At 40.4% G+C, this 144,179-nt stretch overlaps 2 protein-coding genes, 1 non-coding gene and 1 pseudogene across 5 annotated transcripts; 1 reads left to right on the forward strand and 3 right to left on the reverse strand.

Moving 5' to 3' along the window:
* Positions 1–2,426: 2,426 nt before the first annotated feature.
* LOC145536211 (melanoma-associated antigen B18-like) lies at positions 2,427–66,449 on the forward strand. Of its 3 annotated transcripts, none has more exons than XM_081565065.1 (3): positions 2,427–2,536; positions 64,650–65,753; positions 65,879–66,449. In XM_081565065.1, exon 2 carries the CDS (start codon positions 64,711–64,713, stop codon positions 65,740–65,742), a length of 1,032 nt encoding a protein of 343 aa, XP_081421191.1. In that variant the 5' UTR covers positions 2,427–2,536; positions 64,650–64,710; the 3' UTR covers positions 65,743–65,753; positions 65,879–66,449. The 3 variants fall into 3 exon arrangements, with proteins under 3 accessions (XP_081421191.1, XP_081421192.1, XP_081421190.1); XM_081565066.1 differs by lacking the exon at positions 2,427–2,536 and adding an exon at positions 64,111–64,208; XM_081565064.1 differs by lacking the exon at positions 2,427–2,536 and adding an exon at positions 64,111–64,200.
* A 5,618-nt stretch (positions 66,450–72,067) lies between these two features.
* LOC145537280 (U8 small nucleolar RNA) lies at positions 72,068–72,201 on the reverse strand. The gene has a single exon (XR_014076304.1). It is a non-coding gene; the product is annotated as a U8 small nucleolar RNA (small nucleolar RNA).
* Positions 72,202–102,368: 30,167 nt separating this feature from the next.
* Positions 102,369–122,618, reverse strand: LOC145536212 (uncharacterized). Its single transcript, XM_081565067.1, has 4 exons — positions 122,275–122,618; positions 121,720–122,110; positions 106,221–106,266; positions 102,369–103,000 (listed from the first exon to the last, which is right to left on the reverse strand). Exons 1-4 carry the CDS (start codon positions 122,378–122,380, stop codon positions 102,671–102,673), a joined length of 873 nt encoding a protein of 290 aa, XP_081421193.1. The 5' UTR covers positions 122,381–122,618; the 3' UTR covers positions 102,369–102,670.
* Positions 122,619–132,139: 9,521 nt separating this feature from the next.
* LOC145535334 (guanine nucleotide-binding protein G(I)/G(S)/G(O) subunit gamma-5 pseudogene) lies at positions 132,140–132,553 on the reverse strand (annotated as a pseudogene).
* Positions 132,554–144,179: the final 11,626 nt, after the last annotated feature.

Raw genomic sequence — 144,179 nt, forward strand, 5'->3', positions numbered from 1 at the left:
TATTTAAAAGCAGAGACATTACTTTGCCAACAAAAGTCTGTCTAGTCAAGGCTATGGTTTTTCCAGTGGTCATGTATGGATGTGAGAGTTGGACGGTGAAGAAAGCTGAGCACCACAGAATTGATGCTTTTGAACTGTGGTGTTGGAGAAGACTCTTGAGAGTCCCTTGGACTGCAAGGAGATCCAATCAGTCCATCCTAAAGGAGATCAGTCCTGGGTGTTCACTGGAAGGAATGATGTTGAAGCTGAAACTCCAATACTTTGGCCACCTCATGTGAAGAGTTGACTCATTGGAAAAGACCCTAATGCTGGGTAGGATTGGGAGCAGGAGGAGAAGGGGACGACAGAGGGTGAGATGGTTGGAAGGCATCACTGACTCAATGGACATGGGTTTGGGTAAACTCCGGGAGTTGGTGATGGACAGGGAGGCCTGGCGTGCTGCGATTCATGGGGTTGCAAAGAGTCGGACACGACTGAGTGACTGAACTGAACTGAAGCAAAGAGTAAAAATGTATGATCTAGCCATTTTTATATCTGATTGTATTGTGATATTGGGAATGAAGCTTTGAAATATGAATATTAACTAATGAGACTAAGGGATAATGATTCTTGCAAGAGAGAAATGCTGCAAAGAAAAGACTAATCCTAGTTCAGTACTTTTGATACATAACTATCTCATTAAAACCTTGGAGTAAGTGGAACAAGAAAGGAGTGAAGTAAAGACATTCTGAGCCAGTTGTGGGAACATGCAGCAGTAAGAAAGTACAAATACTCAAAATATTTCATCTTACTGGAGGAGGAGGTAAAGTCAAGAAGCATGGTCAGCATTTTCTTTTGGTTAGAGATAGACAAGTATTTGACTCAGTGCAAGAGGCAGGAAAATAATACTAGTAGAATGATAAGAGCCAATGTAACATAAAATTACCAAAGGAAAGGAACAGAATTAATGATAATGCAGCAAATCCAGCACAAGTTAGGAAAAGAATACAGAAATGAAATTATTTGTAAACATAAAGTGAGATGAAAGGAACAAATCTAAGAACATGAATTGTTAAAATACAAGTACATAGGGTAAATTTCCCTATTTAAAGGGAAACTTGAAGGCTGGAGAGAAAAGGTCCTAGGTATATGATTTCCTAAAGGAAATCAACCTTGCATATTTACCGGAAGGACTGACGCTGAAGCTCCAATACTTTGGCCACCTGATGCTGAGAGTCGACTCATTGGAAAAGACCCTAATGCTAGGGAAGATTGAGGGCAGGAGAAGGAGGAGACAGAGGATGAGGTGGTTGAGTGGCATCACCCACTCATTTGACATGAGTTTGAGCAAGCTCCGGGAGATAGTGAAGGACAGGGGAGCCTGGCGTGTCTGCAGTCCATGGGGTTGTAAACAGTTGGACACGATTGAGTGACCGAACAACAATATATGTTATGCTGGACTTAATTTCCTGTTTCACTGCTCTGCCTCTAAACATAAAATCATTTTTTGCCTTATTAATCTTATTCTTCACATTTCTGTAGCATGTTCTTGAATAACACCTTTTCCAGAAAAACTTTATATTATTTGAAGTTAAAATAATAAATCATATGGTTTTATTAATTTCAATATTAATTTTGATATATTTATATCTTAAGTAAGAAGAATGCACATATTTGCTACATGGAGACTCACATACAGGAACTTAGTATTTTTTTTCAGTTTACCTCAATTTTTTTTTAATCTTTCAGTAGAATTTTAGGTTTTAATATAGATCTTGTACTTTTCTTGGCAAATTTATTTCTTGATATATGATGCTATAGTTCACTATGTTTTAAATTTTTTATTGTGTTAAAGTACATTAGAAATAAAACTTACTATCTTATCCATTTTTCAAGTGTACAGTTCAACAGTATTAAGTACACTGAGCCATTACCACCAATGGATTGTAAACATAACAAACGATGGATTCCTACTGAAAATTAAACTTTACAGTGGTATTTTCGAAATGATCTTTTTGTTATGGATCAAAGTTAATGATTTTATATCAATTTAATAACCAGCAGCCATGTTTAATTTTCTAATTTTTCAAGCATTCTACATTTGTTTCTCATAAATGTTCTAAGTACATAATGAAGACATATGACGTCTCTTGTCTTCTCTTCTCCAGACTATTGGGAAAGGCAGTCTCCTGCATGCAGTCTTTCTACCTCCACTCAGCCACATGGGGATGGGCCTTGGGCCTGGAACACTTCCTTACCAAGAGATAAACTGGGCACAGGCTGCGTGAACCGTATCACCGTGTGTGGGAATATCTTTCCTTGTTTCAGATTTAACGAGCACTCTTTTGTTTCTACTGAAAGTGTGTGCGTCACCGGGCACCCGACCAAGCCCACTGTTACCTCTGTCCTCTGAAGAGAGTAGAGAAGGTTCCTTCCGCTGGAGCACCAGAGAGGTGCACACAAGTGAAGTGTCCTGTATCTGGTCACCGGGAGGAACTCACTGGCCGTGGAGGACTGACGCTCACCACTGAAGTTTATTTTGCTATCACTTCTCTAAGTAAGTGAAATTGTCATTCCATCCAGTGCTTGACTGTGCTGTTTCTCTTGGCAACTCTGATACCGATATGCAATGGGCAGAAGTGTTTAGAGATTTCCCCTAAAATTGCTAACTGATACATGATGGTCTACACCTTTGGGATTGATAACTAGTGCATGGTTCTCTGTCCAACGTAGATTTCTCTTGCTTTTCTTTTTTTCCAACTGGCTGCATTTGCAGTGGTGATGACAGTAAGCATTGTCCCTTTGATCTGAGAACAATGGAAAAAATCTAGGATTTCAAACAAGGTTATTGCCTTTGTTCCTTCTCTCTGCATTTCTTCTTTAGATATTCCAATTATTTATAGATTAGTGCTTTATACTCCAATTTTCACATCAATCCTTTTTTTTCCCATCTTTCATTTTTCTGACCTCTTTTCAGGAGAACATTTATATACATTATTCTCTACATCAATTTTGTGTATTGCCAATCCTAATTTGTACCTTGTATTGTGAGTTTTAATTTTACACTTTCCTTTGTAGTTTCCTCACCGACACTGAATACGTTTATTATTTCAGTTTCTCAGAGTATTATTTTAATGTACTATCTTTTCATCTTAGTCCATTCTTAATACTCTGGATTCCCTTTCGATGGAGAGTAATGCCAGGTGGTATAACTTGGGATTTCTTAAAAATGCACAATCTGTGGCCACCACATAGAACTACTAAAATTAGGATCTATTCTTAAAAGATCTCCAGCTCATTAATATGTAACTTTCAAGTTTAAGAAGTATCACCCTCCTATTTTATCCATTTGTTGTTTAGTCACTAAGTCATGTCCAATTCTTTGTGACCACATGGACTCTCCACCAGCCCACCAGGCTCCTCTGTCCATGGGATTTCCTAGGCAAGAATACTGGAGTGGGTTGCCATTTCCTTCTCCAGGGGATGATCCCAGGCCAGGGATCAAACCCACGTCTCCGGAATCTCCTGCATTGGCAGGAGGGTTCTTTACTGCTGAGCCACCTGGGATACCTATTTTATCCATAGCACATATCATTTTCAGATATATTTGTGTTTATGTTTATTTTAATTGAAGTACAGTTGATTTACAATATCTTTGTTTTAGGTATACAACAGAGTGATTCAATATTTTTGTGGATTATTTTCCATTTAAGGTTATTATAAAATATTGGTTATATTCCTCGTGCTGTACGATATACACTTATAGCTTATTTACTTCACACATAGCAGTTTGTACCTCTTAATTCCCTAACCCTATCTTGTCCCCACCTTACCTCTCCACACTGGTAACCATTAATTTATTCTCTATATCTGTAAGTCTGTTGGGTTTTTTTTTTTTTTAGCTATATTCACACATTTTTAAAATTCCACATAAAAAATACAGTATTTTTCTTTCTGACTTATTTGATTAAGCATAATATCCTCCAGGTTCATCAGTGTTGTTGCAAATGGCAAAATTTCATTCTTACGGCTGAGTAATATCTCACTGTATGTGTACATACCACATCTTCTTTAACCATTCATTTGATAAAGGGAATTTAGGTAGCTTCCCTGTCTTGGCTGTCATAAATAATGCTGCTATAAATGGTGGGGTGTATGTATCTTTTAAAATTAGTGTACAGTGACCATTTAACAATTTTAAAAATTAAAGAAAGGTCATCATTACTGATATCATGATGATTAAAAGAATAATAAAGAATACTACAAACAACTCTATGCCTACAAATTTGATTAAATAGCTAAAATGGACCAATAGCTTGAAAGACACAAACTAACAAATCTTACACAAGGAAAATTATCTGAGAAGGCCTATATCTATTAAAACTAAATCAATAGTTAATAACCTTCTAAAATAGAAAACACCAGACCCAGATGATTTTACTGATGAATTCTACCAAACTTCTAAGAAATTATATCAATTTCCCACAATCTTTTCCATGAAACAGAAGCAGCAGGAATGTTTCCTAACTCATTCCATGAGGCCCACATTATCCCTTACCACAACTAGATAAAGATGTTTTAAAAATAAACGATAGACCAACATTTCTCATGAATATAGATGCAATATCTTCCACAAAATAGTAGAAAATCTAACCCAAAAATGTACAGAAAGAGTTATAAACCACAAGCAAGTGGAATTTATTCCAGTTATGCAATGCTTGCTGCCATAGGAATCCAGAACTGACAAACAATCTAACTGTATTACAAATGTATGAAAAAAGTACAATGAAGAGAATAAGGCAAAAGGTGGTGATGTAAGTACCTCTGGAAATAGGCCTAATACGTAAGACTGAGGCAAAAGAAACTGTACATAAGTGTAGTACTCTAGTTGATAACAATGTTTCCCATGGGGGTTAAAGTTGACCATCCTGATACAGCTATACACATATACTGGAACTGAACAACTAAGTAAATGAATCGTAGATAGTGAGAGCCAGATTTTAATAATTGATAGATCAATCAGAGTGCAATGGGAAATTACAGAGAGGAAAGAGAAAAGCTAGTATGGTTCATGTAGTAATGAGAGTTGGAGACATCAATGTGAGCTCATGGTAAGTTTAGATATGTGTGTATATATGGGTTAATATATTAAAACACATGTATATTCCCTTGCTTTGTCAGCTGAGAGGCCTAAACAATGACACTCCAGGAGCAATAAGTTTTCCCAGTGTTGGGATCCTGGTTTCTAAACCTTTTCTTCCAAGAAAAGGAACTGGGGCTCCTTGGGGAAATGGCTAGTTCCAGGACTGTGGCAGGGAATATGCAAGATGAGCCTGGAACATTTTGCAATGCTAGAATCTATGAGGGTATGTCAAAGGGATACAGGATCCAACTGAGAGACCTCCCAATGGACAAAAATGGAAAAATTTGAGTAACAAAATAAAGAGGTGTCACATCATAACGCCAAATAGAAAAGAAACACTCATGAGCTCACACATTTATAAATAAATGATTAATAATTAAATGGGGGAAGTAGATAAATTGCCCAAGAAGAATTTCAAATAACTTATGTAGATATTTTTCCCCCAAGGAGATAGAACTTAACTACCCACCCCTTAGGTGTGGGATGGGCATAATGGGTTGTTTCCAAAAATTTAGTGCATTTCATGGAAAGAGGAGGAAAAGAGTAATTACCCAGTGCAGAAAACATAACAAACACTAACTAGTGCAATCAAGGTTAACATCAACAGTGATAAGGCATGATGATACAAAGAAAATGGCATCTTTATGGACTTCCTCCTCCAAACACATTACTCAAGTCTAATTGTGAGAAATGCATCACACAAATCCTGATCGAGTGAAATGCTACAAAATATCTGACCAGTAATCTTCCAACTGTTGAGGTGATTAAAACATTAGGACTGTCTGATCAACTATCACAGCCAAGGAGAGCCTAAAAAGACATGATGACGAAATGTAACATGGTACCCTACAACAAGAGCAACAAAAAAATCCAAACAGACCAAAAAACAGTATTGTGTGAAAATCTGAAAGATTATGGACTTTAGTTAATAATAATGTATCAACACTGGTTAATTAGTTGTAACAAATACACAATACTAATGTCACCTAAGATATAATGTAATAGGAGAGACTAGATGTACGGTATACGGGAAATCTGCAATTTTTATTAAATCTAAAACTGTTATAAAACAAAAAGTTTATTTTTAAAAAGCAGTGGGGAGCTGTTTCCATGTGCAGGTAAACCCTGACTTGATCCTTTCAGGATCATGAAGTTGTGTAGTCCCCGCTTCCACATAAACTCTCTGCTCATTTTGAGTTTAATAAGAAATTGAAGAGGTGAAGGCCTGTTCTAGGAGGCTCAGTGAGTAAACAGGATTATAAGGATCTCCTTTAGGGACCTGAAGTGTGCTCTGCTTTTAACCCAGGCCTGCTCAGCCAAGCCTTCCCTCTGGACTCTCCATCTCACCTCAGTCTTCCTCTTCAAGAACAACTCAAATGTAAATGCAATTATTAGCTTGGTATTTTACTTGCATACAACCAGGAATAATGCACACATTCATTTCATCTATGAAAGGCAGAAACAGGATTTAAACACTAAAAAGAGGAAAGAAGAGTAAACTACCAGCTTTTGAAATAGCAAATTCTGTTTTCTTATTCTTGAGCCATTTGCTGGTTTCCTGGCAGCCACCACTAGTTGGGGTATCCTGCCCTTGGGCAACTAGGTGGGTTATCAAAGGAAGCAGTTAGGTTGTTTGTTGCTCTGGAAAACCTTTGGAGTTTAACTATGTGGTACACGTGACAGGCTGCTTCTGCACTATGTCTTTCAGTGTCCTTTTTAGCATTTCCATCTTAGTGATTCCAAACCTTCATCTTTTCCCTCACAAAAGTTCTCTCCCTTCCCTGCCTCAGTACAACTTTATGTATCCTCTCTCTCAAACACGAAACCCCACTTCCTTCTTAAGATGCTGTAATCATCTTACGCTTTTGCTGACATCCTGAAGTATTTCTGTATGCTTCCTTTACGTCCTCTCAAACTTTTGGTAAAAAGGTTTCCCTCTTATTGAAATGCACGCTATTGTTTACTATCTGTGTTACTAAAAACCTAACCTGTAAGTCTAGAATTAGCTCTGCCCACATCCCCTTCATTATCATGGGAGTCCCCTCTACTTAGTTTCAATATCAATTCTGTGTGTGAAAACACTAGCGTTGCTGTACGGCACGGGGAGCTCAGCTTGGTGCTCCGTGTTGACCAAGCGGGGTGGGGTGGGGAGTAAGGATGAGAGGGAGACTCAGGAGGGAGGGGACGAAAAGTGGAAAGTGTTAAGTCATTCAGTTGTGTCTTACTCTTTGTGATCCCATGGACCAGGCTCCTCTGTGTGAGGGATTCTCCAGGCAAGAATACTGGAGTGGGTTGCCATTTCCTTCTCTGGGGGATCTTTCCAACCCAGAGATCAAACCCAGGCCTCCTGCATTGCAGGTGGATTCTTCACCATCGGGGCCACCAGGGAAACCCAGGGAAAGGATATATGTATACTTATAGCTGATTCACATTGAATGGCAGAAACCAACACAACATTGTAAAGCAATTATCTTCCAATTAAAAAAAAATACTAGCACTGTATCACGTTTACAGTCTGGGAGCATAATTTCAGGAGTCAGCATTTATTCTTTTATACCTTGAGATCCTGGTTTCACTTAATTAATTACAGGTAGATTTTTCTATCTTTTCAGAGCAAGCTGAACTAATGATTTCTCTTTGCAATATAATTTACAGTTGTTTGTATGCTTTCTAATGATCCTCTGCCCTCTTCTCCAAGGAGGGAGGGAAAGCTGTGTGTGTGACTGTGTGTGCACACACTTGTGGGAGTTTATTCTTGTTTTTTAATTTACAATGACTGCTTCCAGTCAGGGCTTTTGATTCTTACTGGAGTCTTCATTTCTCATTTCTGTTTTGAATTTTTCAAAAGTGCTTTTCTACTCTTAAATGTTATACTTCTGACTTTCTAGATATCTTTTTTTTTTTTTGCTAAAGTAAGAAGGGGAACACATGTAAACCCATGGCTGATTCTTGTCAATGTATGGCAAAAACTATTACAATATTGTAAAGTAATTAGCCCCCAAGTAAAATAAATAAATTTATAAAAAAAAAAAAAATAAAAAATAAAAAAATAAAAAAAAAAAAAAAAAAAAAAAAAAAAAATAAAGTAAAAAGTCACTACAATTTATACTCTGATTTTTTTAGGCTTTTCCAAATTTCACAAAATGAAATAAGCAGTGTAAATGTGTTGTCATTTTCAAAAATTTAGTATCAATTCTGCAAGAGGGAACTTGTTAGAAATTTTAAGTCCCAAGTTTAACAAAGTTCAAAAGCAACACAAGGATGGAAATAGTCTGTAGTATGTGCTTTCCAATATGGTATCCACTGTCCACACATAGCTATCGAGCCCGTGAAATGTAGCTAGTGCAACTGGGAAGTTGGAGTTTTAATTTTATTTAGTTTTAATTAATTTAAATATGAGTGGCTACCATTGTAGCTCTAAGGCCGGCAGATGCTCTTTTGTACCTTCACTGGGTGCTTTATTACATTTTATTACAGCATGACTTAGTTCCTTCATCCAAAAAATAAATTGAAAACATTAAAAAAAAACAACTATGTGGATTAAAGTTTGTTGATATTATATGGTTGATTGCCTCCCAAAGACAGGATGCATCAATGCAGACAGAATGACTTTTCTTCCAAAATAACTGAACTACACTGATGTCTGTCATAAAAGATAACACAGTTTACTACTTGTATTAGTTTACTATTGTTTCTGGAACAAACACCAAAAATTTAGTGGGATGAAACAACACAGATTTACTTTCTACAGTTTTGAAAGTCAGAAGTCTGAAATGAGTTTTCCTGCATTAAAATCAAAGTGTCAGTGGGCCTGCACACCTTCTAGAAACTCTAGGGGAAAACTTTCTTGACTTGTGGCCCCTTCCTCCATCTTCAAAACCAGCAGTATATTTCTGACTACACTGTCTGACTCTGTTTCACCTGTTTCATCTGCAGTGTAGTTTTGACTAAACTGTCTGACTCTGTTTCACCTGCCTCCCTTTGTAAAGACATACAGATGGCTAACAAACACATGAAAAGATGCTCAACATCACTCATTATGAGAGACATGCAAATCAAAACCACAATGAGGTACCATTTCACGCCCGTCAGAATGGCTGCTATCCAAAAGTCTACAAGCAATAAATGCTGGAGAGGGTGTGGAGAAAAAGGAACCCTCTTACACTGTTGGTGGGAATGCAAACTAGTACAGCCACTATGGAGAACAATGAGGAGATTCCTCAAAAAACTGGAAATAGAACTGCCATATGACCCAGCAATCCCACTGCTGGGCATACACACTGAGGAAACCAGACTTGAAAGAGCTACGTGTACCCCAATGTTCATCACAGCACTGTTTATAATAGCCAGGACAGGGAAGCAGCCTAGATGCCCATCAGCAGACGAATGGATGAGGAAGCTGTGGTACATATACATAATGGAATATTACTCAGCCATTAAAAAAATACATTAGAATCAGTTCTAATGAGGTGGATGAAACTGAAGCCTATTATACAGAGTGAAGTAAGCCAGAAAGAAAAACACCAATACAGTATACTAACACATATATATGGAATTTAGTAAATCGGTAAAGATAACTCTGTATGGGAGACAGCAAAAGAGACACAGATATATAGAACAGTATTATGGACTCTATGGGAGAGGGTGAGGGCGGGATGATATGGGAGAATGCCACTGAAGCATGTAAATTATCATATGTGAAACGAATCGCCAGTCCAGGTTCGATGCATGATACAGAGTGCTCGGGGCTGGTGCACTGGGATGACCCAGAGGGATGGGATGGGGAGGGAAGTGGGAGGGGGGTTCTGGAAGGGGAACACATGTACCCCCATGGTGGATTCATGTCAATGTATGGCAAAACAAATACAATATTGTAAAGTTAAAAAATAGATAAATAAACCAATTAAAAAAAAAGAATACTTTTGGTGAGATTGAGCCACATGATAACCTCAAGATTCTTAATCCCATTTTCAAAGTCTTTTGTTTTTTTTTTTGCCATTTAAGGTACCAGATTCACAGGCACCAGGTATTAAGGTATCTTTGGGGGACCACTATTCTGTCGGTCACACGAGTATAATAAACATATTGCCTAAGAATTGAATGATAATGACTTCTGAGGTGTGAATTTTGAAAAGTGGTTCTTTCTAGGGTTGTCCATGACTGAAATTTATCCTGTGGTGGGCATGACCCAGTTACCCTGGTCTATCATCTTAACAACCACATCCAGGTATGGTCACTAGGTATCTGCAGGGACATTCAAAGACTTCCCTCATAGCAGGAAAACCCAGGTCCTGAGAATAGTAAATGTAGTTTAGATATACGTACGCTATGGATGGATGTAGATAGCATCTCCTCATTATTCATTTCTGAGCTTAGGTATCTCTTCCTTCCATGATCTTCCTGATCATGGCCCAGGATTGAGTTAGATGCCAAATGTATCTGCAGCACCCCTGCATTTACCCTACTTTAATGCATTTTATTCCATATCGTAACTGATCATTTACCTGAACTTTGTAAGAAAACCTATATCCTCTCCTAAAGTAGTTTTTCCCCCCTGTTCTCTATATATCAGTAAATGTAACTTTTAGTGCCTGGTCACTTCAAGTCAGAGGCCTGAAAGGTTCTGAGGCCTCTCTCTGCTCACCACTACTTGTCATACATCATTAGGTACAACCAATACTATCTTCTCTATGTCTCTGAAACTCATCTACTTCTTTCCAATGCCATTTCTGTATAAAGTTAACAATTCTGATAATTATTCCAACAGCCTCTAACTAGTCTCCTCTTGCCTCCCTCATGTGATCTTCCAACAGAAGAAATAGGATCCTAATCTCAGCCCCATCACGGCCCCTACCTTCCCCAAATTCAATTGTTCCCCTTTCCTTTTATGGCAAAAAAAAAAAAATCATTAAAAGGTTTATAAGGCCTTGTTTTGCTAAGCCCTCCATCCTAGACTCCTGATTTGTTTTCACTATGACAGTTGAAAATATAACGTAATGACTGCAGAGTGCAAGGCTCTAGAATTAGAATTCTGGTTCATCTTAGTGCAAGTCTGGTGATTTGACAAGTTCCTTCCTTCTGTGATTCACTTATACCATGTGTTACATTAGGATAATAATAGACTCTACTTAGTTGGCTCATGAGAACACATAAAAAGGCCTCACTATACATTCTCATGTACTTTTAAATGCTCAATTAATTACGTTGTAATTATTAGTACTATTATTCTTAGTTACAGGTGTCTCAGTTTGCATTCCTCCAAAATTTGAGCTTCAAATAAGGGTTCCAGTGTAAATAGTTTATTTGGGATGTGATCCCACCCAATAACCACCTGGAGAGCAGAGAAGTCAAATAGGGAAGGACACCACTAAAAAATGATGTTAACAAGCAGGTCATCATTATAGGGAAGTAAACTTCACCTCACTGTGAACATGCCTTATGGGCACTTTACCCAAGGAATAGGAAGCCAGGTCTTAACCTCCAACTTGCATTTCCTCTTTTTTCAGGTCTGTTTCCAAGAACATCAACAACCAAACACTTCTGGCCCGTTTCACTCACAGATCAAACATGCTCTGCTAGTCCAACAAAGCCTTCAGGCCAGAGTTCTAGACACTTGAAACAGGCAAGACATGCACATGATCTGGCAGTCAGGGCATATGTAGCAGATAGCATCTGCTCAAACAGGTCAGAGAACTGAGGCTCAATGAGGCAAATGACTTATCCAAGATCATTACTACAAAGTATTTGAGTCAGGATTTGAAGCCATGGACATTTAACTCCAGAATACTTGAAGTTTTCACTAAATGATGGTAGTTATCAGGTTAGCGGTAGAGACTAGAGAGAAGTAAGGCTAAATATGAGGCAATCAGTCAAAGAAGCTGGGGAGAAATGAAGACAGCGAGCCAGGCTGGTCATTATAGTTCAATAATCGGCCACTGTCGGGAGCAGATATTCAAGAAATATCCTTATCTACCAGCTTCCCATTTGGTACGTGTTTGCCAGGGGGAGCATTACATTAGAGTATATTTTGGTATGAATTACATCATGCATCATAAAATACATATTATATTAAGATTACGATTTGATTATGACAGTATGATTTTGGAATCTACTTTCTTACACTTAACTGCTTTTCATATTCTAACTATTTAAGATGTTAGATTAATGCTCAGACTTGATTCTGAATCTTGTGTATCTAATCAAATACATATCCTTTGGAAAAATCATTTGATCTACTAATTCCTTAATTTAATTTTCCATAAATGGTTCTCATATAAATATGTACCTTATATAGAAGACGTAATAACTAATATGAGGATTCATTGAAAGTGACTAGTATATGGCAGAAAGCAACACAATATTGTAAAGTAATTATTCTTCAATTAAAAATAAATGAATTAAAAAAATCGAAACAAAAAAGTGATTAGTATAAGGAATTTGAAAAACAGACTTAATAAACATCAAAAACGTAAAGAGCAGATCTAAAGTGAGAAAACATGGCAAACATGAACAACAGGACAATGCAGAGCAAACATGCAACATTCCCAATAGCGAAGAAAAGACCATAAATAAATTCTAATAGAGTAGAGGATATATATGCCGAAATAAAGGGAGACTTAAGTCTGTATTTTAAAACAATCAGCATGTTTTCGTGTTCCAGGAATAATTAACAGAGCTCAAAATAAAACTATACTCTGTAAAAATGTTCACAACTGACGGATAAGGGACAAATTCTGAGAGCATACTTTCAGAAAAGCAATGGGAAATGTCAGGCTCACCCTTGAATTATGTCTATTTCATCAAAGACAAGAAAGACTGTAGATGAGAAATCCACAGGATTCAGACGGGGCTCCTGGATAAAAAGAGAATCCCTTCCATTCCCCAGGGCTGGAGCTCATCTTGCCCTGTCTCCTTACTTTGCGGGTGAGCCACCACCTGGGCCTGACCTGAGAATTCTGAAAAGCAGAGAATATTTAACAAGACGAAAGAGCTGGAGGGCTTTCCTGGTGGCTCAGACAGTAAAGAATCCACCTGCAATATGGGAGACCTGGGTTTGATCCTTGGAAGATCCCCTGGAGGAGGGCATGGCAACCCACTCCAGTATTCTTGCCTGGAGAATCCCCATGGCCAGAGGAGCCTGGCGGGCTAGATAGAGTCCATGGGGTTGCAAAGAGTCAGACATGACTGAGCGACTAAGTTCAGCACAAAGAGCTGGAGAGGAAAGAGCCTCGTGGGACACCCCAGTCAGTTGGGCATGTGACAGGCCTGTTTCTAGGACTGTGGGAAGAGAGCAGCCATCAAGCACATCTGGCCCCTGGAAATGACCTGGAAAAGGAGGGAACAACAGAAGGCCTTGGGAGGCATGGGGCCAACAAGCCTGGGTTGGGACCATTGAGGGTCCCACTTGCCAATGACCACTGAGTGGCCTCAGGCAGCCGTTGTACCTCCCTGGGCCATGGTTTCGTCTTCCCAATATTCCCACTGCTTCCACAGTATAATGTTTCCAAATTCCTGACCAATATCATAGAATTAGGAAATAGAGGCAAGATGTATGCCATTGCTCAAGGTTATGGCTAAGAAGTAAAGTGCCTGGCTGCAAACCCAGGCTCTGCTCCCCACCTGTCATCCTCCTACCCAGGCTAAAAGGCCCAGCTCCTGCCCTGACTCAGCCCCTCAGGACAGAGGACAGATTTACTCTCAGGTGGTTTCCCTAAATTAATCCTTAACACAACACCTTCTCCCTACTCCTCCCAATCACCTCGAGAGCTCCCTGAGGGCAGAACAATGTACTGTTTCCTCACTCAACCCACCACTGAGCCCTCAGTGGAATGGCTCTGTATTGATTAGCTCAGTTCAGTTCAGTCGCTCAGTCGTGTCCGACTCTTTGCGACCCCATGAACCGCAGCACGCCAGGCCTCCCTCTCAATCACCAACTCCCGGAGTCCACCCAAACCCATGTCCATCGAGTCGGTGATACCATCCAACCATCTCATCCTCTGTCGTCCCCTTCTCCTCCTGCCCTCAATCTTTCCCAGCATCAGGGTCTTTTCCAATGAGTCAGCTCTTCGCATCAGGTGGCCAAAGTATTGGAGTTTCAGCTTCAACATCAGTCCTTCCAATGAACACCCAGGACTGATGCAACTATTTCCTTGAAAAATAATTAAAACCAAGTGGGCAATGGTAGCCTCAACTGTTAGGTTGGCAAGTGATGCCTTGGTTATTTCTGGAATAATTAATGACTGTGCTTGTCTAATCTTACTAGAGGTGTTAGGAGCAGGAAAAGGTGGGAAGTTACTGTATCTGTCCCATGAGGGACGTGGAGGGTTATTTTTATAAATTGGGCCTCAGAATCCCAGAGCGTTTGCTGAGACACCCCCTTCTTCCCTGCTGGGCAGCTTCAAGATGGCAGACAGTTCTGGTTAACCTCCCCCTGAGGAGACAACTCTGAACACATTTTCCTCATACTCAGGCCCACACATCTCCACATACAAGCACTTTTGACTGTCCTTGACAGCCAAACCCATGGGGTAAAAAAGACAAGAAAGATTGTATTATAGGACTTCCCAGGTGGCTCAGTGGTAAAGAATCTGCCTGCCAGTGCAGGAGTCACAGGAGATACCAGTTCCATTCCTGGGTCAGGACAATCCCCTGGAGAAGGAAACGGAAACCCACTCCAGTATTCTTGCCTGGAGAATCTCATGGACAGAGGAGCCTGGCAGGCTACAGTCCATGGGGTCACACAGAGTTGGACACGACTTAGCAACTGAGCATAGCACAAGGCTGTATTAGTTTCGATAATTTTCCCTGCAAATTACAGGAGTCATGACTTAACAAGTTATAAACAATAAATAATATATATAAAATGATAGAAAGTCCATAGATAAGTTAGCTCATTCATTAATTCACTCATCTCATCGAAGACCCACATAATTTCAAATCTTCTTTGCTATTGTCAATGTTGGCTTGATTATTGGTTTACATGCAAAATGGCTGGCTGTCAGTGGATATACAGACAAGATGATATTCAGAAGAATAAAATGCTCTTATTGGCATTCTATCTTAGGAGGAAAAATATCTTCCCCAGGAGTCTCCAGTAAATTCCATTTATGAATTTTTAGAATTGATTCCCATGCTGAGTTCTGAACCAATCCCCAGTAATAGCAGTACGATCATTATAGATGAATATGGAGCTCAGGATAGGCTCAACATCCCCTCAGCCATTTGGCTAGGAGGAAAGAGAAAGGAAGGATGAGATAAATGATCAGTATCAGGGTCAGAGAAGAGATAGCAATGGATACTAGGAAGGCAACTCACAGTGTGCACTGCAAAGGCAATGCAGTAAAAAAGGAGCAGATTCTAAGTAAATTCGAAGGGAAAATGCTGTGACCCAGAAACTCGATACTTAGGCAACTTTCCATTCATATGTAATATTTTCTAAAGTTTTCAAGTAGGCAAGGACTCAGAAGATCCAACAACAAAGACAATCCTTAGAAACTTGGTGAATTCAAAAGTCAGCCCAACTGAATTACTGAAATACATAAGTACTGATGATGAGTCCTGAATTCAGTTAAAAATAATGAAATTCAAATTACTATTTTACTTATTGTAAAATCATATTCCATATTAAAACTCCTAAAGAGAAGTTACAAAATTGAACTAAAATAAACTGAAAAATTCCAGAATGTACTATAGTTGACAAGAGAAAATGAAGTATAAGAATACCAGGAGGCGGGGCTAAGATGGCGGAGGAATAGGACGGGGAGACCACTCTCTCGTCCACAAATTTATCGAAAGAACATCCGAACGCTGACCAAACTTCACAAAACTACTTCTGAAGGCTGGCTGAGGACGTCATGCTTCCACAAAAACAGCGCATTATCTTCAAAAGAGGTAGGAGAAATTATAAAAGATAAAAAGAGAGACAAAAGAGTTAGGGACGGAGACCCGTCCCGGGGAGGGAGTCGTAAAAGAGGAGGAATTTCCAAGCACCAGGAAACCCTCTCACCGGCGGGTGTGGGGGAGGATTTCTTATCTCGGAGGGCAACGTAACTGGGAGGAAAAAATAAATAAAATCCACAGATTACGGTGCCTAAAGCAACTCCCAGCAAAGAACCCCAGACGCTCGCATCATCCGCCACCAGCAAGTGGGGGCTGAACGGAGAGGAGCCGGCTGCACTGCCTAGGGTAAGGACCGGGCCCGAGTGCCCCGAGGGCAATCTGAGGGAGCTAACGTGAGATAGTAACCTAAACTGTGGGACAGCCAGAGAGAGAGAACTATCCCGCAAAAAGCCGAACTCTAAGGCACTGCCGGCCCGCTCACAGAACAAAGGACTGAGCGATACCAGAGGAGAGCTAGCCGGCTGCGGACCGCCCCATCCCCCACCGGACACAGCGGGCAGGCGGGGCCCGCCAGAGCCGGAAAGGGGCAAACTCGGCTCCAGAGAGGGCACCCCCTACCAAACTGCAAACAGGCTCCCAGTTTCTAAGCAAAGACTGCCTGAGATCCCGGAGGGTCGACAGCCGCCGGGAGGGTCGCAGCCAGAGACCAGCTCCCCAGAACCGACACAAAGCACACCGGAGCCGGGCACGCCCGTAAACCGAGGCGGGGACCAGGGAGGTGATAAGCCGCACCGCCCCAACAGGGGAGAGCGCGCTCGCCAAACTCCTGGCCGCCTGAGCAGCTCCGACCGGGAACGGCACAAGCCGCGGGCGAAACCGAGTCTGCGCCTTTGTGGAGTAACCGGGAGCCTGAACCTGAGCGGCTTAGACCTGGGAAGTGCACGCAGCTCAGGGCCCGCTCCCCGGCCGAGTAACCTGAAGCCTGAGCAGGGTAGACGGGGAAAGCACACACGCCGTGAGCGGGGGCGAACCCAGTGCGGCCGAGACACTGCGAGCTTACCACACACACGCCAGATTTGCAGTGTTCCTTCCTCCCCACAGCACGATTGAACAAGCGAACCTAAAGAGATCACCTCCACCGCTTTGTTGCAGGGCGGAAATTAGATACTGAAGAGATCTCCAAACAGAAGCCAAATAAACAGAGGGAAGCGCTTTGGAAGGGACAGGCCAACAGATTAAAATCCCTGTAGTTAATACCGTCTGCATTGAAAAGGACCTATAGATCTTGAAAAGTATAAGCAGGAATAAGGATCTATCGGAAACTGAGCAGATCCCACACTGCTCACAACAGCTCCAGAGAAAGTCCGAGATATATATATTTTTTACTATTATTATTATTTTTTTTTTTTTTTAATTAAAAAAAATTTTTTTTCTCTTCTTTCCTTTTTCTTCAAGTCCTCTATTACACCTTTAACTTTCATTTTCATAACCCACTATTAACTTGCAAAAAAAAAAAACCCTATTTTTGAAGCAAACTACATACATATATCTTATACCTTTTGTGTTTTCTTTTTTTAATGTTTTTTTTCCTGTTTTACTTTTTTTTTACTGTTTCTTTTTTTACTGTTTTACTGTTTTTTTTTCTTTTTACACTGTTTCCTTTTTTCTTTTTTTTTATATTGTAAGTTTTATAAGAGTCTAACCTCTACTCTAGATTTTTAATCTTTGTTTTACATATTTGATATCAATTTTGTACATTTAAGAACCCAATCTTTAGGACCCATTTTTACTCAGGAGTGTGATCACTGGCCTGATCACTCTCTCCTCCTATTGATGCTCTTTCTTCTCCCCCAGGGAACCTCTATCTCCCACCCTCCTCCTTCTCTTCTCAACCCAATTCTGTGAATCTCTGAGGGTGTTCTGGGTACCGGAGAACACTTCAGGAACAGGATACTGCCCAGATCTCTCTCTCCCCTCTTGATTCCTCCCTTTCTACTCATGCTCACCTCTATTACCTTCCTCCCCCTTCTCTATGTATCTCTGTGAACCACTCTGAGGGTTCCAAACTGTGGAAAGCACAGAGGGAAGTGCTTACTGGCTAGATTGCTCTCTCCACATTTGAATTCCCCTCTTCCCCTCCTGGTCACCTCAACCCCCCCCCCCACCTCATCTCTCCATGTAACTCAGTGAACCTTTCTGGGTATCCCTCACTGTGGAGAATCTTTTCACCATTAACCTAAAAGTTTTATTATTGAGGCTGTATGGAAGGAGAAGTCTTGAGGCTACTGCAAGAATAAGACTGAAAGCCAGGGGAAACATTAATTAATAAGAGACTATCCAATAGCCTCCATAAATACACTGAAACCAAGCTCCACCCAAGAGCCAATAAGTTCCAGAGCAAGACATACCACGCAAATTCTCCAGCAACGCAGGAACATAGACCTGAGCATCAATATACAGGCTGCCCAGAGGCACACCAAATCCATAGACATCTCAAAAATTAATACTGGTCACTCCATTGCACTCTAGAGAGCAGAAATCCAGCTCCACCCACCAGAACACCGACACAAGCTCCCCCAACCAGGAAGCCTTGACAAGCCACCTGTCCAACCCCAACCGCAGTGAGGAACCTCCACAATAAAGAGGAACTTCATACTACCAGAATACAGAAGGGCCACGCCTAACACAGCAATCTAAACAAGATGAAAAGGCAGAGAAATACTCAGCAAGTAAAGGAAAATGAGAAATGCCCACAAAGCCAAACAAAAGAGGAGGAGATAGGGAATCTATCTGAAAAAGAATTTAGAATAATGATAATAAAAATGATCCAAAATCTTGAAAGCAAAATGGAGTTACAGATAAATAGCCTGGAGACAAAGATTGAGAAGATGCAAGAAATGTTTATCAAGGACTTAGAAGAAATAAAAAGGAGTCAATATAGAATGAATAATGAAATAAAGGAGATAAAAGACACTCTGGAGGGAACCAACAGTAGAATAACGGAGGCAGAAGATAGGATAAGTGAGGTAGAAGATAGAATGATGGAAATAAACGAAGCAGAGAGGAAAAAAGAAAAAAGAATCAAAAGAAATGAGGAAAACCTCCGGGACCTCTGGGACAATATGAAACGCCCCAACATTCGAATCATAGGAGTCCCAGAAGAAGAAGATAAAAGGAAAGGCCATGAAAAAATACTCGAGGAGATAATAGTTGAAAATTTCCCTAAAATGAGGAAAGAAATAGTCACAGAAGTCCAAGAAACCCAGAGAGTTCCAAACAGGATAAACCCAAGGCGAAACACCCCAAGACACATATTAATCAAATTAACAAAGATCAAACACAAAGAACAAATATTAAAAGCAGCAAGGGAAAAACAACAAATAACACACAAGGGGATCCCCATAAGGATAACAGCTGATCTCTCAATAGAAACCCTTCAGGCTAGAAGGGAATGGCAGGACATACTTAAAGTAATGAAAGAGAATAATCTACAACCCAGATTACTGTACCCAGCAAGGATCTCATTCAGATATGAAGGAGAATTCAAAAGCTTTACAGACAAGCAAGAGCTGAGGGAATTCAGCACCACCAAACCAGCTCTCCAGCAAATGCTAAAGGATCTTCTCTAAACAGGAAACACAGAAAGGATGTTTCAACACAAACTCAAAACAACAAAGTAAATGGCAACGGGATCATACTTATCAATAATTACCTTAAATGTAAATGGGTTGAATGCCCCAACCAAAAGACAAAGGCTTGCTGAATGGATACAAAAACAAGACCCCTATATATGCTGTCTACAAGAGACCCACCTCAAAACTAGGGACACACACAGGCTGAAAGTGAAGGGATGGAAAAACATATTTCATGCAAACGGAGACCAAAAGAAAGCAGGAGTCGCAATACTCATTTCAGATAAAATAGACTTTAAAATAAAGGATGTGAAAAGGGACAAAGAAGGACACTACATAAAGATCAAAGGATCAATCCAAGAAGAAGACGTAACAATCATAAATATATATGCACCCAACATAGGAGCACCACAATATATAAGGCAAATACTAACAAGTATGAAAGGGGAAATTAACAATAACAAAATAATAGTGGGAGACTTTAATACTCCACTCACGCATATGGATAGATCAACTAAACAGAAAATTAACAAGGAAACACAAACTTTAAATGATACAATAGACAAATTAGATTTAATTGATATTTACAGGACTTTCCACCCCAAAACAATCAATTTTACCTTTTTCTCAAGTGCACATGGAACTTTCTCCAGGATAGATCACATCCTGGGCCATAAATCTAGCCTTGGTAAATTCAAAAAAATTGAAATCATCCCAGCCATCTTCTCTGACCACAATGCAGTAAGATTAGACCTCAATTACAGGAAAAAAACTATTAAAAATTCCAACATATGGAGGCTAAACAACACGCTTCTGAATAACCAACAAATCACAGAAGAAATCAAAAAAGAAATAAAATTATGCATAGAAACGAATGAAAATGAAAACACAACAACCAAAAACCTATGGGACACTGTAAAAGCAATACTAAGGGGAAGGTTCATAGCAATACAGGCGTACCTCAAGAAACAAGAAAAAAAATCAAATAAATCAACTAACTTTACACCTAAAGCAACTAGAGAAGGAAGAAATGAAAAACCCCAGGGTCAGTAGAAGGAAAGAAATCTTAAAAATTAGGGCAGAAATAAATGCAAAAGAAACAAAAGAGACCATAGCAAAAATCAACAAAACTAAAAGCTGGTTTTTCGAGAAGATAAACAAAATTGACAAGCCATTAGCCAGACTCATCAAGAAACAAAGGGAGAAGAATCAGATCAACAAAATTAGAAATGAAAATGGAGAGATCACAACAGACTCCACAGAAATACAAAGGATCATAAGAGACTACTACCAACAGCTATATGCCAATAAAATGGACAACTTGGAAGAAATGGACAAATTCTTAGAAAAGTATAACTTTCCAAAACTGAACCAGGAAGAAATAGAAGATCTTAACAGACCCATCACAAGCACGGAAATCGAAACTGTAATCAGAAATCTTCCAGCAAACAAAAGCCCAGGACCAGACGGCTTCACAGCGGAATTCTACCAAAAATTTAGAGAAGAGCTAACACCTATCCTACTCAAACTCTTCCAGAAAATTGCAGAAGATGGTAAACTTCCAAACTCATTCTATGAGGCCACCATCACCCTAATTCCAAAACCAGACAAAGATGTCACAAAAAAGGAAAACTACAGGCCAATATCACTGATGAACATAGATGCAAAAATCCTTAATAAAATTCTAGCAAACAGAATCCAACATCATATTAAAAAGATCATACATCATGACCAAGTGGGCTTTATCCCAGGAATGCAAGGTTTTTTTAACATCCGCAAATCAATCAATGTAATACACCACATTAACAAATTGAAAGAAAAAAACCATATGGTTATCTCAATAGATGCAGAAAAAGCCTTTGACAAAATTCAGCATCCATTTATGATAAAAACCCTCCAGAAAGCAGGAATAGAAGGAACATATCTCAACATAATAAAAGCTATATATGACAAACCCACAGCAAACATTATCCTCAATGGTGAAAAATTGAAAGCATTTCCCCTAAAGTCAGGAACAAGGCAAGGATGCCCACTTTCACCACTACTATTCAACATAGTTTTGGAAGTTTTGGCCACAGCAATCAGAGAAGAAAAAGAAATAACAGGAATCCAGATTGCAAAAGAAGAAGTAAAACTCTCACTGTTTGCAGATGACATGATCCTCTACATAGAAAACCCTAAAGACTCTACTAGAAAATTACTAGAGTTGATCAATGAATATAGTAAAGTTGCAGGAAATAAAATTAACACACAGAAATCCCTTGCATTCCTATACTCCAATAATGAGAAAACAGAAAGAGAAATTAAGGAAACAATACCATTCACCATTGCAACAAAAAGAATAAAATACTTAGGAATATATCTACCTAAAGAAACAAAAGACTTATATATAGAAAACTATAAAACACTGATGAAAGAAATCAAAGAGGACACAAACAGATGGAGAAATAGACCGTGTTCATGGATTGGAAGAATTAATATAGTGAAAATGAGTATACTACCCAAAGCAATCTATAGATTCAATGCAATCCCCATCAAGCTACCAATGGTATTTTTCACAGAACTAGAACAAATCATCTCACAATTTGTATGGAAATATAAGAAACCTCGAATAGCCAAAGCAATCTTGAGGAAGAAGAATGGAACTGGAGGAATCAACCTGCCTGACTTCAGGCTCTACTACAAAGCCACAGTCATCAAGACAGTATGGTACTGGCACAAAGACAGAAATATAGATCAATGGAACAAAATAGAAAGCCCAGAGATAAACCCACGCACATATGGACACCTTATCTTCGACAAAGGAGGCAAGAATATACAATGGAGAAAAGACAATCTCTTTAACAAGTGGTGCTGGGAAAACTGGTCAACCACTTGTAAAAGAATGAAACTAGAACACTTCCTAACACCGTACACAAAAATAAACTCAAAATGGATTAAAGATCTAAACGTAAGACCAGAAACTATCAAACTCCTAGAGGAAAACATAGGCAAAACACTCTCCGACATAAATCACAGCAGGATCCTCCATGTCCCACCTCCCAGAATATTGGAAATAAAAGCAAAAATAAACAAATGGGACCTAATTAAAATTAAAAGCTTTTGCACAACAAAGGAAACTATAAGCAAGGTGAAAAGACAGCCTTCAGAATGGGAGAAAATAATAGCAAATGAAGCAACAGACAAACAATTAATCTCAAAAATATACAAGCAACTTCTGCAGCTGAATTCCAGAAAAATAAACGACCCAATCAAAAAATGGCCAAAGAACTAAACAGACATTTCTCCAAAGAAGACATACAGATGGCTAACAAACACATGAAAAGATGCTCAACATCACTCATTATTAGAGAAATGCAAATCAAAACCACAATGAGGTATCATTTCACACCAGTCAGAATGGCTGCTATCCAAAAGTCTACAAGCAATAAATGCTGGAGAGGGTGTGGAGAAAAGGGAACCCTCTTACACTGTTGGTGGGAATGCAAACTAGTACAGCCACTATGGAGAAGAGTGTGGAGATTCCTTAAAAAACTGGGAATAGAACTGCCATATGACCCAGCAATCCCACTGCTGGGCATATACACCGAGGAAACCAGAATTGAAAGAGACGCGTGTACCCCAGTGTTCATCGCAGCACTGTTTACAATAGCCAGGACATGGAAGCAACCTAGATGTCCATCAGCAGACGAATGGATAAGGAAGCTGTGGTACATATACACAATGGAATATTACTCAGCCATTAAAATAAATACATTTGAATCGGTTCTACTGAGATGGATGAAACTGGAGCCCATTATACAGAGTGAAGTAAGCCAGAAAGACAAACAACAATACAGTATACTAATGCATATATATGGAATTTGAAAGATGGTAACGATAACCCTATATGTGAGACAGAATAAGAGACACAGATGCATAGAACAATTTTATGGACTCTGAGGGAGAAGGTGAGGGTGGGACGTTCTGGGAGAATAGCATTGAAACATGTATATTATCATATGTGAAACAGAACACCATTCCATGTTCGATGCATGAGACAAGGGCTCAGGGCCGGGGCAATGGGATGACCCAGAGGGATGGGATGGGGAGGGAGGTGGGTGGGGGGTCCAGGAAGGGGAACACATGTAAACCCATGGCTGATTCATGTCAATGTATGGCAAAAACTATTACAATATTGTAAAGTAATTAGCCCCCAACTAAAATAAATAAATTTATAAAAAAAAAAAGAAAAAAAAAGAATACCAATTATATTTACTAACATCTCAAAGGAAAATAAAATATTTTCTGAAATTAATAGTATAATATAAACAAAAACAAGTAACATAACTTACAAATTATTTGAGGATAAAAATAAAGCAAAATAGACCATTAAGCTAAAAAAGAAAGTAAACATATAAAGGGGGAAAAAAAACCCAGAAAAACACAGAAATAGGAGCACATAAAAGAATTCAGCTTGATATTTTTTCACAAGAAAAATAACAAAGTTTATTATATTTTCTCCTCTGTAAAAGAATAGGCTTGGATAAGGCTTGTAAGCACTTAATCCAAAACCCTTAGGGCCTGATGTGGTGTGGAATTATTTCTGGAATTTAGAAGACAGTGTAAGGCTTATACTCTTCACGGCACTGTTCCCAATCACTTCCCTAAATAATGCTAATTAGCTTATATAGGAAACCTTTGCATTCTGCTCTAGGCAAAATATGGGGCTTCCCTCTTGGCTCAGTGGTAAAGAATCCTCCTGCCAATGCAGGAGAGGTGGGTTCGATCCCTGGGTCAGAAAGAGCCCGTGGAGAAGGGCATGGCAGCCCTGGCAACCCACTCTAGTATTCTTGCCCGGAGAATTCCATGGACAGAGGAGCTTGGCAGGCTACAATCCATGGGGCTGCAAAGACTTGGACAGGATTTAGAGACAGAGCACACACACTATGTAAAATGTATTTCAAAGTTTCAGAGTCATCTCAATATTATATTAGCAGAACACATCAAGCTGGCATTTCAGGAGTGTACGTATTCTGTTAATATAATCAACTGCCTAAGTAGTTTAAAGCAAGTAATAAAAAGAATCATGAAGAAATTAAAAATCTCATCATGGCTCTTAAGATAAAAAAAGGAAAGAAAGGAAGGTTCTTGATAATCTCATCACTGAAGAAAGAAACCAATCGTGACAGAGTATTTTCTTCAAACTAATAATTAAAAATCAAACAAGTGACAAAACAAGAAAAATTTCCATTCAAATCAGTTCCTCCAATAAAAGAATGCTCAATTCTACTGTTATTTAATATTGTTAAGGATTTGAGCCAGCGACTTCCCTGGTGGTCCAGTGACTAAGACTCTGTGCTCCTAACGAAGGGAGCCTGGGTACCATCCCTGGTCAGGGAACTAGATCCCACATTCTGCAACTCAGAACTGGAGCAGCCAATAAGTAAATAAAAATTTTTAAAAGAGAATGTGAGCCATTTTAATAATGTAAACTCAAAAAATAAGATAACGTGATCAAAGAACACAAGATAATTTAATGAAAAACAATTTCTAGAGAATTTGGTAAAACAGCATACTAAAATATAATGAGATATAAAAAAGATATAAAAAATGGCATAATATATATAAATAGATAAATCTAAGTAAGTTGTAAATAAATTAGACAAACTGTATTTAAAAAACTATTTAAGGCCAGCACTATCCTGATTTCAAAGTCAGATAAACATACTACAGGAAAACAAAACTATGGATCAATATCACTTATGAATATTGATGCAAAAATCATCCACAGGAAACTAGCAAGCCAAAGCTAAGAGCACATTAAAAGAGTTATACACTATGGCCAAGTGGAATTCATTCGTATAATTGCAAGAAGGTTTCAACATATGAAAAGCAACCAACATAATCCATCAGATACACAGAATTAAGGAAAATCACATGATCATCTCCATTGATGCAAAAAGAGATTTGACAAAATATAATATCCTTTCACAATAAAAACAACTAGGGATAAATAATATCTACTTGAAAAAAATAAAGGGTGCACATATGATAAACCCACAACTTTTCCTCTAAGATCAGGAACTGGACAAGGATGCCTCCTCTTACCAACTATATCCAACAACAACATGTTCACAGTTATAGCTGGAGTAATTAGGCAAGGAAAAGAATAAAAGTCACTGAAATAGGGAAGGAAGATGTAAAATTCTGTTTGCAGACAATATCTTATATGTAGAAAACCCTAAAGATTACACACACACATAAAACAGATAACTTATAAGAACCTACTGTGTAGCACGGGGAACTCCACTCAATATTCTGTGATGACCTGTACAGCAGAAATTAACACAACACTGTAAATCAACTATACTCCAATAAAACTTTTTTAAAAAAGATTACACACACATCCTTGTTAGAATAACAAATTTGGCCATGTTGCTGGATAAAAAGTCAACATACAAAATTCCTGTTTTTTGCATTTCTATGCATGCTGTACGTGCTAAGTTGCTTCAGTCATGTCTGACTCTTTGCAATACTACAGACTGTAGTCTGCCAGGCTCCTCTGTCCATGGGGTTTCCCAGGCAAGAATCCTGGAGTGGGTTGCCATGCCATTTCCTCCTCCAGGGGATCTTCCTGATTCAGGGATTGAACCTGTGTCTCTTATGTCTCCTGCATGGGAGGCAGGTTCTTTACCACTAGCACCACCTGGCAAGCCTTTCTATACACTAACAATAAAAAATTCAAGACTGGAATTAAGAAAATAACTATTTTTAATTGCACCAAGAAATAAAAAGTATTCAAGAATAAACTTAAAGAAAAGGTGAAGGACTTGTATACTGAAAACTGTAAAACACTGCTGAAAGAGAGTAAAGACACAAAAATAGATGTGAACCCATCTTGTGTTCATGGAATGGAAGACTTAGTAACATTAAGATGTCAAATTACTCAAAGTGATTACTCAGAGTAATCACAGATTTAATGCAATCTTTATCAGTTATCTCAATGACATTTTTTCCTGTGAAAATAGGAAGATCCACCCTAAAATTCATATCTGGGGAAGGGAATGGCAACCCACTCCAGTATTCTTGCCTGGAGAATTCCATGGACAGAGGAGCCTTGCAGGCTACAGTCTATGGGGTCGCAAAGAGTCGGACACGACTGAGTGACAAACACACAAAATTCATATGGCATCTCAAGGGACCACAAATAACCAAAACAATCTTGAAAAAGAAGAACAAAGTTGGTAGTTTCACACTTTCTGATTTCAAAACTTACCACAAAGCTACAGTTATCATTATGGACTCATGGAGTGGTTAAAAAACAAAACAAAACTGCAAATCATGAATCTCCTAAAGGACTAATACCTAGGATATTTAAAGAACTCTTTATAAGTCAACAAAAATCCAACAACCCGATTGAAAAATGAAAAAAGGACCTGAATAGACATTTTTCATCAAAATGCATACAGACACTAATAGACACTTGAAAAGACGCTCAGCATCAGTAATTATTAGGAAAATGCAAATCAACACCACAGTGCGATACCACTTTCCATACATTAGGACGGTTATTACCAAAAGCAGAAAATAAACATTGAGGATGACGTAGAGAAAATGCAACCTCTATGCATTGCTGTTGGGAATATTTTGTCGCTGGTATGGAAAACAGTATGGTGATCCCTCAAAAAGTTAAATATAGAATTACCATATGATTCAGAAATTCTGTTACCAAACAGGTTCGTTCTCCCCTTCCACTTGAAAGTGAAAGTGAAGTCGCTCAGTCGTGTCTGACTCTTTGCGACCCCATGGACTGTAGCCTATGGGATTTTCCAGGCAAGAGTACTGGAACGGGTTGCCATTTGCTTCTCCAGGGGATCTTCCCGACCCAGGGATCGAATCCTGGTCTTCCGCATTACACGTAGATGCTTTACCATCCGAGCCATGAGGGAAGCAAGTACACAGGCCATCTCAATCTTCCAGTTTATTTTTGTATCTCCATTGTGTGAATTGCCTGCCTGGAAAGTTTACTTGTTGACTTAGTTTTAGTATTTTCTACATAGAAAATTTACTCTGATCAGGGCATCATCATTTAATAATATTATTTAAAAATGTAGCCATGACTTTCATTGTCAATCTTCTACATTTCTACTCAGTAATCCCACTGGAAGTGCCAATGGTCCAAGGTCTGATTATGGGAAGTTGTTCTTGGCTGGGCAAGAGGGGTTCTGGGGGGCATATAGGATGCTGGCTATGACCCTGGCAGGTGGTTTGCGGTAGGGATGAGAATACGTGGGAGTGTTTGGCACTGCAGCATAGGGGGACATCTTTGCGCCCCTGCAGAGACAGCAGGAGTCAGGAAGCATAATCATGCTAATGAGCAGAAGGTTGATACCACTGCTGTCAGCATGTAACAAGGGAAGAATGGGTTAGGTCTAGACCAGCGCTTTTCCAACAACTTATCAATCCAGAAACATTAGGCGGCAACAAAAGCAGACTTGGAAGTCTTCCTCATTCTGGAGAGGTTTAACCTTATTTCATTCCTTTTAGAAAAGTTCGGTGTTTAATCATTCTAAGTTAGGGAAGTCTTGCTCTTAAACTTGAAAAAAAAAAAAAAACTTGAATAAAAATCCTTTAGCAACTGCTGAAAAAAAAAAAAAAAACCTACAGAGAAAATAAGATCTCCACAGAAGGAAATCAACCCTGAATATTCATTGGAAGGACTGATGCTGAAGCTGAAGCTCCAGTACTTTGGTGACCTGATGCGAAGAGCTGACTCACTGGAAAACACCATGATGCTAGGAAAGACTGAAGGCAGGAGGAGAAGGGGATGACAGAGGACAAGATGGTTGGATGGCATCACTGACTCAATGGACATGAATTTGAGCAAGCTCTGGGAGATACTGAAGGATAGGGAAGCCATAGGGTCGCAGAGTCAAACACGACTTAGTGACTAAAGAACACAGAAGTACGAGTTTGAAAACACAAAAGTTCTAAACGAAAGGGGAATATCTTTGATGATAAACAACTGTTTACTTACTGTATCAGGTGGCCTCACTGATTTTGCTTGTAAATGTGTCATATCTAGGGTAACTTGAATATGTGTTTATTTTTTCCTATTTGTGGAAGCTATCTCTATATACATGATTTCAGGTAATAACAGAATTGAATTTTGTCTGGGCTGCATATCTTTGCAATTTTTTATTCAATATGTTTCATTTTCAAGTCAAGTCATGAAATGTGGAGGTACCTGGTAGTCCATTCCTGTTAATAAGTCTGGGGTGAAAGCTCTGTCCAAAGCCTAAAACAAGCTGGTCAGCACATGAGCTTTTGTTTTCCACTGTAAGAGGCTGAGGTATTGGATCTGTTCTCCAGTGTTTGTGTTCCTATGTGTATGTAAATATTACATATTTTCCATGATATCAAATATGTATTCCTGTGGTTAGTGTGGACCAGAGGATTAAAACCACAAATAGTTGTGATCTTTGAAATGGCAAATTGTTTTAAAATGAGGAAGGTTAATTAAAACTTATGGAGGGCTGGTAAATTAGAAAGTCATTTTGTACACTTCTGTCCATTGAATACATACTGAATGAGTGTCTAAAAGGAGGTCAGCTACTTTTCTTTGTTGCCATTCTCAGTCTTCATTTATTCCCTCAAAAATGGAGACTAAGAGGACAATTAGATTTGCACAAGAACATGACAGGCAGGAAAATGAGGATCAGGGTTGTGGGGAAAAGCAGACAGACAGACAAAGCACTGTACTCTGTAAGAAGAAGAGCAGAGAGCTACCACTTCCAGTTACCCACTGGCTTCCTAAGTGTTCACTTTCTCAGAGACCTTACATGGGAGTTACACTTTGGAAGGAAGGAGGAGATGATGGGACGTTACATTAATAGTTGGCTCTTCCATATGTTACCATGTGAGACTCTATTTTCACAGGCCCCCAAATGATCTCCTATCTCCTATGACACATGTACCCTAAACTGTTAACTTGACAGACTAAGCAAACTGATCGAAATTCTACCAAAATCCTTTCCCTGGTTACAAAATTTAATCGAAGTGGGAGTTTAGTTGGTGGGGGGAGGTGTTTCTTTCAAGAAAATCTGGGTTTACTGCTTAAGAGCTTCCCATATAAGGTGAATCTTCATTTCTAAGGATGAAATTCTAGTGAAATAAAAGGAGTGCACATTACTGACGGTTTCACACAGAGGTCAGTATTGGTCACTGTCCACAGTTTTATTTACAAATGCAAGATTTCCCACAAAAATTCTCTGGATCATCGTAGTCTACTGTTGGTATTTACTTTCTGGGCTTATTATTTGGGGAGGTCGATAAATGATTAACTGCAGCTTATTTTGTTTTAGCCAGAGCGTTAGCTAGACTGCATTTCTCACTTTGTCCTCTCAGCAGTTGTGTGGATTATGGAGATGAGCTGTGGCTCTAGTGGAAAATGCATCATTTATATATGTCAGTTGGACGGCATCACGTGCCTGCTCTGGACTTTTTCTCAGAGGCTGGGAGATTTATGACCGTCATAAAGCCTTTTTTTTCCCTCCGTAGATCATGCTAGTAGAATACTCATACCTTTTCTGGACTTTACCCTTTCAGAGACCAGCCAGGCTCAGAAAGAACAAGATGGCGTTTTGGTAGTTTTTACCAAAGTGAGAAAATGACTCCATTCTCCCCAAACTTCCCTCTCTTGGCTAACATACTAATTACTGAACATACATAGAGAGATCTAGCAGATTATTTTTCCTTTCCAACACTTCTTGTTTGGAAAAAAAGCATATATTTATTTTTACAAAAATCTTTTTAGAGCAAAAGGTATAAATTACTTAACTTGGCAGAGGAAAACTCCATGGATTTAGTGTAAAAATGCACATAACACAGGGCTGTTTCCACTAACGCTTCCCCAATTCTCAGAAATACATACGTGTTTTCATTTGTTCCATCCAATGATTGTTTACCATTGGTATCATCTAACCAGAAAATAATTTTCATAATCAGAGACCACTTCTGAAGCAGTTGTATATGTAGTTGAAAGCAAAGCAGACCACAGTCAAAGCTCCAGTTCATGAAGTAGCTGCTTAGAAAAGGGAGGTCCACGCTTGATCTCCCCTCTCAGCTTAGCCTGCCTCAGTCCCTCCTCAGTCCCTCTTCAGCAATGCAGTGGGGAATGGAACCTTCTTCCTACTTTGAAAAATAGCACCAATTAGCAAAAAGAAAAGCACCGACAACAATGATACAAAACATACCTAATAGAAGACAAAGTGTGGTGATAGCAGGATGATGAGACTATCTAAGAAAATGGACATAGGCTTCAAAGAGCTAGGGTTTTGAGAAATATATTTCCCTTCTGGCTGAGACCTCTCCTATCAGTAAGAAAAGAGAAAACCAGCAAATTCAAAGTATTAAAAACACAGGTAATGAAAATTATGTTATATATCAAGTTTTCTCAAAAAAATAAACAAATAAAAGACCAAAATAAAGGTAGTGGAGCATATAGAATCAGAAAACAGTAATACAGGACTTCCTTGGTGGTCCAGTGGTTGAGAATCTGCCTGCCAATGCAGAGGACATGGGTTCAATCCCTGGTCCAGAAAGATTCCACATGCGATGAGGCAACTAAGCCCATGCTGCAACTACTGAAGCCTGTGCACCCTAGAGCCCATGCTCCATAACAAGAGAAGCCACTGCAATGAGAAGCCCACCCACCACAACTGAAGAGCAGCCCCGGCTTCCCAGAGCCTTTGTGAAGCGATGAAGACCCAGCACAGCCAAAAAATTTAATAAATAAAAATTTAAAAAACAACATAGTTTTAGATGGTAATATATGTAAACACACTGAGTCACTGTTGTATTAACAGAGGCACTTATTATATCTATGAAAGTGAAAGTGAAAGTTGCTCAGTCGTGTCCAACTCTTTGCCACCCCATGGACTATACAATCCATGGAATTCTCCAGGCCAGAATACTGGAGTGGGTAGCCTTTCCCTTCTCCAGGGGATCTTCCCAACCCAGGGATCGAACCCAGGTCTCCCGCATTGCGGGTGGATTCTTTACCAGCCGAGCCACAAGGGAAGCCCAAGAACACTGGAGTGGGTAGCCTTTCCCTTCTCCAGGGGATCTTCCCAACCCAGGAATCAAACCGGGGTCTCCTGCATTGCAGGTGGATTCTTTACCAACTGAGCTATGAGGGAAGTCCTCTATTATATCTATACATTTACACAATCTTTATCTAGATCTAGATATACACAAATACATACACAGCATATACAAGAGCAAAGACAAACGTCAGAAGGCAAAACTTGTTTTTGAATGAATGAATCATCCTTGAGCAACTACTCCTGTATCTTTCATTTTCATTTGTCCTCTCTTGCAGCATCATCCTAGATTAAAAAGGGAATCTCTTTCTCTACCAATTTTCCTCTTTTTTAAATATTTTCTTCATTTATTTTCCCCTTTTTGGCATCAAATCTTGAAATTTGTAAAAATGGGGTTTCTTTACATTTCCACAGTCACTTCCGGAGAAGGCAATGGCAGCCCACTCCAGTACTCTTGCCTGGACAATCCCACGGACGGAGGAGCCTGGTGGGCTGCAGTCCATGGGGTCGCGAAGAGTCAGACACGACTGAGCGACTTCACTTCCACTTTTGACTTCCACGCATTGGAGAAGGAAATGGCAACCCACTCCAGTGTTCTTGCCTGGAGAATCCCAGGGACGGCGGAGCCTGGTGGGCTGCCGTCTATGGGGTCGCACCGAGTCAGACACGACTGAAGCGACTTAGCAGCAGCAGCAGCAGCACAGTCACTTCATAAGCACGCATTAAAGGCTTACTGTGTGACATGGAAATATGACTATAAAAGGTTTAGATTGAATATGTTGTGACTCCAGGAAAAGGAAAAGCAAATAAAAACAAAGAAAAAGTCTTGGCATGACTTCTTTCTTGGTGACTTTTTATTTATTAATGTCTGAGCATTTAATTCATCAAAGATTTATGATACTGAGTCTTGTTCTCCCTTGGGAGGACCAAAGTTTATTTGGGTGTCACTGAATTATATTCAATAAAAGGTTATGTGATTATCTAAGTTATGTAATAGAGAGACCACTTATTACCCTGACAGCATGTGAAAAAGAACCTAAATTCATAGATTTAGGGAGTATTCAAGATAGAAAGATCATAGAAATGTTTGAACTCCTCAGTCATACAGATGGAGAAGTTGAAATACAGAGAAAAATGTAGCCAGGATCCTACCCTAGGTGTTACTGATTATACTGGTTTAGTAATATGGATCTAGGTATTTTTAAATGAGTTGTTTTCTTTTTTAGCAAATTAAGCAGCTTACATTGAATGTCTACAGGCTCAGACGATAAAGAACCTGCCTACAATGTAGGAGACCCGGGTTCGATCCCTGGGTTGGGAGGATCTCCTGCAGGAGGGAAACCCACTCCAGTAGTCTTGCCTCGAGAATCCCAATGGACAGAGGAGCCTGGCAGGCTACAGCCCATGGGGTCACAGAGTCGGACATGACTGAGCCACTAACACTTTCACATGCAATAAAACTAACAGTCGATCTTTATTAAACATTTATATATTTTTGGTGCTGCTAATCCTTTAGCTATTTCAGAAGTTCTTTATATATACAGCTAAGAGAATTTTTCAAATATCTTATTTTGAATTAATTTTTTAATAATATTTTTATAAGGAACTTGAGAAGCCTTCTGCACATCCTTGTGTGCCCTAACTGAAACAAGAAGGCCCCAATTTGAGTTTTTCACTTTATACCATAATGCAACTGATCTATCCTCAGGAAAATTAGTCTTCCACTTAAATATCTATCTTTGACAGGAAAGGAAGCTTAGAGATGTGTGAAAATATATATATATACTTTTACAACTGTAACAATCTCCCATCAGAAAGTGCCAAAATACCTGCAAAGAAAACTCTTGTCAAAATCAATTTTATATGAAGGTTGATTTAATGAGTAGTTTTTATGGGGCGCAGAAATCTCTGGCATCTTCTCTCTTTGTTGCCAACCAGTTTCATTAATCATGAAGCAGCTAGATTTCACGACCAACGACTTGTCCTTTAGGACTGATTTCCAGGACTTCAGCAGACCTTACCTCCAAAAATTCTTTCAGCAACACAGAATCACTTTCTGTAAGAATATAGGGTCTCGAACTTAAAATCCTGTAGGTTGAAACAGGCATTCTAATTAATAGGAGTTGGGGATGGGATACATTTTGTATTATCTAATATTAACTAGAACAAAATGTCACCTTCCTATCATTCTAGCACAAAGTTCACACTAAATCCTTATTACCTGCTCAGGAGTAGAAGGGGATTAGCAATGAGGTGACCTTAATCACAAAAGACTGGGCAGATCTACAAAAGCCTCCTAAATTCAGAACAAGTGGCAGTCCAAAATACATTATTATAATCTCCTCAGGCCACATGGTTGATTTTCAATTTTGTCAAGGAACGCTATCTTGTGGTAATTCCAGTAGTTCCTGTGGTGCTGTTACTTCTTAGATCGTCAACGTTTACTTTCTGAATTCTAACTTTCACAAAATTCTTTCATTTTTCTGACTCTCTCTGGAATCAGAAAGGGCATTCATAGTCAAAGAAGAATTGAATGGGAGATTCTGTTTTCTTAAGGATTCAGAAATATATCATCTTGCTCAGTCCTGGGCCAGCTTAAAGCAAATATTTTATAATAGATCTTTTTAGAAATTTTAATTGGTGAATGCTAACATTTCAAAGTTGATATAAAATAGAGCTGTAGATCCACTGAAGAGACTATGTTTGAAATTTTAAACATATCTGTCCCCATTCTCACAAACACAAAGATTTAAAGGCAGGATGATATGGCAGAATGGCAATGAAGCATGTAAATTATCATATGTGAAACGAATCACCTGTCCAGGTTCGATGCATGATACAGGGCGCTCGGGGCTGGTGCACCGGGATGACCCGGAGGGATGGGATGGGGAGGGAGGTGGGAGGGGGGTTCTGGAAGGGGAGCGCATGTACACCCATGGTGGATTCATGTCGATGTATGGCAAAACAAATACAATATTGTATACCATAGTGTTGGCCACATGGTGCATCCACAAAATATTAATTGGTAACTTATATTGAACACATATCACAGTGTCCAGCTAGACTTAAATGTCTGTTTTTCAATCCAACCACAAATGTTCAATGATTACTGCTATAGATTGAATGTCTGTGTGCCCCCCAAAATTGTATATTCAAAACCTAACCCTCAATAAACAAAGTTATAAAAAAAATCTTCTGAGGGATTTCAGTTCCTGGTGCTATGATGGGTTAGATACCCTAAACAACTCTTGAAAGCAAAAAAAAAAACAAAAAACACAAAACTGAATGAAATACACGAACGTAATTAAATGTATACCCAAGTTGGCAAGAAAAAAACATTTCAACTTCAAAACAAAGTGGAAGACCAGTGTTGACATAAGTTTTTGAGGTAAGGGTAACTGCAAAAGCAAAGTGAATCTGAGCTTTTTTTTTCTGTTACCTGATCAGGATTATAAGACAGGAGGAAAAGCTGTGGTCTGCCTTTGCCAGAGAGTCTGAAAAGAGGGCTACCTCCTCCTTGTGACGTTAATTGAGAAATAAGCCTGTCACACAGAAGAGGATGGCAACACAGCAGCAAGGAAATTACCTATCCTGACATGAGTGCTGAAAGTATCTATGGTAGGGACTTCCCTGGCAATCCAGTGGCTAAGACTCCACACTCCCATTGCAGGGGGCCCAGGTTTGATCCCTAGTCAGGGAACTAGATCCCACATGCTGAACTAAGAATCCCATGCCACAACTGAGAGTTTCCAAGTTGTAACTAAAAGATCCCACGTGCCACAACTAAGAGCTGGAGCAGCCAAATAAATACAGATATCTTTTAAATCTATGGTAAACACTAAAGGATTATATATAATAATTTATAGTCAAAACAAATTAAATTGAGCAAATAATCATAATACATAAATATGGACAAATGTATTCAATTTTTAAAAGGGCTTCCCAGGTGGCGCTAGTGGTAAAGAACCCTCCTGCCAATGCAGGAGACTTAAGAGATGTTGGTTCGATCCCTGGGTTGGGAAGATCCCTTGGAGGATGGCATGGCAACTCACTCCAGTATTCTTGCCTGGAGAATCCCATGGACAGAGAAGCCTGGTGGGCTGCAGTCCATAGTGTTGCAAAGAGTCAGACATGACTGAAGCAACCTAGCATGCACGCATGCATGCACTCATTCAATTAAAAGTAAAAGAAATTCAGTCCTGAGTTCACTATATCTAGCAATATGTTTTTATAAAAGGGACCCTCAAAACATCAGGACACATAATTCTGTAACTATACATGGTGATGGATGTTAACTAGACTTACTGTGGTGATCATTTTCTAGTATATACAAATATCAAGTCATTAAGTTGTACGCTTGAAACTAATGTAACGCTGTATGCCAAGTATATTTCAATTTAAGACAAACCAAAAAAACCCTAAAACATTAAGATATAGAAGTTTGAAAATCAAAGAGTGGAATCATATATTCCAGGCAAATGCTAACAACAACAAAAAAAAGTTGGTATAGATAAACTAATAACAAACAAAATAGACTTGACAACACACAATAAAGTATGTATTACTTGAAATAAAGAGGATCTGGTCATATGATAAAAATTTCAATTCACCAGAAGACATGCAAACTTTAGATTTGTGTGTATAATACGCACAAGTATTAAAACAACTACACCAAAAAATTACAGAAATAAAAGGAGAAATACACATATACATTGACATAGTGGAAGATTTTAAAACACTCCTCTCAATAATATATAGATCAAGGGTATCAAGATCAATCAGTAAAAATAAAAGAGACGAACAAGCTTTATCTGTGATACATGGGATACTAAACCAAAAATTTTATTCTCATTTCTCTTCAAGAACACATGAAATACTTAGGGAAACTGATCATGTATTACGTTATAAAGCAAGTCTCACCAAAGTTCAAGGAAATGCTATAACACAGATAATATTCTTTGACTATAATGCACTTACATTTTGAATTAATAAAAATAATGTTAAATATCCATATCCCTGGAGATTCAAAAAACAAACTTTCAAATAACCTATGGATAAAAAGAAAATAATGAATATTAAAAAATACTCAACACACGTGTGAATGTTATACCTCAAGAAAGCTGTTCAATATAGTTAAGATCTAAATACATACTTAAATTATCTTTAGATCTCAATCCTTTTAATCAGAATCCTAATAGTGATTCTCATGGTAATGTACAAACTGATTCTACCATGCTTATGTAAAAGCAAAGGACAATAGTCTGAAGAAGAACAGAACCGAGATTTGGCCCAACTGGATAGCAGGACATTAAAAGCAGTGTTAATTAAGGCATATAGATTTGGTACTGTGATATATATGCTTCCCTGGTGGCTCAGAGGGTAAACCGTCTGCCTGCAATATCTGCCTGCAATACGAGAGACCCAGGTTTGATCCCTGGCTCTGTGATATACAACCTGATTCAAAGACTGGAAAATGCAGAAATTGGGCAACAGTGGATCATTCAACAAGGCACTGAGACAACTTGTAATCTACAAGGAAAAGCAAGTTAGATCCCTACCCTTATATACTATAAACGTTGAGTTGGATTAAATCATTATAAACATCAAAAATTAAAACTTTTAGAGGACAGTATAGATTATGAACCCTGGGTAGAGAAGAATTTCTTAAACAGGACTAAAAATGTATAGCCGTAAGAAAAAACATTGTAATCTGAAAATTAAGAACATTTGATCAACAAGAGACACTGGAGGAGAAATGAAAATTCAGGCTACATACTTGGAGAAGTCATTTCCAATTTGTATAACTGATAAACGAATAGCTATCTACTTAACTATCACTATCAAAAGACAGATAAACAATAAGAAAAAACAAAATAGACCCTCCAAAGCCTCACGAACAATAGTTCTCAGAAGAAGGAAATCTCACAGAGATCAAGAAAATCAAATAAAAGCTGCTCAGACTTTTTAAGAATAAAGAAAAGTCTGAGAAATTAAGTGACATTAAGAATGGATGACAATAGGAATTATACACTGCTGATCGGATGGCACAATCATACAAACATTTTGAAAAATGACATGGCATTATCAAGCAATTGTGACAGTGCAGATAATGATGACACAACTGACCAACTCCTACGTATATACTCTATAAATTCTTACCTTTCTGCTCCAGGGGACAAACACAAGAAAGTCCACAGCCCAGTAGCCACATTTACTCTGGGAGTTGGATGGGATCAGTTTGGACATCATCACTTGGCCCCCTTGCCTTCCAGCCAAGGGGAGGCTCTAGCAGACTCTGAGAGGTTTGTAGGAGGGTGAGGTCTGTGCATTTGTTCCAGAATCACCTCCCTGCGAGGTCATCCTCGCATCCATACTTTCTCTGTGTCTATTGTACCTTCTCCAGGTTTCTGTAACTGCTTTCTCTCCCTTCAGATCTCCAGGGTTGGGAGGAGCTATCCACTACTGCACTATCCATTGTTGGTTTGCTGAAACCCTATCACACTTTTGAAAAATAGCCCCTTAATTAAACTCTATCAATGTGCTAAGTTTGAGTTAGCCATCTGATTCCTGTGTGGATTGTTACTAATACAAACTCAATGAAACACTGTTAATAAAATGAAAATATAATTTGCATTACATTTATATAATTGCATTTATATAATTACATTTGTATAATTTAGATTGTTTAAGTATAATCGAGTAATAAAATGTATGAATTATAGGTGTATGAATTAATATGGTTAGATCTCCATAACTTTACTGAGCTAATAAAAAAGACAGAAAGGGCCTAAGTATAATTTCATTTATGAAAAGGTATAAAAACAGAACTAAACATATATATTTACAAATACATTCACATATCATAAACCTATACATTTAGGCAAAGAAATAAATTGTGTTCTTATCTGGAGGACAACTACAGGAATAGGAGAAGAAAAGTGGGCATCTAACGTTTTGCTCTAGACTTTTGCTATCTACAGTGCCAATGTAGACATTCCATTATAGAACTGTTGTTGCTGTTATCAGCATTTAGAAGGACATATTACATGGTTTAAAATGGTGATCCTTAGATCTCCAGTTTCCCTTATTATCTGTACCCTGCAATTGGGCTTCACTATGCATAACTTCCTACTGTGAGCTCAAGTTTAATAGGTATAGGGCATCTGCATTTCGAAGAAGAAGGGTTATAAGTCCTCAGGCCAAGAGGAATATTTGAGTTCCCCCAACAAAATGAAAAACTGTGAGAGACTAGAAGGAAATGAGTCCCACAAGAGATGGAAATAGAATTCTGTTACACATGCTATTGTTTCCTCTTACGGCCTTCCCACTCATTAAAATTGCAGCTGATGATAGTTTTTTATTTAATTGAAGCGACAGGAAAGTAGAACTATTCCAAGCCAATAAAATAGTCTTTGATCTGGGTGAACATCTAAATAGTAAAATGGAATGACAATTTTGAAGCATGGGTTCAAAATCTGCCTACTCGAGGCATCAGCCTACTCATTTTCTCTCTACTTCCTCTTGAGTAGAGTCTTTCAGGGATTTAAATAGATGTGGGGGGAAAAAAAGCTAATGAACAACATTTCAAATCCTTTTCAAATTGGTCTGAGAATTTGAACCATGAGGTTCAGATGAAAGGAGTCCTTGTTAGAGGAGGGAGATTGGGTATAGGAGGACAAAACAGTCCTAGAAAGGAAAATGCATTCTTACCACTAAGGGATCTCCTGTGTTTCTCTTATACTTTGTAGGGGAGGAGAAATAATTTTCCTTCTTCTAGGTTCTTGGCTGAGACCCCATGTAATAAAAAGACAGACTAACAGGAGAAAAGCAAACAGAAGTTTAATAACATGTATGCCTCCTATATGGGTTTCCCTGGTGGCTCGGTGGTCAAGAATCTGCTTGCCAATGCAGGAGACATGGGTTCTATCCCTGGGTCAGGAAGATCCCCTGGAGAAGGAAATGGCAACCCACCCCAGTAATCTTGCCTGGGAAATCCCATGGACAGAGGAGCCTGGCGGGCTACAGCCCATGGGGTCACAAAGGAGTCAGACACGACTTAGCAATTAAACAACAACAGTATCTCCTATATACACAGGAGAGACCCAAGAAAACTGAGTAACTGCAGGAAACCATCCAAGCTTCCACATTAAGTACCATCTCCAGCTAAAAACAAAAGATGTTGGGAGCAGGGAGCTAGTTATGAGAGGTTTCCCAGAAAAACACAGTAAACAAGAGTAAGCTTGCTTTGCATATCTAAATTGTTGTCTTCTCTACTGCTATATATAAAATAGACAAGGACCTATTGCATAGCACGGGGAACTATTCTCCATACTTTGTAATAACCTATAAGGGAAAATATCTGAAAAGAAATATATATATATATATATATATATACACACACGTGTGTGTGTACACACACACACAACCGAATCACTGTATTGTACACCTAAAATTAAATCAACTATACTTCAACAAAAATAAATTACAAAAATAAATAAATAAATTAGTGCCTTCTCCATTGATAAGAGTTTCTAGAGATTTCATCATCCCTTCTTCTTGGTACAGAGAGGGAGATACCTTACAGATGAGGTTTTAAATGTTTAAACATAAATGTTTTTTTAACAAAAGGCTAACTTTTACTGGGTTGTCAGAGTTTCTCTGGTGTCTGCAGATTCTTAAAAATAATCAGCCTAAAATAATCCTTATGCCAAAGAGGCATATTTTGGTGTGGCAAATTTCACTCCCCTTCAGTGTCTCATTAAGTCAATTCTCAAAGAGCGGGGAGTTCATTCTTTCATGACTGCTCCCATCAAGTTCTTTTAGTAAAGAATATTTGTTGGTTGATGACATGATAAACTCAAATGGCAATTTCTGTTGACACTAGGATAGTTACATAACAGATTTACTGAGAGGTTATTTGGGGACGACTCATACATTTTATTATTAACTTAAACCAAAAGGTAGTCAATGGAATTCCAATATAGTATTGCTGGGGAAAAAAACACAAAACACCTGTAAAGGATTTTCACACGATTGAACCATTCACTCATTCATTAAATCCATTTTGAGTGACAAACACTATTTTAAATATTGGAGGTACAAATACGAATAAGACACAATTTATTCATGTTGCTTGGGAAAATCATCTGAGAAAAACATTCAGACTCCAACAAGTTGCAAAATTACACCAGTTATTCAAGTAGTTAGCACATACAAGGGCTTATATAGTCTGAACGAAATAACTGATTATTTTCTACACATCTCATATGCTAAACAGAGTGTGAATCACTGTCATACTGCTACAAAAATATGTCAAGGTCAGTGTCTTCATATTAGAAGTTATTTGCATTTTGTGACACTAGAGCTTGTTCTCATGAAACATATTAAGAAACAAAATCAACAGATGCCATGAAAATCTCTCAACTCCGCCACCCTCCTCACTTACCATCCCGAACCCACGCAACTGAGTAATTCTTTTCTCATCCACTTGCATTCAGTATTCCAAACCTAGAAAAGCCCCAGAAGTGATCCTCTGACTTTGGATGAGAAACACAGGCGTTTCCTAAACACTTTGCCCTCTGTTCCTAGTATCTTCCCTCTCTTTTACCAGTTTCTAATTAAGTATGCAGTGTTGCAGACCCCCCAGTGAGCTGATCCATTAAAAGACATTGTGTTGTTAAATATTTCATTGTTATGAGCTCACACTTAAATCTAAAGAGCAATCTGTGAGAGAAGGAAGTATTCAAAGATTTTATAGCCCATAAAACAACAAGGAAATAACTTTTAAAGGGAACTACCACATCAAGGAGGCACTGCCTTTTCGCATTTCTCTCTTTCCTACTGATTCCCCCCTCTTCCCTGTTTTTCTTTACAAAACCACAATACATCAGATCTGAACTACAGAAAAGTATACCCTCTGAGCCACAAGTCAACCAAGGGCATAGGATGGTTAAAGACCCAGGATCTTCCTGCCCACTTTGGTAACTCCTCCTTTGTGCTGTGCTTAGTCGCTCAGTCATGTCCAACTCTTTGCAACCCCATGGTCTGTAGCCCACCAGGTTCCTCTGTCCAAGGGGATTCTCCAGACGAGAATACTGGAGTGGGTTGCCATGCCCTCCTCCAAGGGTTCTTCCCAACCCAGAGATTGAACCCAGGTCTCCTGCATTGCAGGTGGATTCTTTACTGTCTGAGCCACCAGGGAAGCCCAAGGATACTGGAGTGGGTAGCCTATCCTTTCTCCAGGGGATCTTCCCGACCCAGGAATCGAACCGGGGTCTCCTGCATTGCAGGCAGGTTCTTTACCAGCTGAGCTACCAGGGAAGCCCAACTCCTCCTTTAAGAAGGCTCATTTCCACATCCGTGATCAGCACTGTACCACCACCACTAAGAGGACTTCCTTCCGTTCTGCTTCCACTCACAGCAATTAGCAAGTAATCTCACTGGCATTACAAAATGATTTTCTCACACAATGTAGGGGCACTGGAAAACTAAAGGAAGCAAGAGGAACGCACCAGCAGAAAGCCAGGAACAAAGGAAAACCACTTTGAAATACCAGGAGAGCCAGGACTCCTGGACTTGTATGAAAATGGTGCTGGGAGGGTGAGAGATGTCAATTTTGCCATCTTTACTTCTGGCTCTGCTGCTTGCCCTAAAGCATCTTTTCTCCCCTACTGAGTTTCACTGACAACAACACCCTTCCCTCGGGGTCCTAAAGATGTTTGTTGCAGCTGTGCTGGCAACGAAATGATTTCCTGTCATATCACTTCCAGGGTGAATGTACTAAGTTGAATCTTTGTCTCTTTCGACACAAATAGTTGAGCTCCGTGTGTACCGAGAGAATAGGCATTAAGGAAATGGAATCAGTTGAGCTACCACTAATTTAACACTGAACAATGACATAAATAAATAAATAAACCTTACTGCCGGAAAGGACAAAAAGAATCTCTTGTTAATTCTGTACCTCTTTTATTTTAAACTGTCATTTGAGAGATGAAAGTTTTAATTTCTGATAATAATGTGACTGACTGATTAGCGAAATCAAGTCACCAAGGCAGAATGATATACTATTCATACAAGAATAAATTTCTTACTCTAACCACATAGCTAAATTCTTAAAGCTTCTCCATAATATTGGTTTCATAATAGGCATATTAACCTACGCTTAAATACACCCAAAGGGAGAACACTCGTTTCTTGGGCAACCAAAGCATTTTGGAAGTTTTAAGAATTAGAAAATTTTTTTTACTGTTCACCTGAAAGTTATGTCTCTATATGTTCCATTTCTTCATTCCCTTTGACCCTTTGGAGCCAAAGAGAACAAGCCTTATTTTGCTTCCACATGACTCACATATTTTAACCATGCTTTCAACAACTTTACTTAGCCCCTGCCCCACCCCTCAGGCAGTTTTTCTCGCTAGAGGTATTATGTTTTTTTTCATCTCCTTTTCTCTCTGCAAAGAGCTACATATTCTCCAACCGAGGCTTCCCAGCTACCGAATATTAATCCATTAGTACAGGTGTCTACCATACCTCAACTGTTGGCTGGTTTCCTTCATTTATTTTCATAATGATGATGATTTTGTCAGACAATTTTGACCACATGGTTCCACTGGCCACTTGTGCAAATACATCTATAAGATAAAAATGTTGGCCACTGAATTGCCGGATCAAAGCATTTGTGTACTATTCAGGGAAAACTTCTGTATTCTTTTGCCAGTCTCTTATCTACCAGTTCTATCTGTCCAATTTTGCTTCCACAAGACAATTTGTAAGCTCTTTGAAAACGGAGTATGTGTGCCTGCATGCTAAGTCGCTTCTGTTGTGTCTGATTCTTTGCGACACTATGGACTGTAGCCCATAAGGCTCCTCTGTCCATGGGATTCTCCAGGCAATAATACTGGAGTAGGTTGCCACGCCCTCCTTCAGGGGATCTTCCTGACCCAGGGATAGAATCCACACCTCTTATGTCTCCTGCATTGGCAGGTCACCTGGGAAGCCCAGAAACAGAGCATGCCGTAGAGGAAATCAGTGCTCAGAATGTCATGAACTGTGCATGAAACGGGCTTCTTGTGATTTTGACAAGGTATCTAAGGCAACGTGTATTAATTTATAAAAAGGAGGGTCATTCCCTAAATGGGAAAGAAATGCAAACAAGAGGGGATATATGTAAACGTATAGCCATTTCACTTTGCTGTACAGCAGAAATTAACACAACATTGTAAATCAACTATACTGCAATAAAATTTTTTTTTAAAAAAGAGTCATTCTATCACTGGCATTCTTTCTGCCCTCCCTTCATGGCACTTCCATAACTTGTACTTATGTTCATTACATATTCATTATCTTGAAGTTTATAAATGATCTTCACATATATTTTCAAGGTTTTATGCTGTCTCTTTTCTATCAATATGGCTTTTCAAAAACCCTTTTAAAATGTACAACTAATGTAGAACCAAAGAACTAGTGAAAAGAAGGGAAGCAAAAAGCAAAGGAGAAAAGGAAAGATATACCCATTTGAATGCCGAGTTCCAAAGAATAGCAAGGAGAGATAAAAAAGCCTTCCTCAGCGATCAGTGCAAAGAAATAGAGGAAAACAATAGAATGGGAAAGACTAGAGATCTCTTCAAGAAAATTAGAGATACCAAGGGAACATTTCATGCAAAGATGGGCTCGATAAAGGACAGAAATGGTATGGACCTAACAGAAGCAGAAGATATTAAGAAGAGGTGGCAAGAATACACAGAAGAACGGTACAGAAAAGACCTTCATGACCCAGATGATCACGATGGTGTGATCACTCACCTAGAGCCAGACATCCTGGAATGTGAAGTCAAGCGGGCCTTAGGAAGCATCACTACCAACAAAGCTAGTGGAGGTGATGGAATTTCAGTTGAGCTATTTCAAATCCTGAAAGATGATGCCGTGAAAGTGCTGCACTCAATATGCCGGCAAATTTGGGAAACTCAGCAACGGCCACAGGACTGGAAAAGGTCAGTTTTCATTCCAATCCCAAAGAAAGGCAATGCCAAAGAATGCTCAAACTACCACACAATTGTACTCACCTCACGCGCTAGTAAAGTAATGCTTAAAATTCTGCAAGACAGGCTTCAGCAATACGTGAACCGTGAACTTCCAGATGTTCAAGCTGCGTTTAGAAAAAGCAGAGGAACCAGAGATCAAATCGCCGACATCCACTGGATCATCGAAAAAGCTAGAGGGTTCCAGAAAAACATCTATTTCTGCTTTATTGACTATGCCAAAGCCTTTGACTGTGTGGATCACAATAAACTGTGGAAAATTCTTAAAGAGATGGGAACACCAGACCACCTGACCTGCCTCTTAAGAAAGCTGTATGCAGGTCAGGAAGCAACAGGTAGAACTGGACATGGAACAACAGGCTGGTTCCAAATAGGAAAAGGAGTACGTCAAGGCTGTATATTGTCACCCTGCTTCTTTAACTTATATGCAGAGTACATCATGACAAACACTGGGCAGGAAGAAGCACAAGCTGGAATCAAGATTGCCGGGAGAAATATCAGTAACCTCAGATATGCAGATGACACCACCCTTATGGCAGAAAGTGAAGAGGAACTAAAAAGCCTCTTGATGAAAGTGAAAGAAGAGAGTGAAAAAGTTGGCTTAAAGCTCAGCATTCAGAAACTAAGATCATGGCATCTGGTCCCATCACTTCATGGGAAGTAGATGGGGAAACAGTGGAAACAGTGTCAGACTTTATTTTGGGGGGCTCCAAAATCACTGCAGATGGTGATTGTAGCCAGGAAATTAAAAGATGCTTACTCCTTGGAAGGAAAGTTATGACCAACCTAGACAGCATACTAAAAAGCAGAGACATTGCTTTGCCAACAAAGGTCCGTCTAGTCAAGGCTATGGTTTTTCCAGTGGTCATGTACGGATGTGAGAGTTGGACGGTGAAGAAAGCTGAGCGCCGAAGAATTGATGCTTTGGAACTGTGGTGTTGGAGAATACTCTTGAGAGTCCCTTGGACTGCAGGGAGATCCAACCAGTCCATCCTAAAGGAGATCAGTCCTGGGTGTTCATTGGAAGGGCTGATGTTGAAGCTGAAACTCCAATACTTTGGCCACCTGATGCGAAGAGCTGACTCATTGGAAAAGACCCTGATGCTGGGAAGGATTGGGAGCAGGAGGAGAAGGGGACGACAGAGGATGAGATGGATGGATGGCATCACCGACTCGATGGACATGGGTTTGGGTAACCTCCGGGGGTTGGTGATGGACAGGGAGGCCTGGTGTGCTGCGATTCACGGGGTCGTAAAGAGTCGGACACGACTGAGCGACTGAACTGAACTGAACTGAAACAGGTATTGATATTGATATTTTGTTGATTGATGTTGTTTAGTCAATAAGTGGTGTCTAACTCTTTTGCGACTCCATGGACTACAGCCCGCCAGGCTCCTCTGTCCGTGGGATTTCCCAAGCAAGAATACTGGACCGGGTTGCCATTTCCTTCTCCAGAGGATCTTCTCCACCCAGGGATTGAACCCGTGTCTCCTGCATTGGCAGATGGGTTCTTCACCACTGCCTCAACAGAGAAGCCCATTGTTATTTTACAGATGATAAAATCAAGATTCTTACTCTGTGAATGTGATTGGCTTGACTAACATACTATTGCTGAGTCTCCCAGCCTGAACTTAAATCCAAGTTTCCTGGTTAAAAAGACCATGCTCTCCCCATTAACATCTTGCCACCTCAAGGGTCCTGCAAATACTTTCTGGCTCTGAAATGCTAAAACTTAGATTCCCTGTAAGAGGAGTGCCTCAAATTATGCAGTCGGTTGCCTTCTCAGAGTGAGGAGTCAAGCAAGATAAAGTAATTAATCAACCAGAGTGTGAACGCTAAGAATTCAATAGATCTCAAATAGTTGTGGGATCCAGACCAGTGCTATTGCATCATGGGAGCTATGTGTTCACCACGGTATCTGCCTTAGCAATCCTGTAAGTAAGAAATGTAACCTCCAGCCCATTAAAACATTGCTAGTGAAGAAGAAATTCATAGGGCCTGGACTCCATCTTAGGCCTGTTCGTGCTGATCATGTTCGGCTACCTCTCTAATGGACTCTGAACTCTGTGCTCAGTGCCTGTGGAAACGACAATAGAAGGATAAGAACCCCTCCAGACAGGGGAACCTTAAAGATTGTATCCAGGTTACTCACCGCCTAAGAGAAAACATACACTAATCACCCCTGTCTCTGGACAGGCCGTAAATTTTTCTGTACCTATCGGAGTGTAACCTCAGGCTTATTGATTATTGGCCAATTGTTTAACTGTTTGAACACATAACACCTAAATGATGAGATTATTGTGATTATATTTACCCTTCCTTTGTTTATGTAAGTCTCAAAAAATTTGGGGTGGTGAGTTCGGACACGTACACATGGGGTATAAAAGATTTTCACAAATGCTGGTCGGGGTCCTTGGCTAAAAAGAGACTCTGCCTTGGGCCCGCCGGTGTAATAAACTGCACTCCATTACCTGCGTTGTCCTTCCGAGTGAGTTTGTTTCCCAAAATGCGTGGCTATAACACTAGCATGGCCATATACATTCGAATGCGTTCCAATAAATATCTGGTGTTTTTTCACTTTTGCCAAGTCCCATGGTGTCCCACCAAGAGAAACTGACACAGAACATAAACTGAGATTTGGCAAAAAGCATAACAGATAACCATTCAATGGCAAAGTTCTTTTTCCATGGCAAATTTTCTGAGTCATCCAAGAACTGGAACTCCTGGAAATTCCTTTTCAGTAGGACACCAAAGCAATTCTCTTGCCTCCAAGCTCTTGATAACTTAATGCAGTATAGAGTTTTTTGGAGGAAAAGCTTGGTTTCTAAATTCTCACTTATCCTGTGTTTTCTGCTGTGAAGCTCTGAGTGGATATATAACACTTTACTGGGGCTACAGTGCTCTTCTGAGGAGCCAGAGACCTTCAGAAACTCCCAGGTTTCACCATAAAGAGGATTACAATAGATTTATTGTACACAGGAACTGAGTTATGAAGTGTTTTCTGTTAGGCATCGTTTTAACAGAGAATCTTTCTTGAAAATTTGGTGTTGGCAGAAAAGAACACTCTTGCCTGAATGAACAAATTATTCTTTTGAGCAGAGATTTTCCCATAAACTCAGTCTTCCTTGAAGAGTTATCGATTTACTTCTTGGCTTATGAATCACTAGTAAGACTAAAAGAATCAAAAAGGAAATTAAAAATATACTTCAAAGTGAGCAAAGAGCTGAATCTTTATATTTTTTATCCTCTTTGACATGACTGTGGTTAGAGAAAGCCCAGGGGTAGCTATGTAGCCATTATTTGAATAATACAGTTCTTGATGTAATCAGACTCCACTCAAAAAATAACCATTATTAATTAAAAGGTTAAATGTGGGTGAAATCTTGTAGGCATTGGTGCCCATTATATTTCTGGGATCTTATTATATTAAGTTTTATTCATCATCAAATCAGGAAATAGATGTGTTCACTAGAATGGCCATGCTTGCGTGCAGCCCAGAACAGTTTTCACAAACCTCAAATAATGAAGAAAAAGACAAGTTCTCATACCACCTATCTAGAAAGCTTCAAGAACTGATTTTCTTTCTTTTTAAACACAATGGAAAACACACACTGGTTATTCTGTTTCTTGAATACTGCATGCCCCTTCCAGATTCAGAAGTTTTACATAGGCTTTTTCCTGTGCCTGGAAGGTTTTGGTTTTTTTTTTTTAACTTTTTATTTTGTATTGGAGTACAGCCCATTAACAAACAATGTTGTGACAGTTTCAGCAGACAATGAAAGGATTCAGCCATTGATACACATCATATTCATTCTCCCCCAAACTCCCCTCCCATGCAGGCTGCCACAAAACATTGAGCAGAGTTCCCCGTGCTGTACAGTAGGTCCTTGTTGATTATCCATTTTAAATTCAGCAGTGTGTACATGCCCTTCCCAAACACCCTAACTATTCCTTCCCACCCCATCCTTCCTGCCCACCCTCCTGTCCCCCTTCCTGTGCCTAGAAGGTTTCTGCCCAACTCTTTCTTGTCCTCGGGTCTTAACTTAAATGGCAAATATTTAGAGAGAGTCTTTCTCTGACTCAGTGAGTGTTGTCCTACACATGCACCCCATTATTCTTTTTTCCCCTATATTACTTACAATTTTTCAATATATTCTATTTGTTTACTTGTTTAACTTGTGTGGCTCTCTTTGGAATATAAGATCGATAAAGCTACTGTATCTCAAGTGTAGTTTGAATGACCAGGACACCAGTGAAGTGTAAGCTTCAGAAGTACTTGCTTGAGCTATATTCATAAATGTATCCTATTTTTATTTTCTTCAAGAGGGTTCCCAAACATAAGCATTAGGCCCCACAAATCTGGATTTGCTTTGCCCACTGTAGCAGACACACTCTAAGGTTATCCTCAGTGGGTCATGCCCTTGTATAATGCCTTCCTCTGAAGTGTGAGTAGAACTTATGACTTGAACTAGCCACTAGTATATGGCAAAGGTGAAGGAACAGGCACTCTTGTGATGGAGCTCCATGGTACAAGACTCTGTCTTTACACTGGAATGGCGGATTCTCCTGTTGGCCTTGAAGAAGTAAGTTTCCATATTTTGAGAGGGCCTATGAAGGCAGCCTTCTAGGAGATAACTACAGGCCTCAGTTAACAGCCATCCAGAAAATGGTGTCCTCAGCCCCACAACCACTATAAACTGAATTCTACCCACAACCACAAGGGCAGAGAAGAGGATGCTAGGTTTCAGAAGGGAAGACAGCTTTGACTTTAGCTTTGTGAAACCCTGAGCAGAGGATCCAGCTAATCTGTGCCCAAACTCCTGATCCATGGAAACTGTGAGATTAAAAATTAGAGGCTGTTTTAAGCTGCTAACTATGTGGTCATTTGTTATACAGTAATAATAACTAATACAATCACCAGTGTCTGGTGTAGTGCCTACCACACGCTAAGAACTCAAACATATTTAATGAGACATGGATTATATTCAGGCTTCAGAGCTTATCTAAAGAAGGGATCAACTGAATTGGAACACTCTAACTTAAAACATTTCCTTAATTATAGTATCTTGTTTCAGTTTGTCTCATTAAACTAAAAATATTCTTAGTTTTGCTTTTTATCCATCTAGAAGACTTAAGTCCAGTTACATTTATCATAGTACTGTAGTTTAATGTCCATAATTCTATTTTGTGGGTTTTCTTTTTTCGTTTTCTGTTACCTGGTTATCCCTTATTTATTTTCACTTTCAATTACTGAACTACATCCTACTTATGTTTAACCCTTATATGGTTTGCAAGATAAAATAGTAGATTCAAATAATAAGGTAAAAAGACTAGGAAAGGAAAGTTATTTGTACCCGGTCAATGGAAAAATATTCAATCTCTGAATTAAAATACAGCCAGATACAGGCACACAGGAAATACCATTCTTGCTCAAGTTGTTCCCTATTCCCAAAATGACCTCACCTACCCTCTCCGCTTGGCTTATTTTTCAATTCTCACAATAACAGTCTCCCTAAAGTTACACCTACCCCTCTTCTCATCTCGTGAGTTAGGTATTTCTAAAATGTACTGCTTTACTTCTCTGTAAACATCTCCATCAAGTCACTCTCCCCAGGCATTCTTCTTTCTGTTTACCTGCCTACCCTCACAGAGAGACTATGAGCAACCTGAGAAGCAGGAGGGAAGAGTATATTCCATTTCTATACCTTAAGCACTGAGCAGAATGCCTGGCAGCTTGGAGGGCTCACTATGTATTTGATGACTGGAGAGAGAAGTAAATGAACTAGAACTAGACTTCAGTAAAAAGTACAAAGGGCAGAAAAGGCTATAAGGAATGTAAGGTTTGATCTGAAACCAACAAATAAACTGACCTGACTTAGTGGAGAGGAAGCAGTCTGAGACAGGCACAGGCAGGGATGAGGAAGGAAAAAATGGGTGGAGCTGTGAGATTATGCTGGCCAGAGGGAGATTTCACAGGAATGGGGATACTTAAGGCCTTAAATAGCAAATAGAGCAGTTGGTTTTTGATGCACTAGGCAAAAAGGGGTGCTAGTGCTATTATACTCCGGAGGCCAAGGGAGGTTGTAAAGTTTTCACTGAAGTTGCTGAGTCCTGATGTTCCTGTGGATTTTTCCTGTGAGCGTCATGCTGTGATTTCTTTCTGGTCTCGTTCTGTGTGACATAATTAATATGGCTCCTTTGGACACAACTGTTAGGGACATTAAATAAAATTATTATGATCCTACTGACTGTGTGACTGTTGTGCAAGCATTTAAAGCCAGAGAAAAACTTTGGTAATTGAAAAATCTTATAAGACATAAGTTTGAAACCACTCTTTATGCAATGCATAAAGATGCAGTCAGCCCTCTGTGTTCTGCAGGTTCTGCATCCATGGATTCAACCAACCCCAGATCAAAATAATTTTTTTTTTTTTTTTTAGATTTCAGAAAGTTTCAAAGAGCAAAACGCAAATTTGTGGCACACTAGCAACTATTTACATAACATTTACATTGTATTAGACATTGTAAGTAGTCTAGAGATGAGTTAGAGTTTACAGCAGGATACAGAACCGACTCATTGGAAAAGACCCTGATGCTGGGAAAAACTGAAGGCGGGAGGAGAAGGGGATGAAGAGGATGAGATGGTTGGATGGCGTTACTGACTCAATGGACATGAGTTTGAGTAGGCTCCGGGAGTTGGTGATGGACAGGGAGGCCTGGCGTGCTGCAGTCCATGGGGTCGCAAAGAGTTGGACATGACTGAGCGACCTGAACTGAACTGAACTGACACATAGGTTATATGCAAGCACTACACCATTTTACATCAGGAACTTAAGTATCTGAGAATTTCAGTATCCACCTGGGTCCTGGAACTAATCCCTCATGGATATCAAGGGTCGGCTGTGCTAAGTGAGAAAATCAAGGTACTGTTGTTATTAATGTCAAATAGTACCTATTTAAGTGGAGAGGCAACTATTTTTGGATAACAAAATATGATGCACTGCAGAAAAAATACTCTCACTTTCAAAGAAGTTTTTTTTTCTTATAAGATACTAGTGAAAACTTAAGTTATCAAATCAAATATATAAGAGAAAAGGCTCTTTAAAACTCCTGTTATACACTTTCCATGTAGGCAGCAACCTTGTACTTAGCTGTTAGTTTCCTTATAATCATGACTTAGATAAGTGAGGCTTCTAATCATATCTTCTGAATGAGGTTCTCATCTTTACGCAACAGATAAAGTTGATTACATTCTACTGAAAATGGTTAAATTTTGATCAAATATGCCTGCCTTCATCACTTAATTCCCTACCAAATGAAATCAATATTGAAAAGTTTTTCAACATGCTTTTTCTTGTGCCTTTTATGTCAAAGTTTGAGGCCATATTAAAGTTATCAAGTACTTATCCCCAAGTGCTCTATTGTAGACGCAAAATATGATCAAAGAGGACTCACAACCAGGTATGCTTAGAATCTGAAAAACATCACGAGTAGGGTTGAATTTCAGAAGTATGCTCCACAGAAAGTTCATTTTTTAATATAAATTACCTTAAATCCTTTTTTTTTTTTTTTTCTTACGAGAGCAGAAACTATGGCAAAGAGAACAGAATACAGAGATGTAATGACTTTGACATCTTGGAAAGGAAACGGCATTGATGAATTTAACCCTAAGGCAAGCAGGGTATCCTTCCTTATGTATTTCATTCCTCCAACAATTAAAGCTATTCATGGGCTACTCTGATGCAAGATTAAAGTGACATCAAAACTTCTGCAGATAGACTTTCACCCAAAGGAGACCTAAGCAATACCAGTGCAATTCCCATGGAGTCTTAGAACACATCTTTGCCCAAGCACACCTCTATTCAAGACAGTCAGCCAGGGCTTTGTAGCTGTAGAAATTGCAAGCCAGGCTAAAACATGATAGTCCCCAAGTTTCCCGGTGTTTCAGTATCTATTGCTATGAAACAAATCAATCAGTTGCTTAAAAAAACAGCAATGAATCATTTCTTACAGTTTTCTAGGCGAGGAATTCCGGCAGGGCTTGGCTGCAGTCACTTTCTCAGCTCCATTTGACGGGTGGTTGAGCTAGTCTGGGAGATACAGAAAGGCTTCATTCACAGGGCTGGTTCTCTCTATCTTCATATGCTGTCTCATATTTCGGTTTTCTGGTCTAAGCTTCTTTACATCATGTAGTCTAGCTCCTTGTAAAGAGAAAACAGTAGATGCCTCGTCAAAGTTAGGCCTGGAACTTACCCGGTGTCACACCTGCCAAATCCTATTGGTCAGAGTATCACAAAGCCAGCTCAGATTCAGGAGGAGAGGACCCCAGCTCTTGATGGTATGCATACAAGAAAGAAGTGATCGTGGTCAACTTTGAAAACAAATTGAACACTGCATCTCTACGTCGGTTACTCAGAGTCCCAGACTGGCCTTCCTCCTGTTCCCAGAGGAGCTCGCTGACTTTTGCACGTCTTCCGGCAATGTGGTATAAACAAGTAGAGAGCAATGTGCAACAGATCTAGAGTTTCATTGTGGTTCCATCTCTTCTGAGTTAAGTAGCAGCATAATAAACGCCCATCTGAACATTGTTTTCAAAATCTATGAAATTGGGATAATGCTATTACCTTGGATAGTTATAAGAATTAGAGACAAATATAAAGAGACTGGCATATATCAGGTGCTTATAAATGTTTGTTGTTGTTGTTGTTGTTGTTAGATGATTGATGGGCTATGAATAGCTCTCTAGCATACTTCTACCTAGAATCCTTATTCTTAAGAAGGGGAACCGAAAGACAATTGTGAAGCTCTTCTGAGACATGTCAAATCATGGAAACACTCTGGCCTTCAAATATCAGAAGCCTCTTAAATGGGAGGAAATCTGAAAGAATTAAGGATAAGCCACACACTCAGAATTTTAGTTCAACCCTGAAAGTTGTGGGGAATGCTGATCTTCACCCCTCTTCAACAAAGGAATCAGATAAGATCCTGAAAGATGTATTCAGGATACTACACACCTTCTATCAATGCTTTGACTACATAGCTTGAATAAATAATAGTAAGTTCATAAAGTAGGCTCTCCATGTTGAAATTATATGGCATAATGTACAATAAATATACATGTTTATTCATATCTATTACATATATATGCAAATATGTATACCTATGCTAAAAGAGATGCACTCTGCTAAGCTTCCCAAAGACAATGATTTATTATTTTTGTTATATGAAAGAAAGGGCATTCTATACATAGCACATACTCAATGAGAACCAGCTTCATGGACATGCTACTTCTGCAGTTGAAAGGGGGACCATGCTTAGAAATCCCCATGCTTACTTAAATGCTCTGCTGTCACCATCTTGAAATCCTTAGTAATTTCTGAACAAGGGGCCCTTCATTTTCATTTTTCCCTGGGCCTGGAAAATTACTTAGCTGATCCTCACTTCAATATACTGTTAACTATGAATTCATATAATCCTGATGAGAAATTTTTAATAGATTTATTTATATACACTTATGAGTAAACCGATACATGCATAAAGTATTCAATAGACACAATGTATTTTGCATCCTATAGACAAAATGTCATTCAGCCATTCAACAAATAACTACTGAGGGCAGATTTATACCTATATTAAGGATATATTACTTCATTTTTTATTACTATATCATTTTACATATTTTTTTCTCAGGAAGAGAGAACGATCAAGAAGTTGGGTGATTCCTGAGACAAATGTTCCAACAGATGTTACTTGAAAGCTCCTCATTAACTATTCGGTAGAGGACCAGTGACGTGTAGATGCTTTTTCCCTAAGTATCAACCCAGAGGTATCGCTCATGGCCCGTTCAGTTCTCCATGTACTCAGTCAAGAGTAGTACCTTTACCGCCAGAAAAACAATTTTCATTATGTAGAATATAGTGATCCAACTGCCAAAGGCAATCTTCATGACAAAATATTATTTATTTTACAAATAAAATTAAGTATAATATTAATAACAGTATGATAAACTTTAGGAATGATGAAATTCTCTTATTGTTTCTGTACGTGGTTTCAGAATTCCTTTGGTTAATGAACAAGAGTAATTCCTTTCTGTAGAAACATTTTGATATAAAATATCGGGTGGTTTTCAGAAATTTTCATATTTTGAAACTTAAAACTTAAAAAGATAAAATATAAGTTGTCAAGTTAAGCAACCTAATAAAGGCCATGATAGTGAGGGAGGCCTCATAGTTTCCAGTGGCTTTCAAAATCAAACTAGTAAATCAAATTTCATTGTGTCCTCATAGAAATATCATGATAACTCAGTCTCCATCATAGAAATGGGATTGGCAAGCGTTTGGTTCTAACTAGTGATAGCCCTTGTAAGAAAATTGCCAATCTTTAGCATATTCAAAAGTCCCAAGACTTTATTAAGCCCAATCAACAAATCTGCAGTTTGAATTCTATTTTTGCACCTCCCTGACAAAGCTCTAATTAAAAATACAATAATTTTTACTGTCTCACTGAGGCAGTGGATTACATTTTACACCTTCTTGTTTCTAAATATTAATATGGTAGTCCAATCATCTAGAGAGTCCTCTCCACCTTTTACAAATGTTGACAAAGAATTTCAGAAAAACTAAGAATAAGCAAAATATCTGTATATATGTGAGAGAGCTTTGATTACATAGGCCTGTGGTGCAATATGCCCTCAAGTTTTTGCATTGTCTTAAAGATTTGCTGACCTTAAAACACTTTTAGCTACTATGCTATTTTCTTTGTGAAACAAGAGGAAAATAGTCTGTGTTCTGGGGATCCATAATAAAAACTCGATGGCAGATTCCATTCTGATTAAGGTATGGATGATAGATTAGGCTATTGTTAAAGTAGTCACTCCCCACCTTCTCCGCACTGACCTGGATGAGAAAAGTATGTATCTATGATCCACTGATGCTGGGGTTGGCCATGACTTGATTTTGCCAACAGGATGTTAGTGGACATGACAAACTGAGACTGGAAATGCGCTTATATGATTGTGGCCTACAACTTGTTCTCATACATACATATTGTATCACTGCCATGAGAAGAGGCTACAAAGTAGCCCCTGGAGCAAAGACAGTGAGAGACACATGTAGCCGACTTGGATCCTAGCTTCAGTTTGGATCCAAGCCCAAACAAACTCAGCCAAATTCACAAAATTTCAGCCAACTTGCATAAGCATGAGGGAGAAATAAACACTTGCTGCATGCATTGAATTTGGGCTTTTTAAAAATACAACACAATTGTGACAACAGCCAACTGATTCAACAAACCATTCAAAGAAGTAAACAAGTGTAGCTCTTCCAGGGCAAAATCTGGTTCCGTATCGACTCAGGCAAGGTACATTAGATTCATTGCTAGAATTGTTAAACTGAGACTTTAAACAACATGCAATTACTTGAAATGACATTCCCTGCAAAAATTATTTATGCAAAATGACTAAGCATTCTTTTTAAGATACATATAAATTTCAATTTTCTTGTACCATCAACAATATGTTCATCCTAACATTCAACAAATATGTTAAAATGTCTATTACAAGTTATCAAAGCATCATTTAGACCCCTAACCAGGTATGCACAAGGACTGGTCAACAGTCAATAAACACAGGAAAGAAGATCCATCTAGGAACTTTCTGACACATTCTCCTCATCACCTTTATCTCATGGTGTCTTGAGTTGGTTACTATAGTCTTTACCACTGACTTGGCTAATTCTAGCAGTTTTACTACTATTACTGTTCACTACATTTCTCTACCTCTTTTTTTACTACTTTCTTTTTCTTTCCTTTCTTTTTTTCACACCATTTTAAACAAAGTGTCACCAAGAAGAAAATTCTCCCAGAACAGCTATCTTTCTAATTTAGAGCAATTGGTTCCTGGGAATAGAAGGAAAGAGTGGTAAAATATTCAAATATTGAAGTATTGAGTGGTAAAATATTCAAATACCGAAGGGCTTCCCTGGTGGCTCAGATGGTAAAGAATCCACCTGCAATACGGGAGACCTGGGTTCGAGTCCTGGGTTGGGACGATCCCCTGGAGAAGGGAAAGGCCTGGAGAATTCCATGGAGAGAGGAGTCTAGCAGGCTACAGCCCATGGGGTCACGAACAGTCAGACACAACTGAGCGACTTTCACTTTCATGCTCTGTGAAGTGTATTTTTTTTTATACAATTCAAACAAATCACTTAGCTTAACCGTGCCTCAGTTTCCTTTCTCATCCATGCTCTGGGAAAAAGAACCATATATAACCACACTTTTTAGCATTGAAATGAGCAAATGTTGTGTCTGAAAACACTGAAGTAATATGTCATTTTTTTCTTTATTTAAAAGCAGCTTTCAGCCATATAAATTCTCTTCTTACAAAAAACCTGCCGTTCACTACTTCAATAATATATCTCTTTAAAGAGTCTTCTGCTAAGTATTTCCTCTTTACAAAACCCAAATAAAAATTTTACATGGAAGAACTTTTTTTTCTAAATTTCTGTTGTAACACGGCTATTATGCATTGGAGAAGGAAATGGCAACCCACTCCGGTGTTCTTGCCTGGAGAATCCCAGGGACGGCGGAGCCTGGTGGGCTGCTGTCTATGGGGTCGCACAGAGTCGGACACGACTGACGCGACTCAGCAGCATTATGTATATACTTGATCATGCGTTTATTGCTACACAGTGGTGCAAATGGTTCGGAATACACTGTGTCAAAGAACAGATTGCTATTGTGATTGACATGTCTACACCGGGGTTATAAGTGTTTCGTAAAATATGTATGTTGTTTTGCTTTATTTGGTTTTGTTCTGTTTTATTTCTTCATAGTGTTTTTGTTTGATGTTGATGTGTCTAGTTCAGCTATGGCTCGGTCATTGCTACATGACTTCTAATTGGCACGGAAGTATAAAAGGGAAGAGTTGGTTAAAACCATTGTTGAGATTTTCACATGTTATCTCTGTATTAATATACTTCTCTTTATGTATTTTATTATCTATATATCCTACACTTCACTGCCATGAATATCTCAGAGACTTCTTATTGTTTAGTGAATCCTCCACACCTTTAAAAGTGTCAAATCATAGAAACTGAGTTAAAAAAAAAACTATCCAGTCACTAAGATAAAACCCATATTTAAAGACCTAGATTAAAACTAAAGTTTAATAGGGATTACTTATTTTTTACTTAAAAGCCCAGTGTCCTCTACACATAACTTCCTTAAAAGGACAATAAATGTACATATGTCTCAATAACCATCACAATATTAAATGTAGATGCAATGGAACATGAAGTTTAATAATTCTGGAGAGTTTCTTAAGTTTTGAAAAAACATGACTCTAAGCCATGAAGAAGTTAATTCCTTCAAAGCTTATTGATTCATTCTGAAAAAATAAATTTTTAAATATCTTAGTCATCCTAAGGCTCAGCTGGTGTCTTAGATTATACATAATACAACCGCAACAGACCCATCAACTATGTATCACTGAAAATAGAACACAATTGTAATGTAAATATCAAATATCACACATTAATCACAATATGCTTTGCCATCAGTTTCACATTTATATATAAGTACAATGCACATAATCATTTTCTTTTAAATAAATTTTAGGTGCATTAAAAATGTATTATGCTTGCAGATATTGGCATTTTTAAAAGCTGTTCAAACTGAAATCAAATTAGAAAAAAAAGTTAACATTCATTTTAATAGGAACACAGATGACCCAGTCTAGGAAAAGCCAATAATGAGTTGCTCTATTTTATACATTTAATGTAAATCTAATGTGTTGTCCTTCACATAGCAACATGATGCCATCATCAATAGAACATGTGCTTTATGCTATTTTTCAAATGGTGATAATGAGTTTTTTCCGAAGCAAATACAGTACTGAATTTCATCAAATTCTATAGATGCCATAACTAGAGTAATTGAGTGTATATTAATAGATTTAACTCTTTATGTTGTTGCTGTTGTTCAGTCATTAAGTCGTGTCAGACTCTTTGCGACCCCATGGACTGGAGCCAGCCCAGGCTTTTCTATCCATGGGATTTCCCAGACAAGAATATTGGAGTGGGTTGCCATTTCCTTCTGCAGGTGATCTTCCTGACCCAGGGATCGGACTCACGTCTTCCATATCTTCTGCATTACCAGGTGGATTCTTTACCACTGAGCCACCAGGGAAGCCCTTAACTCTTTATAGGACATATTTATTTCTTTATTCATTACTTTCATATGCTTGTAGCTTAACAAGATTTTGGGTGGATTAATTTGTTCATCAACATTGAATAAGAAATGACTATCTCTGCTGATTAAAAGTAAAAATGTTTATTGGATATTCATAGGAATTGCAAGCTGTGGCACCAAATTATTGTTTATAATATATATATATATATATATATATATATATATATATATACACACACACACACATATATATATGCATGCAACAGAATTATGGGTGATTAAATAGCTTTCTATATGTTCTAAGTGTTCTACAAAGAGTATGCTTCTCTATCCATTTTTAAAATGTTGATACTTTTTATTTCACTCTGTACTCTCTTCCTTGTCAATTCCATTCATGTTCAATGCTTCCATTTTCAAATGCCTCCTCATGACTTCAGATATACATCTCAAGCCCAGATCTCTTCTCTAGTATTCAGCTTCATATATATTTCTGCTTATCTGACATCTTCACTTGAATATTTACCAAAAGTGCTTCAAACACAACCCTCTTTAAATTGAACACACAAGCAAAACTCCAAATTACACCCATTCTTATGACTCCCACTCGTGGTAAATTGTACACTCACAGAATTCCCAATCTCAGTAGACACTGCAGTCATGAATGCAGTTGCCCAGGCCCTGGATGTAAGCGGGTATTTTTGACACCATGTTCTCCTACACCAGCCATGTGCCAACAAGCACATGAGTCCTGCAAATTGTACCTACACACAGCTTTCTAATCTATCCAAATGTCTCCATCTCTGATGTCACAACCCTGGAATACTGTTCAAGTATCTGGAATTCTTTTTCCTATGTGGTTTTTGTTCGTTTGTCTTGCTTTGCTTCCCCTTTTTTTTTTAAATATACTGCAGCCACAGTGATCATTACAAAATGCATATCTGGGCAGGTCATTTGCCTGCTTTAAAACTTTTAGTGGTTCTATTTTGCATCTAAGAAGAAACCCCGAACTCTTTCACTACACTCTCCCCATTGACTTTCACACTCAAGCTAATGTGCTCTTCCTTCCAGTCCACCAACTTTATTTTTTAATCAGACATTTGTATAGTTCCCTTAAGGAACAGTCTTCAAACCTCACCTTATGCTTGTCAATCTAACTCACATCCATCCTTTTTCCTACGTTAAGATACTAATTCTTCAGGACAGCCTTCGCAAACTTACTGAATCAGAGAGTATCACACTATTTTATCTATCTGTCCTTTCCACGCATAATGTTTAATAGTTAGTAATAAATGTATATACGTGTCTGTCTCTCCTACCAGATGGTAAGTTCTATGAAGGTAGGGTCTGCCCACATTTTGCTCATCATTTTATCCTCAGCTCCCAGCACACTGCATGGTTGAATTCCTTATCAATAAATTACTGTTGGATTAAGGATTATAATGTCTTGCATTCAGAAAAACATTAAAGTGGGAACAAAATACATGAAGTCAAGTTGGTATTCAAAGTGCATAGAATAAGAACATGTTCACTTGCTCTAAGAATACATAAATCTGACCTTGAGACTCTACTTTTGACGTGAGTAAAAAAGACATCTAATTGTCCACCAGATTAAAAATAACACGGTTTCTCTTAAAAAGAGCTAAATTAAGAGCATATTTCCTAAAGGTCTTCAACTGAATGTTTAAGATAATTTTATCATGAATAATGTCCTCTCGTTAAGTGTTCCTATAATAAATATCATGTTAATTTTTTCTTTATAATGACTTTAATACTAATTTATAGTTGAGACCAATGTTTAACTATTATTTTGCTTATCAAAATTATAAGTGATAGTATAGACAAAAAAAAAAAAAAGAAAAGGTTAAAACAGAAAGTAATGAACAGGGTTGAATGCAATAATAAAACTGTATAAAGTTGTTTATCTACTGTCAAGGAAACTTTGCCACTTCTGACCAGGAAAAAAAAAACAAAAACCTCCTCTGACACCTTTCTTCTCTATCTCTTTTTCAGTCTAAGCCTTTGGTATCTTCATGACTTTGGTCAAGTTCCTGGTTTAGTAAATAAAAACTAATGGATGAAAGAAAGCTTCTTACAATATTGTAAAGTAATTAGCCCCCAACTAAAATAAATAAATTTATAAAAAAAAAAAAAAAAGAAAGCTTCTTAATCTTATGAGCCTCACTTTCTTTGCCGGTACGATCCAATAAGTATGATCCAATAAGTGAAACCCATGCCACAGGTGAAGTAAGATAATAGACACAGCACACTTCCTTGAATATAATAGGTCCTCAACAAATACATAGTTATTACTATTTTTACTTTAAAATATTTGTCCTCCCTCCTTACTCTTTCTCTTCATATCTCTGTGACTCAATAACAAACAGATATTTTAGAGAATGGGGTGGGGAAACCTGTGTGTCCCATTCCATCATTCAGCCATACTTTAGATTGAAAACAGTCTAGGACACTAGGATAATAAAATTTTCCCAGTCACAATTGCTTCTTTCTTGGAGCACTTCTCACTATTTTATAGTAGTTGATAACTTGTCTTCCCATGATTTCTTATCTGCCCCATGAGTGCACATACATATACTGAGAGAGTTTGTGCTAACATTCCACTAAGAGTGAAAATAATAAGAAAACAAATGAGCAACAAACCAAAACCTCCCAACTGATCAGATTTTAAAAGCATCAAATACTCCAGTATTTGATACTTGCTAGCAGTCATCAGGCACAATTGTTTCCAAAAAAAAGTAAAAAGCAAAAACAGGACCCGTAGCATTAGAGACTTTAAAACCTTTCATTCTAAATTTCGTATAGTATATGCAACTTGGGTTGGAGAAGGAAATGGCAACCCACTCCAGTGTTCTTGCCTGGAGAATCCCAGGGATGGTGGAGCCTGGTGGGCTGCCGTCTATGGGGTCGCACAGAGTCAGACACGACTGAAGCGACAGCAGCAGCAGCAGCAGCGTTACCTTAGAAACAACCAAAAATGTCACCTACTCAAGAAGTAGATATTCATTAAAAATCTAAATATTTAAATTACTAACAAGTGAATTGAGAAGTTGGAAAAATTATTTTTAATAAATTGAGAGCATATTAGCATATCTATTCAAAAAATCAGATAAGTTTGCATTGACCACATTAATGGAGTTCTAATATGAAGTTCATTAGGACAGCCCTATATTGAATAAATTGTGAACCCAGAGGAAAGAGTGCCACAATTTGTTTTTATGTCTACATGTGTATAAACTAAAGTAGTAATAACACTTAAACTACTTGCCATAATCCATGTTAGAATTTATAAAGAAAACAATAAAACTCAATTAGCATAATGATTGGATAGCTATATAGAAAGAATACAGAAACTATACCCCTTCAAGTAATGCTGACTTTGAATAAATCATAGGAATATTTTCTATGTCTTCCAAAATCATAACTATCTGTAAGCACAAATACTATATCATGTGACAAACTCTAGGGCCTGAACACTGATTACCCCCATGCTGCTTGGTAATAGTTATCAATAGCAGATGAATTATTCAACCAGTTGTTAACTGGTTTAGTTCTCAAGCAAGATTTTTTTGCTATTTAAAATTACAAAAAACATAAAACAATTTTAGGCTAAAAAGTGTTCTGATATTGATTAGACAAAGAGAGATTTAGCTTTCTTTATCTATCAGTCTATCTATCTAGGCAGTAAAATAGGGCCATTGAAGGCTCAAATCAAAAAAAAAAAAAAAGAAAAGAGAGGATAACAGAAGGTTCTACCTATACATATATTTCAGGTAATAGTCTTGAGAAAGAATGGTAGAATTAGAGAATTACAACTCAGCAGCTTCTAGTGGATTAATGGATGACAGTGATGATCCTCAATGATTGACAACATCACCACAATGGAAACTACAGATGGTATGGATCTCCAAACAGAATTTCAGTGTCACCTCTGGAATGGCTTTGCCAACAAAGAGTATCGGAATTCACTATATTATCAGACAGAGAAGAGAAAGCATTTGATCAAGTGTAGGAGTAAAAAAAAATCTTTGATAAAAGTTCAACACCAGTTCATGGTAATAACTTTTAGAAAACTTACATTAGAATGGAATTTCCATATTGTTAAATCAACAGCAAGCATATATAAGTGTGAAACTTTAGAAACATTTCCAATAAAGTCCAGAAGAGGGCATGGAGGTATGGTACCAACTCTACTGTTCAAACCTGGACTGGACTGCATAGCCAGTATACAGCCATACACAGCAATACCAAAACAAAATTATGAATAATGAAAAAAGGTAATATGATTCTCTAATTAAAAACTCCAAGGAAATTGGCTGCCAAATATTCAAATTTATAAGAAACTTCAAAAGCTGGTGCAGAAGATCACTATACCAAAAGGAAGATTTTTTTTTTTAAAGGCTGTACCTCGTAGCATGTGGATCTTAGATCCCCTACAGGGACTGAATCCATGCCCCTGCATTAGGAGCTCGGAGTCTTATCCACTGGACCCCCAGGGAAGTCCCAAAAGGAGGACTTTTATCACAAAATAAGTAACTAGGATATATAATGGTAAATACATCATTCAAAACAGCAGTGCTATTCAAAAGATACCTCAAAAGAAAACTAACAACAATGCACACGATGTTTATGGAAGTAAATGTAAAAAAAAACTACTGATAGACTTAGCTAAAAGAAGTCTCAAATAGAGCAATATATATTATGTTTACTCGTGGTGAGTAGAATATTGTACAGTAGTCAATTCTCCTTAAATTATTTACAGACTTATGCCTTACCTGATTGGTCTGGCACCCTATCAGATTAGTAGCTCACTTACAAAGCATCAAGGTAAGAAACCGAGTGAGGACTGAAGGGAGAGCCCACTCCAAAGTAAGAGTCCACAAAGAGTACCCCCCCCCACTACACTATCAGTCTTGGGAGGCCCTAGGCATGGTTGCTAGGCTCCGGCTACCCCTTACTTCCTACTGGGGGTTCCGAGGGAAATGAGAACCCTGATCTGTGGCCAGCTGACTTAGCTCAGCAGAGAAAGAAGTCCCAGGCCCTGTCAGGAGTCAGGTAAGACTCCCCCATGTGAGTTTTGCACGATTTCTCCACCTGCCAGAACAGATAGGGAGGCCCTTCCAGAACCGGTCCCTCCCACCCCACCCCCAAGGCTAGCAAGCCCAGTTGGGCGTTACCGGAAGTGCTCTCCCTGCCTTCCGCGCGGCAGCTCCGGAGCTTGAGGCTTCTGTTGGAGAGGTGTGGCCTCGCATCTACCCAAGGAGAAGTTCCGGGATTGGACAGGTATCCAGGTGAACAGTCTTTGTTAGAAGTGAAGGGACACACTCCTGCCAGAACTGAGGTGGTCCCGTAGAGCCCCTCCCTATCCTAACTTGCGCCATCCCGACCCTCAACCCCCGAGCGGCTCAGAAGTGACTGTTAGGCCCAACACCCCGCCACGTCAGCCAGGAGAATTTGTGGGATGGGAAGCCTTGGTCTGAAGGGGCAGCCTCAAGTCAGCAGAGGGAGTCGTAAAAGGACTGGTCAGGAGTCAAGTTTAGTATTCTGCGTTAGAATTAAGGTGACAAGCCCCTGATGAACAGAGGAGGCCCACAGAGTTCCGTCGGCCTCTGTCTTGTGGGTTCCTAAAACGGTACCCTTAAGGGGATCAACAAAGGCAGTTTTTCTTGGCGCCAAGATAGAAGAATCTCCCTACGGAGGCTATACACGCCTTCTTTTCCTCTGTCTTCTAGGGTGAGCTCTTCATCAACCTCGGCAGCTTGAGCAGCTGCCTGCGTTCTCTGACCAGTCATCATGCCTCGGGGCCAAAAGAGTAAGCTCCGTGCCCGTGAGAAACGCCACCAGGCCCGTGCTGAGACTGAGGGCCTAGGGGTTGCTCAGGCCACTGGGGCAGCAGCAGCAGCAGCAGCAGGAAAGCCCCCTTCCTCTGTCTTTGGGGACAGACCTGAGAATCTGCCTGCTCCTGGGACACCCAGCACTCCTGAGGCACCTGAGGGAGCCACCGGTGCTACTGCAGCTGGTTCAGGCACCAACTCAGCTGAAAACATCAATAGCCCAAAGGTGGAAAGCGCAAGCTCCCCCAAGGGCACTAAGAGCTCACTCAGTGAGATTTTAAATAAGAAAGTGGTTTTGTTGGTGCACTTCCTGCTGCAGAAGTATCAAAAGAAAGAGCCAATTAGAAAGGCAGACATGCTGAAGTTTGTTATCAAACAGTACAAGAATCATTTCAATGAGATCCTCAGGAGAGCTTCTGATCACATGGAGCTGGCTTTTGGTGTTGATTTGAAGGAAGTGGATCCTACCAGGCACTGCTACACCCTTGTCAACAAACTAGACCTCTCCTATGATTCACCTCTGAATGAAGATGAGCACATGCTAAAGACCGGCATCCTGATGATTGTGCTTGGTGTGATCTTCATGAGAGGCAGCTGCGCTCCTGAAGAGGCGATCTGGGAAATGCTGAATCTGATGGGTGTATATGCTGAAAGGAAGCACTTCCTCTATGGGGATCCCAAGAAGGTCCTCACAGAAGATATGGTGCAGCTCAAGTACCTGGAGTACCGCCAGGTGGCCAACAGTGAGCCTCCACGCTATGAGTTCCTGTGGGGCCCTAGAGCCTATGCTGAAACCAGCAAAATGAAAGTCCTGGAGTTTTTAGCCAAGGCTCACGATACCGTCCCAACTGCCTTCCCATCCTCGTATGAAGAGGCTTTGAGAGATGAGGAAGAGAGAGCCCAAGCCAGAGCTGCAGCCAGGGCTCGTACTGCTGCCCTGGCCAGTGCCCGCTCCAGAGCCATAGCCAGCAGCTCCTCCCAGGCTAAGTGAAATTTGAAAAGGTGCGTCAGCGTTCTAACAGTGGAGGGCCAGGGTGGGACTGGAGAAGTGTATACCATCCTGGAGTTCCTGTTATATATTGCTAACTTGAAATTTTACCTTTCTCTCTCTTTTTTTTCTTTTTTAGGTTGCAAAAGAGCAGTAACATTCTAAGCTGTGGATGACCAGGGTGGGTCCACAGGGAAAACTATAATATCATCTTTGTGTTTCTGTTCTATATGGTAAACTTAGAGTTTAATCTTTTCTCTTTTCTTTTTCTTTCCATTTTTTCCTCCCTCTTTCTCTCCCTTCTTTTCTTTCTTTCCTGTTGTTATATTTCAAATGTTTTCTTTTAAAGAAGATATACATTTCAGAATCTAAACTTATTAGTAATTTTGGTTATGTATTAGATTTAATTTAATAGATTTAAGATAAGAGTTTTATTATTTTGCAACATAAAGCGGGAAACCTTTAGTATATATTGAACTAGAACAGTACAACATGACCTGGTAATAGGCACTTCTTTGGAAATGTGAAAAAATTCAACAGTAAAGTTACTGGGATGAAAACATACAGGGAGGAAAAAGCTTAAAAAATGTGCAGTTCTTGGTTTCCCTTATTCATTTTGATCTGTTAGTCTATAAAAATAAAAGATACAGACCTGGCTTTGCTTAGCTTATTAACGAACATAAGAGAAATAAAATGTTTATAAACTGGAACTCATGCTGTCTGGCTCATTCATTCCCCAAATATTAATTGAGCATCTGCTCTTTGAAAACTGCTGTGTTAGAAATGGTGAAACTAGGATACCAAACACCCCTGCCTTTAGAATTTTACAGTTAAGGAGCAGTAATTATGTACAGAACATGGTGAAATACTCTTTAAGACTTAAAGGAGTAAGGAGGTAAGGGGACAAATATGGGGTTGGGAGAAGTGGGAGGGGGAGGGTGTTTGGCTGAAAACAATAGAGTGCAAGTTCCCTGGGGAATAGTAGTTTGGGGTTTGGGGAAAATACAAGTCTCAGTGGGCTATCCTGTTCATTTCAGCTGGGTGGTAGGCTAGATGAGGCTGTGGGACTGATGAACATAAGCCAGGTATACAAAGGGCGTTTTCTCAGCGCTGGAGGACAAAACCCTGGAATGCAAACCTGCTTGTAAGAGTTACTTTAGTATCAATATACCAGAGGAAAAGCTGCTCCTCGGGCAGAAATGGAAGGTGTCTGGTGCTCTTGTTCAGGTACAGCTGAACACAGAGCACAACCTAGCTGTTTTATGCACAGCATCTCCAAGGAATTTCTGAGAAATAAAGGGGATACCCCCTTGAGGTGGAATGCTGAGAACAGCTCCTAAGGCATTAGAAAGGGATTTTAATTAGGTTATCTTGGGTGTAATTTTGCAAACTCTAAGGGAGGGCTCCATGTCTGGTGGTGAAGAAATGAATGAAAATACAGGCAATTTGGATGGAAAGGCACCCAGGGGGAAGTTGTTGGTCCTTGACACAACTTCTAGGACCTTGGAGATGCATCCAACTGGGATAGACAACCACACACACAAATTAAGTAATCCTCAAATGGGGGAATTTATTTTGCTTTTCTTGCTAAGCAGAACTGTGGGATCATTAAGTGGAAAGCTGCATATTTGGTGATACCATCCAAATTAATATAACAAAAATCTTTGCAGAGGGGAGGGTGGTACCATCTGCAGTAAAAAAAAAAAAAAATCATATACCTGCCATTCATTAAAGACGTTACTCAGTCAAGTGCTTCATATCTATTACATATATTCCAACAGGACTACAAGGTAGGGCTTATCAGACATTGCAGATGAAGAACTTGTAGTTTTCTCAAGCTCACATAGCTGATAAGTGAAACAGCTGGGACTAGACCCCTGGTCCAAATTTTTCTAGAGCCCACACTTGTCCACTCCTCCAGCCCGAGGCAGACCTGTCTCTTCATTTTCTGTTATTCTCACTACTCCAAGATGTATCACGTACGATTAAAAAACAAGACACTCTATTCAAAGTACAAAAAGCAATTCTGATGAAGGGAAGTGAATATGAGAATGAAGCACAGTTTGGGGCTTGTCTGTGGGCTTCATTTGCTGAGGATCCCCTTGTCACTAACTAGCCCCAGGGATCTGTGATAGCTGACTCTGCTCACATACGGGCACAAGTCCTGTTCCCGCACCTCCATGCATTATAGCTTGTTTCCCCCAGGTCTTCCCCAGTGTGCCCTCTTGCCCAAATCGAACCTCATGCACTGACCAGCTCTTCACTGTGACCTCTGGAGCTGCATCCTGCTCCCTGTGACACAAGCAGTCCAGAGTCACCTGCCCTCCCTTGATTAGAGCATTCCAGCTCTCTGTACGTGAAGGTCCCATCCCTGCCAGTGGAACCACTGATTGTGAAGGCTAGATACCTGGTTACCACAGCCCCACTCCAAGCCCACAAGTCTCAAAGTCCGTTTCAAATGAGCTGGTGATCACAGTCTTATTTCTTACAGAAGACTGGTTCTTGGTACCAGTCTGAAGGTACATGGGGGATTTTGTAAATGACCCAGATATTGTCGGTAGGATTCTGCAGGGATGTGTTATTTGAGACTGGCCACCGCTCCAGTATTCTTGCCTGGAGAATTCTATGGACAGAGGAGCCTCGTGGGCTACAGTCCATGGGGTCACAAAGAGTCAGACACCACTGACTAACACTAACACTGAATACATAATACCAATGAGCGAGCTTACAAAAGCCTTCCTTATAAGTTGAAGATGAGAAAAGACCATGGAAATCACTCTCTAGTGAACATCTACTGAGGCTGAACTCCTCAGAACCACAGTCCTTCTAGGAGAGGAAAATGATTTCTTGGCACACATGCTGCCTTTGAACGATAAAGATCAAAAGAATTCACCATCCTTCATACACCTCTTATCTCAGTTCATGCCCCAGAGAAAAATCCTAGTTTTCCTTTGCGCCTAATGTCACCTGTAAATGTGTTCTACACGTTCATTCCACTCCACTTGTACTTGGGAAGACTCGTGTGACTACACAGACACTGAAATGTGACAGAAACAGTGTGTGTCACCCTCCAGGCCAAGGTATTTGAAAGCAAGTATGCCACCTCCATGCTTTCTGTTCCATTCAGCAGCAAGCATGGAGACTGCTCGTTGAGAAGTGGAAGCACTGATGGGGGCAGCCTGATCCCTGGGTTGTATGACAGTGGAGGCCCCTGTCTACCATCGGACTTCATATGTACAGGAATAAACTGTTGCTTTAAGCCATTGTGGGTCTGCAGGTTTTGTCTGTTTTGTCAGTTACTTTATCCGATTAATGCATACCTACTACTTTGGTAGTTAGATGTATTTAAATATTATAATTACAAAGGTAATAAATAGTACATGTATTTTTCTTGCAAAATATTCTAACAATACAAATATATTACAGTCTCCCCCTTCCCTCAAAATCCAGCCCCCTCCTCAGAGGCAACCACAATTAACAACGTGAAAGTGAAAGTTGCTCAGTCATGTCTGACTCTTTGCGACCCCATGCAAGTGGATTCTTTACCAGCTAAGCCACAAGGGAAGCCCAACAACCTGATGTGTGTCACTTTAAAGCTAATCTGAGGCTTTCTCATGTGTAGATGCACTATAAAAATATATTGAGGATTTCCCTGGTGGTACAGTGGATGAGAGTCCACCTGCCAATGCAGGGGACATGGGTTCCATCCCAGGAATCTTCCAGGAAGATCCCACACGCTGCAGAGCAACTAAGCCCATGCACCACAACTACTTAGCCCATGCTCTAGAGCCTGTGACCTGCAACTACCGAGCCCATGCACCTGGAGTCTGTGCTCTGCAACAAGAGAAGCCACCACAGTGAGAAGCCTGAGCACCACAACTGGAGAGTAGCCCCCACTCACTGCAATGAGAGAAAGCCCACACACAGCAACAAAGACCCAGTGCAGCCAAAAATAAATAAATAAATAAATTTTAGGAATGTTTATTGAATTTAACATACATGATCAACAACGTACATATTGTTCTGCCTCTTGACCCTGTCACTTAACGAAATGAATGCAGGATATTTCGATGACAGCACACATAGATCCACCACACTCTTTTAACTACTCTCTAGGGTTATTTTTCGTTAAAAAAACAAATGTTTATTGAGATACAGTTGATGAAAAACTGCAATTTTAAAATGTACAATTGGATGAGGTTGGACATTTGCATACACCTGTGAGGGCTTCCCTGGTAGCTCAGCTGGTAAAGAATCCACCTGCAATGCAGGAGATCCGGTTCAATTCCTGAGGCAGGAAGATCCCCTGGAGAAGGGATAGGCTAACCACTCCAGTATTCTTGGGCCTCCCTGGTGGCAGAGATGGTAAAGAATCCGCCTGCAATGAGGGAATCCTGGGTTCGATCCCTGGATTGGGTAGATCTCCTGGAGGAGGGCTCGGCAACCCACTCCAGTATTCTTGCCTGGAGAATCCCCACGGACAGAGGAGCCTGGCGGGCTATAGTCTATGGGGTTGCAAAGAGTCGGACATGACTGAGCGACTAAGCACAGCACAGCACATACACCTGTGAAATCATCACCACAATCATTGTAACAGACATATCCATCACCTCCAAAAGTGTCCTCATGTCCCTTTGGTTTTTTCTTTCAGAGTGAAAACACCTGACATGAGATCTATGCTCTTTGAAACTTTTTCAGTATTGTTACCTATGGGCACTATGTTGTACAGCAGATCTCTAGAACTAATTCACTTTGCATATCTGAACCAGTATAGCAACTGAAAGAAAAAAAAAGTGTTAGTTGCTTAGTTATGTCTGACTTTTTGCGATGCCATGGACTATAGCCTGCCAGGTTCCTCTGTCCATGGGATTTCCCAGGCAAGAATACTGGAGTGGGTTGCCATTCCCTTCTCCGGGGGATCTTCCCAACCCAGGAATCAAATCCATGTCTCCTGCATTGCAGGCAGATTCTTTACTGTCTGAGCCACTAGGGAAGCTCATTGAGCAACTCCTCATTTCCCCCTCACCCCAGCCCCTGGTAACTACAGTTAATTCTCTGCTTCTATGAGTTTGATGATTTTAGGTACCTCCCTTAAGCAGAACCATGCAGTATTTGTCCTTCTGTGACTGGCTTATTTCACTTAGCATAATGTCCTTCAAGTCCATCATATTGTTGCAAATGGCAGGATTTCCTCTTTTTTTTTTTTTTTAGATTTTTTTTTTGGATTTCCTCTTTTAAGACTGAATAATAGTCAATTGTGTATGTGAGTGTATGTATGTGTATGAATCACATTTTCTTTCTTCATTTACCTTTGATGGACATTGGGATTGTTTCCATATCTTTGCTGAATAGTGCTATAAGGAACATGAATGCAGACATCTTTTCAAGATCCTGATTTCCATTCTTTTGAATACATATCTAGAAATGAGATTGCTGGATTATATGGTAGTTCTACATTTAACTTTTTAAAGAAACTTTCATACTGTTTTCTATAGTGGCTGCACCATTTTACATGTCCACCAACAGCATACAGGGCTTCCCTGATGGCTCAGCAGGTAAAGAATCCTCTTGCAATGCAGGAGACATAGGAGATGTGGGTTCGATCCCTGGGTGGGGAAAGATACCCTGAAGGAGGAAATGGCAACCTACTCCAGTATTCTTGCCTGGGAAACCCCATGAACAGAGGAGTCTAGTGGGCTATATATAGTCCATGGGGTCCCAAGAGTTGGACATGACTACGCAAGCACGCAGTGCAGAAACAATACACAAAAGTTCAATTTCTCAACATCCTAGCTAACACTTAATTATCCTTTTTAAAAATTATAACCATCCTAACTGGTGTGAAGTATTATCTCATTGTGGCTTTGACTTTCATTTTCTTGATAATTAGTGATACTGAACATCTTTTTTTTTTTTTGATGTCAAAAAGTGGTAGTTTTACTTTTATTTTTTTATCTGCCTTTTTTTAAATTAGTTTATTTATCTATTTTTTTAACTTTGAAATATTGTATTTGTTTTGCCATACATTGACATGAATCCACCATGGGTGTACATGTGTTCCCCTTCCAGAATCCCCCTCCCACCTCCCTCCCCATCCCATCCCTCCAGGTCATCCCGGTGCACCAGCCCCGAGCGCCCTGTATCATGCATCGAACCTGGACTGGCGATTCGTTTCACATATGATAATTTACATGCTTCAATGCCATTCTCCCATATCATCCCGCCCTCGCCCTCTCCCATAGAGTCCATAATACTGTTCTATTTATCTGTGTCTCTTGAACATCGTTTCATACCTTTTGGCCATTTGAAGGGAAGATCATCAGGAAGAATATGATAGGAGCAATCAAGGTGTTGCAAGTCTTCATTATGCACAGATGTTAATCACACATCATGGGAACTCCAGTCATCATGTTCCAATCTTCACTCCAAGAAAAAGACAGGTAAGGATTATCTTACTTCTGTTTGTGTGATAATAAACTATTCTCCTCTTGATGGACATTAAAAACTGTTTGAGATTTGTTGCTATGAGTAATAGGACTGAAATCAGTATCTTTGAACATGAAATCTTAGACAGATATGCATACTTTCTCTCAAGAAAGACATAGTAACATGCAAACTTGATTAAACTGGGCAGAGTGTGAAGACTTAAAATTGTTACAAATATTGCTGAACTTCTGTTCCAAAAATGCCATACCAATTTATAGTCTCTCAGATTCATGTGTGTGAATGCTTTACATTCTCATAGGCATTTTATTTCATCAGTCTTTTAAATTTTGGCCAAATTTTGGGATGAAAGATACTGTCTCATTGTTATTTTAGTTCCTTATTTTCAAAAAGATTGAGTATAAAATTGAACTCTGACCCATATGGAGCTGGACTTCGGCATTAATGTCTTGAATGCCAGGATTCTCCTAGGCGTATTTCACATTCTGAAATATCAACACGATATGCTGCTGCTGCTGCTAAGTCACTTCAGTCGTGTCCGACTCTGTGCGACCGCATAGACGGCAGCCCACCAGGCTCCACCGTCCCTGGGATTCTCCAGGCAAGAACACTGGAGTGGGTTGGCATTTCCTTCTCCAATGCATGAAAGGGAAAAGTGAAGGTGAAGTCGCTCAGTCGAGTCCGACTCTTAGCGACCCCATGGACTGCAGCCCACCAGGCTCCTCCGTCCGTGGGGTTTTCCAGGCAAGAGTACTGGAGTGGGGTGCCATTGCCTTCTCCGAGTGAAGATGTGAGATCAGAGCAGTTGCCAGAGGTCATGAGAGGCCACATGAAAAACCTCACCCAGAGAGCCCATGGCAGGCTGGCAGGCAGCATTCTGGATTTAGAGTTTAGCAGAAGGGAGAGAAGGGACTATGAGGGGAAAAGGTGGAAAATCTGGGCAGAGGGTTCAAGATCACGTCTGTTAATAAGCTTGGGAAATCTCTGAATTACCACCAGCAGCTGGAAGTTGAGAAGTCTATGGGCATATCTACTGGATGAAAGGCGTAGAGAGGCATGCCAAATATCTCACGTACCTTTGAATTCTCTGTGCCTACCATCAGGCAGAGTATAGGGAGCCTTTCTGTGTCACCCAGTGATTCTAGATGCTGGGAGAGCTACCTCTCTTGGTTATTCTGGTGGTTCGCTGCATCCTTGCTAGTATTCCTGGCTGGGAGCTGTGCTCCTGGCTGCTGGAGACTGGTATTTTCACCCTGTGTACAGGCCCTCCTCCACTGAATTTGGGGCAGTATGAGTGGGAAGGCTTGGGAAGTGGTGACAGTTGAGACAGAATGCAAATACCAGTAAGTAGTGGAAGGGGACCTAAAACTGCAGAGAAGGAGAAACTGGCGGGAGATGTCCCGAGGCTAACTACCTCAATGACTGCATATAAAGAGCTGAGTGTGGATATGTCTGGAAAAAATAATCTAGATGACATCTCCAGCTTCAGACTGTCCCACATGGCTCCTGAATTCTTTTTTTTTTTCCAATTCTTTTCAGTTCTATTTCTTCTCAATAACTGTGTAAAATAGTTATACCTATTTCTTGATTTAACAACCGTGATGGGGTGATTTAAATGTTCAGAACAGATTTTAATTTTATACATAAAAATTTCATTCAAATGAATTTTTATATATAAAAATTCTTTTATACATAAAAATTTTATACATAAAAATTTCATTGAAGTGAATTGGATTCATTCAAATCCTAATACACCAAATATTGGCAAAAATCATGAACAATAAACAGTAAACATAAATGCAAATGAATGATAAACATAGGAATATGTTAAACATGAAAAAATAATGTTATTTTTTTCACCTATCAAAGCAAAATTAGAAACCTAATTGTAACTACATTATGTATATTGTCACCCTGCTTATTTAACTTATATGCAGAGTACATCATGAGAAACACTGGGCTGGAAGAAACACAAGCTGGAATCAAGATTGCCAGGAGAGATATCAATAACCTCAGATATGCAGATGACACCACACTTATGGCAGAAAGTGAAGAAGAATTAAAGAGCCTCTTGATGAAAGTGAAAGAGGAGAGTGAAAAAGTTGGCTTAAAGCTCAACGTTCAGAAAACTAAGATCATGGCATCTGGTCCCATCACTTCATGGGAAATAGATGGGGAAACAGTGGAAACAGTGTCAGACTTTATTTTGGGGGGCTCCAAAATCACTGCTGATGGTGATTGCAGCCATGAAATTAAAAGACGCGTACTCCCTGGAAGGAAGGTTATGACCAACCTAGATAGCATATTTAAAAGCAGAGACATTACTTTGCCAACAAAGGTCCGTCTAGTCAAGGCTATGGTTTTTCCAGTGGTCATGTATGGATGTGAGAGTTGGACGATGAAGAAAGCTGAGCGCCAAAGAATTGATGCTTTGGAACTGTGGTGTTGGAGAAGACTCTTGAGAGTCCCTTGGACTGCAGGGAGATCCAACCAGTCCATCCTAAAGGAGATCAGTCCTGGGTGTTCATTGGAAGGACTGATGTTGAAGCTGAAACTCCAATACTTTGGCCACCTCATGCGAAGAGTTGACTCACTTGAAAAGACCCTAATGCTGCGAAGGATTGGGGGCAGGAGGAGAAGGGGACGACAGAGGATGAGATGGCTGGATGGCATCACTAACTCGATGGACATGGGTTTAGGTAAACTCTGGGAGTTGGTGATGGACAGGGAGGCCTGGCATGCTGCGATTCATGGGGTCGCAAAGAGTCGTACACGACTGAGCGACTGAACTGAACTGAACTGAACTACATTATAGTATTCCCGTGTATCCAAATAACTGTTTTTTGGTGGGGTTTTTTTTTTTTTTTTGTATCTTTGGCTAGTTTTGATATCCAGGTGATGGTGGCCTCACAGGATAAGTTTGGGAGTGTTCCTTCCTCTGCAATTTTTTGGAATAGTTTCAGAAGGATAGGTGTTAACATTTCCCTAAATGTTTGATAGAATTTGCCTGGGAAGCCATCTGCATGTGAACTATTGTCTGTTAGAATTTTTTAAATCACAGTTTCAATGTTAGTATTTATGATTGGTCTGTTCATATTTCCTGCTTCTTTCTTGGGCGAGTGTACTTTTCTAAGAAATTGTCTATTTCTTCCAGGTTTTCCATTTTATTGGCATACAGTTGCTTATAGGAGTCTCGTATGTTCCTTTGTATTTCTGTGATTTCCGTTTTAATTTCTCCTTTTTCACTTCTAATTTTATTAATTTGAGTCCTCTCCCTTGTTTGTTCTTCATGAGTCTGGCTGAAAGTTATCAATTTTGTTTATATCTTAGAAGAATCAGCTTTTAGGTTCATTGTTTTCTTCATCCTATATCATTTATTTCTGCCCTGATCTTTATGATTCCTTTCTTCTACTAACTTTAGATTTCGTTTGTTCTTCTCTAGTTGTTTTAGGTATAAGGTTAGGCTGTTTGAGATTTTTATTGTTTCCTGAGGTAAGATTGTATTGCTATAAACTCCCCTCTTAGAGCTTCTGTGTTCCATAGGTTTTGGATCTGTGTTTTCATTTTAATTTGTCTCTAGGTAATTTCTGATTTCCTCTTTGATTTCTTCAGTGATCTATGGGTTACTTAGCAAAATATTGTTTAGCCTCCATATGCTCGTGTTTTTTTTTAGCTTTTTTCCTTGTAGTTGATTTCTAATCTCGTAGCATTCTGGTTGGAATATATAGGCATATATACATACACACACATATACATTCTTATATAGTCATACTCATACTACACAAAAAAGCTGAAGCTCCAATACTTTGACCACCTGGTGCAAAGAGCTGACTCATTGAAATAGAGCCTGATGCTAGGAAAGACTGAGGGCAAGAGGAGAAGGGGATGGCAGAGGATGAGATGGTTAGATGGTATCACTGACTCGATGGACATGAGTTTGAGCAAACTCTGGGAGATAGGGAAGGACTGGGAAGTCTAGCGTGCTGCAGTCTATGGGGTGGTAAAGAGTTGTACGTGACTTAGTGACTGAACAACAATAACAACACTTATACTAACAAATACACACAATTGGTAGTTGTTTCTGTGTGAGTACCCATGCAGTGACTTAACCCAGAAGGTGACTTTGTTTGTATAGTTCCTTTTGCTCAATTATAAAATGAATGCCCATTACAAAGGCAAATACACTGAAAAAAGTCAATAAAGAATAAAGGGACCACATCCTTGTGATCTTCTGAAAAGCTTCTGAATACATGGAGCTGGTTTTTTACCTTACGTTGAAGGAAGTAGAAGCTACCAAGCACTTCTATGGCCTTGTCAGCAAACTGGATGTCACTAATGTTGGGAGTCTGAATGGTGGCAGGAGCTGCCCAAGAGAGTCTTCTGATGACTCTCCTTGGTACACTTTCATGAAAGGTAACTGCCCTACTAAGGAGGAGATCAAGGAATTCTTGAATATAATGGGGGTGAGACAGAGAAAACACTTCATCATTAAGAGCCCAGAAAGCCTATCACTCAAGATTTATGCAGGAAAAGTAACTGGAGTGCCAGCAGGTGCCAACAGTGATCCTCCATAGTATGAATTCCTATGGGGTCCAAGAGGCCATGTAGAAACCAGCAAGATGAACATCCTGGAGGTTTGGGCAAGGTCACTTACACTATCCACAGTTCCCTCCCACACCAATATGAGGAAGCTTGTAGAAATGAGGAAAAGAGAACCTGACCAAGTTGTAGTGAGAGTAAGCACTACTGACACTGACAGCACATGTTCCAGGGTCATGTCCAGTTTCTTCTCCTACCCACAATGAGCCTGTGCTGGTTTCTTTAATTTGTGGTTGAAGAGAGCAGTAAATGTTCCAACTAATGGAGAATTGGTACTGGGCTAGAGGAAGCAACGTTTATCATTTTGTCTTCCTGTTTTATGTGGTACCTTGTAGATTTCCCTTCCTTCCTTCCTTCTTCCTTCTTTTTTTAAAAATAAATTTTTCATTCTTTCTTAATTTCTTTTCTTCTTTCTAAATAATTCCTAAATGTGTCTTGCCAGGAGCCAGCACACAAGATCCCACCCATGACAAGGTCATGAGGAGAAGACCTGACAAGCAAGGCAACTCAGGCCTCAGGGATTTCGGTAAGCTGCCTCGGTGCTCACCTGAAAGATGATATCTTTCTGATGCTTGCTATAATAGACTGCTCCCTAATTTCTGTGACTTAGGCAGCAGGTCTTCCCTGATCCTTTCCTAACCAGGTCAGTTTAAAACTCTAATCGACATGCCCCCCGAACAGCAGCGCTCTATAAGATTATCCATAAAAGAGAGTATTTTAATCTAAACTCCTCTTGTTAACATCTTAGTTTGCTTGATAAATGTGCCTGTGCCTTTAGAGCTAATGTGCATGACTGCTCCTCAACAATAAACAGCATTGAGAGCCTGTATGCACAAAAGGTCCCAATGGGCACAGAACCCTTCGAGGGGAAAAAAGCCTATTGGAAAACATAAGAAGTATTACTCTATAAAACTGTTCTTCGGTATATATTCACTTGCTATGTTTTTGCTATTAACGTCCTGAGCCTATATAATAAAGGTATAATAGTTAGAGACTTATATAAATAAAGGTTTAGCCTTAATACAAAAAAAATAAAATAATAAGACAGTTGTTAATTTAGCTGGTGATTTTTGTTAAAGAACTGACTTTTGTGCTACATTGTTTCAGCTTGCTGTACCATGACCTTATGGGACGCATTCTTTTCTGTTAAGCTCAAGGCAAAAGATAGATTACAAAAAACAGGTTTCACTTTAAACCTTTGAGTTAATGAATCCTTTCTTTGTCATAATCCACTGTGCCTGTATTCTTTAAAAAACAAGTAGTTTGGCTAATCAACCCTTATCACTAAAGAGTCATAAAGATGTTAGCAGGCCTCCAGGCCAGAAGATAATGTAAACAACTTAAGACCTTTGTAAATAAGATATATACAAAAATATCCTGGGTTTGATAAGGGTCAAAAACTGCCCACCCGTTAAGCTGATTTGGCATGACTCTGCAACTCAAGATATAAAAGCTCCCTTTGAAAAATAAAGCTCAGACGCAGACGCTGATTCACACCTGCCTAGTCTCGCTGTGTCTTCTCTTCTCTTCACCGACGCCGTCCATCCTGAGGGAGCCCCTGGACCAGCTGGAGCAGGACTCCGGCAGTGTCTTTTAACAGAAGATTTAAATAGCTTCAGAATATAAGCTGATTAATCAAATCTTTGGTTACATACTTAACTCTGTGTATCAGGTTTAAGAGCATAGGAGCTATGTATTTTGGAAAACAAATTGGGAAATTCTTATCTTATTTTGTGCTATAAGGCAGAATATTATGTGGCTGAGTAGCTAATTTCTTTGGAAATATAAAAGAACTCAGTAGTAAAACTGTTGGGCTTAAGAAATAGGTAATGTGAAAGATGGTAGACTCATGGCCTTCCTAATACTTTCAGTCCATCATTTTGTGAAATTAAAAGATCTGTACATGAATTACTTAATCAGAGAAAGTAGGAGAAATTAAAACAAATTAGATAGCACTTCATTGGCTCATTTATTCTCTAAATATTAACTGACCACGTGCTCTGTGGAAGACACCTTGATATTCTTGGGGATGTTACCGATTGTGTGTCTAGGAGCAGTTAGAAGTTAAAATGTATCACGCTGGCACAATTTAAAAGGAGTAAAGGGATGGGAGCCCAAGTAAGAGCAGTTAGGTATAAAAGCCCTGAGGCAAATCAATTTGGACATTTGGGAAACTGCAGCTTTTCAGCGTAAAGTAAGTTTTAAGCTTAGCTATATGGTGGATGAGGTAAGGCTATGGGGGACCCTCAGATGGTATGTCTCAAAGTTGAGAGACTAAAGCCTAAAGTATAAAATGGCCCTTAGCAGTTACTCTTGAATCCTAGATAAATTAGAAAGAAACTCTCCACTGGGAGAGACAAGGTAGGTGTTACTAGTCCCAGTGCATTTGATCACAGTTTCAGTTCAGTCGCTCAGTCGTGTCCGACTCTTTGCGACCCTGTGAATCACAGCACGCCAGGCCTCCCTGTCCATCACCAACTCCCGGAGTTTACTCAAACTCACGTCCATCGAGTCGGTGATGCCATCCAGCCATCTCATCCTCTGTCATCCTCTTCTCCTCCTGCCCCCAATCCTTCCCAGCATCAGGGTCTTTTCCAATGAGTCAGCTCGTCGCATGAGGTGACCAAAGTATTGGAGTTTCAGCTTCAACATCAGTCCTTCCAATGAATACCCAGGACTGATCTCCTTTAGGATGGACTGGCTGGATCTCCTTGCAGTCCAAGGGACTCTCAAGAGTCTTCTCCAACACCACAGTTGAAAAGCATCAATTCTTCGGTGCTGAGCTTTCCACAGTCCAACTCTCACATCCATACATGACTTCTGGAAAAACCATAGCCTTGACTAGACGGACCTTTGTTGACAAAGTAATGTCTCTGCTTTTTAATATGATTGGTCATAACTTTCCTTCCAAGGATTAAGCGTCTTTTAATTTCATGGCTGCAATCACCATATGCAGTGATTTTGGAGCCCCCCAAAATAAAGTCTGACACCGTTTCCACTGTTTCCCCATCTATTTCCCATGAAGTGATGGGACCAGATGCCATGATCTTAGTTTTCTGAATGTTGAGCTTGAAGCCAACTTTTTCACTCTCCTCTCTCACTTTCATCAAGAGGCCTTTTAGTTCCTCTTCACTTTCTGCCATAAGGGTGGTGTCATCTGCATTTCTGAGGTTATTGATATTTCTCCCGGCAATCTTGATTCCAGCTTGTGCTTCCTCCAGCCCAGTGTCTCTCATGATGTCCTCTGCCTATAAGTTAAGGAAGCAGGGTGACAATATACAGCCTTGACGGACTCCTTTTCCTATTTGGAACCAGTCTGTTGTTCCATATCCAGTTCTAACTGTTGCTTCCTGACCTGCATACAGGTTTCTCAAGAGGCAGGTCAGGTGGTCTGGTATTCCCATCTCTTTCAGAATTTTCCACAGTTTATTGTGATCACAGTTTACAAAGTAGCTATTTTACATTCTCAACCACAAACTCATGCTATCTTCCATAAAAAGGAAGGATGACTCAGAGGGTAGAAAGGAGAACTCACAAGACCGAGGTGATAACCAGAGTTTTTCCTAGGCTTTAAAATCAAATCAAGGAACTGAAACATTTGTCCATTGCTGTTGCCCAGTGACTCTTATACTTCCCATTTGCTTGTTTCTAAACAAGAATGTCTATAGATTCTTACTGCTATCTCTCCATTGTATATTGGATTTGTTAGAACAGATGTCTTGTCTCTTTATCTTATATATCCACAAATGGAGATTTATTTTGCCCAACTGGTATGCTTAATGAACTCTCACCCAAGAGTCTCATTATCTGCAGTTGGACCTGGCTTAGATGATGAGACTTGGATTTTAGGTCAATTGTGTAATGAGGCAAAACTTTGGGGGATCTTGGGAGAGGGTGAATGAATTTTGTATAAGGTAGGGGCAGGAAATATTGAAGCCTGGAGAGTAAACTGTGGCAGGCAGAACCTCATGGGGCCCCCATGATCGCCAGTTCCTGGTGATCATGCCTTTGTATATTGGTTTTAGGTGGGGCCTCTGACTTGCTTCTAATTAATATATTATGAAAAAGGTGATGAGATGTCACCCCTATGATGGCATTACATTATATGTGTTACAGAAATAATTAGAAAAACAAACCATCCTGCTGATTCAAAAATTCCTCTCCACATATTATGCATAAAATAAAAAAAAAGTAGATTATTAAGGAAAGATCTTTCTTGAAAAAATTATTACCAAGGTACAAAGGGAATTTTGAAACAGGGGGAGGGGAACTATTGCAAAAGAGAAAAGCTGTAACCATAAGATCTCCAAGAATCTCAAGTATTAGGCAAAAAGGGCTTTTCTTTTCTAAATGGGAGTAAACAACACTAGAAAGAACTGGGTGTGGGGAAAGGGGATGAAGTGGGTAGCGTGACCGGATATTGAATCAGAGAATGTTTTACCCTGAGGCCTGCCTATTCTCAAGACAGGTTGTCTGCTAGCTCTGGTGAGAGGAGGCCAAAATTCAGGAGCCTGGAAGAAAAAGAGAAGCTTAACCCAAGTTTAGCTAACAAGCATTTTGTTTCAACTGATCACTTGTGAAACAAAAAGTGGTTTTTCTGAGTATCTGTATCTGACCTTGTCATAGGTAAACAAAGGAACATCTATGAGTCTTATTTAAATTATATGGGGAAGAACGGTTCTTTCAGGTAAGCTATTTCCTGAAACACAAAGCAGGAGGACCTTTTAACCTTCACTGTTTTCCAGAATCACAGGGCTCAGGTAAAATATTATCATATAGGAAAGAAAATAATTTTAAAATTAAATAAGCATAAATTGGGATATGATGTGCATCACAAGCAAGCAACTAAAGAAATAGCAAAGTCAACAAGAAATCTCACCCTTTTATATAGCCCAACAGATACAACCCATTTCATTCACGTTCTCGAGATAAAAGATAGCTAGACCTCAAGAAAGAGGACTTGATATCACTGTTGGTGCTTTGCTAAGTCTCTTCCGTCACGTCTGACTCAAACCTAGATTTTTTTTAATATGCTAGACAGCATATTAAAAAGCAGAGACATCACTTTGCCGACAAAAGTCAGTATAGTCAAAGCTATGGTTTTTCCAGTAGTCATGTATGGATGTGAGAGTTGAACCAAGGAAGGCTGAGTGCTGAAGAATTGATGCTTTCAAATTGGGGTGCTGCAGAAGACTCTTGAGAGTCCCTTGGACTCCAAGGAGATGAAACCAGTCAGTTCTAAAGGAAATCAGTTCTGAATATTCACTGGAAGAACTGATGCTGAAGCTGAAGCTCCAATACTTTGGCTGACTCATTGTAAAAGACCCGGATGCAGGGAAAGATTGAAGGCAAAAGAAGAGAACGGCAGAGGATGAGATAGTTGGATGGCATCACCAACTTAATGGACATGAGTTTGCGCAAACGCTGGGAGATAGTGAAGGACAGGGAAGCCTGGTGTGCTGCAGTCCATAGGGTCACAAAGAGTCGGACATGACCTAGCGACTGAACAACAATCACCATGTGTCAGACAATTCTTCCTAAATGCATGTGGTAAGTGGGGTGGTACACTGTGTTAGCCTTTATCCAAAGGAAAACATTCATGGGTGGAAAAATTGGCAAGAATATTGAAAAGAGAATGGTTTTCTATTTACAAGTTTTCTAAAGTAAATGCTCTAAAAAGAGAAAGTCTCATTCCTTTTGGGGAGCACCAAAATAATTAATTACTTTTTATTTTTTTATTTATATTTTTCCTTCCAGTACCCTCCCTTTGTTGCTACAAAATAGTAACACTACCGTTTTAAATTTTATTTCCACTGCCATTTTTTACCTTTCACTGGGCAAATTAAAACCATCTAAATAACCAATAAATCTATGGTAAATTACAAAAGCAATGAAAATATAAAAATAAAGTAGGATGGATTGAAAAATTCAGCACATTATTTGCCTAGAGGGGAAAACCTTTAAATATGTCACACTAAAGGAGAATGGTTAAAGCAAATTCTTGGTTAGCAACGTACAAAAGTTCTCCATCATACATTAATTTTAAAAACTGTTGTGATACTTTATTGCTCAAGCTTCCAAATGATTAACTATTTGAGTAGTTGAGTAGTGCTTTGTAAAACAGTACCCATTCTAAGCCTAAGCTTAACTCCAGAGTCTCATCATCTAAAATTTTAATTAGGAGTTTCTCTTGCAAGGGCCAATAAATCTCTGAGTTTCCCTTAATAACATAAGTAAAATAATATTTATATTATCACTTAGAACTCTTAAATAAGTGCTCCATCTCACCACATAGTTCTTCCCAGATATGAAACACAAAGACATTTGGCCATAATCTAGTAACAAGATTTTATTACCAGGCACCTGTTGAAAGGTAGAATTTGAATTTCCAGTGTTTAATGGGTTGTTGTTGTTCAGGTGCTAAGTCGTGTCCAGTTATTTTTGACCCCACGGACTGCATGCAGCACACCAGGCTTCCCTGTCCTTCACTATCTCCCAGAGTTTGCTCAAACTCGTGACCGGTGATGCCATCTGACCATCTCATCCTATGTCATTCTCTTCTTATTTTGCCTTCAATCTTTCCCAGCATCAGGGTCTTTCCCAATGAGTCGGCTCTTCCCATCAGGTGGCCAAAGTATCGGGGCTTCAGCTTCAGCCTCAGTCCTTCCAATGAATATTCAGGACTGATTTCCTTTAGGATTGACTGGTTTGATCTCCTTGCAATCCAAGGGACTCTCAGGAGTCTTATCCAACACCACAGTTCAAAAGCATCAATTCTTCGGCGCTCAGCCTTCTTTATGGTCCACCTCTCACATCCATACATGACTGCTGGAAAAACCATAGCTTTGACTAGACAGACCTTTGTTGACAAAGTGATGTTTCTGCTTTTTAGTACACTGTCTAGATTTATCATAACTTTCCTTCAAAGGAGCAAGTTATTTTAATTTCATGGCTGCAGTCAACATCTGAAGTGATTTTGGAGCCCACAAAAATAAAGTCTGTCACTGCTTCCATTGTTTCCCCAACTATTTGCCATGAAGTGATGGGACCGGATGCCGTGATCTTAGTTTTCTGAATGCTGAGGTTTGAGCCAACTTTTCCCACTCCCCTCTTCACCTTCATGAATAATCTGTTTGGTTTTCTTTGCTTTCTGCCATTAGATTGGCATCATCTACATGTCTGAGGTTGTTGATATTTCTCTCAGCAATCTTGATTCCAGCTTATTATTCATCCAGCACAACATTTTGCATGATACACTCTGCATAAGTTAAGTAAGCAGGGTTACAATATAGAGCCTTGATATACTCCTTTCCCGGTTTTGAACCAGTCTGTCTGGTTCTAACTGTTGCTTCTTGACCCACATACAGGTTTCTCAGGAAGTAGGTAAAGTGGTCCGGTATTTCCATGTCTTTAAGAATTTTCCACGGTTTGTTGTGATCCGCACAGTCAAAGGCTTTAGCGTAGTCAATGAAGCAGAAATAGGTATGTTTCTGGAATTTCCTTGCTTTCTCTATGATCCAACGGATGTTGGCAACTTGATCTCTGGTTCCTCTGCCTTTTCTAAATCTAGCTTGTACATCTGGAAGTTCTTGGTTCATGTACTGCTGAAGTTTTGCTGAAGGGATTTTGAACATTCCTTTACTAGCATGTGAAATGAATGCAATTGTAAGGTAGTTTGAACATTCTTTAGCATTGCCTTTCTTTGGGACTGGAATGAAAACTGACCTTTTCCAGTCCCATGGCCATGATGAGTTTTCCAAATTAGCTGACATATTGAGTGCAGCAGTCTAACACCATCATCTTTTGGGATTTTAAAAATAGCTCAGCTGGAATTCCATCACCTGCACTTGCTTTGTTCCTAGTAATGCTTCCTAATGCCCACGTGATCCCTCTCTCCAGGATGTCTGACTTTAGGTGAGTGACCACATCATCGTGGTTATCCAAGTCATTAAGATCTTTTTAGTATGGTTCTTCTGTGTATTCTTGCCAACTCTTCTTAATCTCTTCTGCTTCTATTAGATCCTTGCCCTTTCTGTCCTTTCTTGTGCTCATCTTTCCATGAAATATTCCCTTGGGATCTCTAATTTTCTTGAAGAGATCTCTATAAGTCTTTTCCATTCTATTGTTTTCCTCTATTTTTTTCTTTTGCATTATTCACTTAGGAAGGCTTTCTTATCTCTCTTTGCTGTTCTCTGGCACTCTGCATTCAGTTGGGTATATCTTTCCCTTTTTTCCTTTTCCTTTTGCTTCTCTTCTTTTCTCAGCTATTTTTAAAGCCTCCTCAGAGAACCATTTTGCCTCCTTGCATTTTTTTTTCTTGGGGATGGTTTTGATCACTGCCTCCTGTATAATGTTACACACCTCGGTCCATATTTCTTCAGGCACTCTGTCTACCAGATCTAAACCCTTGAATCTATTGGTCACCTCCACTGTATAACTGACTTCCCTCATGGCTCAGCCCATAAGGAGTCTGCCTGCAATGCAGGAGGCCTGGGTTTGATACCTGGGTTGGGAAGATCACCTGCAGAAGGAAATGGCAACCCATTTTAATATTCTTGCCTCGAAAATCCCATGGACAGAGGAGCCTGGCGGGCTACAGTTCTGGGGTCGCAAAGAGTCAGAGATGACTGAGCAACTTCACTTCACTGTATAATTACAAGGGATATGATTTAAGTCATACCTGAATGGCTTAGTAGTTTCCTCTACTTTCTTCAATTTAAGCCCTGAATTTTGCAATAAGAAGCTCATGATCTGAGCCACAGTCAGCTCCAGGTCTTGTTTTTGCTGACTGTGTAGAGCTTCTCCATCTTTGGCTGCAAAGAATATAATCAATCTAACTTTAGTATTGACCATCTAATGATGTCTATGTGTAGTCATCTCTTGTGTTGTTGGATGAGGGTGTTTGCTATGACCAGTGTGTTCTCTTGGCAAAACTCTGTTAGGCTTTGTCCTGCTTCATTTTGTACTCCATGCCCAACTTGCCTGTTACTCTAGGTATCTCTTGACTTCCTATTTCTGCATCCCAGTCCCCTATGATGAAAAGGACATCCTTTTTTTTTTTTTTTTTTTGCTATTAGTTCTAGAAGGTATTGTCCATCTTCATAGAACCCTGTGACTTAGTTGTTGGGGCACAGACTTGGATTACTGTGATGTTGAATGGTTGGCCTTAGAAATGAACCAAGATCATTCTTTTGTTTTGGAGATTATACCCAAGTATTGCATTTCAGACTCTTTTGTTGAGTATGAGGGCTATTACATTTCTTCTAAGGGATTCTTGCCCACATTAGTAGATATAATGGTCATCTGAATTAAATTCACCCATTCCAGTCCATTTTAGTTCACTGATTTCTAAAATATCGGTGCTCACTCTTGCCATCTCCTGCTTGACTATGTCTAGTTTACCTTGATTCATGGACCTAATACTTCACGTTCCTATGCAGTATTGTTCTTTATTCCATTGGACTTTACTTTCACCACCAAACACATCCACAGCGGAGCACGGTTTCAGCCTTGCCCATCCTCGTCATTCTTTCTGGAGCTATTTCTCTACTCTTCCCCAATAACATATTGGACACCTATGAACCATGGGGCTCATATTCCGATGTCATATCTTTTTGCCTTTTCATATTATTGAGAAATAGCAATAACCTCAGATATGCAGATGATACCACCCTTATGGCAGAAAGCAAAGAAGAACAAATGAGCCTCTTGATGAAAGTGAAAGAGAAGAGTGAAAAAGTTGGCTTAAAGCTCAACATTCAGAAAACTAAGATCATGGCATCTGGTCCCATCCCTTCATGGCAAATAGGTAGGGAAACAGTGACAGACTTTATTTTGGGGGGGGGGCTCCAAAATCACTGCTGATGGTGAATGCAGCCATGAAATCAAAAGATTTAGAAAGGCACAGGAACCAGAGGTCAAACTGCCAACATCTGTTGAATCATAGAGAAAGCAAGGGGATTACAGGAAAACATCTGTTTATGCTTCATTGACCATGCTAAAGCCTTTGACTGTGTGGATCACAACAAACTGTGGAAAATTCTTAAAGAGATGGGAATACCAGACTATCTTACCTGCCTCCTGAGAAATCTGTATGCAGGTCAAGAAGCAACAGTTAGAAATTTACATGGAAAAATGGACTGGTTCAAAATTGGGAAAGGAGTACCTCAAGGCTGTATATTGTCACCTTGCTTATTTAATGTATATGCAGAGTACATCATACGAAATGTCAGGGTGGATGAAGCACAAGATGGAATCAAGATTGCCGGGAGAAATATCAACAGTCTCAGATATTCAGATGATACCACTCTAAAGGCAGAAAGTGAAGAGCAACTAAAGAGCCTCCTGATGAAGGTGAAGAGGAGAGCAAAAAGGCTGGCTTAAAAGTCAACATTCAAAAGACCAAGATTATGGCATCTGGTCCCATCACTTCATGGCAAACATAGGGAGGAAAGTGGAAACAGTAACAGATTTTATTTTCTTGGTCTCCCAAATCACTGGGGACAGTGACTGCAGCCATGAAATTAAAAGATGCTTGCTCCTTGGAAGAAAAGCTACGATAAACCTAGACAGCTCATTAAAAAGCAAAGACTTCACTTTGCCAGCAAGGTCTGTATAGTTAAAGCTATGGTTTTTCCTGCAGTATGTATGGATATGAGACGTGGACCATAAAGAAGGCTGAGCACTGAAGAATTTATCCTTTTGAACTGTAGTGTTGGAGAAGACTCTTGAGAGTCCCTTGGACTGCAAGGAGATCAAACCAGTCAATTCTAAAGGAAATCAGTCTTGAATATACATTGGAAGGACTGATGCTGAAGCTGAAGCTCCAATCCTTTGGCCACCTGATGTGAAGAGCTGACTCGCTGGAAAAGACCCTTATGTTGGGAAACACTGAGGGCAGGAGGAGAAGGGGGACAACAGAGGATGAGATGGTTGGATGGCATCACTGACTCAATGGACATGAGTTTGAGCAAAGCCTGGGAGGTAGTGAAGGGCAGGAAGCCTGGCGTGCTGCAGTCCATGGGGTTGCAAAGAGTTGGACATGACTTGGCAACTGAGCAACTACAACAACATATGATAAGATGCCAACAATAACATCTGACCCAATGGGAGAAAGCAATGTGTCATCAGAAAAAAGCTGTTGGAAAACCTGAATAAGCATATGCAGAAGAATGAGGTTCATGCCCTATGTTATACTGGTGAAAAAAAGGAACTGAAAATAGTGTAAAAACTTAAATTTAAAATCTGAAACTGTAAAACTCCTAGAAGAAAACTAGGAAAAGCTCCTTGACATTGGTCTTGGCAGTGATTTCCTGGATATGACAGCAAAAGCACAAGCAACAAAAGCAAAAATAAGTGAGTCTGCTATGTTTGAAGGGCAAATTTTATAGCTCTATCAGCAAAGTTCTTACTACCTTTAGAAACTTCGTCCTTCTGCCCTGAGTTCTACCCTGAATTACTGCTATCCGAGTAGACAGTTGTAAAGCCTCTAACAAACTAGCTATCACTTTTCCAAAAGAAAATTTTTTTTTTTTCTCATCAAAGTAAAAATTCCCCATTTCTCCAAATTTACACTGTGGCATGGCAGAACCAACCTGGAGGAGGGCATGGCAACACACTCCAGTATTCTTGCCTGGAAAATCCCATGGACAGAGGAGCCTAGTGGGCTACAGTCCATGGATTCAAAAAGAGTCAGACACAACTGAGCAACTGAACACACACATGGCAGAACCAAATATTTATTAGTAGTATATGTATCCATTTTAAGTCTAGGACCAAGAATTGCAGCTCTAGGAACTATTAACTTATTTGCTTCTGCAGACCTAACTCCGGACAAAACATCCAAGATTTCATGTCACTGCTGCAGAGGAAGCCTTACATGACCCAGCAGTAAACATTGTCAGATTTGCATTTTAAACAGAAATATCAAATAAATTATGCCAGGTTTCAAAATTTAGACTCCGAAGCTTAGTGGGAGAGAGAAGCTGTAGCCAATTTCAATTATTCGAAAGCCTCTTCAGACTCTAGGGACAAACCCCAGAGGATCTAGAGAACAACCATGTAGTTGTTCTGCCAGAAGTTACGACTGTCCTATAAAAAACTAGAATCTCCTGTCCCCAGTATCCTACTAGTTCCCAAATCATCTAAGATATTTTTCTGTAGTTGGAGATTTTATCTGCAAAATTGGCTGGCTCCTCACTCATAACACTTTGCCACTTTCCTCTGACAACAGATGCCCTAACTGTTTTCCCTCAGTTTGTCAATATTGCACTTTGCCTAAGGAGGCCTTATGGCCCTGTGAAGAGAGGAATTTTAACAAAGTGTCATCTCTGCATTGGTCTTTAGTTTCTGAGTGGGCCAGCAAATCCATAAAGGGAAAAGTGAGAATTCAAGAGTGCTAAGGATTGGGCTTTGGGCGACAACTGAACCTTGAAGAATAGGGAGAAGAAAAGTCAGCAAACCAGACAGACAAGGAGCAGCTGGAGAGATAGGATAAAATCCCAAAGAGAGCAGCTCACGGAAACCAAGAGAGGAGAGAAGTTCAAGAAAGAGAAAGCAGCCAACTGTGGAGAGACATACCCAGAAATAAAGGAGACTGCGACCTGGATGTGCTGTTGGGTAAATCCCCACTGAACTAAAAAAGTGTTTTGTAAGGCAAGAGTCCTCTTCAAGGGATTGGAGAGAAAATGAGAGGAAGAAAAATAAGTTGGCACTAAAAGTAGAGTACAGTTTAAAAGAGTTTGACATAAAAAAGAAAGAAAGGAGGCTTCCCTGGTGGTTCAGAGGTTAAGAATCTGCCTTGCAGGGCTCCCACATGGCTCAGTGGTAAAGAATCTGCCTGCCAGTGCAGGAGACACAGGTTGGATCCCTGGTACAGGAAGTTCCCACATGCCATGGAGCAGATAATCTCGTGTGCCACAACTATTGAGCTTGTGCTCGAAATCCTAGGAAGCACAACTGCTGAGCCCACGAGCTGCAACTATTGAAGTGCAAACACCCTAGAGCCCGTGCTCACAGCAAGAGAAGCCACTGCAATGAGAAGCCCATGCAGTACAACTAGAGAGTAGCCCCCACTCACCACAACCAGAGAAAGCTCACACGTAGCAACAAAGACCCCGCACAGTCAAAAATTAATAAAAATAAATATTTTTTTAAAAGAAAGCAAGGGTGGGATTGCTCTGATGGTCCTACGGCTAAGACTCTGTACTCTCACTACACGGGACTTGGGTTCAATCCCTGGTCAGGGAGCTAAGATCCCACATGCCACAACAAAGACCCAGTACAGCCAAATAAAGAAATAAAATATTAAAAAAGAAATAATTAACAATTAACACTAAAAAGAGAAAGCAAGGGTAATCGAGACTTAGTTAATTGTCATGTACAAATCTTTTTTTTTTTTTTTGACAAATCAAAAATTATTTGTCAGCCACAGTAATCAAACCACCATGGTATTGGTACAAAAACAGACATATAGATCAAAGGGAACAGAATAGAGACCCCAAAATAAACTCACGCTCCTACTGTCAATTAATCCATGACAAAAGAGGCAAAACTATACGATGGATAAGACAGTCTCTTCAGCAAGTGGTGCTGGGAAAACTGGATGCTACACATAAAAGAGTGAAATTAGCTCATTTCTTCACACCATACACAAAAATAAACTCAAAATGGTTTAAAAACTTAAATGTAAAACAAGACACTGTTCAACTCCTAGAAAAAACATAGGTGAGACATTCTGTGACATAAATCATAGTAACATTTTCTTAGATCAATAACCCAAGGCAAAAGATATACCAATCGAAGCAAAAGTAAACAAATGGGACCTAATCAAACTGAAAAGCTTATTATGCACAGCAAAGGAAACCATCAACAAAACTAAAAGAAAACCTACTGAATAGGAGAAAATATTTTCAAAGGATGCAACTGACAAGGGGTTTATATCGCAACTATAGAGAATTGCCTGGCAGTACAGCGGTTATCATTCCTCACTCACTGCTGAGGCGCGAGTTCTTTTTTTTTTTTAATTTTTATTTTATATTGTAGTATAGTTGATTAACAATTTTGTGATGGTTTCAGGTGAACAGCTGAAGGGCCTGAGCCATACATACACATGTGTACATTCGCCCCCAAATTGCCCTCCCATCCAGGCTGCCACATAACATTCAGCAGCATCCACTCTTTTTTAAGATTCTTTCCCCAATACAGAGTTCTGAGTTCCTTTGGTACACAGTAGGTCCTTATTAGTTATCTATTTTATATATATTAGAGTGTGTATGTCAACCTAAATCTCCCGAGAAAGACGATTTTTAACCTACACATTAACAGACAAACAAAAAACACTGGATGCTGAAACAACACACCCAGCAACCCAAGCCAAAAGAGAAGCAAAAGCAAACTGGCCAACACAATCCCTGGTCCCGTTCTCAGTCCATAGACTCTTGCTTTCTTTCTTAAGATCACCTGTTACCTATACATCAGATCCATGATAATAATAATAATAAAACTAACCTTTATTTCTCGCTATCCACAGGGCCATTTAGGGCTGCCCAGGTAGCTCAGCGGTAAAGAAGCTGCCTGCCAGTGCTGGAGACAGAACAGACACGGGTCCCATCCCCGGGCCGGAAAGATCCCCTGAGGTAGGAAATGGCAACCCACTGCAGTATTCTTGCCTGGAAAATTCCGTGCTCCGAGAAGCCTGGCGGGGTACAGTCCATGCACTCGCCAAGAGTCCCCTAACCCTAACCCTAACCCTAACCCTAGGACACGACTCAGCGACTGAGCACACAGGCATAGGCGAACTCACTGCGGGGCAAAGGAGGTCCAGAGTCTGTTTCTTAGAAAGGCGGGGGCTGGCGGTGGCGGCCTTGACTCTCCCGCGCCCTCTGCCGGGGACTTGGCTCCACGCTGACTCTCCGCACCTGCGCCTTCGCTACAAGCTTCTCGCCCTTCGTGCGGTGATGTGAGACTGCTAGCTGACAAGGGGGTGAGCTGGAGATTACGGGGGGCTGCAGTGGGGACGTGTGGAGTCTGAGAAGTGAGGTGCAGACTGAGGGCGGTGTGGGAGTCTGTGGGGCGGAGAGCGATGTGCAGCCTGCGGGATGCAGGGTCACCAAGATCTACTTTCCGCTATGCGAGTGTGGTCCTGGCACCACCGGGGACGTCTCCCGCGCCCCGCAGCCCTGTGCTCTGCTTAGGAAAATGGTAGAAAGCGGGGCGAGGGGCAGTTTCCATGGAGCCTTTCAAGCCTGCCTCCTTCCCATAAACTGCAAAACCTGTCCTTACAGGGAAAGCGCTGTGTTTTCTATTAGCCTTCAAGCAGGACCTTCTATCAGCAATCCGTATTATGAAAACTGAGGACGTTTTTCAACAATTGTAAATCCTGAAACTATGTCTTGCAGGTCCTCCGCCGGGGGCCATTTCCCTGAGTCACTGGTCTGGAATCTTCCAAACTGACTTGCTCCACACCCCACTTCTCCCCCACCCCTACTTTCCATCCCCTTAGCAAATACTTTCCTAGATGCATATTCACCTAAGAACTGTAATTCTGAGATCTCACCATTTATGTCCACTTGCTAGTTGTGTGGCAGCAGGTACGTCACTACTCTGAGATACCAGCATCAACCTCTACAGAATGGATGAATAAACCTCCTTTATTCACTCATTCCACCTGTGTCAACCGAGCACCTACTCCATTTGGGCCCTGGGCTAGGTGCTGGGAAGAACTCAGGGAGAAAGACAGATGTTTTCCTTCCTGTTATGAAATTTGCCTCCCAACTAGGGACCCAGGCAGTAAACCAATAAATACACAAACGGTGATGTGTCCATGTAAGGAACGTGGTACAAGGAGAGAGAATATACGGTTTCTGACTTGGGTTGTGAGGTCAAGGAAGGCCACTCCAGGAAGGGACACAAAAGCTTAACCTGAAGGATACCTAAGCCGGATGAAAGTTGTTGGGCAAAAATCCTGAATTCGGAAGGTTTCATATGTTCTAGGAAAGGCCCAGGAGTGGCTAGGTATCAGGAGTGAGGAGGAAAGAGGCTCCAAAGGAGTCTGGAGAAGTAACCAGGGGGCCGTTGGTGTTGTATGTTCCATGTATGTGGACAAATGTATTAATGACGTGTATCCATCATTATAGTATCAAACAGTATTTTCGCTACCTCCCAAATCCTCTGTGTTCTTCCTACTCCTCCCTCCTCCCTCCTCCTGGCAGCAACTGATCTTTTTTCTGTTTTTTGCCTGTCTCCATACTTCTGCCTTTTCCACAATGTCATATAAATGGACTCATACAGCATGTAGCCTTTTGAAACTGGCTTCTTTCACTTAGTAATAATGCATTTAAGTTTCTTCCATGTGTTTTAGTGGACTTTTTTCAGATATATTAATGTATCCAAGGGTGGAGAAGTGAAAGTCGCTGAGTCACGTCCAACTCTTTGTGACCCCATGGACTATACAGTCCATGAAATTATCCAGGCCAGAATACTGGAGTGGGTAGCCTTTTCCTTCTCCAGCGGATCCTCCCAACCCAGGGGTTGAACCCAGGTCTCCCGCATTGCAGGCGGATTCTTTACCGGCTGAGCCACAAGAGAAGCCCTGATATATCCAAAGAGCTAAAGAAAACAATGTCTATAAAAATAGGGTCTTTTTTTTTTTTTTCTGCAAGAGGGTGGGACGTTCTGAGAGAATAGCATTGAGACATGTATATTATCATATGTGAAACAGTATACCATTCCAGGTTCGATGCATGAGCCAAATGCTCAGGGCTGGGGCAATGGGATGACCCAGAGGGATGGGATGGGGAGGGAGGTGGGAGGGGGGTTCAGGATGGGGAACACATGTAAATCCGTGGCTGATTCATGTCAATGTATGACAAAAACCACTACAATATTGTAAAGTAATTAGCCCTCAACTAAAATAAATAAATTTTTAAAAAAGTAAAAAAAAATTGATTAATTAAAAAAAAAAGAAAACACTGTCTAAAATCTAAAGGAAATATTCCACTCCAACAAGAGCTTGCAAGTCATCATTCCCACCCTCACAAGAAAAAATATGAACAGATTAAAAATCAATGACTATTCTTGGCTACATCACAGAATTGAGGTCATGGGACAAATTGTAATCCCTGAACTGGAGAAAGAGGTGATTCTCAAGATTACAGATTATAGTGAACACAGATCAGCACACCTGAGGCAGAAAATGCTGAAATCTAAAAAACCGGAACTTACAAGGTAGCTTCATTGAGTTGCTGGTGTCTGAGTGTGGACTAACTTGAGAATTAAAAATTCCTAGGGACCTAATCGAAGCAACCACCACCTCCACAATCATGATGTTTACCCCTAGGATCCTCAACAGGTTTTCTTGGTCAAGATCAGAGAAAAATGGCCTCCTGTTTGACCAAGAAAAAGGGGAGAAGTAACCATTTGAAAACAAGCCAAGAGCATTCTTCGTAACAATGGCCTATGCAGCAAGGGAGAAGACTTCACCGGAGCCTTCTTGGACTTGGGGTGAGGGAAATTACCAAACTTCAAACCCCCTGGACGTTCACCCTCACAGAAGAGAAGAAAAAAGCTGAGAAGTACTTGTGAAGGTCATAGTCCAGGGGGTCAGGGACACTAAACAACTGAGCCCAAACCATCAGATTATAGAACGTGTCTCCTCAACCCAGACGTGACCAAACATCAGAAAGGGCTCATAATACAGTGGGTCACAGCTGAAAGAACGGAAGGCTCAGACTCTATTTAAGAAGCAGTTTCTATGGGAAACGAAAGACGCCAGCAGACAAACACAAAACACACGTGGAAATTGACTCCTGTGATACTACAGATGCAGACAACAGTAAACACAGCATATCTCTTGGCCAGATAAAAACAAGATGTCATACAGAGGCCTGTGTGCTTCCAAATACCTGATCATTACTGGCTTTCAACAAAAAAAATCACACAGCATGATAAAAGGAAAGAAGAAATAGTCTGAAGAGACAAAGCAAGTGTCAGAAGTGGATTCAGGTATAGCAGAAATTATCAGACTGAGAATTTGAAATAAATATGATCGATATGCTAAGGGCTCTAGTGGAAAAGGTGGGCAAACAACTTGCAAGAACAGATGGATAATGGAAACAGAGAGACAGAAACCCTTAGAAAGAATATACAGGCAATAGTAGAATCAATACCTGTAAAGAAATTAAGAATACATTTAATGGACCCATCAGATGATTGCAAAGGGCTGGGATTAGAATCAGAGAGTTTGACGACATATCAATACCCCCTCCAAACTGAAATGTAAAGACAAAAAGATTAATAAAACATGGAATAGAATATCTTCCAATCATTGTGGGACAGTTACAAAAGGTACAGCGTGTATAATGGGACCGCTCAAAGCAGAAGACAGAAAAGGAACAGAGGAAATATTTGAAGTAATGAGAGCTGGGGTTTTTCTAAAATTAATGACAGGTCGACACATCTAGGAAATTCAGAGAATACCAAGCAATATAAATGTCAAAAGGAAAAAAAAAAAACACCTGGGCATATCATATTCAAATTGCAGAAGACCAAACAGAGAAAATCTTGAACAAAGGAGAGAATAAAAACACCTTACCTAGAGAGGAACACAAGCGGTCCCCACAGGGAGTCTTGCTCTATATGCCAGTCTGAGTCTTGGCCAGAAGCCTGACCGAATGGCAAGGCCATTAGCCACATCCACGGTTCAGTGAAGATACAGCAAACCTTCTTGTTGAAGTGACCCAGACAGACATCCACACTGCATAAGGCTCTGCCCATTGCAATGAGCATCCCTCGCCACACTCAGTAAGGGAAAGGGCCACCTCAGATTCGATGGCAGCTGTGCCCCATTCCTGCTTGTTAGTAGTAGTTGACCGGAGGAGCCATCAGGTGTGCTGATCAGGCCCATTTATGGTCCACGACCGGAGTCCCCAACCTCCGGGATCTGATGCCTGATGATCTAAGTGGAGTTGATGTCATGATAATAAAAACAAAGTGCACAATAAATGTAACGTGCTTGAATCGTCCTGAAACCACCACGACCCCCACCCCATCCATGGAAAAATTGTCTTCCACAAAACTGGTTCCTGGTGCTAAAAGGATTGGGGATTGGTGATCCAGGAGGTCTTTGTACCTAGACCCTCACAGGGCCAGTGGAAGCAGTGGCTCTTTGGGCAACATGCCAGGGAGCCAAACACCCCCTGAGAACCTTTCAGGGAGTTGTGAGACCCCACCTGTTCTGCATTTTGCTCATTCCTGTATGTACCATTTCTATAGAAGATTCCTGAACCACCTCCACCAGGTGAGTTGAGACATCTGCTTGGATCATGCCACAGTTGGAATTTATGGTCTTAAGATTACAATAGGGGCTTCTCTGGTGGTCCGGTGGTTAAGAATCCACCTTCCAAAGCAGGGGATGCAGGTTTGATCTCTGGTCAGGGAACTAAGATCCTACATGGCTCGGAGCTACTTAGCCACTCGCACCCACAACTACAGAGCCCATGTGCCTTAATGAATTATCCCACATGAAGCAACGGAGATCCCACGTGCCGCAACTAAGACCTGACATAGCCAAATAAATAAATAAATATTTTTTAAAAAATTACTTCACAGCCATGAATCATGTGCACAGTTATCAACCAAGGGCCAATTAGAGGCTAATAACAGTGTCCTGAGCTGACCGAAGACACTGGGGCTCCCTGATTCATCTCCAGATTCACCAACAAAGGCGAAATCCAGGGCCGTCACCATGCAGACTCTAGTGGGACTCCGTGTCAGGTTCCTCATAATCTGGTCCTGGCCCCAGATTAGAGTTCCTTAGCGGGGATAGCCCATGAATTTCCCTTGAGGCCCCAGGATTGCATGAGTAGACCCAGAGATGTCTTTGGGAGAACCCTTGCCCAGATTGTCCAGAAGAGGGCACCTGAATACCATTTTTACATTATTCTTTCCGTTGGTCTGTGCTGTGCTCAGTCCCTCAGTCCGGCCCTTTGCGAGCCTGCCTGGCTCCTCTGTCCATGGGGATTCTCCAGACAAGAATACAGGAGTGGGTTGCCATGCCTTGCTCCAGGGGATCGTCCCAACCCAGGGATCAAACCCAGGCCTCCCACATTGCAGATGGATTCTTTACCGTCTGAGCCACCAGGGAAGCCCATGAATACTGGCGTGGGCAGCCTATCCCTTCTCCAGGGGATCATCCCGACCCAGAAATCGATCTTGGGTCTCCTGCACTGCAGGTGGATTTTTTACCAACTGAGCTACCAGGGAAGCCCCAACTTTTGCTACTTCTGCAATGACTATTTTTTTTCCTTCTGTGCCCAGGAAGAGGGGAGAATTGTGCTTTGGGGCCTGCTGTGGCACCAGAGATTCATAGCAGTTGATCTGACGGGCTTTGTGGGATTCAGGCAAGTGAGCAGAACTGAGGCCAGTCTCCAGCATCAGCAGTATTCATAGCTCTGGAGCATGTGTGCTCATCAGTGAGGGGCCATACAAATCCTCCTTCTGTCTTGGCTGAGGGGCATTGACCCTACTGAGGGAGAACTCAAGACACATCAGTCCTTGCGGCACTGAGAAAATTCTCCCCGCTTCTGGGAAGCAGTGGGCTCTTTTTGACTCCTCCACCTTTTTGTTCTGTCTGCCTTATTAGTGTCTTCATCATCTTCGTGGTAGCAAATGTTTCTTGAACACCTACAGCTTGCCAGGTTTTCTTCTGAGTGCTCCACGTGAATCTCTTCATCTTCTTTTCAGTTCTATGAAGTACTATTAAGATCCCGTTGTAGGGATGAGGCTCAGAAAGCTGAAACAGTCTGTTCAAAGTGACAGAGATCTGATTTGAATCCGAGTCCAGTTTCTCTTCTTGCTATAAGGCCTCGCTGCCTCTCACACTTCCTCCTCCCCACCCGCATGCGTCTCCCTCTCCAGGTCGTCTGAGCAGCATAGTCTCTGTGTGGGTCCTGGGTTTCTGTGCTGTTCTCCAGGCAGTGAGCTCAGAGATGGCACTCAGCTAAGCGCTTCCCTTTCTTTGTTGGGGCTGAGACATTGTCTTAACAGGAGAAACCAGCCACTCCGTATGCAAGCACCATGGTTAAGGGCAGGCGCCCCAAGCACTGGAGATTTCCTAGACTAGTAATATTAGTAAAATAAAACTGGGTTTGGACATGGGTCATAATCTTTTCATTTTACCAATTAAGACCTTGTCATACTCCTCCTACTGCTAATATTAATAACAGAAATAATATCTAAAAAAAGCTTATAGAGAATGATTCCCATGTACTATTTTCAGTCTTTCAAAGAACTACCTGATGTAGTCCTCACAAAAAGCATATTCAATAGGCATTATGTTTATCCCCATTTTGGAGGCAAGGAAATTGACAAAGAGAAACGTTTTGTAAATTACTCCTGACTCTGCTGATAACCGTTATGGTAGACTGTGTTTACTCTCTCATCTGTGTTTCATAAAAGATATTTTTAAAAGAAACCATCAAAGGACTTCCCTGGTGGTCCAGTGGTTAAGACTTTGCACTTCCACTGCAGGGGGCATGGGTGCGATTCCTGGTTGGGGAACTAAGATCCTGAGTGCCACAGGGTGTGGCCAAAAAAAGATAAGAAAAGAAAAAAAAGCAACCATCAAGCACAACCAGAGGCCCTGATCTCAGAATTTAGGAAAATCAACTAAAAGCACGGATGGTTCAGGGTTTGTCTTGAACAAAGTAAATGCTGTGTCTCTGTTTTGTTCTTTGATTTTGTAATTTAATGTGAAAATACTACTATGTGCTTGGAAAATTAAATGACTTCATACATCAGTTCAGTCCCTCAGTCGTGTCCGGCTCTTTGCGACCCCATGAACTGCAGCACGCCAGGCCTCCCGGTCCATCACCAACTCCCAGAGTTCACCCAAACTCATGTCTATTGGGTCGGTGATGCCATCCAACCATCTCAACCTCTGTTGTCCCCTTCTCCTCCTGCCCTCAATCTTTCCCAACATCAGGGTCTTTTCAAATGAGTCAGCTCTTCTCCTCCAACACCACAGTTCAAAGACATCAATTCTTCGGTGCTCAGCTTTCTTTGCAGTCCAACTCTCACACCCATACATGACTACTGGAAAACCCAGAGCTTTGAGTAGACGGGCCTTTGTCAGCAAAGTAATGGCTCTGCTTTTTGATATGCTGTCTGGGTGGGTCATAGCTTTTCTTCCAAGGAGCAAGCGCCTTTTAATTTCATGGCTGCAGTCACCATCTGCAGTATTTTGGAGTCCAAAAAGATAAGTCTGTTACTGTTTCCACTGTTTCCCCATCTATTTGCCATGAAGTGATGGCATGGTCTTCCTTTTTTGAGTGTTGAGTTTTAAGCCAGCTTTTTCACTCTCCTCTTTCACGTTCATCAAGAGGCTCTTTAGCTCCTCTTTGTTTTCAGCCATAGGGGTGGTGTCATCTGCATATCTGAGGTTATTGATATTTCTCCTGGCAATCTTGATTCCAGCTTGTGATTCATCCAGCCTGGCATTTCACACGATGTACTCTGCGTATAAGGTCAATAAGCAGGGTGACAACCTACAACCCTCATGTACCCCTTTACCAATTTGGAACCAGTTCATTGTTCCGTGTCTGGTTCTAACTGTTGCTTCTTGACCTGCCTACAGATTTCTCTGGAGGCAGGTAAGGTGGTCTGATATTCCCATCTCTTGAAGAATTTTCCAGTTTGATGTGATCCACACAAAGGCTTTGGTGTAGCCAATAAAGCAGAAGTAGATGTTTGTCTGGAATTCTCTTGCTTTTTCTATGATCCAACGGATGTCGGCAATTTGATCTCTAGTTCCTCTGCCTTTTCTAAATCCAGCTTGAACATCTGGAGGTTCTCGGTTCACATACTGTTGAAGCCTAACTTGGGGAATTTTGAGAAACACATTGCTAGCATGTGAGATGAGTGCAACTGAGTGGTAGTTGGGACATTCTTTTGCATTGCCTTTCTTTGAGATTGGAATGAAAACCGACCTGTTCCAGTCCTGTGGCCACTGCCGAGTCTTCCAAATTTGCTGGTGTATTGAGTGTAGCACTTTCACAGCATCATCTTTAGGCTTTGAAATAGCTCAGCTGTTGCCATAGCAGCACTCAAACTTTCCTTCTGAAAACCCTGAGGAAGAGGGACTCATAAACTTCTTCTGAGGCTTCTGCCGCAGCTGCTCACAGGTTGGATGGCCACTCAGGTAATTATTTATTTTTCATTGAAGGATAATTGCTTTACAGCATTCTGTTGGTTTCTGCCCAACATCAACATGAATCAGCCATAGGTGTACATATGTCCCCTCCCTCCCACCTCCCTCCCCATCCCACCCCTCTAGGTTGTTACAATGCCCCTGTTTGAGTTCCCTGAGTCATTCAGCAAATTCCCAATGGCTATCTATTTTACATATGGTACCATATGGTTCCATGTTCCTCTCTCCATGCATCCTACCTTCACTAAGGTATTGAGGGTTAGTAAGGGAGGACTCTTAAAAAATCATCTGCAGTGGTTCTCCCCATTCATCACCCAGAGCCCAAACTTGACCGTGCTCCTGACCTTGCACAGCCATTCAGCCAAATAGCCTCTCCTCAGGAAGGTAAAGGGAGAAAAGGAACTAGGAAAGGACAGGGCATGTTGCTGTGCTAAGTCGATTCAGTCCTGTCCAACTCTCTGTGACCCCATGGACTGTAGCCCAGCAGGCTCCTCTGTCCATGGGATTCTCCAGGCAAGAATACTGGAGTGGGTTGCCATGCCTTCCTCCAGGGGATCTTCCTGAGCCAGGGATGGAAACCGAGTCTCTTGTGTCTCTGGGAGTGTTCTTTACCCCTAGTGCCACCTGGGAAAGGCCCTTAGGAGAGAGGCTCAAGAATGATCTGTCTCAGTCATATGTGAGAAAAAAATCCCAGCATTTTCCTTCTCATGTTGGAGCCTGGGCTCCATGAGGGAGTTCTAAATAAGACCTTTCCATAAATAAACACCCTGCCTCATTGGCTTGGCCTTAGACATCTTGGATTTGGCTCCAAGTCAATTCATCAAAAGCCATCGTTTTACCAAAAGTCAAGACACAGAATGACCCAGTGAACAAGTAGGTCATTCTTTGAAGGATTAAGTTACTATATGACTAATGTGCCAGAGCTTACCAAACTTACCAACTTACCAAAACCTTTACTGTGGTTTTGTGTATTTACTTCAGCTTGTTGTTACTTAACATACAAAAATGCACATATTTAATATATACATTTCGATGCGTTTGGACATATATACAAAACCATGAAGCCATCACAATGTTGTTATTTGTTTTAAGAGAAGAAATAATCTGGTTTTTCTAAAGATTCTATTTATTTATTTGTCTGCACTGGGTCTTTGTTGCGGCAGGGCAGATCTTCCATCTTCATTGCAGTATGTGGGCTCTTTAGTTGCAGCATGTGAACTCTTAGCTGCTGTGTGTGGCATCCAGCTCCTTGACCAGGGTTCCAACCCGGGCCCCCAGCATTGGGAGTGCAGAGTCCCAGCCACTGAACCACCAGAGAAGTCCCAATGCTGGTATTTTTAAATCCAGAGTTTACTGCGGTTTTCTTTGGGCACAGTGGCATGGCCAAGGGCTGGGGAGAGCCAGTTCCATAAGGTTCTGTGCCTGGATGCTCCCCCTCCCCATTCTTCAGTCCCTCCTTCCTCTGGGATAGGCAACTGGAGAAGACTCTCTTCCTCTGCCAGCAAATGACCCCCTCCTCCACCCCAACCCCCAGCTACAAGGGGAACTTGGCTGAGGGCCTTCTCCTTCTCCTCACAAACCCTTTCCTGGGTGGTTTCTACCTGGGAATTCCATTTGAAGAAGAAAGGCAAGGTCTTCCTGCTTCTTTTAAATAATGTGATTATCCTGCATCAGTGCTCAGGGACCACTCCTCCTGGCTTCAGGCAGCACTCAACCAAGAGCCTTCTTTGCAGTAGTAAATTAGCTGGAACCCAGGTTCTCTCCAGGATGTTGAAGGTGACAGGATATATCTGAAGGCCACATGATCAGCTCTGAGCTGGGGAGGGAGGGCTATGGTTTCCACCTCTGGGAGAGGGGAGGGAGAGGGAAGAGTCTTACACTGGCCTAGACAGAGTCTCCTCTTGCATTTCCTCTACAGAGCCAGGAACTCCCCCTCCCACTAGAGTGGTTTCTATCTGCGCCGCCCCCAACCCCACATACCCTCCACAAAAGGGAAAGCGGGGAACAGAACTATGAGAGAATCAGGTTAACACCCAGCTCCCTCTTCTCCATAAAGCCCTATGAGCTGCCCCTGTAGAAGTGGCCCTTGGGGTCCTTGCCTCTGACCTCGTCACCATGAATGTGGCTCAGGCCTGCCTGGGAACACACTCTCCTCCCTTGGAGACTCACGCCACCCGTCTTGCACATCTCGGTGGTCCCAGTGGGGCAGAGAGGGGGGAGGATGGGTGTTGGAGATGAGGGTGGAAGAGAACGGATGCATCTGTGTACACTCCTCCTGGGCACCTGGGAAACGTCGGAGATGTGCGTGGCCTACTGATGGTGACTGTGGCTCAGCAGTTTCCATCAGATGCACTAACCTATGTGACACACAGAACAAATATGCAGAGAATTCACAACTTTATTGAAAATACAGAAAACGTGCCCTAAAACAGTGGGTCAATGACTCAGCATTTGTATTTAACACACTTGGCAGGCACTGTGTGCCTGATGGTGAGGTATCAGAACTTCATTCTGGCTCAAAGGCACTTTCGCCAAAGCTGTCAGAGAGACCATTCAAGAGGAACCGGGGCTACAGAAAGGCCACTGGTGGTAGGGGACCAGGAAAGGCCCTGTGAGGGCGGCCGGAGTGAACGGAGGGTGGTGGAATCCAGGGCAGAGGAGGCAGAAACAAAGGGGGTAAGGTTAGCATGGGCAGCAAGAGCAGCATGGGGGGCATGGGCGGCATGGGGGCATGGGGGCCATGGGCGGCATGGGCAGCAAGAGCAGCATGGGGGGCATGGGCGGAATGGGGGGCATGGGCAGCATGGGGGGCATGGGCAGCATGGGCATCAGCTCCAGGGGCATCGGCTCCAGAAGGACCCAGTTCCAATTTGGCTCCTGAATGAGGATGGTGATGCAGGGTCCACCCCAGTTGCTGACCACAGGGTAGGCCGGGAGCCGAAGGGGTGCACCTCTGAACCTCAGTGCTCTCTGGCATTTCTTCCACATGGTCCTTCTATGCTTAAACCACACCTCCAATCAGAGAGAAAAACGGGCTGCGTTAGTACATGGAGCATTTAATGTCAGACAGGAAAAAACAGAGCGGGGAAATCTTGGTGACTTGAAGATGGGAAACTGCACCAGGAGAAGAAGCTATTTCCTTCTGGTTAAAAGTTTTTAGGACATTTACTTAAAGGCCCTGCCATCAGTCCCCCACCCCACCCCCAGCAAATGAGCACCGACGATGTGCCTGGCTCTGGACTGGCTTATGGCCTCGTCTGTCCCCCCACCTATTACTATTCCTGCCCCTAACCCCACTCACTAGGCAGGTGCGCCTTCGTGATGGGGGAAGTTGAGCACAGGATAAAGTGGGTGCCTTTTAAAATCATACTGAGAGGAACGGGACCCATTTTGAATGACCCATCTTTGGTGCACAGTAAATAATCAATAGGCGCGGGCTGGATTTGTAAATAAAAGCTGTCCTCGGGGACCGATGCGACGGTCATAGAGACAGAGCTGGTGTTGCCAGGGAGGTTTGGTCGTGGGGGCCCAGGCACTCTGTGGCTCGTCTGCTGACACCAGTGGAGCTGAAGCCCTGGACACCGCCTTAGTACTAGACTGCAGATCAGAGAGGTTTAGACTGCTGCTGCTGCTGCTGCTGCTTAGTGGCTTCAGTCCTGTCCGACTCTGGGCGACCCCATGGACTGCAGCCTGCCAGCCTCCTCTGTCCATGGAACAAACTTCGCCCAAATTGACCGACATTCTTAAATCTTGGCCAGCCAAGAGATGGGGGCGGGGGGAGGAGGCAACCACTGTTGTCTTTCTCAGTTCTGCACTCTCCAGCCTGTCCCACCCTCCAAACCTGCCTGCGCTCAGGACCCAGTCAGCTCCCTCTGCTCTGAGTGTGGCTGCAAGGCCTTGGACCAGAGTCTCTGGTTCCCAGCATGGCCCTGCTCTCTAGGTGCTGCCACTCAACCAGCAGGGCCCCATCGTCCCCTCATGCTTAAGGCAAGAGGGTGCAACCTGCATATTAGGAAGATAATCGACAACCATCCGGGTCAGGATTCACAAAATGGCTCCTTCTGAAATATGAGCCAACTCTTAACAACTGAAAGAAAAACCTGTGCTGTGGGTGCCACTGCTCCCTCAGCATCCCACTTATTGGAATTACATCATATTTAATAGTTTTGCATGTTTTCACACCGCAAATTTTACATGAAACCAAGGGCCTCCTCTCTCTACCGCCTCATTTTTCCTCTCCCATCCTTAGTATCTGGGCTCTTCTGATGCATGAATATGTAGTCTTAAGGAGCCAGATTAATAGAGCTCCTTTTGAAGGGGGAGATAGAGTGTACCAGGGATCAAATCTGCATAAAGATAAGCAAAATGCAAAACTGGCTAACTGAAGTTCTGGCGGCTACTACTTCCATATTCCCAGTACTGCTTTCATAGAGTAACTCTTGCTGTGTGTGAAAACAAGGGGAGATGTCTATTAAATATTTCTTTGGGAAATTCGTGCCATAGAATTTGGAAATAGGTGGGAACATTCTCTCTTTTCCCTTAGTTGTTTCCTGTGGGTCCTTTTCCCTTCAGAGCTCCACTAAGAGACCACTATGTAAACCCAGGAGAAGCATGTCACCAAAACTTCAGGTTTTCTTTCCCAGTGAGCTTGCTTTGCCTGCATGAAAGAGCAGAGGCCCGGGCCTCCCAAGCCCTGGCCAGACCTGACTGTGATCCTAGTCCCTGGCCTTAGGCTCCCAGCCTTGCTTTCCAGACCTCCCCACCCCAACCAGGTCTGCAGCCCGCATCCATCACCACCCTCACACAAGGGCTCTGCAGCAAAGTGAATAATAATACCTTCCTGATTTTTCTTCCTTCCTTCCTTAATTTTCTACTTTAAAAAAATATTCCCTTGATACAACTTACTCTGTTCTAAAAACAACTATTCAGTTTCTGTGCCTTGAGGTACCGAGTAGTCGTTACCATCTAAGTAAATGGGCAAGTACTTCGAATTAACACAAGTAAGCTACTGGCTTGGAGCCATGGACCGTGGGCCATCAGAGAGAGATTCTTCAAAACCAATCCCTGAAAATAGTACGAAAAGGGCAGAAAAAAATCCTTAGCCATTAGAAATTGCTCAAAATAATATTCACTGATACATCTGGCAGTTTCATAATGTTGCATATATGCAGTATCTCCAATAAATATATTGATAGTGTCCAATTTTCTCAAACTCACCTTTCTAGGTCAGTGGAAATTTATTCAACTTATTTTAATATATATATTTAGACAAATTCCTAAGGGTCGCACATCTTTCCTCCATCTCCATCATAATGCACAACCGACTATGTTAGCAAAGTTTTCAGACTGCACATCAAACAATTTCAGAAAATTAAAATTTACAGCTGAAACTCTACACTGCTCTGAGTGAGTGTGAGTATGTGTCTGCTCAGTTGTGTCCGCCTCTTTGCGACCCCAGAGAGCCTGCCAGGCTCCTCTGTCCATGGTATTTTCCAGGCAAGAATACTAAAGCAGGTTGCCATTTCCTTCTCCAGGAGGTCTTCCTAAAACAGGGATGGAACCCCCGTCTCTTGTGTCTCCTGCGTTGCTCTACCAAACACACAAGAACAACAGCAGGAGGATCGGGCACTTGGAATTGTAAATTATCCCCCTCCCCATCAGTCTCAGCTAAACTAAACGTACATTTGTTGCTCATATGTTGCGTCCTGAGGTGAATTATTCCCTTACCCAAATGCCTGAATACTTGAAAATTCACTCCTTGCAGAAAGAGCTGATGCCTGGCTTACGTATTTTAGATAATTTAGTATACTTGGACCCCCTTTGTGTGCTGAGTCACTCAGTCGTGTCCAACTCTTTGTGACCTCGTGGACTGTAGCCCACCAGGCTCCTCTGTCCATGGGGATTCTCCGGGCAAGAATACTGGAGTGAGTTGCCACTCAAGGGGTGGACCCCCTTATAACCCAGCTATTTGGTGCATTAATTTGAATAATTCCTAAGTCAGACTCAGTCCCAACATGAGTCCACAGAGAATTGCCCCTAAAGGATATCAGTGTTAGAAGGAGTTTACTTTACTGAAGTTCCCAAAGCCCCAGAAGTTCCAATCTTACTTCCCAAACATAGTGAAGGCTACAAAAACAAACCAACGTGAGAATGTCCAGGACAAGGTATCCAGTTCCTGAAGTGGGTTTTAGAAGAGCTGTTACGCCAAAGTGCTTTTTCCCAGTTTATTCACCTGCATTCTATCTTCAGTCACTCCCATGCGTCTTGCAAGCTCCTGTCTGAGGGGGAATAATTACAAACATTCAGCATTTGACATTATGCATGAAATGAAATGTATGTTGTACATTTCTCACTATTTAAAATATTTATTCAGAGTAGCCAAGATAACAGCATAGGAAAACTCTGAGCTCACTTCCTCCCTTGGGCACACCAAAATTACAACTATATACAGAGAAGCTCTTGATGAGAATGACCTGAAAGGTGAGCAGACAAGATCTTCCACAACTACAGCTATAAAGAAGGAAACACGATAAGATGGACAGGAAGGGTGGAGAAGGGGTATAGTCAAGACTCACACCCACAGGTCGGAAACCCATATGTGCAGTGCTTAGTCGCTCACCGGTGTCCCACTCTTTGCGATGCCATGGACTGTAGCCCACCAGGCTCCTCTGCCATGGGGATTCTCCAGGCAAGAAAACTGGAGTGGATTGCCAAGCCCTCTTCCAGGGGATCTTCCCAACCCAGGAGTCGAACCCAGGTCTCCCGCATTGCAGGGGGACTCTTAACCATCTGAGCCACCAGGCAACCCATATACAGGAAGATAATTATAATTGAAGAGATTTACCACAAGAAGCAAGGGGTCTGAGCACACTAGATTTCCTAGCCTGGGGTCCTGAGCCGGGAAGATAAGCTCTCGGAACATTTGGCTTTGAAGGCCAGCAGGGCTTCCTTTCAGGAGACCCGGGGGCTGTGAGAAATTGAGACTCCACTCGGAAAGGATGAACCCAAAATCTCACATGCTCCAGGACCCAGGGCAGAAGCAGTGATTTGAAAGGAGCCTCGGTCAGACCTGCCTGTGGATCCGGAGAATCTCCTGAAGAGGCAGGAAACAACTACCGCTCACCCTGGGGACAAAGACGCTGGCAGCAGCCAGTTTAAGGTGCTCGTTGGACCGTGAGGACTCTGCTGCTGGCAAGGGCCATTTTGAAATCTTCCCTCTAGACTATTAGTACTGTGACCCAGCCCTCCCACCAGTCTATTGGCACTAATCCCGACACACCCCAAACCAAGCAGCTAGCCAGGCAGGGACACAGCCTCACTCACCAACAAGTCAGTTGCCATAGGACCTCCTGAGTCCCCAGTCACCCAAGAACCAGACTTGCCCGCCAGAGGTCCCAGGACCCAGCCCCAAACACCAGTGGGGCCAGCAGCCTCTGCACTAGGCAACGCCTGGTAACCAACAGACCTGGGGTCCACCCATGGTAGTCAGCCCACCACAACAGAAGGGCTCATGCAGCCCATACAGAAAGCACCCCTGGAGCATATAGCTCTCTCTGACGACCGGAGGAAGTGACACAGTATATTTAATGTGATCAAAGGAAAAAATCTACAACAAAGAATACTCTACCTGGAAAAGCTATCATTCAGAGTTCAAGAAGAGATAAAGACTTTTAGAGACAAGCAAAAGCAAAGTGTTCGACACCACAAAACATGCTTTAAAAGAAATGTTAAAGGAACTTCTCTAAGCAAAAAAGAAAAAGGCTATTAATACAAATAAGAAAAGAGTAAAAAGTAAAGTTATAAGCTTTTACACAGCAAAGGAAGCCATAAAGAAAACGAAAGTCCATAGGGTTTACGAAATAGTAGAAAATATTTGTGAATGATGCAATCGACATGAGCTTAACTTTCAAACACTTCATACAACTCAATAACAGCAACAAAAAACAACCCAATCAAAAAATGAGAAGACTAAATAGACATTTCTCCAAAGAAGACATGTATGTGTGTGTGTGCACACATGTGCTCTACTGTGTCCAACTCATTGTGAATGTGTGGGACTGGAGCCTGTCAGGCTTCTCTGTCCATGGAATTTCCAAGCCAAGAATCCATGGGGTCACAAAGAGTTGGACACAACTGCGCGCGCGTGTGCCCGCACACACACACACACGCACACACACACACACACGTGTCTTCTTTGGAGAAATCTCTCCTTTGGTCTTCTGCCCATTTTTTGATTGGGTTGGGTTTTTGTTGTTGTTTTTATTAAGTTGTATGAGCTATTTCTGTATTTTGGAAATTAAGCCCGCCCAGACATTTCTTCAAAGAAGACATATAGATGGCCATCAGGCACGTGAAAAGATTCTCAACACTGCTCATCCCACATCTGGGCATATATCTAGAAAAGAGAAAAACTCTAATTAGAAAAGATACACACACACCGATGTTCATAGTGGCACTGTTGACAACAGCTAAAACATGGAAGCACCCTAAGTGTTCATCAACAGATGAATGGATAAAGATGTGGTATGTATATGCAATGGAATATTACTCAGCCATAAAAAGAATGAAATTCTGCCTTTTGTAACCATGTGGATGGACCTGGATAGTATTAGGCTAAGTGAATTAATTCCAACAAAGACAAACACCGTAAGATATCACTTACATGCAGAATTCAAAAAAAACAGTACACATGAACTTTTTTACAAACAGAAACAGATTCACAGACGTAGAAAACATATTTCTGGTAACCGAGGAGGGGGAATGAATTGGGAGTATGAGATTAACAGATGCACACTACCATATATAAAATAGATAAACAACAAGGATTTACTGTATAGCACAGGGAAGGTTATTCACTATCTTATGATAAACTGTAAAGGAAAAGAATCTGAAAAAGAATACATATACACAACATGTATACGTAAGTATAACCAAAAACACTATCTATATAAACCTCATGGTAGCCACAAACCAAAAATCTATAATGGACACACATACAACAAAAGAGAAAGCAATCCAAACATAACACTAAAGAAAGCCATCAAATCACAAAGGAAGAGCGCAAAGAAGAAGAAAAGAACAAAAAGAAAAGAATTAACAAAATGGCAGTAAATATATACTTACCAATAATTACTTTAAATATAAATGGAATAAACGCTTCAATTAAAAGACACAGAGTGGCTGACTGGACACAGAAACAAAACCCACGTACATGCTGCCTACAGGAGTCTCCCTTCAGATCTAAAGACTCAGACAAAAAGAGAGAGGATGGAAAAAGGTATTCATGCAAATGTCAATCAAAAGAAAGCTGGGGTAGCAACACTTGTATCAGATAAACTTGTCTTTCAAACAGAGACCATAACAAGAGACAAAGAAAGACTACATAATGAACATGCAATCAGCTCAAGAAGATGTAACAACTGTAAATATATAGGCAGCCAACATAAGAGCACCTAAAATACATACAGTACATACAAACAAACATAAAGGAGAAACTGACAGTAAGCATCACATTCAGGACTTTGCCACCCCACTTACATCAACGGACAGATCATCCAACAGAAAATCCATAAGGAAACACTGACCTCAAGTGACATATTAGACTTAATGGACTCATAGAGCATCCCATCCAAAAGCAGCAGAATACACGTTCACATTTTAGGAATGTCGACATTTTAGGAATCAGTGAACTAAGGTGGACTGGAATGGGTGAATTTAGCTTGGATGGCCATTATATATACTACTGTGGGCAGGAATCCCTTAGAAGAAATGGAGTGGCCATCATAGTCAACAAAGGAGTCCAAAATGAAGTACTTGGATGCAATCTCAAAACCGACAGAATGATCTCTGTTCATTTCCAAGGCAAACCATTCACCATCACAGTAATCCAAGTCTACGCCCCGACCAGTAACGCTGAAGAAGCTGAAGTTGAACGGTTCTATGAAGACCTATAAGACCTTCTAGAACTAACACCCCCCAAAAGATGTCCTTTTCATTATAGGGGACTGCAATGCAAGAGTAGAAAGTCAAGAGATATCTGGAGTAACAGGCAAATTTGGCCTTGGAGTACAGAATGAAGCAGGGCAAAGACTAATAGAGTTTTGCCAAGAGAACGCACTGGTCATAGCAAACACCCTCTTCCAACAACACAAGAGAAGACTCTACACATGGACATCACCAGATGGTCAACACCGAAATCAGATTGGTTATATTCTTTGCAGCCAAAGATGGAGAAGCTCTATACAGTCCGCAAAAACAAGACCAGGAGCAGACTGTGGCTCAGATCATGAACTCCTTATTGCCAAATTCAGACTTAAATTGAAGAAAGTAGGGAAAACTACTACACCATTCAGATATGACCTAAATTAAATCCCTTAGGATTATACAGTGGAAGTGACAAATAGATTGAAGGGATTAGGTCTGATAGACAGAGTACCTGATGAACTATGGACAGAGGTTCATGACATTGTACAAGAGGCAAGGATCAAGATCATCCCCAAGGAAAAGAAATGCAAAAAGGCAAAATGGCTGTCTGAGGAGGCCTTAGAAACAGCTATGAAGAGAAGAGAAGCGAAAGGCAAAAGAGAAAAGGAAAGATATACCCATTTGAATGCAGAGTTCCAGAGAATAGCAAGGAGAGATAAGAAAGACATCCTCAGCAATGAATGCAAAGAAATAGAGGAAAACAGCAGAATGGGAAAGACTAGCGATCTCTTCAAGAAAATTAGAGCCCGGCGGCCTCTAGGTTGCGGCGGGGAGGGGCCGCGGCGGCGGGCGGAGCCCTCGGAGCCAGCCTCCAGGGCGCGGGTGTCCGCGCCGCCGCCTGGCCCGCCGCCCGGGTCGGGTGAGGTGGGGGCCGTGCACGGCTCTGGTCCCCCCCGGCCCGTCCCCCTCCGGACCGGGGCGCGCCGCCCGGTGGCTCTCCGTCCGCTCCTCGCTCCTCACGCAGCCCCTCCGCACGACCCCGAGCGGAGGCGCCGAGAGAAAGTGAGGAAGAGCAGGCTGCGGGAGGGCCTGGATTTGCTAGTGGAACTAGGTTTTTCCCGAAAGAGGTGACAGAATAACTGAGAAGAATCTGCTGGACTGTGGAGTCCAGTCCTGAGCTCAGTAGGGAAATAGCAAGCTCATCTATAACCAGATCTACAGCATATACTTTTTTTAAGAATCAACATTGAGCAATTTTCTGAAAGTAAACCATGAAAGCCCTCTTGGAGGCCGCACACCTGTCTGCGAACTTGAACCTGAGAAATGGACTTTTTTTCCATCAGGGTGATCTCCTTCTTCAGCTGAATCATCAGAAGTGGTGAGAAGAAGAGACCCCCTACCCAACCAAACTGCTTCAGACAAATTCAATCAGTCTATCAAGGAATGGAGCTGTGCAGCGTGGCCAGATCACCATCTGCCTGCACCACCACTGAGCTGTCTCTCTAGGACTGCCACCTACATGTAGGCTGCACCCAGTGCAGGGCATCTGGCTGAGGCAGGGGTTGGGAGTGAAATCCTGCTCCATTCACCAAGCCAAGTTTATTGGTGCCTGGCCAAATGATGTGGCTTCTTTTTCTGATTTGCAGCAGTGCACCCTGTACGGTCTAGTGGCATGTCTGACCATCCCCATCCCATACCCCAGTCCTATCTGAGATTCTCTTCCTTACCTCAGATGGATTCAAGATTTTCATGAACAAATTAGGTGTCTTGCAAAAGATGAAACGTTTGACCCCAATTGAAATTAATTTCATAGGTGAAGCTCAAAATATTACCATATGTAGGAATTATGTATATATTTATACATGTATGCATATACAGTTAAGTAGATACCATTGTCTATGTATCAGAAGTTAGCACAGTTTAAATGGGTAAATGTTTAAAATAAAACTATTTGGGGTATTTGAAAAAAAAAAAAAGAAAGAAAATTAGAGATACCAAGGGAACATTTCATGCAAAGATGGGCTCGATAAAGGACAGAAATGGTATGGACCTAACAGAAGCAGAAGATATTAAGAAGAGGTGGCAAGACTACACAGAAGAGCTATACAAAAAAGTTCTTCATGACCCAGATAACCACGATGGTGTGGATCACTCACCTACAGCCAGACATCCCGGAATTCGAAGTCAAATGGGCCTTAGGAAGCATCACTACAAACAAAGCTAGGGGAGGTGATGGAATTCCAGTTGAGCTATTTCAAATCTTAACAGATGATGCTGTGAAAGTGCTGCACTCAATATGCCAGTAAATTTGGAAAACTCAGCAGTGGCCACAGGACTGGAAAAGGTCAGTTTTCATTCCAATCCCAACGAAAGGGAATGACAAAGAATGCTCAAACTACCACACAATTGCACTCCCCTCTCACGCTAGGAAAGTAATACTCATAATTCTCCAAGCCAGGCTTCAACAGTACGTCAACAATGAACTTCCAGATGTTCAAGCTGGATTCAGAAAAGGCAGAGGAACCAGAGATCAAATAGCGAACATCCGTTGTATCATCGAAAAAGCAAGAGAGGTCCAGAAAAACATCTATTTCTGCTTTAATGACTATGCCAAAGCCTTTGACTGTGTGGACCACAGCAACTCTGGAAAATTCTTAAAAAGATGGGAATACCAGACCACCTGACCTGCTTCCTGAGAAATCTGTATGCACGTCAGGAAGCAACAGTTAGAACTGGACATGGAACAACAGACTGGTTCCAAATTGGGAAAGGAGTAAGTCAAGGCTGTTTACTGTCACCCTGCTTATTTAACTTATATGCAGAGTACATCATGAGAAACGCTGGGCTGGAGGAAGCACACGCTGGAATCAAGATTGCCAGGAGAAATATCAATAACCTCAGATATGCAGATGACACCACCTTTATGGCAGAAAGTGAAGAAGAAATAAAGAGCCTCCTGATGAAAGTGAAAGAGTAGAGTGAAAAAGTTGGCTTAAAGCTCAGCGTTCAGAAAACTGAGTTCATGGCATCTGGTCCCATCACTTCATGGCAAATAGATGGGGAAACAGTGGAAACGGTGGCAGACTTTATTTTTGGGGGCTCCAAAATCACTGCAGATGGTGACTGCAGCCATGAAATTAAAAGATGCTTGCTCCTTGGAAGAAAACTTATGACCAACCTAGACAGCATATTAAAAAGCAGAGACATTACTTTGCCAACAAAGGTCCGTCTAGTCAAAGCTATGGTTTTTCCAGTAGTCACGTATGGATGTGAGAGTTGGACTATAAAGAAAGCTGAGCGCTGAAGAATTGATGCTTTTGAACTGTGGTGCTGGAGAAGACTCTTGAGTCCCTTGGACTGCAAGGAGATCCAACCAGTCCATCCTAAAGGAAATCGGTCCTGAACGTTCATTGGAAGGACTGATGCTGAAGCTGAAACTCCAATACTTTGGCCACCTGATGGGAAGAACTGACTCATTGGAAAAGACCCTGTTGCTGGGGAAGATTGAAGGCAGGAGGAGAAGGGGATGAAAGAGGATGAAATGGGTGGATGGCATCGCTGACTCAATGGACATAAGTTTGAGTAAACTCCGGGCGTTGGCGCTGGACAGGGAGGCCTGGCATACTGCAGTCCACGGGATCACAAAGAGTCAGACACGACTGAGCAATTGAACTGAACTGAACTGAACGCGTTCTCAAGTGTACATGGAACATTCTCCACAAAACAAGTCTCAATAAATTTACGAAAATTTAAATGGTATCAAACATCTTTTCCAACTACAGTGCTGTGAGACTAGAAATCAACTACAAGGAAAAAAAACTTCAAAAAAAACCACAAACACATGGAGGCTAAACAAAATGCTACCGAACAATGAATAAGTCATTGAAGAAATCAAAGATGAAATAAAGAAAAAATCCAGCAACAAATGAAAATGAAAACACAATAATCCAAAGTCTATGGGATACACTAAAAGCAGTTTTCAGAGGGAGGTTTGTAGTAATTCAAGCTTACTTCAGGAAATAAGAAAAATCTCACATAAGCAACCTAACCGCACACCTAAAGGAACTAGAAAAAGGAGAACCAGCAAAACCCAAAGTTAGTACAAGGGAGAAATCATAAAGATCAGAGAAGAAATAAATGAAATAGATTTTAAAATATATAAAATAGCAATGCAAATAAGAGTTGATTCTTTGAAAAGGTAAATAAAATTAATAAATGTTTAGCCAGACTCATCAAGAAAAAAGAGGGTCCAAATCGATAAAATCAGAAATGAAAAAGAAGTTACAATCAACACCACAGAAATACAAAAGATCATAAGAGACTACTATGAGCAATTATTTAGACATCAATAAAATGGATAACCTAGAAGAAATTAACAAATTCCTAGACATGTACAGTCTCCCAAGGCTGAAGCAAGAAGAAATAGAAAATTTGAACAGATCAATTACTAGTGATGAAACTGAATTGGAAAATTAAAAAGGATGTATTTATTTTACAGCAGCAGGAATATAGCCAATATCTTATAATAACTTCAAATGAAGGATAATCTATAAACATTTTCAGTCAGTATGTTGCACATCTGAAACTCATAGAATATTTGAAATCAACTACACCTCAATGAAACAGACATCAGTAATCACGAGAGCAATGCAAACCCAAACTACAATGAGATGTCACCTCACACAGGTCAGAATGGCTCTCAAGAAGAAGACTCCAAATACCACATGTTGGAGAGCACGCGGGGAAAGAGAGCGCTTGCGCACTGTTGGCGGGAGTGTAAACCGGTGCAGCCACTGCGGGGAACAGTATGAGGTTCTTCACAAAATTAAAACCAGAACCACCGCATGACCCAGAAATTTCAATCCTGCGCATATATCTGGAAACAAAACAAAACACTACCTCAGAAAGCTACACGCACCCGTGTTCATGCAGCATTATTCACAACAGCCAAGATATGGAGGAAACGTAAGTGTCCATCATCATGCTGCTGCTGCTGCTGCTAAGTCGCTTCAGTCGTGTCTGACTCTGTGCGACCCCATAGACGGCAGCCCACCAGGCTCCACCGTCCCTGGGAGTCTCCAGGCAAGAACGCTGGAGTGGGTTGCCATTTCCTTCTCCAGTGCATGAAAGGGAAAAGTGAAAGTGAAGTCGCTCAGTCGTGTCCGACTCTTAGCGACCCCACAGCCGGCGGCAGCCCGCCAGGCTCCTCCATCCATGGGATTTTCCAGGCAAGAGTACTGGAGTGGGCTGCCATTGCCTTCGAAACGGATTAAGAAGATAAGGTATAGACATACAATAGAATACTACTCAACGTGACAAAGAATGAAATTTTGCCATCTGCAACAACATAGATGGACTGGGAGGGTATTATGCTTAATGAAATAAATAAGTAGGACAGAGAAAGGCAAATAGTGTATTATATCACTTATATGTGAAATCTAAAAATGAAAACAAACTATTGAATATAACAAAAAAGAAACAAGTCTCATAGATATAGAGAATAAACTAGTGGTTACCAGTGAGGAGAGACAGGAGAGAGGGACAAGATAGGGGTAGTGGATTAATAAGTACAAACCGCCATCTATAAAATAAATAAGCTACAAGGATATATGGCACAATCCAGGGAATATAGCCAATATTTCATAAGAACTATAGTGGAGTACAACCTTTAAAATTTGTGACCTCGCCTTCTCCCACAGAGTCCAGGAGTCTGTTCTTTATGTCTGTGTCTCTTTTGCTGTGTCAGAGAAATCGTGACATCTTTAATCTACCACAGATCCCAATATTCGATGTGTATAATCCTAATCATTGTAACATGTTTTTTTTTAAAGCAGAAAAAATTGGAAATAACCTGAACATCCATCACTGGAATTAAATAAGTTTAAATTATCTTAGTAAGTTAGTTTAAATTTATAAAATTAAATACTATGCACCCATTAAAAACAATGGGGATATTTTTAATAAAATATTATAAAAATATTACCATGAGATATTTTGAGTAAAAAAAGCACGGGTTAGTATGTGTGTAGTATGGTACCATCTGTGTGAAAGGAGGAAAATAAAATGCATTTGTATTTACTTGTATTTGCACGAAACAGCTATGGAATATGCATTCTTGTTGGGGGTGATATCACCACTGAAGGGGTAAAAATTGGTTCTTGTGTGGGAGGAATCTGAATATTTTTGTGTAAGGAGCACAGTTATATGTAGAGTACAAAAACAGATACACAGTATACCTGTGTATTCAAATTAAAGGAGGAGCCAATAATCAGGAAGAAATGTCTTCAAAGCCTCCTCAGGAGAGTGACGATGCAAAAAGGTTTGCGGGAAAAAAGGATGAGAGACATCCTTTTCTAGAAGGATGTAAAGAAATGAGTCCAGATGGCTGTCTGAGAGAGCAGAAATGAGTTACTGGGAAAAGGAAGGGACAAGAATAAGGATGTTCAGTGTGTTCTCGTTCATATTTTTAGTGTTGGAATCATGGGACAATAGCATCTATCTAACTTTAAAAAACTGTTGTGTGAAAATTGTATAAATCTTAATTATGCTGAATTGGGTAAAAAAAAGATACAAGCTTTTGGTTATAAGAAGAATAAGTACTAGTGATGTAGTATACACATGATGACTATAGTTAATACTCCCCTATGATGTATATGAAAATTAAGAGAATAAATCCTAAGAGTTCTCATTACAAGGAAGAAAATACTTTTTGATATCTATGTGAGATGATGAATGTTCACTACATTTATTGTGAACATGTAATCATTTCATGATGTGTATAAGTGAAAGCATTATGCTGTGTACCTTAAACCTGTACAGTGATATATGTCAATTTTATCCTAATATACCTGGAAGAAAAAAACTGAAAAAAAAATAAAATAAAAAAAAAACAGTAACTCTTTCATGAAATTGTAAGATATTAAATTACAAGATATAACATATAGTATAATGGTGCTAGATGCATATGACAACTATGTAATATAAATTATATCTGATTATAATGATCATAATCTGGTTACAATCATTGATTATATCTGGCTTTGTTATTTTCACATGCTATGTGAGTACCATATTTCTGAGAGTTTCTCTAAATTATCTCTTTTGTCTTTCCATTAATATCCACTACAATATTGTCACCTAAATCTTAAATAATTCTCAAATATGTCCTCTCCTCCATATCAGAGTTGCTGCTGCCTTTGTGTAAGCTATAATCTTCCAATGGTATTATAAAAATAAGCTCCTAATTCTATTTTGCAATTATCTAAACTTGATATAGAGTTTTATGTCTTCATATCTTTGCCCTAGAAGCATCTTTAGACATCATCATCAACTCTGTTGTATGGTTATATATTGATTCTGCCCAATATGTAGCAGTAAATATAAAAACAGAAATGATAGTTTAACTGGCTTGTATATAAAACTGTTCATTTTTTTAATGCAGAAATTTTCTTCACAAAGATAAATATATTATTGTGATATTCTGATACTATTGTTTTTATTAAAAAACACAATTCTAAATAAATACTTTGAAATCAAAAAAAATTGTGAATCACTATGTTGTACGCCTAAAACTTACGTAATATTGTATATCAACTATTCTTCAATTTTTTAAAAAAGGTAACTTTCAAGTCTCCACCAAAAGTCTATTAGAACTAATAAATGAATTCAGTAAAGTTTCAGGATTCAAGATTAATATATAGAAATGTGTTGCTTTTCTATACACTTAATAATAAGCTATCAGAGAAAGCAAGAAAACAATCCCATTTAAAATAGCATTAAAAAGAATAAAATACCGAAGAATAATCATAACCAAGGAGGTTTGGTTTCACCAAAGGAAGCGCAATACACTTTCACCAAGTGAAAGACCTATACTCTGAAAACCATCAAACCCTGCTGAAGGCATTTAAAAATTATACCAAGAAATGCAAAGATAATCTATGTTCTTGGACTGGAAGAACTAATATCGCTAAAATGTCCATAAAACCCAAAGCAATCTACAGATTTAATGCAATTCCTATCAAAATACATGGCAGGGAAGGAAATCAAAAAAAAGAGGGGCTGTGTATATGTATAGCTCACTCATTTTGCTATACTGCAGAAACTAATACAACATTGTAAAGCAACTATACTCCAATGAAAATTAACTAAAAAACAAAAAGTACCTACAAAAAAGTGGAATATATGACATTGTTCACCCTACAATAAATTCACCCAAAAAAGAAATAATCCTGAAATTTATATGAAACCCTCATAAGACCCCCAAATGGCCAAAGTAATCTTGAGAAAAAAGAACAAAGCTGGAGGTCTCACACTCCCTGGCTTCAGACTATACCACAAAGCTATAGTCATCAATGCACTTCCCTGGCAGTCTAGTGGTTAAGACACCTGACACCGCCCTTTCACTACAGGGGGCTTGGGTTCCATCCCTGGACAGAGAAGATTCTGAATGCCATGGGGTGCGGCCAAAAAAAAAAAAAAAAAAAAAACACCTCAGTATGGTACTGGCATTAAAAACACATACACTAGAACAGACTAGAGAGTCCAGAAATAAACCCAAGTACTTACCGTCAATTACTCTATGACAAAGCAGGTAAGAACATACAATAGGGAAAAGAGTCACTTTAATAAGTGGTGCTAAGAATACTGGACAGCTGCGTGTAAAAGAAATTAGAACATTTTCTCACAGAACATTAAAAAATAAACTCAAAATGGATCAATGACCTAAAGGTAAGACCAGATACTATAAAACTCCTAGAGGAAAACATAGGCAGAACACTCTTTGACATAAATCACAGCGATAATTTTTGGGATCTGTCTCCTAAGGCAAAAGAAATAAAAGCAAAAACAAACAAATGAGACCTAATTAAACTTAAAGGCTTCTGCACAGCAAAGGAAACCATATACAAAGCAAAAGGACAACCTACTGGATGGGAGAAAATTTTTGCAAAGGATATTACTGACAAGGGGTTAATATCCAATATTTATAAAAACAGGTCGGGCTTCCCTCATAGCTCAGTTGGTAAAGAATCCACCTGCAATGCAGGAGACCCTGGTTCTATTCCTGGGTCAGGAAGATCTGCTGGAAAAGGGATAGGCTACCCACTTCAGTATTCTTAGGCTTCCCTTGTGTGGCTCAGCTGGTAAAGAATCTGCCTGCAATGCAGAAGACCTGGATTCGAGCCCTGGATTGGGAAGATCCCCTGGAGGAGGCAAAGGCTACCCACTCCAGTATTCTGGCCTGGAGAATTCCATGGACTGTAGAGTCCATGGGGTCACAGAGTCGGACACAACTGGGTGACTTTCACGCCACTTCATACAACTCAGTATCAAAAAACAAAGAACCTAACGCAAAAATGGGCAAAGACCTGAATAGACATTTTGCCAAAGAAGATACACAGATGGCCAACGGACATATGAAAAAAAAATGCTCAACACTGTTAATCGTCAGAGAAACGCAAATCAAAACCACAATGAGATCACCTCATACCTGTCAAATGGCTATCATCAAAAGGATAACAAATGTTGGCAAGGATGTGGAGAAAAGGGAATCCTACACTGTGGGAATGTAAACTGGTGCAGCCACTATGGAAAACAGTATGGAGGTTTCTCAGGAAAACTCAAATTAGAACTACCATACGATCCAGCGATTCCACTCTTGGGTAAATATCAAAGAAAACGAAAACAGTAATTCAAAATGATATCTGCACCTCAATGTTCATAGAAGCATTATTTACAACAGCCAAAAGATGAAAGCAACCTAAGTGCCCAGTAACAGATAAATGGATAAAGAAGATGTGATATATATATATATATATATATATATATATATATACAATGGAATACTTCTGTCATAAAAATGAATGAAATTCTGCTATTTGTAACAATGTGGATGGACCTAGAGAGTACTATATTTAGTGAAATAAATCAGAGGCAGAAAGACAAACACTGTATGATTTCACTTACACGTGGAATCTAATAAGTGAAACAAATGAAAAAACGTAGCTAAACAGAGACAAAATTATAGATACAGAGGAAAAAAACAGGTGGTTGTCTGAAAGGAGGGGTGGGGGGAGGAGAGAAATAGGGGAAGGAGATTAAGAGGTAAAAACTTCCAGTTACAAAATCAATAACTGGTATGAAATGTATGGTGTGGGGAATATAGTCAATAATTATATAATATCTTTTATGGTGACAGACTTATGGTGATCATTTTTAAATGTATAGAAATAATGGTACACCCATGGCGGATTCATCTCAATGTATGGCAAAACCAATACAATATTGTAAAGTAAAAAAATAGATAAATAAATAAATTTAGAAATAATGAATCACTAGGTTGCATAACAGGAACTAACATATTGTTGTAGGTCAGTTACACTTCAAAAGTAATCAAACTGAAAAAAAAGAGATTAGATTGGTGGTTACCAGAGGGAGTCAGGTGGGGGAACTGGGTGAAGGCAGTCAAAAGGTATAAATGAGATATAGGCAGTTCTGGACACCCAAATCAAGGGGCATCTTGAGTTTGACACTTGAGAAAGGGAGAAATTGGGCTGATTCTTAGAATTATCACACAGCAAAAGCCAACCGAACTTGGAGTAATCAAACTGAACAGAAAATACTGAGCCAAAGTTGATGCTATTTACCATCCTTTCTCATTAACTCATCTCCTACCACCATGGAGGTTTCCATGAAACGGTTTGCCTACAGCCTCTCCAATCAGTCCTCCTCTGTCTCTTGCAAGCTTCTGTCACTCTTTCAATATTCCCTAGCTCATTGAGTATTCCACCAGCCATTCAGTTGGGCAAATCAGAAATTCAGATATTTTTCTTAATCATTTCCCTTTACTCCTATGTCCAAATTACCATGAATCGCTATCAATTTTACCTGCTAAATACCTCTTTAATCTGTTCACTTCTATCCATTACCACACCATCACCTCTGGCCTTGCCTACTGAACAGCCTCCTAGGATCAAATCTCAGCCACATTCGAGCTGTGTGGATCTTGGGCAAGTCTCTTCACGTCTCTGGGCTTCAGTTTTTCTAACAGGTCAAGCAGGGATAAAAAAACAATAGCTGCCACATTCACATAGGGTTGTGAAGATTCAATGACAATCTGTAGGAAACCCTTTAGGGCAAGTGCTTAACACAGTAAGTACAATGTAAATGATAGCTTTTAAAATCTTTTCTGCATTCAGACACTCAGCAATCCATTCATTCTCCACTCTGTGGCTTGCTTTAGGGACAATTCTACCTCCGGCACAAACTTTAAGGGTAACTAAAAATTCAGTAATTAAGACAAAGGATGTTCTAACGTAGTGTTTGGGCTTCCCGGGGGCTCAGCAGGTAAAGCTTCCTCTTGCAATGCCGGAGACCTGGGTTCGATCCCTGGGTTGGGAAGATCCCCTGGAGAAGGGAACGGCTATCCACTCCAGTATTCTGGCCCGGAGAATTCCATGGACTATACAGTCCGTGGGGTCTCAAAGAGTCTGACACGACTGAGCGACTTTCACTTTCACATTCAATGTAGTATTTACATTAACGCAAATATAATCCATGAATAACTGATGACCAATATTTTAAATCAAAGTAGAATCCAACCGCGCACGTGCTCCACCATACCTCCAGCGACTCATTTGTTAACTATGGGCCGACAGTTTCCCGACATGACTTATTCAAACTCCCCACCTTAATACTGACTCGATTCCCACCGGGCAGAGCCCCCGCCCCAGGCCCTGGGGTTTTCAACTCCAGAGCTGAGGACAGGGACCCGCTCGCCTCAGCCCGCGCCCCCGGAGCCGCCCGCTTACCGCATGGCCACGCTGAGATACGGAGTGTCTTGGAAAGTTCTCTCCAGCTCCCGCATCTGCTCCAGCGTGAAGGTGGGCCGGGAGACTCGGTGGTGCCTGCCTGCCCCCCTCCAAACCTCGATGGCGGCTCCCCGGCGCTGCTCCTCCCCGCCCTTCTCTCCGCCCTCGCCGCCGCCTGCGCCCGCCTCAGCGTCTATCTCAGCCTTGGCGTAGCGGCTTCCCCCGTCTGGGGGGCCCGCATCTCCCGCGGCCACATTGCCGCCTTCCTTTTCTTCTCCTTCTTCGTATCCCGCCTCTTTCCCCTCCGCGGCTGCTCCCTGCTCAGGTTTGGACTGAGCCTTCGGCTCCTCTCCCTCTTCTCCAGGAAGCGAGATCTTCGCGGGCTCAGCCTCTGCAAGAGAAGAAACCCGAAGACAAAGGTCAGGCCGTCGAGCGAGCCCGCTGAGGAAGAGGAGGGAACCCGCCGCGTCTGAGGAGGAATCCTCCTGCTCGCCCCTCCCTAGGGAAATTCGTTTCCCGGTATCCTCTGAACCGAGTGCCCAGCCTGCCACTGACCGTGCACTTCTTCCCAATTGTCCTTGACCCCCAGCCTGAGGAAGCCCGCAACGACCGCGTCGGTGTCGCTATGGGCACTGTGGCCACGCTGCGGCTGAGGCTTCATGTTCCGACCGCTGTCCAGGAGGCTGTGCCTTCAGCGGAGGCTGTCCTGGGTCTCCCGAGATCCCGGCTCTAGACTCAGGGCTAGAAGCGGCGGCCCGCGATTCGGCACCGTTAGGGCTACACTGGCGTCGGGTCAGGACTAGAGTCCGGATAGACGCCCTCCGGGGGTTTATCGTCGGCTGCTGGGGGTTGGGTCGGCTGCAGTGCGCATGCGGCAGGAGCTTGGCGGTCCTGGCGGCAGGGGGAGGGAGGGGGGAGGAGGTATGGGGGGCAATTCTAGGTGCGCACCACAGGGGGCGCTGGTAGGGAGCATGAGTGAGAGCAGAACTCAGGCCCCCAAGTTGCAACTTAGCTGACCAAGTACTGCGCACTTGGTCCGGCGTCTTCCCAGACCGAGGGCCTGTGCCTGATTTGTGGATGGGAAGAACGGGCCCTCACCCTCGCTCCGTAGACCTTGGAGAAACGTTTGGGGACTAGCTCCTGGCTCAGCCCGCCATATCCAGCAGCCAGTACTAAGCAAGGAGAAGCAATCAAACTAATATGTTCACCCCTTGGTGTCGCCGGGGATTGGTTCTGGAACCCGCCGAGGATACCAAAATCTGCGGATGCTCGAGTCCCATAGCGGGCCCTCCGCATCTGCAGATGTGAAACCCACGGATATGGAGGGCCGTCTGTGTGTCTACAGAAAAAAACCCGTGTATAAGTGAACCAGCTAGGCCTTTGCTTGCTCTGAGTTTTTGCAGTGAGGCTGAAGTCCGAGTCTGCCATACTCCAGCGGTCTCCAGGAGCAGGAGTTCAGGGCTGGGTTTTCTGAGCAGGTGGGGTGCTCAGATGCGCTATGAAAACAAAACAAAACCCCAGCCCACTCCCTTAAGAAAGGCCCTTAGCCTATTTTAGTAACGAATCCACATCAAATATCAAGTGTGGAAACCTGCACAGTGTTTAGAACACTCAAGGGGTACAGAGAGCACCCCTTCCTTTTGTTTTTGCCTTTGTTGCAACTATGGATTGTGCTACATCTTTATAAACAGCCCCTATTGCTTCTGGCTGTAAATCCTCTAGAGGTATACATGTACCCTGGGGTGGACTCCTGTGGACGTGGCTAAATTACCTGCTTTCTTGCAGCTGCCTCCCCCACCCCCTTATCTCGCCTCATCATGTTTTCTAGAAACCTTCCTGAGCCCTTTCTGAGGAATAAATAAATTTTATTCATTGTCAAATAAAAGAGAGCCAGGCTAGATTGCAGGCTCTATGATTTTTCCTTGAAGAAGTGTTTTATGGATGCCCCAAGGCTTGTTAATATCCTAAATACTGAAAATAACTCCTAACAATGGGCCCTATACTTGACCATGTACTTATCTTGTGTTATCTTACACAACTGTTTTTGTCAACCCCATTTGAGATCAGAAACCAAATCATTTTTGTGGGCTCCTGAATGTATCATGGGACCAGGTCATCTCACCTACAGTGCCTAACGCATAATACCTTTTGCTTCATGTTTCTGGAGAGTGGCTAAGAAATTAACTAAAAAAGGGGTTGGTGACCAATTCTTTTTCAAAAAGATGGTAAGAGATGGCAATCTGATACCTCTTCCTGATTTTAACCAAGACGTTTCCTCCTCATGTTGGCCCTGGTTGAGTTCAGCAAGCCTCTGCCTCTCTTGGCTGGATATCCTATGCACAATTTTGTCTTAATATTAGTTATCTCATGAGAGACCTATTAGAGTTTTCATCATGATTTGCATTAGACTAGCTAAGAATTCTATGAGAGCTCAGGAAGTGTGTCCCTTTACAGCTCAGATTTCCACAGTGAATTTGTGTTTTCCCAACTGTAGTAACCCATGTGACCCTTGACAAACGTTGCCTTACTTTGGCATCAGTCATGATAGTGTTTTTCTTTAAATTTTACTTAACTTCACACTTTTAAAACCTTAAATACTGAATGGAGCCTCAAGTAATAACCACGAATCATGGTTTGATGTATTAGATTGATGGGAGTGAAGGGCCCTGGAGCCAGATTGTTGGCCTATAAATCCTGGCTGTGCTAACCACTTGCTAGCTAGCTAAATTGTTAGGTTACTCATTCTCACTTAATCTTGGTCTCTACATCTGTGAAACGAGGATAGCAATAGTAACTACCTCACCAGGTTATTGTGAGAATTAACTGAGGTGATAAAAACAAAGTGCTACCAATAGCCATCCTATGCTGCCTTACATTTCTTTTTTTTTTTTTTAATATTTATTTATTATTTATTTTGGCTGCACCAGGTCTTAGTTGCAGCACATAGGATCTTCAGTCTTCACTGCAGCATGTAAACCCTTAGTTGCAGTATGCAAGATCTTTAGTTGCAGCATATGGGATCTAGTTCCCTGACGAGGGATTGAACCCGGGCCCCCTACATAGGGAACACGAAGTCTTAGCCACTGGACCACCAGGGAAGTCCCTGTCTTACACTTCTGACTTTAGTCAATTGTATGGTTTATTTATTTATTCACAAAGGTCCATGAGAGAAGAGAGATGATGGTTATTCTCTGGCAGTTGGCAATGAGGACAGAGAGTTTTCTTGAGAACGTGTCGCTGCCATGTTTTTTGTCCCTATGTATGCTTCAGTCAGTAATCCTTTGTTGGCTGCTGTGTTTACAAGGCCCTACCTCAGGCAGTGTGGAGAATGTCATGATTCCAGACACAGCTATTGTGCCATGGGTTCTCACAGTCTGGAGAGAGAGAGATCAGTCCATGTGAGAGAAAGAAGCTGAAAATTCTGGAGACAGAGTGTCCAGCCCTACCATCACTAACTTGCTGTGTGGCTAGAGGTAAATTAACTGACCTCTCTGTGCCTCAGATACCACCTTTGTAGGGGGAGGATCATGATGGTAGCTGCTGGACAGTGTTGTAACATTTACATGAAGGAATACAAGAAAGGTCCATGGTGAGGGCTCAGATAACTTCCGCTGATGCTGAGTTAAGGGGTCGGGACTGACTGGGGGCCTGCACCACGACTGAAGATGCTGGACATGGAGTATCACCCCTGCTCCTGAATGGATATGAGAGTTGGTAAGGATGCCACATGGCCATGCTTGTTCATGCTGGTGACACCGTATGGGAGCTCACTGTGCACCCGGGCCTGACTAATCGATCTTATTGGCCCGAGGAGGGGGCCATCATTCTCTTTAGTTCCTAACCAAGGTAATGGAGGCTCTGAGAGGTTCAGTGACTTTCCCAGGGTTACACAGCCCAAAGGTAGGGCCAAGATTCACACCTTTGAAAAGACTATTCTTAGCAGCCCGTGGTAGAAGCGGGTTTGGTGTTTGTGGGAAGGGTGTTGTTTGTACCCCACGGGATGGATCAGATACTGGCAGATGCTGAGCAGGTTGTGCTGAGAATCCCAGGGAAAACAGATAGCATGAAAAATAAAATAAAATAATAAAACAGGGAGCTTGATGTTGTAAATCAACTACACTTAAAAAAAAAAAAAGGTAGCACGAGCAGCCCCAGGAGGCATGAGTGCAAGCTTGTCTCAGGGAACCCCAACACAGCCAGATGTGGCCAGGTGAGTACAGATAAAGGGTGACTTTTTTTTTAAATTGGCTGTGCTGGGTCTTCAGTGCTGCACGGGCTTTTCTCTAGTTACAGTGCATGGACTTCTCATTGTGGTGGCTTCTCTTGTTGGGGAGCACGGGCTCTAGGGCGAACAGGCTTCAGCAGGTGTGGCACGTAGGGTTCAGTAGCTGCAGCTCCCGGGTTCTAGAGCACAAGCTCAATATTTGTGGCGCACGGGTTTAGTTGCTCCGAAGCATGTGGGATCTTCCTAGACCAGGGATTGAACCCATGTCTCCTGCATCGGCAGGCGGATTCTTTACACTGAGCCACCAGGGAAGACCGAAAGTGTGGCTTTGAGAGGGAGTCGGAAGGAGAGCCTGAAGGTAACACTACCGTGGGTGAGAAATAAAGTTTAAAAGGTAGATTGAGGTCAGAATTATGAAAGGAGTCAGAATGCCAGCATCTGGACACGGATCACTGTAGTGGTTTTGGTCAGGGGCAGTGATAATGAAATCAGGGTCTTAGGATGTGGAGGAGAGGGGGAGAGTCTCTAACTTGGCTCCCAGCTCAGCTCACTGCATTTATTGCGCTCAGCCACAAGGATGGACACAGCTTCCTGACTTGGAGGCCATGGTTGGCCACCAGGGAAATCATGGGCCTTCTTGAACTTGAATGTAAATTGTTTAATGATATATTTTTCCTTTTTAAAAGATTTTTTAAAGTAAAATTTTCTGGCGTACGTATTTTTTTTAATATGTATTTATTTAGTTTTATTTGGCTGTGCCAGGTCTTAGTTGCAGCACACGGGATTTTTAGTTGCAGCACGTGAACTCTTAGTTGCAGTATGTGGGATCTAGTTCCCTGACCAGGGATCGAACCCAGAGCCCCCTGCATTGGGCACATGAATTCTTAGCCACTGGACCACCAGGGAAGTCCCTGAACTTGAATGTAAATTTTAAGAGTGTGTGCACCTTTCATCAGATAAGTAAGGGGGTGCATGATGACACTAACTATCCCCTCCCCAAACACAGACCAGAGTTTTGAGTAAAGATGCCAGGCTTTAGAGTTGGAACACTTGAATCTGGTTTCAGCACACAGCATTGTTCTTTAGTTGCCTTCACACAACCAGAACTTTGGCCCCAAGTTCTTGTCACATGACACTGAGCACGCCTTGTATCTCTCTGAGAGTCGTGTAAAATAGGGTGACTATTGTTATGACTACTACTAGCTAAAATAAAAATCAATCACCTTACAGAATGCTTTTTCTTTTTTCTTTTAATTTTTTAGTTTCTCTCTGTCTGTATTTCACTTAGCATAATGTCCTCTAGATTCATCCATGTTGTGGCAAATGGCAAGATTTCCATCTCTCTCATGACTGAATAATACCCCACTGTATATGTATACCACATCTTTATCCACTCAACCATCAATGCATGCTTAGGTTGTTTGTATGTCTTGCTATTTTCAGAATTCTTGTGATGAGAGATGAAGTATGGAAAGATACTTTATTAATTTTAACTGACTAAAAATGTAAAGAGTGATTTCTATTACTGTCGTTTGTCTTAAGCAATTTGACTTTTTATTTTTTTAAATAACTTTTATCATGAAATTTTCAAACATACACAAAGGTAGAAAGAATACAGTAATTCAATAATGAACCCTCATAGAAATCATCGTCCAGATTCAATATTTATCAGGATTTTGCTAAACGTGCTTCATCTATCCTGTTTTTTCTTCCCTCTTCTTTGTTCCCTCCCTTCTTCTTTCTGTCCTTTTCTCCTCCTCCCCTCCCCACTCACTCTCCTCTTCTGGCGGTGCTAATTTGAGAGGAACTCAAGACATGTATTTTCATCCTTATATCTTTATGTGTACTTTCTTTAAAAATACAGGCTTTTTCCTACATAACCACAGAGCCATCCGGGCACCTCAATGGTACTAATAATCTCTTGGTGTCATCACCCAGTCGCTTGTATTCAGAATTACCTGATTGCCTCAAAAGTGACTTTTTATGGTTGGTTTTTAAAAAGATATTATTTTTTTTTTTTTACTTTGCTGGGTCTTAGTTGCCGCACGTGGGATCTAGTTCCCTGACCAGGGATAGAACTCAGGCTTCTGCATTGGGAACACAAAGCCAGGGAAGCCCCTATGGTTGGTTTTTATAGGATATAAGTTTTTCTGTATCTACACTGATACAGTAAGAGGAAAACTCCAGGGGAGGGGGTTTTTGTATATCTAATTCCTGCCTTAGAAAGGGGAAGAAGAAATAAAGACAGACTTGGATATCTACTACTACTGGTGGTTTTATGCGGCAATAAAAGTGATTCTGTTTTTGCATTCACTGCCCTATCTCAGGACACCATGGGCCCTTCGGGTTTGTTCCGAGTCACTGTGGCCGAGTCATCCCAGTCCAGACGGTGGGATAGAGCATCTCTTTGCTCTAACCAGGCCTTAAGCGTAAAATTTCATGATTTTTCTTTAAATTCTGCCTGACCTATTAGGCCATTATGACAAGCAAGCTTGATGAAGCAGGAACCAGGCACCTCACTAAGGATATATTACCCTAAGACAGCCTGGGCTCAAGCCTCAAAGGATTGCTCTCTACAGCCGCATTCTCTGCGAGCATCCTTCAGGGGGAAACCTCAAATGACATTTTTGGTCCTTGCCAGGAGTAGGAAAAACTATTTGCTTTTAGTCTACTCGATGGAAAGAAATGCAATTTGCCAATCCCATTGACTTTCAGATGTTTCAGGTTCTAGGTCAATCTCTATCTCTTGGAAGAAGCCTTCCCAGCTCACAGTACTCTTGTCTTCTGAGCTTTTACTGCTCTTAAAATGGGACCAATTCATCGGATCCCAATCACACATTACTTCCAGTGCAAGTCACTGTTAAATATATGGAAGTAAGATGGTGGGACACATGTACACCAATGGCTGATTCATGTCGATGTATGGCAAAAACCACCACAATATTGTAAAGTAATTAGCCTCCAATTAAAATAAAAAAATTATATATATATATATATGTATATATATGAAAGGATGACCAGTGTGTGTGTGTGTATATGTGTGTACATGGGTGAATGTGGTATGTGTGCAGGTATATGTGTATTTTGTGATTTCTCAATTAGATGGTAAACTCCTTACACTTTACACACTTCTTAGTATTTCCCATGTAGTTCCCCAGAGCAGTGCTGAGGGATTTGGGAGTGAAGCGAAGGTGGAAGAGTTGCTCTGGCTGAGCCCTGAGACACACCTCTGGCTAGGCCACACCAAATTCCAGGAAAGCAAGAAAGAAGGTAGAGAGATGACCTTTTCATCGTCGTTTTTAAGTTTCTGATCAAAACAATCAGTACTGAGAGGAAATCTTTAGCAATAAAGGCTTCGAGGTCATGGAAGGAAAATTCAACTAATGTCCCCCCCCCCGAAAATAAAATAGGAGCCTTAGCTGATAGCCAGTGAGAAGAGGAAACATTACAAAAAGAGACTTGTCGATTGGTTGGTGAATACAAAAGAAGACCGGATGGCTTTGATCAAGGCTACTGAGCCTGGAGACTTTTATTAGCTGAGCTTGTCCAGTGTTGGCTCCATCCTCTTATTTTCCTTCCAGCCCGTTTGGCAGACTCTGAGGTAGCAAAGATCTTCCCAGAAGGGGTCTAGCACTTACTTAGTGGTCTTCCATGTGGGTGGAGAAATGGGTGAGCAACATGATCTCCTCTCTGTCTGAAACACTGTGTGCAGAGCCACCCTGGGAGTCTCATCTGAACTACAAAGGCTCTTCTTTCCTGTTACGTTCTCTTTCTTCATAGTTGTCATCCTTTTCCTCCCTGTCATTTGTGTGTGCGCGTGTGCATAATTGTTTAATTCCGTGTCCATGTACTGTAAACAAGGGCCAACGGCATAAGTAAGTCATGGAGTAACAGAAAATACATGAGTTAAAGTCAAATGTAATCTGGAACAAGGAACTGAATAGCCACAAGCAGAAAATAAAATTAAACCCTTATCTTATACCATATACAAAAATCTCGACTCAAAATGCACCAAAAATTTATAGACGGTTCCCTTATCGACAAAGTTTATTAAGTATAGATAAGTATGCTCACCAGTACATCATCTTTCACTTACTAATAACTTTCTTAATGTCTCTGTGCCTCAGTTTCCTCATATATAAAATGGGAAAGTTGATAACACCCTCCTCCTAGATTTTCTTTTTGATTAAATGAAGAAGAGCGTGTAAAACAACCAGGACATTGCTTAGAAGATCTAAGCAACACACTTTCTTTTTTTAATAGAGAGAATTGAAATTGGGTTTTTTCCCCCAACAATCTAGCCAGAGAATGCCCTTTCCCACAAAGTTTTCTAAATAGATAAGTATGCTCACCAAAAAGCATGTATTTCCCCAACTTACTAGTAACGCCATTAATGTCTCTGGGTCTCAGTTTCCTCATCTATAAAATGCCAATGGTGATAACACCTTCCTCGTACATTTTATTTGTAATTAAATGAACCAGAGCATGTAAAACACTGAGGACAAGCTTAGTAGAATTAAGTAACATACTTAATTTTGTTTATTTTTAATAGAATTGAAATCAAGCTTTTTTCCCCAAACATTCTAGATCGACGATGCCCTTTCCCACAACGTTTACTAAGTGTAGATAAATACGGTTAGCAAAAGCATCTCTTTCACTTACTAGCAACTTCATTAATGCCTCAGTTTCCTGAAGTATAAATGGGAATATTGATAACAATTTCCTCGTAGATTTTCTTTTCAATTAAATGAAGCAGACCCTGTAAAACACCGAGAACATTGCTTAGTAGTCTAAGTAACATACTTAATTTTGTTTTTTCTTTTTAATAGAGAGAACTGAAATTGATTTTTTCCCCCCGCAACATTCTAGATAGACAGTGCACATTCCACAAAGTTTACTGAGTGTAGATAAATATGCTCTCAAAAAAAAAAAGGATCTCTTTCACTCACTAGTAACTTCATTGATGCCTCTGTACCTCAGTTTCCTCATCTATAAAATGGGAATGTTGATAACATATTCCTCATAGATTTTCTTTTTAAGTAAATGAAGAAGAGCATGTAAAATACCCAGGACATTGGTTAGTAGATCTAAGTAACATACTTAATTTTGTTTTTTTTTAATAGAGAGAATTGAAATCTAGATTTATTTCCTCACAATCTAGATAGTCAAAGCCCATTCTCATGAATTTTGCAAATGTCAATAAATACCTCACCAAAACACATCTCTTTCATTCACTAATAACTTCATTAATGCCTCTAGCCTGTTTCCCTGTCTGTAAAATGGGAATGTTGCTAACACCTTCCTTGTAGATTTTCTTTTTAAGTAAATGAAGCAGAGCATGTAAAACACCCAGGACATTGCTTAGTAGATCTAAGTAACATACTTAATTCTGTTTACTTTTTTAGTAGATGGAATTGAAAACAAGTATTTTTCCCCAACATTCTGGATAGTCTTTTCCCAAAAAGTTTACTAAGTCTAGTTAAATATGCTCACCAAAAAGCATCTCTTTCACTTACTAGTAACTTCATTAATACCTCTGGGCTTCAGTGTCCTCATGTATAAAATGGGAATGTTGATAACACCTTCCTTGTAGATTTTTTAAAGTAAAATAAGCAGCGCATGGAAAACACCCAGGAAATTGATTCATAGATGTAAGTAGTATACTTAATTCTGTTTTTTTTTAATAGACAGATTGGAAATCAAGTTTTTTTCCTGACAATCTAGACAGACTTTGACCTTTCCACAAACTTTACTAAGTATACATAAACAATGCTGACCAAAAAGAATCTCTTTCACTTATTATTAACTTTTTAATCCCTCTGTGCCTCAGGTTCCTCATCTATAAAATGGGAATGTTGATAACACATTCCTCGTAGATTTTGGTTTTAATTAGATGGAGTTAATCATGTAAAACACCAAGGACGTTGCATAGTAGATCTAAGTAACACACTTAATTCAGGTTATTTTTTTGATAGAATTGAAATTGAGTTTTATTTGCCAACGATCTAGATAGCCAGTGACCTTTTGTGAAATTTAACTCAATGTCCATAAGTACGTTCACCAAATAGCATCTCTTCCACTTACTAGTTATATCATTAATGCCCCTTTGCCTCAGTTTCCTCATCTATAAATTGGGAATGTTGATAACACCTTCCTAGCTGATTTTTTTATACTAAGTATTTTATTGTATGCTGCCATCAGTGTATATAAAATAATTACCCTTGTGAAACAGAAAATTATGAATATTCAGAGAGGTAGACATTAAGGACTGACAAAAGTAGAAGTTTGTATAGTGTGGCACGTTACAGAGAGGCTTTTGTACAGGCTTCAAATTTAGCTTTCCTTTGAATATTCACTGGTTTATGAAAAGTGGTTTGGAAAACCTTGTCAAGATTCGTCTTACTACAAAAAGGAACAGACTTTCTGGGGCCTGAAGGGATTTGTACTTGAAGATACTCCAGTCAGCAGAGGGTCATGTTGCGCATTCTGCAGACAGAACTGTTTCAAATCGTCAGCTGCCTGGGAAACCTTCACCAGATTGAGCCCGGCCTCCAGCCGGAGCTGCTGAACCACTTTTTTCGTAGCCGCGACGCTGGATGAACCCGACATGGCGCGCTCGAAAGGATGGCAGATCCGCGGGCCGTCAGCAGGCCTGCGGTGGGTCTGCTGGGCCAGTCGGCTGAGCTGGGGGTGAGGCTTGGAACTTTGTCTCTTAAGTTTCCGGTCCTTTACCCCCCTAGATGATTTTTTAATTAAGTGAAGCAGAGCATGTAAAACACACAGGACATTGCTTAGTAGATCTAAATAACATATTTAATATTTTAATAGGTAGAGTTGAAAGTGGGTTCTAGATAGAAAAAGCCCTTTTCCATGAAGTTTTCTAATTATAGATAAATACGCTGACCAAAAAGCATCTTTCACCTACTATTAAATTCACTAATGGTGCTGTGCCTCAGTTTCCTCATGTTTAAAATGGGAATGTTGAAAACAACTTCCTCATAGATTTTTTTTTAATTAAATGAAGGAGAGCCTGTAAAACAACAAGGACATGGTTAGAAATGTAAGTAGCATACTTAATTTTGTTTTTTTTTTTAGAAGAGAGAGTTGAAATCGAGTTTTTTTCCCTAATAATCTGGACCGACAATGCACTTTCCCATAAAGTTTAGTGCGTCTAGGTCCATACACTCACGAGAAAGCATCTCTTTCACTTTCTAGTAACTTCATTAATACCTCTGAACCTCAGTTTCCTCATCTATAAAATGGGAACGTTGATAACACCTTCTGTGTCGTTTTTCTTTTTAATTAAATGCAGGGAGGCAGGTAAAACAAGCCGGACTTTGCTTAGTAGATCTAAGTATCATACTTAGCTTTGTTTTTTTTCTAGTAGATGGAGTTGACATTGAACTTTTTTCACCAACAATCTAGAGACAATGCCGTTTCTGCAAAATTTACTATCTGTCCATAAATACACTCACCGTAAAGCATCTCTTTCATTTACTAGTAACTTCATTAATGCCTCTGTGCCTCAGTTTACTCATCTATAAAATGGGAGTGTTGATAACACCTTCCTCTTTGATTTTTTCAATTAAATGAAACGGAGCATATGACACATCCAGGATGTTACTTAGTAGATCTAAGTAAAATACTTAATTACTTTTTTTTATAAAAGAGAGTTGAAATTGAGTTTTTTTCTCCAACAATCTAGACAGACAATGCCCTTTTCCACAAAGTTTACTGAGTGTAGATAAATACGCTCTCAAAGAAATCATCCGTTTCACTTCTTGTAACTTCATTACTGCCTCTGTGCCTCAGTTTCCTGTAAAAACTGTAAAATGGGAATGTTGACAACACCTTCCTTGTAGATTCTCTTTTCAATTTAATGAAGCAGAGCATGTAAAACACCCAGGATATTTCTTAGTAGATCTAAGTAGCATACTTAATTTTTTAAAATAGAATTGAAAGAGTAATTTTCCCACCAAAATCTAGATAGACCATGCCCTTTCACACAACGTTTACTAAGTATAGATAAATAATGCTCACCAAAATCATTCCTTTCACTTACCAGTAAATTTGATAAAGCCTCTGTACCTCAGTTTCCTCATCCATAAAATGGGAAAGTTGATAACACCTTCCTCATAGATTTTCTTTTTGATTAAATGAAGAAGAGCATGTAAAACACCCAGAATATAGCTTAGTAGGTCTAAGTAACACACTTAATTTTTTTGTTTTAATAAAGAGAATTGAAATCGAGCTTTTCCCCCCAACAATCTGGACAGACCTACCCTTTCATATTTAAATACGCTCACTAAAAGCAAGCACCCGTGCCATCTCCTGTTTGACCACTTCCAATGTGCAGACTTTATTTTGGGGGCTCCAAAATAACTGCAGATGGTGACTGCAGCCATGAAATTAAAGGATGCTTACTCCTTGGCAGGAAAGTCATGACCAACCTGGACAGCATATTAGAAAGCAGAGACATTACTTTGCCAACAAAGGTCCGTCTAGTCAAGGCTACGGTTTTTCCAGTAGTCATGTATGGATGTGAGAGTTGGACTATAAAGAAAGCTGAGCGCCGAAGAATTGATGCTTTTGAACTGTGCTGTTGGAGAAGACTGTTGAAAGTCCCTTGGACTGCAGGGAGATTCAACCAGTCCATCCTAAAGGAAATCAGTCCTGAATGTACATTGGAAGGAACGATGTTGAAGCTGAAACTCTAATGCTTTGGCCACCTGATGTGAAGAGCTGACTCACTTGAAAAGACCCTGATGCTGGGAAAGATGGAAGACAGGAGGAGAAAGGGACGACAGAGGATGAGATGGTTGGATGCCATCACTAATTCAGTGGACACGAGTTTGGGTGAACTCCAGGAGTTGGTGATGGACAGGGAAGCCTGGCGTGCTTCAGTCCATGTGGCCGCAAAGAGTCACACAGGACTGAGCGACTGAACTGAACTGAACTGAACTGATTGATAAAAATGCTCACCAAAAAGCATCTCTTTCCCTTAGTAGTAACTTCACTAAGGACTCTAGCCTCAGTTTCTCCATCTATAAAATGGGAATGTTGACAACACCTTCCTAGTTGATTTTTTTTTTTGATTAAATGAAGCAGAGCATGTAAAAACCCAGGACATTGCTTAGTAGATCTAAATAAATATTTATTTTTTAAATATATAGATATGAAAGCAGGTCTATTCCCCCAATAATCTAGATAGAAAGTGCCCTTTCCCCCAGAGTTTTCTACATATAGACAAATACGCTCAACAAAAACATCTCTTTCACTTGCTATTAACTTCATTAATGCCTTTGTGCCTCAGTTTCCTCATCTTTAAATTGAGAGCATTGATAACACATTCCTCATTTATTTTCTGTTCAATTAACTGAAGCAGAGCATGTAAAACACCCAGGACATTGTTTAGGGGATCTAAGTAACATACTTAATTCTTTTCTTTTAAAGAGTGAATTGAAGTCAAGTTTTATATCACCCTCAATCTAGATAGTTAATTCCCTTTACCACAAATTTACAGTTTCCATAAATATGCTCACCTAAAAGCTTCTCATTCACTTTGGCAACTTCATTAATGCCTCTGTGCCTCAGTTTCCTCATTTATGTAATGGGAATGTTGATAGCACCTTCCTTGTCAATATTTATTTAATTAAATGAAGCAAAGCATGTGAAACATCCAGGGCATTGCTTCATAAATCTAAGTAACATACTGAATTTTTCTTTTTTTCATATAGAATTGAAATCAAGTGCATTTACCCAACAATCTAGATTGACAGTGCTCTTTCCTACAAAGTTTACTAAGTATAGATATAAACACTCACCAAGAAGCATCCCTGGCACTTACTAGGAAATCATTAATGCCTCTGTGCCTCAGTTTCCTCATCTATAAAATGGGAATGTTGATAACACATTCTTCATAGATTTTTTTAAAAATTAAATGTAGCATAGCATCCAGCCAGTCCATGCTAAAGGACATCAGTGCTGAATATTCACTGGAAGGACTGATGCTGAAGTTGAAACTCCAGTACTTTGGTCACCTGATGCGAAGAAATGCCTCTTTGGAAAAGACCCCGATGCTGGGAAAGATTGAAGGCAGGAGGAGAAGGGGACCAGAGAGGATGAGATGATTGGATAGCATCACTGACTCGATGGGACATGAATTTGAGCAAGCTCCGGGAGTTGGTGATGGACAGGGAGGCCTGGCGTGCTGCAGTCCAAGGGGTCACAAAGAATTGGACACGACCGAGCGTTTGAACTGAACTGAGCGTGTAAAATACCCAGGGCATTGCTTACTAGATCTAAATGAATTGCTTTTTCTTTTTATTAGACAAAATTGAAATCGAGTATTTTTCCCCAACAATCTAAATGAACAGTGGCTTTTCCTACAAAATTTGCTAAGTATACATAAATACGCTCACCAAGAAGCATGTCTGCCACTAGTGAATTCACTAATGCCTCTGTGGCTCAGTTTCCTCATCTCTAAAATGGGAATGTTGATAACACCGCCAAGTAGATGTTTCTTTTAATTAAACGAAGCAGAGCATGTAAAACACCCAGGGTAAGCTTAGTAGATATAAGTAACATACTTAGTTTTGATTTTTTTAAAATATACACCTGAAATCGAGTAGTTTCCCCCAACAAACTAGATACACAATGCCCTTTCCCGCAAAGTTTACTAATTATAAATACGTTCACCAGAAAGCACCTCTTTCAGTTACTAGTAATTTCATTAATGCCCCTGTGCTTAGTTTCCTCATCCATAAATGAGAATGTTGATAACACTTTCCTTGTAGATTTTCTTTTAAGTTAAATGAAGATGAGCATGTAAAACACCTGGACATTGCTTAGATTTAGGTAACATAAATACTTTTTTTTTTGTACAAAGAATTGAAAGCAAGTATATCCCCCCCACCAATAATCTAGATAGATGATGCCCTTTCCCACAAAATTTACTGAGTATAGACAAATACACTGTCCAAAAAGCATCTTTCAGTAACTTGTAACTTTAATAATGTCTCTGTGCCTCAGTTTCCTCATTTATAAAATGGGAATGTTGATCAAACCTTCCTTGTAGATTTCCTTTTTAATTAAATGAAGGAGCGCATGTATACACCAAGAACATTGCTTAATAGATATAGCAACATATTTAATTTTTTGTAATCGATAGAATTGAAGTCGAGATTTTTTCCTCCAACAGTCTAGATAGACAAGGCCCTTTCCTGCAAAGTTTACAAAGTATAGATGAATACGCTCACCAAGAAGCATCTGTGTCACTTACTACTAAGCTCACTACTCCCTCTGTGCCTCAGTATTCTCATCTATATAATGGGAATGTTGATAACACCTTCCTAGTCGATTTTTTTAAATTAAACAAAACAGAGCATGTAAAACACCCAGGACATGGCTTAGTAGATCTAAGTAACATACTTAATTTGATTTCTTTTAATATAGACCTGAAATCGAGTGTTTTTCTGAAAAAAACTACATACAGAATGTCCTCTCCCACAAATTTTACTAAGTATAAATAAATACGCTCACCAAAAACATCTCTTTCACTAACTAGTGACTTTATTAATGCCTCTGTGCCTCAGTTTCCTCATCTATACCTGGGAATTTCATTTTAATTGAATGAAGCAGAGCTCGTAAACCACAGTCCATTGCTTAGTAGATTTAACAGGCATACTTCATTTTTCTTTTATAAGAGAGAGTTGAAATGATGTTCTGTCCCTAAACAATCTAGATAGACACTGCCCTTTCCCAGAAAGTTTATTAAATAAAGATAATTACGCTCAGCAAAAAGCACCTCTTTCACTAACTAGTAACTTCGTTAACAACTCTGTGCCTCAGTTTCCTCTTCTATAAAATGGGAATGTTGATAACACCTTCCTCGTAGATTTTCTTTTTAATTAAATGAAGCAGAACATGTAAAACACCCAGGACATTGCTTAGTAGATCTAGGAAGCATACTTAATTTTTTTTTTAATAGAATTGAAATAGAGTTGTTTTTCCCCATTAATCTAGATAGACGGTGCAGTTTCCCACAAAGTTTACTAGGTATCCATGCGTGTGCTCACCAAAACGCATCTCTTTCAGTTACTAGTAACTTCATTAAGGCCTCTGTGCCTCAGTATCATCATCTATAAAATGGGAATCTTGATAACACCTTCCCTGTAGATTTTCTTTTTAATTAAATGAAGCAAAGCACGTAAAACACCCAGAACATTGCTTAGTAGATCTAACTAACATACTTAATTTTGTTTTTTTAAACAGAATTGAAATCGAGATTTATTTTGCTCACAATCGAGGTAGTTAATGTCCTTTCCCAAGAATTTTACTAACTATCGATAAATATGCTCAACAAAAAGCATCTCTTTCAGAAACTAATAAGTTCATTAAGGACTCTAGGCTTAGTTTCCCCATCTATAAAATGGGAATGTTGATAGCACCATTTTTGTGGATTTTCTTTTTAATTAAATGAAATATTGTGGGTAAAACACCCAGGATATGTTTAGTAGATCTAAGTGACATACTTAAATTTGTTTTTGTTTTTAATAAAGCTAAATGAAATCCAGTTTTATATCACCTGCAATCTAGATAGTCAATACCCTTTACCACAAAATATACAAAGTTCGGATAAATACACTCACCGAAAGCTTCTCATTTACGTTGACAACTTCATGAATGCCTCTGTGCCTCAGTTTCCTCATCTATGAAATGGGAATGTTGATAGGACCTTCCTTGTTGATATTTATCTCATTAAGTGAATCAGAGCGTGTAAAACACCCAGGGCAAACTTAGTAGATCTAAGTAACATACTTAGTTTTGATTATTTTTAAATATAGAACTGAAATCGAGTATTTTTCCCAAACTAGATACACAATGCCCTTTCCCACAAAGTTTACTAAGTCTAGATAAATATGATCACTAAAAAGCATCTCTTTTCACTAACTAGTAAGTTCATGAATGCCTCTGTGCCTCCCTTTCCTAATCTATAAACTGGGAGTGTTGAGAACATCTTCATCGTATGTTTTCTTTTTAATTAAGTGAAGCAGAGCATCTACCACACCCAGGACATGGATTAGTAGAACTAACATACTTAATTTTGGTTTTTTTAATAGAGAGTATCGAGACAATTTTTTTCCCAACAATGTAGATAGATAATGCTTTTCCAATAACATTTACTTGTATATATGGTTATGCTCACAAAAACGTATATCTTTCACTTCCTAGTAACTTCATTCATGCATTGTGCCTCAGTTTTCTCATCTATAAAATGGGAATGTTGATGGCACCTTCCTCATAGAATTTTTAAACTAAGTTAAGCAGAGCATGGAAAACACCCAGGACATTGCTTTGTAGATCTCAATAACATACTTAATTCTGTTTTTTTAATAGGCAGATTGGAAATCAAGTTTTTTTCCCTGATCATCTAGATAGACAATGCCCTTTCCACAAGCTTTACAATGTATACATAAATTCACTGACCAAAAGAACCTCTTTCACTTCTTATTAACTTTTTAATCCCTCTGTGCCTCAGTTTCCTCATCTACAAAATGGGACTCTTGATAACACCTTCCTCATATGTATTTTTAAATTAAATGGACCCAATCATGTGGAACACTAAGGACATTGCATAGTAGGTCTATGTAGCATATTTTATTTTTTACATTGAATTGAATGTTTGTTTTTTTCACCATCAATCTAGATAGTGACATTCTGTGAAAATTTTACTAAATATCCATAAATACATTCACCAAATAGCATCTCTTTCACTTATTAGTAAATTCACTAATGCCCTTGTGCCTCAGTTTCTTCGTCTATAATTCAGGAATGTTGATAACACATTCCTAGTTGATTTTTTGTAATTAAATGAAGCAGAGCATGTAAAACACCCAGGACATTGCTTAGTAGATGTAAAGAACATATTTACTTTTTTAAAATAGAATTGAAAGCGGGTTTTGTCCCCCAGCAATCTAGGTAGAAAATGCCCTTTCCCATGAAGCTTTCTAAGTATAGATACATAGGCTCACTAAAAAGCATCTCTTTGAAGCACTATTAACTTAATTCATGTCTCTGTGCTTCAGTTGTGTCCTCTTTAAAATGGGCACTTTGAAGAGAATTTACCTGTAGATCTTTTTCCTTTCAGTTAAATGAAGCAAGCATGTAAAACATCCAGGACATTGCTTAGTAGAGCTAAGCAATATATTTCATTTAGGTTTTTTTTTTTGAAAGAGAATTGAAATCGAGTTTTATATCCCCCACAATCTAGATGGTTAATGCGCTTTCCAACCAAGTTTAAAAAGTTCCAATAAATATGCTCACCAAAAAGCCTCTCGTTCACTTTGGCAACTTCATTAATGCCTCTATGCCTCAGTTTCCTCATCTATGAAATGGGAATGCTGATAACACTTTCCTCATCTATTTTTATTTAATTGACTGAACCAGAGCACGTAAAACACACAGGACATTGCTTCATAGATCCAAATACTGCACTTAATTTTGATTTTTTAAAATACAGAATCGAAATCGAGTATTTCAATGTGTGCAACTTTCTGCAATAATCTAGATACTAAGTATAGATAAAAACGCTCCCCCAAAAGTATCTCTTTCACTTATTGGTAACGTTATTAATGCCTCAGTGCCTCAGTTTCCTCCTCTATAAATTGGGAACGTTGATAACACCTCCTTCTAAATTTTCTATTTAATTAATTAAAGCAGAGCATGTTAAACACCCAGGACATTTCTTATTAGAACTAAGTAACATACTTAAGTTTTTAAAGTTGAATAGTAGTCAATATTTTTCCCCAAGAATCTAAGGAGACAATCCCCTTCCAACAATATTTACTTGTATAGATAAATACGCTCACCAAAATGCATCTCTTTGAATTACTAGTAACTTCATTAATGCCTCTGTGCCTCAGTTTCCTCATCTATGAAATGGGAATGTTGAGAACACATTCCTCGTAGATTTTGTTTTTAATTAAATGAAGCAGAGTATGTGAAACACCCAAGACATTGTTTAGCAGATCTAAGTAACATACTTAATTTTGTTTTCTTTTTAATAGAATTGAAATCGAGTTTTTTTGCGCACAATCTAGGTAGTTAACGACCTTTACCACAAAGTTTACAAAGTTCCAATAAATACGCTCACCTAAAAGCTTCTCATTCACTTTGGTAACTTCATTAATGCCTCTGTGCCTCAGTTTCCTCAACTATGAAATGGGAATGTTGATAGTATCTTCCTTGTCGACATTTATTTAATTTTATGAACCAGAGCATGTAAAACACACAGGACATTGCTTTGTAGATCTAAGTAACATACAGAAATTTGATTTTTTTAAATATATAAAGGAAATCAAGTATATTTACCCAACAATCTAGATAGACAATGCTCTTTCCTACAAAGTTTACTAAGTACAGATAAGTACGCTCACCAAGAACCATGTATGTCGCTTACTACTGAATTCAATAATGCCTCTGTGCCTCAGTTTCCTCATATATAAAATGGGAATGTTGATAACACCTTCCTGGTAGATTTTTTAAAGTAAATTAAACAGAGCATGGAAAGCACCCAGGACATGCTTCGTAGATCTAAGTAACATACTTAATACTTTTTTTTTAATAGATGGATTAGAAATCGAGTATTTTCCCACCAACAATCTAGATAGACAATGCCCCTTCCACAAACTTTAAAATGTATACATAAATTTGCTGACCAAAAAGACTCTCTTTCACTTATTAACTTTTTAATCCCTCTATGCCTCAGTTTCCTCATATATAAAATGGGAATATTGATAACACCTTCCTCATATATATTTTTTAATTAAATGGACCCAAACATGTGAAACACTAAGGACATTGAATAGTATATCTAAGTGACATAGTTGATTTTTTTATATTGAATTGAAATTGAGTTTCTTTCATGAACAACCTAGATAGTCAATAACCTTTTGTGAAAATTTTACTAAATGTCTATAAATATGTTCATCAAATAGCATCTCTTTCACTTATTAGTAAATTCATTAATGCCCCTTTGCCTCAAAGTCCTCATCTATAACTTGGGAATGTTGATAACACCCTCCTAATTGATATTTTAATTAAATGAAACAGAGCAATTAAAACACTGAGATTATTGTTTAGAGGAGCTAAGTAACGTACTTAATTTTGGGTTTTTTTAAATAGAATTCAAATTGAGTTTTATATAGCCCACAATCTAGACAGTTAATGCCCATTACCACAAAGTTTCCAAAGTTCCGATAAATACACTCATCAAAAGCATCTCATTCACTTTGGTAACTTCATTAATGCCTCTGTGCCTCAGTTTCCTCATCTATGAAATGGGAATTTTGATATACCTTCCTTGTCTATTTTTATTTAATTGACTGAACCAGAGCATGTAAAACACACAGGACGTTGCTTAGTAGATCTAAATAGCGTACTTAATTTGATTTTTTTTTGGAATGGAATTGAAATCGAGTAACTTTCCCCAGAAATCTAGATACACAATGCCCTTTCCCACAAAGTTTAATAAATATAGATTAAAGATGTTCACCGAAAAGCATCGCTTTCACTTACTGGTAAGCTCGTTAATGCCTCAGTGCCTCAGTTTCCTCATGTGTAATATGGGAATGTTGATAACACTTTCCCTGTAGATTTTTGTTAACTAAATTAAGCAGAGCATGTAAAACACTGAGTACATTGCTTCAGAGATCTAAGCAACAAACTTAATTCTGTTTTTTTAAATAGATTGGAAATCGAGTTTTATTTCTCTGACAATCTATGTACCAGTGTCGTTTCCACGAAGTTTACTAAGTATACATAAATTTACTGATGAAAAAGTATCTCCTTCACTTACTATTAACTTCTTTAATACCTCTGTGCCTCAGTTTCCTCATCTATAAAATGGGAATGTTGATAAAACCTTCTTCATAGATTTTCTTTTCTATTAAATGGACCAAATCATGTAAAACACCAAGGACATTGCTTTGATCTAAGTAACATACTTAGTTTTGTTGTTTTTTTTCAATACAGAATATTGAAAATGAGTTTTTCCCCAAGAATCTAGATAGATAATGCCCTTTCCCACAATGTTTACTAAGTAGAGATTAATACGCTTTCCAAAAAGCATCTCTTTCAGTAACTTGTCACTTTAATAATGCCTGTTTCTCAGTTTCCTCATTTGTAAAATGGGAATGTTGATAACACCTTCTTCGTAGAGTTTCTTTTTTTTTTTTTTAATTAAATGAAGCAGAGCATGTAAAACACCCATAACATTGCTTAGTAGATCTAAGTGAAATACTTAATTCTTTTTTTAATAGATAGAATTGAAATCGAGTTTTTATCCCCCCAAATCTACATAGGCAACTCAACCTTGAAGAGTGGGGCAAGGGGCCGTTCCTTTGACGGTGAAGGTAACTGTGGAGCTCTGCATACAGGGCTGGACTCAGCTCCCCACCTCTGGCTACAGGCACCCTACAATGGGGCATGTTTGCCCTTTACTTGGGCCTGTGTTGTAGATCAGGAAGAGTTTCCATCTTCCCCATCGCTGCCCTTCTCTCCTGCACCTCATCTCCCTCCCCTCCCTGCTCTCCACCCTACCCCTTCCCTCCCCTCCCCTCCCCTCCCCTCCCCCTCTGTCTCTCCTCTAACTTCTGGAATTCCCTTTCTCCACTGAGAAGTGCCACACGAAAGCCAGGCCAGACTGAGGGTTTTATGGTTGTACAAGAGCTGTTTACAGGTGTCTTGGGGCACGTGAATATCCTGAATATTAAGAAGAGCTCCCAACCATGAGTGCTGTACTTGAGGTTGTACTTGATTTATCCTGTTTCTACCTGCTCCCTCATCACTATCATCATCCCCCTTTTAAAAGAAGTCAAACCGGGGTGGAATTGCTCAGTGTCACTCCGTGACAAGCTCTGCGCTGGCCTGATGATGAAGTGGTTCCACTCACTGCGCTTTCACATGTGGCCCCTCTTCTACCACTGGGTTGGAATAGAGAAGGAGGAGCAGGTAGACAGAGCTGGGGCTGCTCTATCAGCCAGCCTGCCTTTGAGGGGGACGGGGATTTGGTCAGACAGCCCCTTAGGTACCTTAATCCTGGAGGACATTAATCATTTTTGTCATTAATTCTCTTGATAATTCTTTAAACCTCTCTTTATGTCTCTCTCTCTCTCTCTCTGTCTCTCTCTCTCTCTTTTTCCATGCTGCATGGCATGTGGGATGTTAGCTTCCG

The sequence above is a fragment of the Giraffa tippelskirchi genome, chromosome X, assembly GCF_054371585.1.
Source record: "Giraffa tippelskirchi isolate mGirTip1 chromosome X, T2T-mGirTip1v1.2.pri, whole genome shotgun sequence".
NCBI classification, from domain to species: domain Eukaryota; kingdom Metazoa; phylum Chordata; class Mammalia; order Artiodactyla; family Giraffidae; genus Giraffa; species Giraffa tippelskirchi.

Excerpts from the sequence above, each read along its gene's own strand:
- LOC145536211 (XM_081565065.1), top strand. The coding sequence starts at position 64,711 with ATGCCTCGGGGCCAAAAGAGTAAGCTCCGTGCCCGTGAGAAACGCCAC.
- LOC145536212 (XM_081565067.1), bottom strand. The coding sequence starts at position 122,380 with ATGAAGCCTCAGCCGCAGCGTGGCCACAGTGCCCATAGCGACACCGAC. Across the intron at positions 122,111-122,274 it reads CAATTGGGAAGAAGTGCACG|AGGCTGAGCCCGCGAAGATC; the intron begins GTCAGTGGCAGG and ends CTTCTCTTGCAG. Across the intron at positions 106,267-121,719 it reads TATCTCAGCGTGGCCATGCG|ACAGGAGCTTGCAAGACGCA; the intron begins GTAAGCGGGCGG and ends ATTCCCCCTCAG.